Genomic DNA, 144,179 nt, shown 5'->3' with positions numbered 1-144,179 from the left:
CCATGTCTGCAGTACCTAATGCTTATATTCCATGTGTGGAGTTGGCACATGTACATTACATTTTAATTTATTTTTTCTGTCAATTTAGTATATCTGATTGAATTCTAGTACTCAGAGTCCAAACTCCAGTTACTTTTCATTAGTCATTTCAACATCAACACCCAAAGGCATCTCTTAAGGATAACATGGCAACTACTGCCAACAGCAAAGTATCTACCTCAGTACAGGACTGGCTGTGTAAGGATATTTTAGGGATCTAACATCATATTTTCAATGATCTATAGGTTTATTTTTCCATTCCATCAACTATTCTTACTCCATTTCTGATGAAGTGTACAATGCTTATAAGCCTCATGATTTAAAATGAGAGTAAATGTAAGAATTGTGACGCTTGTACTACTCAGGAATTTGAAACGCACATCCATTATATTATCTAAAGCCACAAAGTCAAAAAATAGTAAAGTTAGTAAAACAAGATTAAAAGAATATTAATATTATAAAAAACTCTTACTTTTCAATTTCAAAGGAATAGGAAGAAATAAGCAGAAATACCCAAAATTTGTTTTTGAAGATTTATTAAAAGTAAGCTGATTTTTCCTTCTATAAGAACTATGTGGAAAGTTTCTAAAATATTCATGTTATGATTTATTTTGGGGTACAAAGTTTAATATAAATGTCTTTATTCTGTATAGGACAATTGAATTCATCCAGTCAAATCTAGAGCACTTATGAATAATTAATATTGCTTGATTCTTTTCATGTTTTGGGTTTCCTCTGGTGTTTTTAAGAAGTATTTGTTAGATTATTTAAGGACATTTTTAATTTATTTCACATTATACTTAAAAATAATTTATAAAACATTAGATTTGTATTTTACTGACAGAATTTTGTTTTTACCATATGTTTTGATGGAAATGTATTGTGAAATTATATATTACAATCTGAATGGTTTGGATATCTATTAATTATACAGACAAGTATTCTAATATTCCAAATCTCTAACAAGAATTTAGAGGAACAGGAATTTGGTCTTTTTCAATAAAACTATTGGGTGGCTGCTACTGAAACCATTTTGAAAATTTAAAAAATGGCAAATAGCTTTTAAGAGTATGTACTCAAAATATCAGATTTGTGTAAAAAGTTTCAGGGATTTTTTTAATATCAAAAATGGCTTCCATAATTAGGAAAATGTATTGAATGGCATGAGGAAATGCTAAAATGTTTTAGGTAAGTATCAATAAAAATGTGTGAAAATAAATGGAAGAGAATTTCATATTCTTTTATCTACATTTCTACAAATTAGACAGAAGAGCTCTTTTCTCTTATCAATCATAAAAAGGTGTTCTAGTAGAACTTAAGTTTAAACAACTAAATATTTTGTTAAAGTTTGCATAGATGATGTAGTACTTTCATGATTCTCCATACATAGGACTGCAACTTCTAGATTTCTGTCTTTATCTAAAATATCCAGTCAATGAATTGCCATGGTTGTAGTCATAACATAATGCCTTGTTTCCATTGCTCCATCTTCTCTATTTCCTTATTTTTCTTACTCTCTATTTTGCTCCCAGTGGAATTTATTAATCTTGCTATAGATCCCACATATTTCCTTTTTTTTTTTGAAACTGTATTCCAATAAAATTTTATTTACAAAAAGAATCAGGCCAGATCTGGTAGTTCACGAACCCCTCTTTTACCATAACATAGCTTCTGTAGATCAAACTGTGTGACACTGAACGTATGAGTAACAGATAAACCCTTTTCCTATTTTTAAAGTAAAAACACACTTGTACATCTGAGAATCTACAGAAACCTTCCAATTTAAGGAATTTAAAGGGACTGACCAAACAAATTGAATGCTTTGAACAATGCCTGTGGAAACACTTGGAATTGTATCTTCCATTTATTGTAGAATCCTATTTCTTGTATTGTGTAAATCAAAATATAGAGTAAGTGTATAAACTAATATTCAAACAAAAAGGTTTATATTCACTGAATATCTGGTTAGAATGTGATGTTACATACATAACTTAAATTTATTCCTATTGATATGTGCTAATTTTTAAAAAATCAGCTTATAGAAAAATTGACTATTGTAACATTAACAATTATAAACTTAAATATCATTTTAGTATTCATTCTATTTATATCTACAATGAGTAATTAATTGGAGCACAATGCTATAAAGCATATTATCATACTGTTTTTTAAATTATGATCATTTGTCTTGTATGTTTTAATTATTGAAGTTTTTGCTGCAATCTTAGAAATTATGTCCTGAAATTATTCCCTAAAACAGTAAAGTAGTTTAAGCCACTCATCCAAGGTTACATAATAATCAGTGGACCTGAAAGGGTACTCAGACATGTATGATTTTAGATCTGGTTCTTGTCCATTGTGTTATATTTGCAAAAGGTAAATTGGGACAGCATTTTAAATAAGATGACTAATAGATCACAATTTGTCATATATACTAGAAATGCCAATGGACAATTTCAGTAATAATTATTTACAAATTTACATAAGCAAGTTTTAGCTTGCTTCTGTGAAAGCAATATAAAATACTGTAAACTTCACAGCAACCGTAATGGTGCATTGTAAAAGAATATGTATTACTATATATCATAAAAGATATGTATGTACTATCTCACATTATATACACTCTCATTTAGTCAGCATTTTATAGGTGTGTTTGCATATTCACATATTGACTTATTACCTGATATATGAGGTTTTCATTTTCCTGAATATAGGATTTTATTTTGCCTTTTCGACTTACATGTTTGAGAAGTACGATACCATGGCAGTGAGGAACCCTCAGAGGATAGAAGGTTAAAAACAGAAAGAAGGAGTGGACAAAGGTACCTAAGTATAAAGGTGAAGAAAATTAAGAAAGAAAAATAGTGAGAAAAGAAAAATAAATGGCACACAGAAGGTCACTTTGAAGAGCAGGAATAAGGTGAATAGTGAGAAGAGTTTTCCTGAGCTGCTATCTTATCCTTCATGCTGATTTGAGAATATACACACACCTGTGTGACTGTAGTCCCAACTCATGAGTACCAACATGGCAGACGGACAGGACAGGAAGGGCTCTCATTGCTATTTCCTCTCACCCACTGGAATATGAGGCCTGAAAAGAACTCAGTCATACACACAGAGACATCCACACACTCACACATTCACAAAAACACATAATTATACACTTAATATCATTTGATATAGTAGAAAATATATTAACTAAAAATCTAGAAAATAAGGGTTCTAGAAGTACACTTTCCCCTAGAGCATTTTTTAACCTCCTGGTTTTCACTTGCTGTGTCAATAAAAAATGTATATATTGAACACAAATGTTTTAAGCTTGTGGGGAGTTTGGAAATAGTAACACAAAATGTATTGTTTATCCACTATTCCTTAGAGTCCATGAGCCCATAAGTATGCATTCATTTTTATGAATACATTAAAAGTAATATTATGTACAATTTTAAATATTAAAGATAAGGCATTACTCTTCCCTAGTGTGTATAAATAGATCCATGTTAAAGAAGCATTAAGTACATCCACAACATCTTTTAACCAATTAATTTTCTGATTTTTACAAGGCAACATAGAGTAACTAAATTATTAGAAGAGTGTTCATGATTAACATTCAGTTATTTCTTCTCTATCTCACTTCCTAACTCTTCTATTAATATAATACAAGTAATTTCAAAAGCAAGTATTGAGAAAATGAAGGGCACTTATTCCATTCCTTAGATTTTTATTCATGAAATTCCTGGAAAATTTCAAAGAAAACTGAGTGTGTGTCTCTGTGTTTTGCAGAGGGCAATTAAGGTCGAGTAGGAAAAGATGTGTGAGGTTTGTTTGTCAAGCCAGAAAAAAGGAAGTAAACGACTAAGAATTAACAGTGGAAAAGAGTAATAATATTAGTGGGGAAAGTGGCTACTTTTCTTTAAATTATTTTAATTCTCCTTTTTGATTATCCCTGTTTTTAGAATAAATAAATATAGAATAAATAAATGAACATAATAAATCTTTTGTTCTTTTGTTCTGGTTTCTTCTTTTCCTCGTGTATTTCCAAGAGTGGTGACTCCCTTCCTAGCCTGTTTATCCTTCCCTCTTCTCTACTCTTCTTGTATCCACACTCACCTTTCTCGATCCTTTACCTTTTTTCTCGTTTTCTATCTTTGTGTTGTCCTTTTCCCCACACACTAGCCTGATAACAGTAAATATATACTAACTTAGGATATCCAATGACTTTGTGTAAGCCTAAAATTTCTTACTATAGAATTCAAATCTCATATGTCATTTGATGTGGTTGATTTTAATCTTATAGGTGAAATCAGGACTTCTGAAACAAAAGTAGTAAGTGATAAAAATCTTCATATCATGATGTCTACAAAGTTGCTTTCAGTGGTCTCCTGGGAATAATAATGCCACTAAAAATATAAAAAATATTAATCAGACAACTGCATTGGTTGAGTGCTTAACTTGTATCTAAATAATCCATATTACCCATTTACAAACTTTATGAGGTAGATATTTAAAATGTACATTACATTCATACAAAGAGTTTACACAATATGTTTGCATTTATATGGATTATCGCATGAGAAGGGATTCAAATCCATATCTAATTTATTCCAGAACTATCTACTGTTTGTTTGCAAAATAAAACTCTTAATTTAAAAATGCTATAAGGTACTATGTGTTTAAAATTATCATGTTTTCTACTTCAAAATTCAGAGAATATTCATATATTTACCAAAGATCTCCATTTATATTTTACAATCTAAAGTCATTTAACCATTTCTTTTATAGTGACAGGTTCTTTTTACAAAATAATGTGTCTCTGTTCTATAACATTAACCTATAACTCCAGGTAACGAACTTTTCATTTCAATTTTATTTTTTTCTTGAGTGAAAAATTGGGTCATATAATTAAAATTTAGTAGCCTATAATGGTTACTATTTTAAGAAATTTCCTTTTTTAAAAAAACAGATTTTTAGTTGCTATAATATTAAGTTTTAAGTATATTATTGTACAACAAAACACACTACTTCATATATGTCTGAAGAGCCGAATGTCATAATTTGTTTCCTAAGTTTAACGCATGGAGTCTTTTTGAGGAAGATAAAAGAGATGACACTAACTAGAAGCCTACCTCTAATGAGTATTTCTGAGACATTAAACCGCTAACAAGTCAGCTTTTGTTTCTTACACAGGAGCATGGAGGTGACACGGGTAGAGAGCAGGCTCTGCTGTAGTAACCAAGGGATAAAGAAGGAAAAGATTGGGCAGCACCACGGACAGAGTCTGCTGTGGGGAGGAGGAGTCAGATTGTGTAGTTGGTTTCAACTGATCTGATTCAACTTCTTGCTTTCTCTTTGCAAGTGGGCCAGAGTATGGGTTTCTATGTGTCTGACAAACACGGCCTATGAGGTACACCATTCCAACCAATACTGTCACATGTATACTGAGGACACATCCTTCCACAGCAAGAGCTTTTCATAAGTATTAGGTCTGAATCTAACTAAAAATCTCTGCCCTGGCCATCTTTTTGTGCTATTGGGATTAAGCTACATCCCCAGGCTGTCTGTCTGTCTATGTCTGTCTGTCTGTCTGTCTATCTACCTATTTAATTTATTATTTTGAGATGGGAATTCACTAAATCACTAAGTTTTCCAGGCTAGGCTTGAAATTTCAATCCTCCTATTTCAGTTTTCCCTTTTAATAGCTATTTTTTATGATTATTCAATGTAGATACCAACTACATAAGAATGAGTTAGGGTAGACTGTGATAAGAAAATATACCCAGTGATACAGACCTGCATTTATATCCATTAATACAGTTCCTAATTTAGTAAAGAGGAGCAAATTAGGAAAGGAATGGGTCACTAGGAAGACCAGTAACTATACTCACAACTTATTTTTTATGATAGAATTTACTCTACAGATGTATTTCATCTAATTCCTACTGCAACTTAAACGTGTATAATTTATAATCAAAGCCACTATGTCATTTGTAGGTTTCAGAGGAAAATGAATATATGGAGCTATAGCTGCAGTGCGAAAGTCAGTGTCCTCTCCCCAATGTCCTGACACTTCCCAAAGGGATTGTGACTATCTTTTGGGATGCACTTAGTGCCTGGATGAAGCTGGGACCAAAGGTTCTGGCCAGTCACTTGTTGAATGGGCTCCTGCTCTGGAGAAGAAGGGTATCGGTCTGCTCTATGAGACACTGGATTGGCACAGGCCAAAGGCCTCCTTGTGCTGAGTCCATGATTGATTCTCCAAGGACAGGAGGGCTCTCTCTGGCTGAATCCCTGGGTGAAAGGTAGTCTTGGTCACCGGGAAAGAGGGAGAAGGGGAGGCTGAACGGGTGGGAAGCGACTGAGAAGCCATCCTAGATCCCAGGTAACAGGAGGATATAGGAAGTGACACTGAATGAGTGAGGTCCCAACCACCCAGAAGATGGTCCATGTCACCTCAAAATTGCACTCACTGAAAACAAATTCATAGGTAAAATCATTATGAAAGTCAAGATGACAACCAGGAAGCCATAAGTAAAACTCATGTGCATGTGCAGTGAGTGTAGATCAGTCACTCAAATGCTAAATTAGAATTTTTTTCCCACCCAGCCCTAACCCTAAATTACCACTCATAAAATTAATGGAAACATTTTCAGGTATGTTCCCCAGTTTTCAACTATTTGGGATAAACACAGGAAAGGAGAGCAAGAAAGAAGGATGGATGGATGAATGAATGAATGAATAGACAGACATGGGGGTAGGTGGATAGAATGAATGAATATAGGGTTGCTATTATCGATTAACGAAATACAAACAGGCGTAGCCAATGTATCAACTCTCTCCGATAAGGAATTAGGCAATGATAAAATCTACACATTTTCATTTGTTATCAAGATCAACATTGACAACTACATTAGAAATCTGTCAGAAAATTTGTAAAATGGAAGTTAATATTTTACTTTTTCAAAGAGATTTCCAATCACATCTGCAGACATTTTTCTTTTGGAAATCACTTACACAGACTTGGTTACCGTTATCCTTGGTCTAATGTGATTTGAAAAGATGTAAAATTGCACATCAAGAACCACTCTATAAAAAATGGCCTGAAAAGTAGAGAATGATAGCTTTTGCAAAACCATTAAAATAGGAAAGGTCAAGAGTTATTTTGGATTAAGAATATGCTCTAAGGAATTACACAAATACGTAAATCAATGCTCAGATATTCCTCAGAAGAGCATGGCAGAAATAATTTAAGTAAACTATACTGTTAATTTCACCTTAAAAATGATTTTGTTCTCCAGTAAATGTTAAAATTTCTATATAATCCTTCTGGGCTTCAGCTATCCAAATTTGGTATCAAAAATCATCTTTGTTACCACCTGTCTACCTATTCCATTCCCAGGAGAGGTGAGTTGACCTTGGCAATGTTGCCTTGGGCTTGTAAACACCTTTTATCCACCTTAGCACTTCCTATTCTAATTGTTCACAATGCTTTTACTACTGACCCTCAACAGCTTCAGGGAAAAAAAAATGGATCTATGCTACTTACTTTTTCTTTTCTTTGCCATTCTTTTTTCTGTGTCTAGTAGAAAATATTCATTCAAAACTGAAGCAATGAATGGATGGATGGATGGATGGATGGATGAAGAAATTGGGCCCCTTTTACTCTGCCCAGCCCCACCTAGACAAGGGTTGAAAAGATATTTCCCTATATATCATCAAATTCGCATAATTCTTAAAGAATGAATGAAAACCCTTCCCAGATACTTAGAAAGATCCAGTAATTGTTTGTTCATGATGATATAACAATGCAGTGGCTAAAGTAAAAACTCCCACTGCTACACAGATGGTAATTTGCTATAATTTTAGGCTTATTATGATTAAATGAGATTTCAGTGTCTCAAAATTTAACTACTTAAAACAAAAAGTAAATCAAGAAAAAACAAAGAACTTGCTTTCCAATGATATCTAGGAAAGAAATCTGAGAAAGAAACCTAAGGAAGAAAAGGTTTCTGTGCATTAATGGAAATTATTGTTTAAGTAATGAGTTTGCGTCCAACATTTAACCTCAGGAAAGCTGTCTGTTAATATTTAAAACTTAGTTTCCATGGTTCTTTAAGTCAATTAAGGAGGTCACATTCAAGACTGAGAAGGTGTGTTCCCACATCCACAGGTTATTTGTGAATATTAAACACTTGATGTTAGCCATCTGGCAGGTTAATATTGATTTTTAATTTAGTAAATAATGGACATTAATCTATTGATTGTCATAGAACTTGAACAACTATAATTTAGCTAACCCTGAATCTTTTGTTAATTAGAAAGGGACTTTGCAAGTATAAGAAAATGCAATAGAGCTACCCTAAGATAATAGTAAATGTTTGCTATCAGCTACATATTATTCATGATTCTTACAAAGATAGATTTTTTTCATTTATCCTGCTATTAGTTCTATAATTCTTTATGACAATAAAACATAAATTTTAAAAAGCACATAAAGGTACACAGAGAACATTCGATATACAAATTATACATTCTACATACAAATTATATGTTTATATTATATGTATGAATACATGCTGTTAAATAAATATTATATATTCTCTTTAGATCAATTTCCATATTTAATTTTTTTCCTCATGTATTGACATTTAAAAATTTAAATGATAAAGTAACTTTATGTTTACAGCAGAATATTATTAAACTATGATTACAATAAAACATTAACTGTTTGATTGTAGAAGGAACACAGTAACAGAGGCATTGCTGCTTAAACATTCCTCAGTGATTAATTTTTAGGGACCACAAGCAAAGCTTGACATTTTGCAGTTGCATGTGATCAGCACCAAGTAGTCTTAAGCAATGAAAGTGATATAAAATTGTAAATCATTTTAATTATAGTTTTCAAGCTTCAATAATATCTAAATTGTTGGAGTGCATTTTGGATTTGTTCATGAATGGCAAACTGTTGTATAAGTCCATAGTGTTTTCAATTTTCAAGTTATGTGCTTCAAATTAATGCCTTTCATGTATAAATTGACAGTAAGAATAGGCAGTGTGTTTACCTACAGATGTACAGATTGACAGTAAGTGCAGTCTATTTCTTTATCTACAGATGCCCTTTCTTGCGTGCCTCCATTCTCTATGAAAAGATGGTCTCAGTGTTTCCCTTGTCTGCCAGGTGGGACATTTAATGCTGGCACTGAGAACTATATGCACTATGGTGTGACATGTGCCTTTCAAGATCCATGTGTTGAAGTGTTAACTCTCAGTGCCTAAAAACGTTATAGCAGACACACTGAGTCCAAATGACATCACCCTGGAGTAGACTGGGACCCTAATGAAACAGGACTGGACTTGGAAATGGAAATTTGACCACAGAAATATGTGTACCACAGAAAAATGGAGATGCAGATCAGAGTCATGCACCAAGGACTGATCACCAACCATCACAGGTTAGGAGAAAAGGGTGGAGCAAGTTTCTCCCTCATAATCCTTGGAAGGACTCAACCTTACCCAAACTAGATCTTGAACTTCAAGACTCCAGAACTGGGAGAGAATGTATGTTTATCTTGTTTAAGTCTTAGATATGGAAACCTTAGCAAAATAATATAATGTATAACCTTGATAACTCCCTTATATTTTGTACTTTCTATATTTTCTGAAAAAACGTGTGTGTGTGTGTGTGTGTGTGTGTACACATTGGGATCACAGACATAGCTCTATTTCCTCTGTCCTTTTCCTTCTTCCTAATGCTTCCTAAATACTGAGTGAAGCTAGGCTATTTCATTTGAAATCTAATTAATTAATTATTTTTGGTTCTTCTTTAAAGTTTCATCAAATTTTTTATTTTGTCTTACAGTTAAGGGATGGGGTATAAAAAAAGGTGCAATATGTACACCAAAATACACCGAACTTTCTGTTCTCCACATTGTTCATTATTTGAGTCACTTATGGAAGAAAGCGTGACTATGTCAGAGGGATTCTGGTATGTGAAGTTCATTTTACACATTTACACAGTCAAACACTATGGCAGAATATTGCAGATATTATCCGATTCATAGATTCATAATCTTTTGGTCATTAAGATGATTGTGAAGAGATGCTTACAGTCATCTCTTTTACAAAACACCGATGGTAGCAGACTCAAAAAAGACAGAACACACCTGAGGTAGAGACACTTAATGAATGAAAACCCTAAAGTCCAAGAGACCCTAAGCAAGACAAATCATACACCAGAAGTAATAGATGACTCTACCCCAACCTTTGGATTTTCTAAAATGGTTGGGAATAAATAAATTAAAAGTAAAACAGATGGAAGTTAGAAGTAAATGGTTTTATGTACCATAAAGAAGGAAAGACATAAGGTTGTGATATAAAGAGATAAAAAAGAGAAAGGAGAGAGAGAGAAGCAAGTGGAACAAAGAGAACCTGTGCGAGCCAAAACACTCAGAGAAAAAAGCAAAAGAAAGTTTTACAAGAAGAAATAATTAGAAGTTTAATAAGTTAGGGAAAGGAAAACAATGCAGTTATATTTTAAGAAGTCAAGCTAAGGAGAGACCCCATTATGACTTGGTAAGTTTCAGGGAGTTGTTTCCTATACTCTGCTGGTGTAAAGTGAGCTCCTGGAGACAGGCTGCCTGGACAGTCGGAGGACAGCCATGCACATGTCAGCAGTGGACACGTGTGTGCTGGTGTGTCGCTCCCTCTGGATCCTCGGCACATAGGCAAATTGTTAAACAGTAAGTGCTTAACAAGTTCTTCTTGAGTGAGTGATCTTTGGTAGCAATTCATAGTTAGTGAAGTTGTTCTAGTCATTGGAAGAGATGTTCTTAATGACATAATGTGAACAGCCAACCAAGCCAGAATGATATTCTGTCCTAGATTCTTAGCAAGATAATGATATGGCAATGGGGACTGGATGAAATGAAATTTCCTTTAACCTTTTCTATGTCTTTTTTTATTTTTGTAGTTTCTTACAAATAGAGCTCTTAGAACAGCTAAGGCAAGTCTGGCATTTAAGTGAATGAACTGTACAAAAACAAAAAAAGTGTTGCATTCAGTAAATCTTTTTTCATATTCAGGGCCTGTAGGTTTGCAAAATATGCTTCCAGTAGATAGTGTTTAGCACAGATAACACAGATGCTCACGTCACCAGTCTTGTAATTATCTTAAGAATTAGGAGAAGGAAAAGAGAAAAAAAAAAGAAGAGTAAATTCCTTGTGCTTCCCCTCCTCTTCAATTCTATTGTCACAATCCAAGTCCTATTTCAATTTTTTTTACTCTCAGAAAAGAACAATAAGTTGGCAGGCAATAAGAGTAGTTGTGTTGGAGAAACAATTTAATTATTCTGCTAAGAAAGAAATTCAACTCACATAACACAGGGCCAACCTTTCCAGTTTGCTCTTAGAGCTCAATCGTCAACTATGCCATAGAAGCAAGATAAATGGAAATGGAGATCTTAAACGTTTTCTTTTGCTTCACTACAACGCCTATTTCACTAAAATTTTATCCATCATTTTCTTTTAAATAAAAAAACACCCAAACATTAATTTCATTTAACCAAATAAATACAAATCAATCATCAGGGATGTGTTGAGATCTCTATAAACTACTGTAGTAAATGTGAAGCCGGCTGTTTTTAGTCAAATTAATTGATGGTGGTGTGAATTAAATTACTGGAAGCCTTTCAAAATTCTGGATTGTGCAGCACATGGAAAATGAATAGTGTGGCCGCTGTTGGTGTGTTCATTTGCATATCAATGCCAAAAAGTTGGTTGGTTTCAGAGAAATGATAGTGATTAAGGTCTGTCTATGAAGGAGGCTGATTCATTTGGATGTACATGAGGGTCACCAGAATTCTCTGTGCCTGCATGCCAACATTTAAAATGATTTTTTCAGTAAAATAAGCTAGGTCCTTCATTGTTTTGTGTCCTCTGAGCCAGCATAATGGAAGCCTAAATAGAACTAAAGAGGCGGAGGCTTTGAATTCTCATCCAACATTTTTTTCATATTTTATAATACTCTGCCAAAAAAAAATCAAACTCCAACAGCTTGAGATCTCTGTCGTTTACTCTTTTTGATTTCATTCCTTTTTAAAAAAAAATTAGATAAATTATGAACAGTTTTGCTCAAGGAAGCCAAGTTTAGGGCCACAGTTTATTGAGAAATGTTCACATTTTTTCTCACTATATTTTACATACCTGTTACAGTTATACCACCTGTAAATTCAAGAGACATTATCAGCTCTGTCATAAATATGAAGGGACATTGGGAAACTTTAAAATAATTTTTCAGATGATGTCATATTTAATCTGGGAACTAGTATGGCAGAAAATACACTTTGTCTATTTTTAAATATCTGAAAATGAAAGAAAAGAATTATTTTTTATCAGTGAGTTTGACAGAGAGTAAGAAATTCTCGAAAGAGGTTTCAGGGACAAATCAAACGTTTTAGCTCTAGCTGAAACACTGAAACAATACCTATGGGAACTCTTCAAATTTCCCTTTTAATAATGTAGAGTATAAGCGACATGAGGAAAGGATCTAATATTCTCTCTGCTGCTATATCATCAGGGCTTCCAACAGTACCTGGTGTATGGTAATGCTACAGTACAGTATTTATTCCTGAATAACGGAATGGATTAATTACTAAAACCCTATCTGGGAGCACACTCAAACTTTGTACCATGGTATTAAGGAAACAAAGGAGATGGATCTCAGAAGTCTTTTCAGTTTCAGCCATTCTCCCAAGCTCAAGTTTTACTTTGTCAACTGCTTCTTGCCTTGCTAGTTCCCCAAGTGGAACAACATTAGCATGTCCCCAGATAAACCCATATATCTTCTTCTGAACATTGTCTTCTGTGAATTAATGCAGTCTTTTATTTTTCAATACTCAGAATCATTACCTTAACTTTTAGGGGCTCTGCTGTTCTCCCTTCCCCTCACCTAAATTCCTTCCCTTCCTTGCACAAGGTCTCATTTTATTTTCCTCATACCAGGATTAAATACAATTTCTAATTATCCAACCTGTCTCAACTTATATAGTTATTCCTCTAGAACAAGTGATTTCTATGCAACAAGTCTAGTTATTCCTATATAAAAGAATGGGGGGGGGCTTTTCTTTATATATTTAAATGGGTCACTAGCTTTACTCTTCAAAGCTCTCAATAGCCCATACATTTCTTTGGTAATCTTTGCTATGTTATCTAGGTTTTCCAAACAAGCTTCTCTGGGTATCTCCATTAGTTCTAGTCACATAATTCTATTTCTAATGAACCCTGTTCTTTAATATTCTCCAAACACAGGATGGTAGGCTTTCCCCCTCCCTTCCTTTGCATTCTTTGGAAAATGTAATTCACTCCTTATGTTAAATGGCCTTAGTTCAAATGACACTGTTAACATAAAAGAAGATAAGTCCAGATTAATTTTCTCTTTCCTTCAAATTCACATAGCATTTATACTGTCCTTATAAGACTCCACACATGGTAGCACATTATAGAATAATGTGTTTATATTTTGTATCGTAAGTACTTGGGGACACCTATGGTGTCATTCTGCTCTGCTTTGCAGTCTCCTCCATAAAGACTTGGTTGTAGCAGGGCTTTGATTATTGAATTAAGAAATCCATCTAATCATGTGTCTTTGACAAGAACAAATCAATGCTTATACCAGGCATTCAATTGTTCAATTAAAGCAAGATTCAGTTTTACATTGTCATTTTGTACTTGGAAGTTAATTATTAATGCCAAAGAATATAGAAGGTAATGTTTAGATTATTATGTTCTGTCCACAGGGTTTTTGATCCAATAGGTTCTGAGCAGCCCTCATTATTTGCATTTTGATAAATATCTTTTGGTATTGTCACTACCTGGCCAGGTACTTCATTCTGCTACCACTGATCCATATTAAGCAAAATGCAAGGAGATGCTATCATAATTCTAGGTATGTATCTTAATGCTGTTGAAGTTGACTGAAGCTAGGAGCTAAGAGGAATGTTTAATGGGCAATTGTAACAGGAATGTATCATCAAGTGTGGTCAACTTCTGTTTGCACCAAATATTTGAAATCCAGACGTTAGTGCCCAACAAAAAAGCAAAAACAATGACAGCACAATGGCCTTTTCTATCTTGATAACCTCTGTATTTCAAGTATAGCTCTGCGACACAGTTTCTCAATAAATATTTATAAATATAAGAATGAATAAAATCTAAAATGGATATACTGATGGATTACTTCACAAAAAATAATCATGATAAAACATGTTCCATTGAGAAAAGGGATAAACATATGAATATCCCATCTCAATATTAAAATAATTACCTTATAAAACCACTTTTAAATATGGACCCATAAAGAATACAGTAAGTCCCTGACATACGAATGAGTTCTGTTTTAGGAGAACACTGGTAAGTCAGACTTGTTTGTAACAACAAAATGAGATTTATACATCTTTAACACAAATATACAATTTGTATTGGTAGGTGCTTCCTAGCAGTCTGCTGCACATCACCACTGCTTTTTCTCTTGCTTCCGGACATCCTGGTCTCTGACTGAGCACTGTACCACTGTACACTATCGCACTGTACAGTCAGCACACAGCAGCACAGCTGTGACAATGTCCGGCAGACACGAAAGGTACTTCCCAATTTGTTCCCATCTACTTACGTTTGTAATGCAAGGCCTGTTTGCATCTATGAAAGTTCGCAACTGGAATGATTGTAAGTTGGAGACTCACTTTACATATGGAGATCCCCAGAATGCATAGTTTGTATATATTCTGATGGCTTTTACTGGCCCTGAAACTCATAAGATGTGATTTTTCTTGACATATATATTTCCATCAACTTTCATGTCACAGCTGACATAATTTTATTTTAGTTTACTAATAACTAGATAATAAAACCACAGAAGATGAATTTTCACCACTGAACTTTAATATTGTTACTATTGATTTAAAATGTATGTAACTACGTTTTGCATAACAAATAATCAAATTGTTTCTTTCATGTGCTCTTTCTTTTTTCCCCTATTTTTTGTCTTTTATTTTATACTTTATGTATGTTGAGTTTTTCATATAAGAGAAACGATGCCATATTTGAGCTTGTGCGTCCAACTTACTTCACTAAGATTATGGCTTCTTTTACTTCTTATAGAAAGATGCAGTTAAGCAGAGAGTGGGGTGAATGTTAATTGTTTCTCTCATACCAATAACAAGTCCAACTGAAATATATTTTAATGATAACAATAGATTTATACATATATATACCTTGATAGCTCACTATTAAAAGTCTGATATTTTTATATAGGATTTCTGGTATAGCTCTCTAATTCATTAAGCAAGATTATAATGCAATTAGACAATTGAATATTTTAAGGCTGCTTATATGTATAGATTCATATTATATATATACATATATAAGATATATATACACATATATACAGCATTAATCATTACACAATATATTTCACATTTTGAATAATGAGATTATCAATGGTTTTAATTTTTTATGTAGTCCATACTTTTCCCCCTTTCTATACTCTATTATAACAACGAGTATGCATTATTTAACTGTTAAAGGTCTAAATATTGCAAAATGTAAGCAATTATAGATTATGATGAAGCATTATACCTTAATAGATTGCAATTTTCGTAAAAAGTCTCTGAATTTCCCTAAATTTAGTTTAACAGAACAACATAAAACATAATGTTAAATCCAGTGTGATTTCATGAAGGTGAGCCAAAATACACTATGACTACTTATAAACAATCATCACTGTGACTCATTTACTAACACAAATTCCCACGTTGTAGAACTTAGTATGTGAAAGATTACAGCTTGCTGCTCATGTAGAAATGGAAGGTTATGGTTCCCCATTTGACCATTAACCAGCACATGTTGTGAAGAATTCTAAAATTAGAAGACACTTGGTGGCATTACTTAAGCCTATTTCTGGACTCCTGTAGGAAAACAAATACTGGTACAGAAGAGAACTGCCAAACACCAGCTGGCCTTGTAGTCAACATTTATGAGCTCTTAGAGTTTAAAAACATGTCTTACATGTGAGAAAATCAATTGTCATTAAACTCTCTCATCTACTGGTGACGACTTACAGATTATATAACAAAAGTGTCCCAACAAGTATACACATGATTAAGCAATTAAAGAGTTATCGATCTTGATATGTAATGTGAAAATGGGCCACAATGAGGCCACTTAAAAAGATAAGGTGAATAATCCTGGGATTAGTAGACTGACACATTGTTTCTTCTTGGTATGCAACGTAGAATTTTGATGTATGAAATATACCAGAGCAGTTCAAACCCTTAGAGTCTGTATTTCTTCTCAAACACAGTGGCTCCAGTAAGTAGCCCATGTGAAACCAAATAAGGAGAGCTGTGATTCAAATGTGGGTTTCCTAGAAAACCACGATCATTCACTACCCCTGACACTGGCCTAAAAGCAACTTTTTAAACAGGGCCTTTCAAAACTCCAGGATTTTTTCTACAATCTATTTCATGTTTTAATTGCTCATTATATGGGAAATAAATGTACCAACATTTACAAATTAACTCATTGCCAAGGTCATAAGAGAGACTGAATTGGCTCAAGTTTGGTGCAGATGTAAGGAAACAAATGAATCTGACTGTATTGCAGTTCTTGGTCTGTCTTTTGGGCTTGTTAAGTCATTCACACCACAGAAACATTCTGGCTTACTAAGAATATTTAGAAAGGGTCCCTATCTTTACAGTTAGGCTTAAAATGGATGGCTTCTGACAAGAACCCTTGGAAAATCATCACTCACTTCTTTCCATCAATTCCATGTTACATCCCAAGGGTTTGTTCAACAGATGGCCATAATTTGCATACTTGACTACCACCGTTTCCTTAATTGCATTTTCCCAAAGTACTCTATTATACTTGCAGTCTATTAGGTTTCTGTTCAAATTTCACTTTGAAAAATACACACAGCAGAGATTAAGTTGTTACATTTTCTACCCAGTAGATTTCTTTGCAAAATCTAGCAATTGGAATCTTTAGGCAGTGAGGATACACTGAAAAATCTATTACTACACTAAATTCCATTATAGTATCAAACTTGATTAATAAGTATATGTTGTAATAAGTCTTTGTATATAAGTCAAAATATTTTGTACTATATTTTTATGTGAAGATAGTGCATAAATGAGTAACCATGAGTAATATAATATTTAAGAGCTTATTTGTTTTAAATTGATCATGAATTTTTAACCAACCCTAAACAAGTCAACATTAAAAGTTTAATTCTTGAGAGGCAGCAGGGATTAAAAGGTGGAGTAGAGTGTATTTTTAGGGTATTGAAAATAATCTGTATGATCCTATAACATTGGATACATGTTATTTTATATTTGTCCAAAGCCATTGAATATACATGCCACGAGTAAATCTTAATGTAAACTATAATCTTTGGATGATCCCATATATCAAGGTAGGTTAATCAGTTACCACAAATGTACCACTCTGGCTTACCAGATTAGTGTGATTAGTTTGATTAGCTGTGTTGGTGAGAGGTAGGGGGCAATGCATGAGAATTGCATGGGAAATCTTTGTACCATCCTCTCATTTTTACAGTCAACCCAAAACTGGTCTAAAAATAGTATTACATTTTTTTTAAAGCTGAGAAATAGAACTGCGGGCTGCTATTTACCATTTTTATTTTTAATGTGGTATTATTGTTATACTGAGTTAATGTCTTTATTCTTCATTTTGCTAGACCAGTAGTTCTTCAATTCATTTATCCTACAAAGAAAGTTTCCACTGGTATGACTGAAAAATCTTAAGGGATATAATATACACCAATGGAGAGAGAGATGATTTTAGATAGTTCATTTACCAAAGCCATGTATGTTGCTAGAAACTTACACAAACTTCCTAATTCAGATTCCTCATGACTGAAGGGAAACATGACATAAACCAAAATTCACCAGATTTTTAACGGCCTCTTGTGCTAATAAGGCACACTACAAATTTCTCTGCTTTCTCTGTCCCTCCTTCTAGGGCTGCAAAATTGGTACAGCATCTCATCTCTGCCAGTGACAAGAAACGTGTTAAAATAACAAGGACCCAGGAAAGAGCCAGGAGAAATCATAACACCACTAGGGGAAAGGGAGGCATGCTGGGTAGATTCTGACACAAAGATTACACCTATTACAGCAGCTTCTAGGAGAAGAAATCTGATCCTAAAAAGAATATTTCTGAAGAGCTTGAGAGAGCTCACCATATTTAAGAGAAGTTTTGATTTTTTAAAATAATACATTTACAACATTATTGCCTATTAATTGTAGCTTTGTTTGTATACTCTGGCCTCCCTCTTCATAAATTAAAACAAAAAACAAACAAATGCAACTGGTCAGTTTTGTAATACTTCATATGAATGACAAAGTTGATTTGACTTTACCTGTCAAAAGTATGTACGTTTCCATATATTTACATGAAATCATCAAGACCCCCCAAATAGACAAATTCACTTAAAATTATGGGATTGTGTTTACATAAAAATTATACCTAAATTAGTAAATATTGATGCATAGTAACACGTTATATTGAAAAATATTCTTCTTGAAACTCAATTTATTAATTGTGAGATATTTAACATCACACTGGAGGTTCTAGCTACTATTACACAGCATGAGAAAGAAATGAAAGGTACATAAAGGTAACAATAATCTGTTTAAAAAGCCTTTGAAAGTCTATGAGAATCCTACTAAATCAAAGTAAGTTTAGAAAGATTTTAATATAACAAATCAATATACAAAAATCAAGTTTACTTCTGTATAACATCAATAAGAAATTAAATTGTATAACAATATGGTTAAACAAAGAATCACAATATCCAAAAATGAAGTATGCAAGACATATATATTGAAAATTATAAAATGTTGCATAAAAATTAAAAGAAAATCTACATAAAGGAAAAAAACCCATGTGCAAAAGTTGGAAGTTTGAGTAATGACAAAATATCAATTCTCATCAAGTTTATATAGTTTTGTTTCAATATCTATTGTTGGAAATCAACAAATTCATTCCAGAATTTATGTACAAATCCAAAGGAAATAGAATATTAAAATCACTTTTGAAAAAAATAAAGAATTATAATGCTTGGTTTAAATATATATTATAAAGTCACCAAAACCAAAACAAGTATTGGTATAAAGATAGATACACTGACTAACAGAAGAGAATAATTTAGGAATATACTCAAACACATATTGTCAATTTGTTTCTAATAAAGGCATTTTGATAGAGAAAAACTAGTATCTTTAGGAAATGATGCCAGAATTATTGCATAATCATATGCAAAATACATAAATATACTTTAAGTCTTACCTCATACAAGGTACTAAACTTAGCTCCTGGAATCATATATATGGAAACAAACTCATGGACATAAATATAAGACTGTAAATTATATTATATCTGAAAATATACAATTCAGTAGTTTGTTTATAAAATATTTAAATATTTACATATTTAAAAATGTAACATTCATTATTAATCACTAAAAATAAGATCTAACACTTAAATCTGATAGCTACAAACACTGAAGAAATCTTTGTGATCTTGGGTTGGGTCATGGTTTCTTAAATAAGAGGCAAAAATCATAAATTATAAAATTAAATTTGATGTCATTAAAATTCAGGCAAACTTTTTCAAGATAAAAAGATTTTACTCTTTAAAACATAAATTAAGAGGGCATTTTAAAAAATAAAATATATCTTACACTTGATAAGAATATAAACACCTAGGTAGAAAATGGACAACAGATTTAAGTAAACATTTAACCAAAGGAGATGTATGGACTACTATTAATAAGCTCATAAAAAGATGCTTATTACCATTAACTGTTAAATATATACAAAATGGAAGCATGACTGAGTTGTCCCTTAACCTTAGTAGATTTGTTAACATTAAGACAACTGACCATTCCAAACACTAGGAAGGATTTGGAGGAAAAGAGTCTCCTAGATATTGTCAGTTGTAATGTAAAATGGATCAGCAATTTTGGAAAATATTGTGGCAGTTTCAAAAAAAATGATAAAAAGCCTCAGTACTATGATCTAGCCATTTAATTTGTTGACATTTGCTTAAGAAAAATGAAAGAATGTGTTCATGTACAGATTTAAAATGGAAGTCCATAGCAGTTTTGTTTGTAATAGCCAAAAACTAACAGCAAATATCACTCAACAAGTGATTAGGTAAACAAATTATACTATATCCAAAAAGTGGACAACTATCCAAAATAAAAAGTAATAAACTATTGAGCAAAACAACATGGACATTTTAAAATAATGAAGATGAGTGAAAAAAAGGCATATAAAATGTGGCACATACTGCTCAACTGCATTCATATGGCATTTCAGAAAAACTGACATTTATTGAGAGAAAAGAATTCAGTGTTTAGTTGGGAACCAGGTTTGGAGAGGAAGGGAGATTATAAACGTGTACAAGGAAAATTTTGTGTATGATGAATATGTTCATTATCTTAATGTGTTCATTATCTTATAGATTAATACATATTTCATAACCAAACTAAATGTACACTATATTTTAAAATATACACTTTAAATAGAAGCAGTTTATTTTGTATTAATTATATTTCAATAAAACTGTAAAACCCATTATCTATGAATGTAACTGGTAAAAAAACCAAGTATTTAAAATAACAAAGGGTGGATGGAATCAAGCATAGATTTCTAATTGGCAAATTAGCTCACCTTGCTGAAAGCTGATTCATAAACAAAACCTTTTCATGTGTGCTCTGAAGTAAGAAGCTAATGAAACTAATGCCAGAGGAAAAGAAGACCATGATTTTGAGACTATGACCTGAGGTCAAGAAAAGCTGAAAATATAAAACAGTTATAAGAAGACAGTAATCAATTTGGAGTAAAATATTTTCTCCATCATTAGATTTCAAGTTATTTTCTTTTTTTTTCAGAATCGTATGAGTAATTGTGGAATAAGAGCAGGAGGTGAACTCATTTTTAGTTCTTTAGGCTGTGCTTGCTTCAACTGCACCTGTACTAATATAGTTCTCTAGGCTTTTTACAATAACAGAAGTTCTACTTTTTTTCTTAATTGTTTAAACTTCCATATAAATTTTATTAGTGTATGTTTGATATATAATAATGATATTCACATTGGGAAACTGGTACATATACATACTCATCTAAGCAAATAGCTATAGGCTAAGATGTTGAAGGCATTTGTGGTAAGCTTGAGGAGAGATTAGAATAGAGAAGTGCCATATGTTTTTGGATATTTTATAAATAAACATTCAGTTTGGATTCAATACTGTAATTCATGTGAACTAGAACACTAGAATAGTAGATACTAGAATTCTAGAATAGTACTATGAATTCATACTAATTAGATCATTAGACCAACATAGATCGCCCATATCCTAATAATGTTCTGAAAATGAGTTTTCCACTCTTGAGATTGTTCAAAAGCAAAACACAGTCAGGAGATATCCTGCTTTTAAATGTTAAAGTGTGAACTTCACATGGCTTAATGCTGTGTTATCCTGGGCAGCAACAGGGAGCCACAGCTGCTACTCAGCCATATGATAAGGAAGGTAAACAATCAACACCCAACAGTGCACCCTGTTGGTAAGCTACATATGTGATCAGTCCATTAGTGTATCACACACATTTTCAACAATGTAGGTTTGTCAGAATGTAGCTCTATTGTAAGTTCAGGAATATCTGCCTTGACTTATTCATGGAATAGAAATATACGAGTCCTATCTGTGTGTCAGGCACTTTGTTATAACCAGGGATATAGAAATAAGCATTGTTTTATTTTGGAATTAAAGGCAGGCATCCAAGTTTATTTTTATACTTCTCAATATAACATGCCTCTATAGTGCCACAAAAAATTGAGGACTTCTCACTTTAAAGTATGTCTAACTCTAGCACATGGGTGGCACCAATGGATTACCTTTCTCCCACAGTGGAAGGAACAGTACAATTCACCTCTAATTAAGTGAGCCAATGCTTTTATATTTTACAAACTTGCTACTTTTCTCCTGACATGTTCACAAGATTTGATATACTGTGATGTTTCTTTAGCAAAAAAAAAAAAACCCAAAGGATGCAAAACGTCACCTTGTCCCCGTGTACGTGTGTGTGTGTGTGTGTGTGTGTGGAGAGAGAAAGAGAGAGAGAGAGAGAGAGAGAGAGAGAGAGAGAGAGAGAGAGGAATCAAATCATAGTTTCAAAATTGGAAAAGTTTAAAATGTTAATACAAATCTGGTTTTGTTGCTACCTCTACACTAGGACTTTTCATTTTTACAGCCTGAGTCAATTTAGTCTCCACTGCCCCTTTATATTTTATGAACAATTTTACTTGATTCCTGTAAAAAATCCATGGAAATTCACTTTTAGGGAGGTAGTTATTCCAAACAAAACTTCTTTGACATTTTGCATATTTCTTCATGGAAGTTTCTGCTTTGAGTACAATCATTTCCTTCCATTATGAAAATTGAATGGTTTCCACATTTACATTGTATTTTGACCACTGCTGAAATGGCGGATGCTTTTGAGATTGGATTAATTTTCTTTTTGTGTTAAATGTTAGTGTTTCTGTTTAGCACATGGTAAATTATATATTGCAAAATATCTCCTTGGCTTTGGAGGTTTGAGTCTAAGTTACATTTTATTAATCAGAACTTGTATACCACATACCACAGACTTACGTTTACTGCTTTAACTTGAATCTTCATCAATTACCTCCCATCTGAATAACCACAGTAGATGCATTTAACTGACATCCAACCATCACATCTCCTCTGTTCCCCATAAGATCCAACCCTCACATTCCTGGCAAAGTTTCCTCCAGAAATTCCAGAAGATGCTATATATACAAATAACTACAAATACTTGGTTTATAAACTATTTACAATGTCACTCTGACCCCAATTGTAGACTATTTTACCTGTCATATTTATCAGTCATTTACTCTTTGAAATCCTAACTTCCAAACCTAAAGACATTGTACATGTGGGCATATCCTATGTTCTTGATTAATCATTTTTCTTATTCTGTCTGGAATTAGAGCCTGGAACCAAGCTAACTGATTAACATTAATATTCAGGCACTCGCTGTGTAATATTGGTCACATTAACTTCCCCATGGTTTGTTCATATCTAACTGAGATACTGTGCTTTCTCCAAGCTTTGATAGGCTTGAGCAAGGCAACACATATAAAGTACAAAGAGTTGCACAGAAAAGCCTTCACCCATGGTTGATTGCTAGTAACTTCTTTTTGGTTGTAGTTATCCTTTGGTATCCCTATATATTGTAAACCTCAGATCAAGAGAAACTTATCTCTGAATCACTACTTGGCTGCATTTAGTTAGTCATTCTCTTCTGTATTCTTAAAGTACACCAAGTATTCATCTTAGTTATCTCCTCATTGTGCTATAATATTTGTTTCAAAGCACCCTCATTAAACTATAATCTCTGAGAAAGTAGATATACTGACTTCTTCAGTTTGCATCTCTTAGGACCACAGCAATGCCATTTGTATGGTACAGATGATAGATGTCCATTAGATACAGGATTCTGGAAACATGCTGACAGAATGGAGATGTGCATGTCATAAGAGCACATGAGGACATGGAAGAGACAGGGGCCAAGAGAGTTGAGTTTATAGACAATATAGAGTTTCCTTTTCACATCAAAGCTAGTTATTAGACTGAATGGGAATGAAAATAGTGCTTTGAATTCTAGATCTGAATAGGGAATCATTCCAGTAAAAGAGAAAATGAATGCTCCAAAATGGTTCAAATCATAAAGTCTCTTTTGAAAACCTAATGTCCCATGGGCATTAGGGCCTGATTAAGGGGCTGAACTACAATGTTTAAAGCAAGGAGAAAACAAACCAGGTTGGCTGCTTCTCTAATTGAACAATGATTGTACAATATTTGCTCCACTTATCAGCCTCTACTTTTGTAAGCAATCTGCTCTCTGATGCTATACTAAGTTTAATCTTTTTCACATTATTAACAAACATTTTGTCAGAAGCATAAGGAAAATAATATGTAATTCTATGATCATTCTTCTGAGAAAAATGTAGATTCCAACATACTTTGGACAAATTTTATTCCTAAAATACATTAGTTGCATGATGTAGAAGAGATAGTATAAACATAACGTATATTCCCTTGGAGTAAACACACCACATCAGTTATGACTTCCTGATTACATTTAAAATAGAATTTCAGTAAAATAATTGCTTACAGAGGGTATAGTTGCCTTTTTTTTTTTGAAAGCATTTGTTAAATGTGTGGGCAGGATGGTGAGATTATGGAGGGAATGTGAGTAAGAAATTGAGGAAACTTATAAAGGATACAACGGTAAGTAAGTGGAAATAAAAGAGAGATGACATTAAGTCAGGAAATCAAAAAAGCTTCTTAAGTGAGAAAGCAGATGAGATATTTCGAAGAACTAAAATTTGACATATAGTATAAGACAATTGAGTAACAGAGCGTTTTCAAAAGCAAGCCTTGAGTATTAAGATGTTTTCACTTAATTAGATGCTTGTATTTTCTATTTTCTTCGTTCCCCTGAGCATATTTCTCTTCTTCTGCCTTCTAAACCCTGTAATAATCATGTAGTCTACTATAGTGGCTAAAAGAATAAGCTAAGTTTTAAATGTTGCTATGTACATTACTAGATATATAAGCTTAGGACATTTACTTCATTTTTCTAAGTACAAATTTTTCATCTGTAATTGTCTTAAGAATCATTTGAAACGTACATGAATAAACAAGCATGAAGTAAAAGGGCAAGAATGTATACCTAGTTTTTCTTTTCTCTTCAAATTACCATCATCAACATCATCAATCATCATTAGCATTTAACAATCTTCCTGTTCTGAGTAGTTACTTATTTTTATCCTGCAGAAATTAGAGTCATTTTAAAAGATGTATCCTAAGGCAGTGAATATCTGTGAGCACAGAACAAATACTAACTGCTCACTTACTCTGTGGAGAGACAAAACAAATCTAAGAAGAAAAAACTATTCAAGTGAATAAAATGTAACTGCAACTTAACTCAAAAATTAAACATTATAAATGTTCAGTTAAATTGTATTACATAGATTAAAGGTAGTTTCATTACTCATTATTGTTAATTTTCATAACTGATAATAAAATCTACATACCTAAAGGGTCAATGACATATCAAGCTCACATACCTAAAAGGCATTCCCAAAATTAGCTTCATAAAGTTGAAACTGTACTTAATCAGAAATGATAAATTCCATGCCTCGGAAAATCAAAATGAAAGTTATGCACATTTTCTTTTTTGAGAAATAAAAATGTTAAGATTCCTGTTAAAGCTGTAGTAATCTCTGAAATGTTAATTCCAAACAATATAAGTTGGGAGTAAATTCTGTTTCTACTAGTAACTTTTTAACATATTTCAGTGAAGTTTTTATTTTCATAATTTATACCCATAATCCCGTATACTCTGAACATTTTATATTCCAACATTTTACGAATCCCGTGTTATTCCATCACAGTTGCTGTCACATTTGTGTAATTTCCACAGATGTTCCCCACTAGGTGTCCTAACATTATGTGTGCATTTAATTTGTTAATGGGATTGTAGAAAGAAAAAAAATCATAAATTTCACCATTTTGCATATTTATTTGTATTCTGCCTTGGTTGCCTTTTCCAGATGCCAGAGGAGAGAAAAGCATTGTGTTCTGGGTAGCAGAGCAAGGAACGATCAGGGACACAACATGAAGAGGGCTGGGGAGCAGTCCAGAGGAGGGAGACTGACGCTCTGAGCCAGCGTGTTCTGCTGTAATCTTCAGCAATATTTAAAATAATTACATCACTCTGAAGAACAAACACAAGGAATTATACCACACTGCTATGGGGAGAGTAATGTCTGGAAGCCTAGAAAATTGATCCCCTGAATCAGGTATTGCCCCCCTATTTTTTTTTGCTCCTTCTTTTTCAAATCATATAAATCCAGAGTCAGCACAGTTGACCTGCATTTCAAAATCTTCACCACCATCTAAGTGATTAAAAGTGATTTAAAGACCTCTCTGCTTCTCTCGCTCTCTGACTCTGGTTGCACTGAGTAGCAAGGGGAAATTTTACAGCTATTAGACAACTGAAGCAAATATCAAGTGATTGCTCCCCTTGTGAAAACTGAATGTAGTTCTCTTCCTGTTGTGGTCAGCACATTCCCTACACCAAAAAAACACAAGACACTATGGTACTTGACTTTTTCTGCATGACTCACAGTTATGGAAGCTTTTGGCTTCTCTTTTGTTTCAAGATTTGTGGAAATCGTGAAAGACAGTTCAAATTTTGACCTGGTAATAGCAAAAATTGAACCTCAAGATGTCCCTTCCTTGAGGCTGATTTAAGATCATCAGGGAGAGGCAAGCTGTGCATGTAATTACCCTGTCTGTCAAGAGAAAAGAATAGGCACTTGAAAGTTGGACATTAAAGAAAATATAAAGTTAGTAGAGGAAGTTATCACATGAAATCTAATTCGTGAACCAAATTTAGAAATGAATATTTCTATAAAAATTTTTGTATTGTTGAAATATATTTTTTTGCTTGTCTTCTGAGAAGTACTAATATTAAGTACTTGTTTGTTTATACAGTTCAATTACATGTAAATGCATCTGTAATATAGATGTATACAATTATAGTAAATATACATGCATATATATGTATATGTGTGTGTATCTAACAATAGATGCAATTTTAGAAGCTAATAAAAATTTTAAAAACTTAGCTACCCATAAATTCAAGTATATTTAAATGCCATCATCAAAGTCTATCGAAGACAGGGCCTGCACACAATAAGCTATTGGAAGTTATTGTGAAGTTCAAAAAATAAATGGTTCAATATTTTCCTCTAAACATAATTTGAGAGATACAGTGGACCCTTGAGTTACAACTAGCTTGACATACAGACAACTTGGGTTATGACCAGGATTTTAGTTTTAACTTATGACCAATGTTTTGAGTTATGACCTGAATGCTAGCCAGTTGTGCTTACATATGGTCTCAGATACAGATTTAACACTTAAAGAGTTCTGGAAAGAACATTACAACATCCTTTCCTGTGTGGGGTTGAGAAATCCTGGACCAATGTCCCTCTAAGGACACTGAGATCTGCCTGTATACGGGAGAAAAACTTTGAAGGCTGTGTAGAGGAACCCGAGCCTTCACTGACCAACCTGAGTTACAACCAGCCTTTGGGAATAAACTGAGTTCGTAACTCAAGGGTCCACTTTATGTATGTCAAGTCATAAAAATGGTAATGTTGATTATTATGTATTATAAAAATAATGTCCATATTAAATCTATCATAGATTTGTCTAAAAAAGAGTTTTCATTGTTGAGAAGTGAGAATTTCACCTTTTATTCTAGCTTATTGCTCTTGGGATGCTCTAAGTGAAAATAATTTGAATGTATTTGAGGATTATGAGAGTTTAAGTACAACATAAAGTGAATATTTATTGTTTTAAAGCCTTTATTTTATTAAAAGATGAGAAAAGAAGATTCTAATAAAAGAGAGTATAAAAATATTTCCTTTAAGGTTTAGGATTAGGGTAACAAAATATAACCATGTGTGTTTTCTGATCCCTCAGTCATTTACATAACCAAATTTTAAATTAACCTCAGTAATTTTATAAGACAGCTGAACACTTTCTATACTTTTGGATTCTCGCCAATACAAGATGTACTGGAACCAAAATTGGCAATGTCAAAAGATCTAGTATGTCTGTAAGTTTTAGATTAGATAGGATCAAATTTGGAGTTTAAATGAGGCTAGGTAAGTTTTACACTTTTCCACCAAATTATACAGAGCAAGAAGTCATTAAGAAAAAAATCTTCCTGTAAGCTCAATCTCATGTCTGAAATCCCTTGATCATCAACAAACACTTCTGGAACATGAAGGATTTTAGTTACATAATCTAAATCATAGAAAAAAATAAATTCTTCATCTTCCAGTTATTTAGACCACGCTGGGGAGATATAGATTATTTGCTATTCTTTTCCCCAAATATATGCTCCAAAGAGTAAAAGGGACTCAAGAAGCAAACAGTTAATATGTGTGTGTACATATATATATATAAAATCACAGAAAAGTATATATCTAAAATATGAATTCACAATTTTCATATATTGTGACTATGATTATAATTGCTAATTAAATAAATATATAATTATTGATTAAAATTAATAATCATAATTATAATTAAAGGGAAAATGTATACATACTTTAATTCAAACCTTTCCAGATAGTTTTGATTATAAAACAATATGCTATATCAAAATTTGGTGATACAACTTATAAGTTTTCATTTCTGAATATGTACACATTTTTTATTATCATTTGTGATATGTAACAATTAAATTACCATAGCTAAATGGGGACATTTGAACAAGGTAAAGTTTAATATTGACCATATATAAATATCAAATGACTTAAAACTAAGTGGAAAAAATGGACTAAATACCATTTATTCAAAACATTTGCTTTTGGGCCACAATTATTTGTCCAGCACTATGCTAGGCTCTTTCGCATCCACATTATAAATCAGTCTTCACAATCTTTCTAAAAGTTCAACATCTCTTTTCAAAGTTGTAGTCATGCAACTCTAAGACACACAAATGAAAAGTAAATAAATCAAGGTCATATTGCTAAATAGTAGGTCTCTAAATTAAGTAATTAAACTTTCTCCATCTGTTTCTGTTCCTTGGTGAGAAACAGGATAGGATTCAGGTTAAGAGCGTAGTGGATACAAAGTACATTCAGCTTAAGATACATGATCTTGAAAAGGCTGCTTAGCTACGTTTTCTAATGTTTGAAATGAAGAGAACAATGGCATCCACATTGTGTGATTGGATGTGTGGTAAGATCTAAATCACAATGCAAACAAATCATGTAAGACATGGGCGGAGCACATAAGTCTCCCTGTGCAATAAATGCTGGCATATATTACTAGGGTTGTCATGTCACCTTCAGTGAGCATTGTGGCCAACTGTATTGTCCTAAAATGGCCTAAGAAGTTGAATTCAACCAAATAGAAAGGTGATTAGCCGAGGCTGTGCAAGTGAGGCTGGAAGAAAGACAACCCATTCAAAGGCTACAAAGTTTCAGACAGGAGAAACAAACTCTAGTGATCTACTGAACAGCACATAACTATAAATAAGTAATAATGCACTGCATATTTCAAATTACTACAAAGAAAAGGGAGGCTTGTAAGGTAACAGATATTTCATTAGTCTGATTTGTTTCTAATAAATGTATAACTCCCAAAATAAATCATTAAAAATAAACACAGCTGGAATCTGAGACTATTTCTCCTTTCATTGACTCTGTGAAATTTTGTGAAGGTCTCATAATGAAAACTTACAAGGTTTCAAGTGAGACCCTAACATGTGATGTCTGCCTCCCTTCTCACTCTAGCTGTCCATACACACTGTTTCCGTTGGCATCGAGTCACCATGCTGTGTGTTACAGGTAGAGATGGTGTGTAGATGGTACAGCCATTAATCTCAGCCAAGCCTCTGGCCAACGCCATCATCACCCACCATGAGAGGAAACCTTTGAAATCACAGCAGCCTCTTCTTCCTCCAGTGTTTGCCTCCATTTTCAGGAGAAATACTGAGGGAGAACCAGCCTGTTACCCTCAGAATGATGCCAATGAATGTTTACTATTGTTTTAAGCCAATATTTTGGCATGATATGCTATACAGTAATAGATAATCAGAACAAGGATGAAGATTTCCTTTGCATTAGTTCTTATTAAAAATAGGCTAATTAAATATGTTCCTAAATTTGTTTGATTTAAATGTGTATATATAGTTATATAGCTGAAATATGTTCTTTCCTAAATGTTTGGACTTACTGCAAATAAAAAGATTCATATTAAATTTAATGACTTTTTATTTTTCTAATATCCAGAAAGAGAAGGGACAACTCACAGCAGGCTTAGGGTTTGCATGAAATTGTAAATGCATGGAGTGAATGCCTGTCTTAAGGATTCTGAGCTCCCGTAAACTGAATCCTTCTCCCTATGAACAGGAGAAGAATATTATCATCAGGAGCTTCCATGGTACAGGGATTTCACTTCCTCTCTTCTGGGTCCAGCTGTAAGCAGTTTGGACTTTTGAAAAGGAAAACAAGGTGCACAGGAGCTGAACTGGCCAGCAAGTTTGAGGATTACAGTTCATTCAGAGGCTCAGCTGCCCAGGACAATCAGCTGACTCTTCTCACATTAAATTGTAAGCTGGTCCTTCTCCTCCAATTAAACATAGTGCTGGAGTCTGAATTCAAGATGCTAATTATAATTCAGTTGCTACACAGCTTTATATATAAAGGCTGGACAGGCTTTCACTAATTCAAGAAAAATGTACCAGACAAAGAAAATTCTCTCAAAGAGTGCCATTTGCTTGGACAGTATCAGTTTCTATAAACTGGAATTATTTTAAGAGAAAAGCCTATTGGATTTATTAAATTGATGAGCACAAAAGGAAACATACCTGCTGAATTTAGGACTATCCATGTATTTAAAAGGCAAATATGGTAATTTTGGTGACAAATGGAATGAGTTCATCGGTTTATTAGTCTTCTCTGGTGATGAGAAAACAATTCCACCCTGCCAGGAAGTCAGATTTTGTTTTGTTTTTCAGGGCTGGGCGTCAAACACAGAGCCTCATGCACACTAAGCAAGCACTGCAGCAGTGAAAATTTTAAAACTCAGAATGAGCCAGGTGCAGGGCGCCCCCAATAATTCCAGCACTGAGATGGCTGAGCCCAGATAGCAAACTCAAATTCAGCCTGAGCAATTCAAGGACAGCCTGTTTCAACAAAGATAAAAGTAAAAATAAAAAGTGCAGGTCCACTGCAGGGTGGTGGTGGAAGCCCAAGGTTTAGATTAATTGGCCAACTAATTAAAAACCAATTGAAATAGTAAGACGTTAATGGTCATCAGTATCCATCTCATTAGAAATAAAACAATACCAATAAACCTTAAATTGTAAAAAATAATAAGACAAGCATTCCTAGGGTGGGAGGTGTGCATGCCTGCATGTGTGCATGTGCTTGTGTGTGTGTGTGTGTGTGTGTGTCTGTGTGTGTAGGAAACTGAAAGAAGAGGAGGTGAATAAAAATATTAGTAGAGAAAGGGGAAATCTAAAAGAAAGAGGAAGAGGAGAAGGAAAAAACAAAAGATGGAAAGTTGACCAATTTCGGTTGAAACCAGCCATGCTTAATCTAGTTCCAGTATTGTGCTTAACAGAGATTGAATAGATCAGCCTAGTGCATCTCCTTTCTTGCTTAAACTCTTTGTACTTGGGTACAAGGGAGAACAAAAGAGAATTAAGCTGTGTCAGCTATTACTCCAGTGCACAGATTGAGAATATAGACTCGTGGGTTCCTCTGTAGAATTTATACTTGGGCAACCTTTTCACTAGGTTCCCTGTGTGTGTCACAGGTTCTATGGGTTTGGGAGGGTGAGCGAGGTCTCACGCACATGGTTTCCCCTGGCTGAGCCATGAGAATGCCCGTGAGCAGACTGTTATAACTGAAGAGAAGGGAGGGACATGGGGTTATAAGATGCTGTCCTGCTGTACCTCTGCTAGTAAGATGTTTAGGCCATTAGGAAGGAAATGTGATGTAATTGTTCATGTGATCAGTCTAGGTGTCTTTACACACAATTTCACCTAGTGCTTCTTATAATACGAGGGATACAGTAAGCAATAATTTTATGGATAATATTGGCAAGTCAACAATCATCTGGACACTTACTCTTGTATATTTACCTGCAGCTACATCACTTTTGTAACAAATTTGTATAAAGTGTAAAAATAGAGAATAGAGTGTGGTTTAAGTTTTGTAACTATTCTCTCTCTCTCTCTCTCTCTCTCCCCCCCAATACCCCCCAAAAGGGGAAAAATGTGGTAAGGAATTCAAACAGCAAGGAAAACAAGTGAATATATCATGATTTTCATGTTTCACGCTTAACTTGTAGTTTATTACAATATTTACTGTAGGATGAAGGATGGATTGGGACACATAAAAAGATGATAAATTCAATTTTAAAATGGTATTGTTGACTCATTGTTTCTTGGATGTAAGAAACTGAATGTGGAAATAGGGACTGAGATGTATAATCGATGTTGGGAAATGGGAAGAAAGTGTTCAAATGGGAAGGGGAACACAGGGGGAGGGAGGAGGGAAGGAAGTGACAAGAAAAGCGAAAATAGAAGGAAAAAATGGAAACGAAGCTTTTGTACATAGGGAGGGAAGGGGGGGCTTGAGGAGGGAATGGGATAAAATAAAATGTATGAAGAAAAATAGGGTATTGGTAAACTTTTTATATTGTGAAGCTATCTGCTTCTTATGTGTAGGAACACACAGTGTGACTGGCAGTGACATCCTTAACACCATGTGGTCGTAATTTGATGACTGACCTCAAAGTATTCTTCACATGGAACCCAGTGATGATGCCTTCCTTATCCAAAAGCTTCGGAGGCTCCTACTCCAATTCTTAGTTTTCTCGGCTTAACAAACCCTCCAAATGTGAGTTTCTACTCTTCCTTACCTTTAGGACCACTCTAAATTCAGTTTATAAGAAAAATCTGAGCAAAGTGTCAGAAGTTCCCAATATCACCTGATGGCATTTTCAATCAATTAACTCACCCCCTTTCTCTAGCGACTCTTCTTAAAACAGATCATTTTTGCCTACTTAATAGAAGAAGATATACAGCCACCATGGCTTCCTCTTCAAACACTCCTGACTGTGCTATTATGAAATGGCTGAGAAATAGCTTTGTGTCCTGACTTCTGATCACCTGCTCATATTTTCTTAGCTTCTTTTTCCAGAAACTTGCTGTTGCTTCCCAAATTTCAAGGCCAGGAATCTGCTAAGATGGCACACTTCTAGGCAAAGCCTGTTGTCTAAACCCCTCTGAGTGCTGACCCACAGTACTGGACACTCATCCACCCCATCTCCGCCATACTGCCTGCCAAGAGAGTGAGCCAATCTCTTCAGGGTTCCAGTTAATGCCACTTATTTGTACTCCCTAGTGGCCTCTGTGTTGGGGGTAACTTAGAACCTTATTTTGAGGTCACCTGCCTGTCATAATATACTATTAGGACTTAGTTATACTAAAAAAATTATTTATCCAAGGGGGAACAGAAAAAAATAATGTACTATGTGTTTTTATGTGTTAAGTGAAATAATGGAAAAATGCGATAGATTGTTACTATCATATCATATATGATATATGATAGCTATGATTCATCTCCAGGTAAGCTGGGTTCACAATATGGACAAATATCAAATAAACAGAATCCCTTCAAGAGTTTCAGAACATTATCCAGTTAAAGGAGACTCTATTGTATAAAGACAGGTTCCACAGTCCTAACCTAACCCTGTTCTTGTGGTCAGAACTAACTTGGACATTTTGTATAGGACTTTACTACAATTCTCAGGGCTTTTTTAAAATCAACAATCCAGTGTTTCAAAGACATGGCTCCAAAAGTATCTTCCAAGTATAAATTCTATACTCTCCAACTAAAATTTATTTCTCCCTTAAATCTTTGCATTCTTAAATATAAGTCCAGGTTTTATGGTGTAGCCATAAACCTAAATCCTTAGCTCTCTTACCTCTGTGTCATGAAGAGCTGAGTTCTCAAATGCTCAACTGTCCCTCTGTCCATGGTCATGCATTCATGTCTGTGAATGTCACTGCAAGGTTTTACCTACCCTGGGGACATGCGCGTATTCTGCAAGCCCCCACATTTTTCATAACAAAGAAATACCATTTGTGGTCCTATTAAGATAATTAACAAAACCGAGATTGCATTTGCATTTGAAAAATTCCTTTAAGGGTGGCATTATTCTGCACATGATTACAAGTGTATACTGATAGCCCTGTTTTTCCCTTGCCAGCAGTTTAGAAAAGGAACTAAATTTTAAGTGTGATTTTCATGCTGGTCTTTTTAATCCTTAGGCATCTGTGGGAATGATACTACTTAGGGCATACATATGGTCATTTTTCAAAATAAGCCATAGCCTTTGAAATTATAGTGAAACTAACTTTGAAGGACTTGTTCAAATCCATCAAAAAACCCAGGAGCAGACCAAACCAAATCAAAAGAATCTTAGAAACTAGAGAACATGCTTGGAAATGAATCTGAGTTCATATGACATCCCCTTTCTCAAATAAAAAATATTAAATGTCAAGTGTCATTTGAAATACTGTATAAAACAATGAACTCAATTGCAGAGATTGATAATTTCTTGAATACCTAAAATTGAGTTACCGCAGTGAAATATTGAAATGAGGACATGGCAATCAAATGCTAACTCAGATATAAAGAAAGAAAATTATAACTCAACTTTACAAAAATAAAATAATATACACGCTGAGTAATATCGTGGTAAATAAAGTTAAACAACTTTGTATATTGATAGTGTCATTTGCCTCAATCCAAAGCTTATGAGGAAGATATTACTAGTATATTTATATATTACCCAATGAAAATAATGATAGGCATGGTTTCTAGTATCAAAACAAATCTGAGACTCTAAAGTAATTATGCTAATAGGATCATTCAATATTATAAGAATGAGATGAACTTTGAACTCTACTGTCTTATAAAAAGTGATAATGATAATAAACCAATAGTGAATCCATAGAAGCAATAAAACAGAATTTTCTCTATACTAAGTTTCAAGCTAATGGGAGTCCTTGAAAAATAAACAAATAAGCTATGGCTTCAATAAGATAGGCTCTAAAGGTTAAAATTAAAGTTACCTGATAATCAGTGGTCTAGAAAACCGAAGGTAGAGAGAAATAATTTTTGGAGTGTGAAATAAATGGTGGAAAAAGTTAAAGAATAAATCATATATTTAATACGAGGAGACACCCTGAGATCTGAAATGAGATTCCAACACTGACAGCACCTTGCCTCAGTTAGGCCCTGACATGGATCTGGTACTACATCAAATCACTCATCAGACACGCTCACCAGGTCAGTTCTGTTACTGCAATGTGACAGCGAAGATAAACATTTGGACAATTTCAATTACTTGTTCAAAATCACCTAAGGAGTGCAGAAGCCAAGAAAATTGAGTTCCAAAATCCACGTCCATGTCTTTAGCTGCTGTGCTAGTCCAAAACTGCACATGAATGATGAGCTGAGGTGAATCAGGAGCTTCTGAGTGAAGTGCAGGCCTGCAGGACCAGCCCAGCCACATTGGCAGGGGGGAGACTCCATCACTGGACCCCATTCTTCCCTCCCCTATATGAATAGAAAGTTGACCTTGGTAGCATATTTGTGGTGGCAGCCCTCTGTTGGTTAGTGGTTCCCAGTATCTGTATTTGCAAAGGCCTTCAGACCCTGACACAGTGCCTGGCACTGTGTCTTGCTTTGACCAATAGGAAAACTAACTAACTATGATACCAGCAGAGGTTTGAAACCTTCTTGCTCATTGGAGGTTGTCTTCTCCTGCTGCTTCTGAGAGTTCTGCAACAGCAACTATACCATTCGATGCAGCTTAGCATACAGAATACATTTGACCCATCCATTCTGACAGCTGTAGGCATTACTAAACATCTGAAATATGAACGAGGCCCTCTTTGACCAATCAACTCTCAGCTCACCAGCCAGGTACCTGTAGTCACACCAAGCTCTAAGAAAAGCCACTGGAAGAACTGTCAGCAAAACCTCAGCCCAAACTGCTGACCGAATTGAGCTAGCCAGTGATGCTGGTTTAAAGCCAAGGCTCAGACATTTTTTTTCCTCTAAGAGAAAGAAAATAAGTACTTTAGACTTTATGGCCATATGATTTCTGTGACAACTATTTCCCGGTAGCTCAGTCATCTCACCACAAAGGCAGCCACAGACAATAAGTAAAAAAGTAGGAAAGCTTGTGTTCCAAGAAAATTTTATTTACAAACACAAACAGCAAAAAAAAATACATCCATAGGTGGCATCTGCTTCTGGTCCATGGACAATAGTTTGCTGACACTTGTTTTAAGTCAATAAATTCTGGGAAAATTTGTTATATTTCAAAACCTACCTGATTCTTTGATCGAGAGGAGCTAATTAAAAGGAGGAAAATGAATTACCTCATTAGAAGTTACACAAGTGAAATCAGCATCACATTAATCCATTTAAAGTCTGCCGCAAAAATAGCACGTTGTGATCATCGACTAGAATAGGAAATACTTGGAATCTTTTTCAAATTTATTTTCAAATTCAAATGATTGTTTAAAACTTTGAGTATAGTCTAAAATATATTAACTCTTGCCCTCTTCTCTCCGTCATAGACTTATGAGACCAGTACTCATATAAGCATGAGCATATGCATCATATATCACATAATTATACACATTATATGTGTATCATTGCCTATGTACCACAAACCCAAAAAGTTGGAACAAAATTTTAAAATGTCCTAGTTAAGTCTGTTTGAAAAATCACAGTAGCTAATATTAAAACCCAACCAATCTAACCACTGTTGAGAATTAAAATAGTCCTTGATAATGAAGTCAAAATTTGCATTTCTCTTATTATGTACGGTCTACGTATCATTTAGTACAAAGTGTCAACTGTGGTTCTTTATTTGTTGTGGCATTTGTAAATGTAGTTCTAAAATATGAGTGAAGAGAACAAGGTGAGGAGGATGCGTTTTTTCCTAAAGGCTCTGTGTGCCATTAAACACTGAATGAAGAAAATGTTGACCCAACTACACGTGTTGTTTTTAATTTATCTTTCAAAAGAAAGCAAGCTAATGTTACTAACTAAGTGAATCATTTTACTATAAATGAACCAGGGTCCTCAAGAGTGTGCAGCATCAGAGGGCCAAGGGGGAGGGCTGGATGTGAAGAGAAGAGAAAGAACAGAAGGGATCCTTCACAAAGAGCAGCATGAGAACTGAGTACAAGTTGAGAGAAAGCTAGTTTTAGGTAGGATGGAAGGGCTCTGTTCCATGCTAACTGTAGGGGAAAAATCCAACCTACATAAATTACTGCTATAAATTACCTGGATTAAAAAATGCAGAGTACTAAGGCCATTAAGAACATTTTAGAAGCTGTCAAACTATTGTCAGCAGAATTCATGAAGAAAGTAGGGAAGCATTCCTCCCTCTGTAAATACTCAGGGATGGGGCAGATGTTCTTGCACTACTATTTTTGGAAGTAGGTTGACTATAAATTTAAAAATAGGCATACAAAAATAGGTACTTCATATCTCAAGAACACTAGCATCTTAAGACTAGGTGTTAAAGGCAGATTGTTATAAAAAGCAGATATGGTTAAGTGATGAAAACTTTATAGGTCAATGTTTTGTTAGAGTTTTGGCTTATGAACAAGTGGATAGATTAAGAATTAAGAATTATTTTAATGGTTAACAAGAACAAATTATTGGAACCTAGTAGCAATAATGGAAAAATTCTTGCCTAGAGTATTTCTTCTCTCTCTCTTCTCTCTCTCTCTCCCTCTCTCCCTCCCTCCCTCCCTCCCTCTCTCTCTCTCTCTCTTTCTCCCCCAATCACTTTCTCACTCCCTCTTTCTTTCTTTGTTCTATGCACTGAGCTACATCTTCAGCCAATTTTTACTTTGATGCAGGGTTTTGCTAAGTCACAAAGTTGCCAGGGTATAGAGTATTTGTAAAAAAAGTTTGCCACAAAATAATAAATAAAATGATAGTGAGTATACCCAACTGATACCATATTCTCCATTATAGTTTAAAAATTTTCCAAATTTTCAGTGATGAACTAATAGTCTTACATTGATTTAAGAGTAAGATGTCAAAATATACTATTCCTTCCAAGTCAAAAATTTCTTGCGTTCCGAAGTCTGACCATCAGGGGTATCATAACCTGTTCCCAAGCACTGTTTTGACCCTGCCTCCCCTCAGCCTTTCCTGCAGTGCAGACAGACCACCTCACACTCCTCACAGTGTCACAGTCAGCATTTCCCTGCCCAGCCTCTGCTCAGTTCTATTCCATTTCCCTGTCCGCTCCCTCTAAGCCACCTTTCCAACTGGGAATATTAGAAACCCAACTTAACAGTTTTACCAAGAAGGAGAAAAAGGTAGGGGAGTTAAGGCAGGCTAATCATAGGTGCTCAGGGTGACAGGGCTTCCCCAGCTCAGCTCTGCCTGCTTCTGTGGTGTGGGGACTTCATGTCCTGTGCACTTGAGCAGCGTCTCTGACCTCTGTCCACTGAGCACCACAGAGTCACCATCAGAAACGTGTCCAGAAATACTGCCCTGAGATGCAGTCTCCACCAGATGAGAAGCACCAGTTCAGGAGAAAATGGAACGGTCCTCAAGGTGAGAGTCACGCTCTCAAGCTTCTTGTTCTTCCTCATCCCAGACACTCTCACTTCAGCAGCTGCCCACTGTCAGTCCCAAATCTAAAAATGAAACACTTCAGGCAAAGGAATGGAAGGCTCCAGATCATCAGTCCGGTTCGAAGACGACTGCAGTCTCTTATTGCTTACCCATGAATTGATCTCCTCCACAAAAATAAGAGAGTACTGGGACAGGCAAGGGCCACAAACTCACCCAGCCCTAAAGGGTGGTGGTTTCTCCACTTACCCCCTGAGAGGGGAAGATGCTAGAGTCTAAAGAGGGAGAGGGTTTCCGCTGCTTCCTATTTCACTCTCTCAGACTCTATACACACCTGTGATCCCATTACTCTGGGAGGCTGAGGCAAGATGACCCAAGTTGGAGCCCAGCCTGGCCAACGTACTGACTTAGCAAGACCCTGTCTTAAAATAAAAAATAAACCAAGGGGGCTGGGATTTAGCTCAGTGGTTTTGCGCTGCTGGCCTTTCAAGCAAAAGGTCCTGAGTTCGATTCCCGGTACCAAAAAAATTAAATAAAAATAAAGGGCAGTAGATGTATCTTACTGCAAAGGCCTTGGGTTCAATCCTCAGTATTGCAAAACGAAAACAAAAAACAAAAACAAAAACAGAAAAAACAATGTGTTTTCACCATTGTTTATTCACCCACAGTTCCCAAAATGCTATCTTGAAGAATATTCGAGAAACACTCTGTTGTAAGCTGAAAACTTTTAAAGGATGACAAAACTAAAGCCAAACACTGAGAATAAACCTTCCTAGTAGCTGGTGATTTACAAAAGTATCTAAAACCACCTCCTGAAAAGAGGAAAACTGAATATGAATATAATTGCTAAGCATATTGGAAATGAAAAACTAGATTATAATTTTATTAATTTCATTTAATTGATTGAACATTAAATTTGCTATCTAGATCCATAGAAGCATACTATGACAGAAACAGAGACATAAACAGGGAAACACATGTATAATGTTAAAGTACAGCAGTCATGTGTTTGACAACATACATAAACATGGAGAATTATATAATTGCATTTTTATTCTTTATATTCCTTAAATTACCAAAGGCTTATTATATCTGTTTTTGAAAACATGGTGGCAACACTTTTTTTATAAGTGAAAATATATTGTACTGATATAGAATTCACTTTACATCATACTTTTAAAAGTAGAATGTGATAAGGTAATGCATTTCTGGCTACGGGGACTAGTCTTAAATCAAGAAAACACAATTTTGAAATTGGATTTTAAGAGTTTGAAAGCAAACTAAATGAGCCTCGTTGTGTATATTCTCTACTGCCTATAATTTTACAAGGCAATTTTTATCTGTCAGAGTGGGTTGTCCCAGCTACGGAGAAAATCTAATTTGAATAAGATGTAAAAATGCAGAATTGCCATACAAAAACCAAAATAAGTACCTCTTTGCAAAGCCAGATTTAATATTTGATCTAGAATTCCTTGGGAAACATTTTCGATCCAATAATGACAATTAAATTTAAATAATATTTTGAGCACAAAAATATGGTTTTTCATGCATAATGAATGTATCTTGGATACATTCTTCTTTCAAATATTCAGATAGGGTGCAGATTGCTTTATGACCTTATGAGAAACTTTATGAAATTTACATTGTGAAATTTCCCCTAAAGTTATTCAGATTCTTGGACTCCTTATTTGAATAGAGAAACCTAACTGTACAGGTTCTTGAGCCACATTTTTCCATATCTACATGTAAATTCCTATAATAGTTATTGCATCAAAATCACATAAAATACAATTTTATACATGTATGTTTGTATAAAGGAAAACAATGTCTATGTTTGGATTGACATTTTTAGTTTCCAAATACTACTGAACAACAAGAGCATACAAAGGATGCACTTAATCTGATATTGATTTTTGAGTAACTGAAATGTAAACAGTAATTCACTAAAAAAAAATCTCTCGATAACCTCTGAAAATGTAATGCTTCTATGAACATTGAACTTCACAAAAGCAGCAATAAAAATTATTCTGTATTGTCATTTCAACTGTTCTTGTACAAGTTAATAAGCCATCTGTAATCAATAATGATCAAATGTTTCTTTTCATATGGAATCATTCTTTGATTTTTTTCATCTCTTTTGCTTTTTTGTGCATGTGAAATTTTTTTCAGTCTGTTGTCAGGATGTTGTTCCATAACAACTTTATTCTGATGTAATTCATATGCCAAATCATTCATTTATTTAAAGTACAAGACTATGGGCTGGGGGTTAAGCTTAGTGGTATAGCACTTGCCTTGCATATGTGAGACCTTGGTTCCAGCTTCACTATCGTAACTTAATTTAAAAAAATGAAGTATAATTTCTTTTTCTCATTAGATTGACAGTTATGCAACTTTCAACACAATTTTACAGATTTTTTTCACCTTCCCAGAAAGAAAACCCTTTAGGCTGGGCATAGTGGTGCACGCCTGTAAATCCTAGCACTTGGGAGGGTGAGGCAGGAGGAGTGCCACAAGTTCGAGGCCAGCCTGGGCTAGATAATGAGGTGAAGGTCAGCCTGAACTATATAGTGAAACCCAGTCTCAAAAAAGAAAGAAAGAGAGAAAGAAATAAAGAGAGAGAGAGAGAGAGAGAGAGAGAGAGAGAGAGAGAGAAAGGCCTTTAGCATTCTCTCCTCAGTCCCTCCAAACCCTGCCTACAAGTAACAACCACTAATCTGTTGTTTGCCTATTCTGTATATTTTATACACATGGAGTCTTTCACTGAGTTGTTTTTTCCTGTGTGTGATTTGCTTCTTTTACCTAACAAAATGGAATGTTTTCAGTCATCCATGTGGTATCAGCACTTCATTTCTTTTTATTTTCAAATAATATTTCATTAGATAGATATACCACATTGATAAGTTGATGGGCATTCAAATTTTTCCACTTGTCCGATGTGAACAGTGTGTCTGAATATTTATGCACAAATTTTGATGTGCAAATGTATTTTCATTTCTCTTGAGTATGCATATTCAAGCATGGAAAACTGTATTTTTTGAAAACAGAAAAACTCAAAGTTAAATACATTGTCTTATATCCTATTTTCATGTAATTTTCATTTTCTATCTAAGAAAAATATAGTTTTTCAACAGAAAATACACTTTGTTGCTGTAAATTTTGTAAGACGCCATTTCAACTGACAACTTTTGCTTTCTGTTTCAAAAATTCCTCCAGGATTTGAATACACAGGTAATGGTTTACCTCCTATTTTTATTTAAGGATATTTATGCTTTTTTTTTTTTTTTTTGGTACTGGGGATTGAACGTGGGTCCTTGCGCTTGCACAGCAGGCGGCGAAACCACTGAGCTAAATCCCCAGCCCCTTAAGAATATTTAGAAAGCCAGCAAATTAAGGAAGCTGCTAGCCAGCCTGATACTTTTCTATTTAAAATTCCAATATATGGTTAAGAGACCTGAAAGAATATCACATATCACGTGTGAATTCTTTGAACTCTGTCTTAACTTCTAATATGTATCTTTCTTCTGTGGGCAAACAATTGCAATGTTATACATCACTATTCTGTTTCAATTGAGTAGAAGTAAAAATGCCTGCTGTCACCGTCAAACATACTCAGGAAGATTTGATGCGCGAGCCCACAGGAAAAATTGCCTTTTACCAGAAACGTTCTGATGATTGGAAAAATTTAGATATAGATGTTTTTCTTTAATTTTCAGTTCTGATACTCAGAGAAAAACTTACCTATTTCAGATGAGGGAACCACATGTAGTAATATAGAATCCCACAAGGGAATTATCACTAGGGAATTAGAAGATACAAAAGAGCTTGAAGATGTCCTTTGAGACAAAATATATTCCTAGATTTGTATCCTTCTTTATTTCTTTAATTGTCAATTTATATATCTCTGATTCATATTTTCACACTATGGGGTAAATATTAAATTTTAAATATCAATTGGATAAACAAATGAAAGAATACTGTTGAGAATACCTTTTTTACCTTAAATTCTTTTATTGGTACATTTTAGGTATACAATACATTTACATTTATCATTGGGTGCTTGTACCTGTACATGATGTATCTTGGTTCTTATTTTTTCCCCATTACCTGTACGCCCTTCACCCCCTCCACCCTTCCCTATTTACATAGATTTCATTTCCATTTTTTTCTTTTCTCATTTTTCCTTTCCCTTCTTTTGGCAATCTCATAGAAAAACTTAAAACTATAATAGAAATTACAACTTTTCAAGTGGCAAACTCTGGATATGTGGCATATTAGACATAGATAAAAAATTTTTTTAAAAAAGAAAAAAGTAGATGAGCCCTAACCAAACTGTAATTTCACTGAAGGCCAAGTCAAAAATTCTAAAACAATAGGCAAGTTTTTATCAAAATATCTTTTTGTGACTCCAAAGTGTCCATAAGGATGTCTTCAAGGTCAAATGAATCCACATAGCTGCTCCATCACAGTTTCCTTTAGCAAATGGACTGAAACACAAAAAGGCTTCCTTATCCAAAGGAGTATGGGGCAGGGAATGGCGAAACCATCTGTCATGGAAGTGCTCTGCTTTCCACTGTGTGATCCTGTGCAGGGGTCAGGGTTACACCTGACAGCCAGACAAGGACGCGCAGGAGAGAAATCCCAGCACTCACCAAGGCTTTGGCAGGAGGATCACAAGTTTTGGCCCACCCTAGGTAACTGAGTACATCACTTAGATCCTGTCTCTAATATAAAATTAAACAAAGCTGAGCTGGGGATGTAGCTCAGTGTGAAGGCTCTGAATTAAATGTCAGTACCCAACAAAAATAACATCAACAAGAAAAAAATTTGACATCCCAAGTAGTGGTTAAGAGTAGCTACTATAAAATATAAAATACAATCAAGTTGCTTACACTGACAGAGTTTAGAAATACATTGTGATTCTTTAAAAAAAAACCTTTCAGCTAATTCAATGTAACAATAATTATGTAATGCAATGAAAAATAAATCCTTCTACTTTAAGCTATGAGACTAAGAGAACGTATTCCTTGAGGAATTTATTTAATGTTTATGGTGTTCTGTTTCTTCAACTATATATGAAATTTGTGGACACAAGAAGCACTATAAGATTCTGTTCAACTCTGATATTCCATGTTCCTATTACAGGGAAAAGCAAGGTACAAAAAGGATCATATGTAAGTCATATGAAGTTTGGCTATTTCAGAGAGAAATGCAATTTGAATTGTTTATTAATTACCTTGTGTGAAATTTTAGAGGGATAAAAATGGACTGATTTGCTAGAATCCATCCTGAGTGCAAGGGTTGGAACCAGCATGAGTTGAGGGTTAGGTGGTTGGAGTCTAATCAGAGACACTAGGGCTCTTTCTAAAGATAGAGCCTCAAAAATGACCTTCTCTAAGCAGTTTCTAGCAACCATCAGTGCTGATAAATTCTTGCAGCTGGAAACAGGATTTGGTTTCAACTAATACAATCTCAACTGATATTTAAATTATTTCTTACATGTGGCGGTGGCAAAAACACAGACAATTCAAGACATGAAATCCACTGAACTTTGAGTTTGTATTCACCACCTGTCACAAAGGGTTCACTGTTCTGAATATCTAGTAACTTAAGGAACAACGGAACTTGGCTTTCTTCATCTTTTCTCCTATTTTGTACATTTTCAAAAGAGAAAAGTTGTTTTATTTAAACGTTTTAAAATAACTGATGAACTAGTCTGATATCTCTCCATAATTCCATTTGTTTTCCATCATCTATTCTAACTTCCTTTGCACTCCGGAGAGTATAGGGCTGGAAAACAGCAATGGAACCACATACACCCTCAGGAGTCATGACCTTGGAACAGAAGTGAAGAGAGTAGGAATGTGGGTAGAAAGCGCTGAGCAGTCTCACCTATTTAGATTATAGGACGACCAGGGTTTTCTTGGCTGTTTCTAAGCCCATGACGCAGTTAAGCAGAACGTCAGAGAACTCAAAGCATCTGTTTCCACATTTCGATAAAGGTTGCTAGATAGTACACCTAAGGAGACATTACGTCAGAGCCCCTACAGATTTCTAGGTTGTAGGTAACAGTGAAGCATCTTTTTCTTTTGACAATTTTTTTTTATATTCTTCTTGTTTTCAAGATGTGTCTTGAGTAAAAGGAACTTTTCGTTTTTAAAAAACTTGCACGAGGATAGCATGTGTGCTTGAACTAGCCTAGCATTGTGATACACTCCTCAAACTATAAATCTCTAGATAATTTATTTAGCCGCCTTAAATTTTATTTTCACCCTTGTTTAAAAAAGAGAACTAATGTACATTTAGACTTATTCGAAGATTAAATCATATTCTCTGCACATATTTATAATCTATAAATTATGTATATGATGTTGATCGTAGATAATGCTGTTTGATATTGTTTTTGTGGAATGAATGAAGGGGTAGGGTACTATTCCATTACTGGGATACACCTAAACCTCTGAATAATTGCTTAAAGAAATGTCATCTTGATGAATAGTAACCAGGAAAGATGACTACAAAACAGCCATTTTACAAAATAATTTTTATAGATTATCTCATGTTATACACACAAAAATGCCTCAATTTAGACAGTGCTTTCATTTGCATATTTAATTTTCCTGGGGAAATGTCATGGGCTCAGTTCATTAACCAGTACCTTACACAAAAGCAAAATTTTGCTCTTTCTTTGTTTTCTTTGATGTCCTTACCACTTACCCCAAGGACAGTGCAAGAAAAGAGTAGCTAATTTTCTCATTGAAAGAGAATGTAGGTGAAAATGATAACTAATTTCAGCCATTTGAGAAATGATTGGAACTTAGTATGCATAGCACCTTGGTACATCAAGACAAGGCCATTAAAATTATTGTAAAAAATTCATTTGAGCAACAAATCTTTAGACACTTTCATTGCATTAACCTCTAGGTAATTATAAAATCTAATATAGAAAGTTGCAGCACATAAAGCTATGAATTTTAAATCTAAAAATTCACTCATATATCATACATCTACCCAACTGATTAAGAGGAACATATATTGCATCTAGCATATGCCTAGAAATTAAAGGATTTTTATGGCTAGGAATAGTAGGTCTAGTCCTTTAGAAGCAGGAGGATAGACAAAAGAGAAAACATTACCATATTTCAAAATTGGAGGTCTAATCCTTATAGTGGGGACAAAAATAAACATATTATAATTGTTGACCAGATCACTATGGCTGTCTCTACTTTTCGTGAGTATGAACTATAGAGAGCTTGGAGTAATAAGAATCTAAAGGTAATCTAAGAATTTTCTCCTGGGCAGAGTAAAGGATAAAGAAGTTATATTGCCCCAATTTCTTTCAGCATGGCATGCCCATGAGAAAGACACGGAAAAAGGAGATGAAAGGAAAGAAGTAGCAGAATGTTACCCAGTTAACCTGGTGCCATTAAAGTCTCCATTTCATTGCGTTTCTGTTTTTGTTATAACTGGCCCAGAGTGCAGTGTCTCATGTAATGTCACCCTTAAGTCTCATAAGCTTGCTCTTTTAGTTTATTTAAATCTTAAAAAGAAAAAACAAGAAATTCTGAATTCTGAACAAATCAAATGATATAAAATGAAAAAGTTTCTCTGGATAGAAAAAGTAGATTCTGGATTAAGCCCAAGAGATTTAGAGTAATGTATTTTTTACAATTTAGTCTGTTAGTATTTTTTAAATTTATGGTAAATAACCTTACTTAAATCCTTAGGATTAAAATAGTTTTTTAAAAATTCCAAAATTTTACATATCTACTGGTCCTTACATCATAAATCCATTTTTCTTATTTTTCAAAAGTAGTTGTTATGGCTTATCTAGGTGTTTCCTCGAAGCCTCATGTGTTCCAAGGTGGGGCTTTGGGAGAGACTGGGTCCTGGTGTGGTCCTCTTCAGTACTGATGAGTTTAGAGCTAAACAGGGCACTGGTGCCAGGGGGTGGGTCCCTCCTTGCTCCTTCTCTCTCTGCTTCCCACCCTCCATGCCGCGACCTGTCCTGCTCTGCCGTGCCCCGCTGCCTGGGAGCCAGCTGGCCATAGACTAAAACTTCTCTACAAACTGTGCACCAAAATAAATCTCGAGCAGTGAGTCCTAGGGGAAAAAACAAAACAAAACACAAAAACCCAGTGCTCTGAAACACACTCACAAACACAAAACTCCCAGAAAACTGTAAGAAATCTACAAAGCCACAGTCAAGAACTGTGAGTAATCTGAGTATTGCCGCGTAGATCCTGTCATTATTACTCCTATGACTTTTGCTAGAATGTCCTTTCATTTTCACCTTGTCTTAATTACTTTTCTCACTGCTGAGACAAAATGCCTGACACCCAAAGTTAAAGGAGGAAAGGTTTATTATAGCTCACAGGTTTTATATACAGATTTTTTTCACATAAAATATGGTATAAGCCAAGTGATTCTGATAGATTTACCTTGGAGAGGCAATATTTTTCCTTCTTGTATATTCATTTTTCCCTATTTTACACTGACCATTTTATGAAGTGTTACTTCTTTGACTAATAAGCCCAGTGTGACCTCCCACAATCCCTGGATGTCCTTCCATCTGCTCAAGCAGAGGACTGGTTAAATGGAAAAGCAAATCATATTCATTCATATATACATATGAATTATATATATTTATGAATCTACAAACAAAATTGACATAAATTTATCTGTATAAATTCATTTATTTGTATCTAAGTATGTACATTTAGCATTAAATATGAACTACATCAATATTCAGATACATTAATAATGGATAAAAATAAACATAAAATATGAATAAAAACAGATAAGTGCAAAATGATTTAAGTTATTCCAATTTTGAAATAAGTATTTTTGTAGGAAGAAATGATTACTTTAAAAGCTAACAACTCTAAGTAGAATTTAGATGCCAGTATAATTTTTCAGTTGGATTCATTTACTAAATCATGAGGTATTAATATTTAAAAGTAAGGCCAAGATTCATGATTCATTCACTTAAGGGAGGAAGTGATAATAGGTAGGCAGAACTCTATGCATGTTTAGCTTTGTGGAAACTTTTCCACCTTACCTAATTACAAACAGTATGGGCTGCTCTTGTGAAGACATTCGTGAAGAAAAAGCAGATGAGGAGAGAATGGAATTTCAAACTATAATTCTTTTTAAACTATTTTTTCTAACTTGTGATGCTTAAAACATTGGATGTAATCCGAGTTGAATTTTAGTCTCCATACATACGCAAAATTTAGCCTGAGCTAGGCAAAGGCCATACATATGTAACAAGCTCTGCTATCTTCTACTAAAATTGTTGAATCTTTCGTAATTCTGTGAATTAAACTATCTATGGTATGAAAATGTATTCTTATTAAATTTTGAAGAAACTTTTTAACAAGTCTACAATTTGAAAAATGACTCAAGGGCCGGGAATTTAGCTCAGTGATTCCGTGGCCAGCCTCACAAGTGCAAGGTCCCGAGTTCAATCCCCATTACCAAAAAAAACCCCCAAAAACAAAAAAACCTCAAAAGATTTTTTAAGTGAGCATCCTGAAATTTTCTAGAACAAGGTGTACCATCCCATTGCCTTTATCATAAAACAGAGATTGTTCTAGAACTATTTTATCAATGGAAACTCCCATGTATGTCTGTAATGATTACACCAAGACAGAAACAGTGGGAATCTATGTAACTAAAATTTAAAAAGTTGCAAATAGGCCTTTAATCAAAGGCTGAACTAATCATTAATTTTAATGAACAGGTAATTTTAGGCAGATGAGGAGATATATACTAGATAAGGTCATGAAAGCAGTCATGTTATAAGCACGACTTTCAAATCTGGTGAATAATTGGATTAAAATCATGACTTTACCAGCTATTTGCTCCCTAATTTAGGGAATTTAATTTTTTTGTTTCCCTAAAATGGAAAGGATAATGATGACCTTATTGCTGACTTACACTGTTGGAATCATAATGGACACTAAAATATTTTTGAAAATGAATGCTAATTTCTCAATACATAATTTTATGTGTGGGAATGACTAAAATAGATTAAATAAAAAAGTCACAAGTCTACTTTTTTCCGACAGAAAAATTCATACATGATAAGCCTTCATTCTCCTTATTTATACTGTGGAGGGGTCAAATTAGAGGATTTCCCAAGACAGTTAATTTCTTATTCTATTATATTCTATACTTATGCTCTATGAAATTCTCAATTTAAATGATATTAAGATTCTGTAGCACATTAAATTATTCAAATGTTAGCTAAGAAAATCTGAAGTCCGTGGTCTTCAATTCTTCCTGTCCATTAGAACCAATCTGCAGCTTTAAAAAGTAGTAACACACCAAAAGATAAAATAAAAAATTTAGAGCATTAGTATTGATGTTTCTTCAGAAGGGCATGATGATTGTGATTGTATACAGGGATGCAAACCAAGAAATTAAATAAAAAACAATAAGTAGAGCAGCTATAAGGGACGTTAAAAGCAAAGTGAATGAGAATCTCATTCTGTTTCCCAACCAAGAAATCTCTAATATAGTTGTACCTCATGAAAATGTTCAGCCAAAGTCTGGTCTTTATTTTCCACCTGTCTGTACATCACATTAACACCTTCAAATTCAATTTATTCGTTAATACATATACTTTACTATGGTATTCATATTTCTATTAAGAAAACCTCCATTCTCCACTTTTGCAGAATTAAAATTATAGTGTGAACTTTAAAACTTTGTGTTCTGTCATAATTGCACAACAGCTACATATTTGCAGAGAGAGAGAGAGAGAGAGAGAGAGAGAGAGATGCTTAGCCCAAGAAATAATTAAAATTCAAAGTATGGTTTCTATGGAGTGTGTATTGCTCCCACAGCATTGTGAAGTCAAAAAATTCTAAAGTGAACCATGGACCATGTAGATGTAACTAATCTATCAATCAACTTATATTTCACATTTCAAGTCAGATGTATATTAAAGACACCTCTGATCTCTTCCAAACTAGGTCACATGTTCTGCTTCTCTAATTTATAAAAAAATGGTTCAGTTTTAAGTTTATCAGATCTGTTTTATCATATATTTCTCAATCATTGGATTATAAAATGCGCAAAGGCAAGGACAGTGTTACCCACAGAGATACCATAATGTTCACTAAAATCCTATAAGCACTTGATAATATTTGTTGAATAAAGTGTAGGTAAAATTATTTTTGCTATCATTATTTAGCTAATGGTAAGTGTGAACATCTTTTCTTGTGTCTCTAAGGGGTGTGCATTTCTTCTCTGAATTAGTTTCACTATGCTGAATGCATCCATTAATTTAAACTAAAATCTTCGTCTGAAGACAGGGACTAGATCTTGATCCACATAAGTAATATCTGAACTGTCCCTCTGATGTCAAAAGGTAAGGTTAATCAGTGAGAACTGTCATATAGAATAAAAACATCCATCTAATCAACCTAATATCTTTAGGTCTGTATATATTATGAACAAAGCCCTTTTGAGCTTTTGCATTCCAATATAGATCTTTTTTTCCTGAGGATTTTCAACATAAGTTATCTGCCATTCTGTAATTGGGTAGGTGAAGTCTGACTACATTCCATAACCTCTTTATTTTGTATCATGAGGAAATGCAGTCTGGCTCTGGGGCATAGGTTGGGCTCTCCTCCCAACCCCTTCTCTGGAGCTTCCTAAGGCCCTCAGCCATCCAAAATAGATGGACTGTGCTATGTTTAACTCCAACTTCCTAAGATTATTAGAACTACTTACATATAATTATAGAGATTAAATTGTTTCCACAAATTCTGAGGAGTTGGTTATGCTAGTTTTACATGTGTGTGTATGTGCACATATTTGTGTATCTATTTTCATCTGATATATGCTGTTATCAAGTTAGGAGAAAAGCTTTTTTTACTTTTTTGGAAAGTACATTATTTTCTAGAAGAGATCACTAAAAAATTTGCCAGAAATTTATTGGCTTAAAATAATACTCTTTACATATCACAGTTCCTGTAGATCAGAATCATAGGCATGGCTTAGATACTATGCTCAAGATCTCAAGAGTCTGCAACCAAGTCATCACTAACATTTCAGTTGCATCTGAGTCTCAGGGTTTTCTTTCTGTCTCATGTGGTTGTACTATTCAGTTTTGTGCATTTGCACAACTCGTGGAAAACTGCTTCTCCATGACCAGAGGAAAATGGGCTGGGGAAGGAGAGAGGGAAAGAGGGAGAGATGGAGAGAGGGAGAGGGAGAGGGAGAGAGAGAGGGAGGGAAGGAGGGAGAGAGAGAGGGAGGGAGGGAGGGAGAGAGAGAGAGATCCTCTTTGATGCTGCTTCCAGTTTCTTACCTCTTGAACCTTTTTAAATAGTCCCATCATCTGACTAGGTCAGGTCCACTCATGATAATTTGTCTTTTTAATAAAAGTCAACTTAATAGTCTTTAACTACATTTGTAAAACATCTTCAGTTTGCCATATTCTATAGATTAGAAAGAATCATGGATGCAACTTACACAAGGGTGTGAGGCATTGAGAGTCATACCAGATTTCTATATATCAAATTCACACACAGTCTACAAATAATATGCATGAAAGATTTCTGTGCAAGCACTTCATTTTGAGAACTGTCATATAGGACAATGACATGTCCCCCTAAAGCCTCAGATGTTTGGAAGGTTATTGAATCATGAGGGTGTCATATTTATCAATGGATTCTACTACTGATGAGTTCAGTAACTGAATGTGCCATTTGGAAGTGGAGCCTGGTTGAAGGTCGGTCACTAGGCATATTGTCTGGAAGGGTGTATACTTGTCCTTGGCCCTTTTTCTCTTTCTCTTCCCTAGCTGTCACAGGGTGGGCAGCTCTTCCTCCACTATGTCCTTCCATCATGTCACTTCTGCCTTGTAACCAGCCAAATTTGAATGGAATCCACTGGAAATTGTGAAGAAAATAAACCTCTCCTCTTAAATTATGGGTGTCAGGTATGCTGTACCAGAAATGAGAAAGTGACAAATACAGATTTTGATATCAAAGAAGTGGGGTTATCGCTATGTCTGTACCTGATCATGTGGATTGGAACCTTTGGAACTGGTTTGTGGGAGGAGTTTGGAAAGGTATGGAGATACCAGCTAGAGAATCTGTAGAATACTGAAAGCAGAAATTGATAAAAGATTCTTGTCAGAGATCTGAAGACCAGAATGCTGACAGCAATGCAGGCGGTAAAGGCCAGGCTCAGGAGGTTTCAGTTGGGAAAAAAAGAGTCCATTAGCAGTTGAACTATAGGCCATGTGAGGTACACTGTGGCAGTATATTTGGCTTCACTTTGTCCATACCCTGAGACTAGCAGAAGATTTTGATTAAAGGTAGTATAGCAATTAATCTAGCAGAGGAAATTTTAAGGAAGCCCAGTGTTCAAGATGTGGCTCAGAAAATTGTGTCTGCTTTCAGTCAGATCTACAATGAGACTCAGGAGTGACAAGCAGGTACGAAAAGTTTGCAGTTTCATCAGAAAGAAAGAATACGCAAAGTTGGGGCCATGGACAAAATTGTGGCTGAAAAGATTAGCACTGAAAAGAACCCAAGTACTTTGCATAAGGACCATAAGAAAGATGGCTTGAAGGCATCTAGGAACCAGCAAGACTCTCATAAATCTCTGCTTACAGCATTCTAAAGCTTCTCCAAATCTTTCCAAACTCCTCCCTCAAACCAATTCTAAAGGTTTCTAAGCCATATGGTCAGTTACTATCACAGCAATGACCCCACTACTTTGGTATCCAAATCTATCATAGTCACTTTTTCTTTGCTGGGGCAAGATACCCAATGTCTGCAACTTGAGAAGGGGTTTATTTGGCTCACAGTTTCAGTGAATTTAGTTCGAACTTGTCTGGTTCCAAGGTAGAAATGGAATGGAGGAAGGGCCTAGTAGGGAAAAAGCTGCTCCCCATGGATAAAGGGTGCAAAACTATAAAGCTTTCTTTTGCAAGGAGAGTCACTAGGATGCCTGTTAGAGAAGAGTCACCTAAGTAGTTGGTTCCCTGGGATTCATTTCACCATGTTCTACCATCCATGCACTCAGGGGCCACTGTATTCACGGCTCAAGGAGGTGGTTCTGGGCTGGGGTGTTTACAGAACTTTTCATTCAAGTATTACTAGTTTTATAGCAATGCAGAATTCATGATTTATGAAGTCATGGAATCTTCCACCCAGATTTCATAAACCCTGGGTTGTCAGGCAATGTGCCCTTGAGTGGACAGTGTACGAAGCTATGAGAATGTAATTGAAATTGCAGTGGATACATCAGGGAATCCCAGATGCCAGGAGAATGAAACATCTGCAGGGGAAAGCTATGGCAGAAAGCAGAACCAATCCAATGTAGAAGCCAAGTGAGCAGAAGCTAGCACAGACATAAGAGCAGGGCTTCGCATGCTTTTTGGAGTTCACATCTTATGCAACTTGCTCCAGGTGCTGGCATGGAACTACAGAATTTAGTATTTGCCTTGCTATGTTATGGTCTTGTTTTGGTCCATTTCTTTCCTATCCCCATATTTCTCTAATTTGGAATGGGAATGCTTATCCTGTGTTATTGTACATTGGAAGTATTTAACTTTTACTTTTATTTATTTATTTATTGGTACTGGGGACCTTGTGCTTGCAAAGCAAGCAGCGGAATCACTGAGCTAAATTCCCCGGCCCTATTTTTAATTTATTTTTTACTGGGGCTCATAGCTAATAGATTGCCTTATGTCTCAGAAGAGACTTTGGACCTCGACTTTTTATTAATTCTGGAACTGCTAGGAATTTGGTGGCTCTTAGAAATAGAATAAATGCAATTCATGAGCCATGGTGGGGCAGGGGTATGTGGCTGGCAGTGCTAAACATGCTGTTAACATGTGGGAGCTGTTTGGAAGTTAGTCACTGGGGATATGACCTAAAAAGGTAAATTCTTGTCCATGGCTCCTCTCTCTCTCTCTCTCTCTCTCTCTCTCTCTCTGTCTCTCTCTCTCTATCAAGTCCTTCCACCATGAATTTCCACCTCAAGCTTCCTTCTTTAGATCAGCCAACATTGGGCTAAACTCACTAAAAACTGTGAGACAAATGAACTTCTCCTCCATAAATTGAGTGTGTTAGGTATTTCATCCCAGTGAAGAGAAAGTGACTGAAACTTTGTCATTTTGAACATTTCTGGAGTTATTAATACTTACAATTAACTTTTCACTGAAACTAAGAATTGCCTTTTAATTTGACTAATAATTGTTGTTAATTTTAAGTATTTAACTACTTAATTTAAGTATTTTAAGTTAATTTTGAAATTTAGGGTCTCAAACTCGGAACCTTGCACTTTCGAGGCAGGCGACAGCACCACTGAGCTAAATCCCTGGCCCCTAAATATACCTGTTTTAATCACTCCTGCCTGATGATGCCAGAATGAACACAGATGTAGCAAAAACAACAATTTAATTGGTTTTGTCATGTAAGAAGAGAACAATTAAACATGAAGAAGGAATATGTGACACATGACCTGATTTTGATGTAGTTTTTCCTTTATACCAAACTTTATTTCATTTATTTATTTATATTTTTTTTCTTTTGGAGTTTTGGTACCGGGGATCAAACTTGGGACTTTGCACTTATGAGGCAGAGGGTGGAACAACTGAGCTAAATCCACGGCCCTATACCATGAACTTTAAAAAATATTTTGTTGGGAGTCGGTATGTCACGATGCTATATATTCTCACTTTGGATTCCATTCTTTATCATAAAACATAAGTAACATTTAACATGCAGCTAAAATTAACTCCTCTTACAGATAGTGTATGATAATTTAAAAAGTCACAGGCATTGGTGTTGAAAATACTACCCTTGTTGAATTCCAGTATCACCACTAACTAAATATGTAATTAATATTGGACACATTGTATAGCATTTTGGGTTCTCATTTTCATTATCAATAAAATAATCACATAGGTATCAGCCTTAACAATGAAAAAGATCAAATCTATTAGTTATATTTAGGGGTTGTTTTTGCACTTAGAAAGAAAAAGCACATAGCATCTTTGTGCATTTGTGTGCATATATATGTGTATATATTGTGTGCTAAATATGCATTTGTATATTTTAATCTGCACAAACATAAAATTATGCCTTTCACTTTTAGATTTATATATATCTCTGTGTGTAGACAAAGAAATAACTAAGCAAATATTAAACCACATAGATAAATATGACAATAATATTTTTTAAAATTTCTGAACTATCCTCTACCTCTCCCATTTCCCCTTCGCCTTTGCCTCTTTTCTTCCTATTTCACATAATCTATTATACATTTTGATCTTTATTTACACTTTCAGTTTGTCACACCAGAGAAACTATTCAGTATTTACACATGTGTGTCCTATTTATTTCACTTGAGAGTATGGCCTCAATATGCATCCGTTTAGCTATAAATGTCTCTAGTTTCTAATTCTTTATAGCTGAGTAGTACTCCATTCTATAAAAAAAACCCCACACATCTTCTTTATCCAGTCTCCAGTTGATGGGCAACTGGGCTGTTTCCAAGTTTTAGCTATTACAAACTGTGCTGCTATGAACATGGGTGCACATATATCAATGTGGTATGAATATTATAATTCTTTTGGGACAATTTATGAGATAAGGAAAAACCAGAAACAAAATCTTTATAAATACAGAGGTGTTGAGGGGTTAAAGGGAGGGCAGGGGAATGGGAAAAAAATAAGAACCAAGATATATCATGTAAAGGCATAAATTCCTGATGGAGGATGTCATCATATTCTGTACCTAAAATGTACTAATAAACTTAATGAAAAAAAAGAGAACAAAAAAAAATTCTGATCTACATTGTTCTATGTTTGAAAAGGGTACTCTAAACAACATGCTACTGTAAATGATGGTATTTATATACTCATAGGTTTATCAGTAATTTTTAATGGTTAGGATCAATGTATACACAAAGTAACAATAAATCAAACATGTTGGAAAACAGAATGTAATTTGAACAAACTTGAAAATGCATAGTTAGCACTTTCAGAAAGCAAGATAGCAAAAGAGAGAGGAATACATAAAATTTAGGGTCTCAAAATGTAAAGCAACTTACTCCCTAAATACAAAAACAGAAAAGACATGGATTATCTCATTTAGTTTAGGATTGTTTAGGATTGTTCTCTATATGTTAGACAAATTGACAGTACAAGAAATTCAAATTCTAATGTCATTTATTTTTATATTATAATTTATATATTACTTTCCCTTTATCAGCACCTGTTTCCAGTACATAATGATTACATTCACTGTGGGGAATTGGTACAGGTATTTAACACATCTCCATTATTTTTCTCCTCCTTCCACCCCACATTTATTTTTCAAGCATCAGATTCAGTTATTTATACCACTTTGTAAAGTTAATTATCATATATACAGATTAAAAACCATACTAATAGGCAAAAAATATATGACATTTTTAGATACATTTTCTACACTGGACTACAACAACTTTTTCTCTTTTCTCTCTTTTCCTAGTATATTTTTTTATTCTGCATTTTCTGAAATATTCAAAATTAGCCAAGAGAACAGTTAGAAAAAAGTTATACCATTAACAAATATTTAGGAAAGTGATAGAGGGAAATAGGACAATCTCAGTGAATTAAAAATGCTCTTTTATATGCAGGGGTCAAAGATACTGTCTAAACTTGATAAACCAAAAAAACAAACAAACAGTGGTACAGGCTTATTGTGGGGGCTAATATTGCTCCTCTGCTTTCAGCATATGTTGTGCTATGTACATGTACCATTTTATACATAATATGTAGGTGTATATAGAGTGTAGAGATGCACACATATTTAAAATCTGTACCAATAGCTAGCTAGTGAAAGTAAAAGTGAAAGAGAAGGTAAAGAACAATGTTCATATAAAGCATTACTTAATCACCAATCTGTTACTGTTGCTAAGGAGCTCATTATGTGCATAGCATTATGTTTCATAGGGTTAGGCTTTTACCATTTCACCTTGGTGCTGAAGGGCAGTGCCACATTAGCACAGGGAGTTGTGCAGAGACACAATTATATACCTAGGCAGACACAGGCCCAGGCCCTCTAGGTTTGTGGAGGAGGGCAAACTGGCCTAAGAACAGCTGCTCCATGACTAAAACCTACAGAACCACAGCAGAAATAAGATGTCTCATCATCACATGCTGTATTCCTGTGTCCAGAACTCTACAGAGTCTCTTTCTAGGTACATGACTCTTTGAACCCACAGAATCTAAGCAGCATCCAAAGTATCAACACACTGACATTACCACTGCTTTTGCCTGTGCTCTTCGCGCAGTCTCATCCTCACCTAGGGAGAGTATCCGGGTAATGGCCGGAGCTATGAGAAATGTAGTGACACGGGCTCAGCCAGGAAGCCTTGCAGGCCCTGTGGAGTCTTTCTGGCACGGGCCCGACAAGCTTGCACTGGTTATCCCGCCTGTCTTGGTTCCAGGATCTGCCATATTGCCTTGCACTGTCTCCCACGTTTGATTTTTTTCCTCTGTGTTACAATGAATTTTCTAGCAACTGTCCCAGGTTTAATAGCATCCTCTGGGCATGAAAGCTTTATCTCCTTGTTACTTTTGTATTACTGTCCAGTACTCTGCAAGGCATTCTTCAGCCATGATGACCAACAGGGTGTTGGACCAAAGAGAAGATTATTTGTCTGTCTTGAGAGGCATTCTGCTCTCAACTCTATGTTTTGTCTCCTGTACATACACTGCATAGTTTATGTCTTGAGAAGTTTGAATAACCAGTGAAGCATCAAATTCAACATTGACTGAAGCAATTCTATAGTCTTCAGGTTGAAAGACAAATAAGAATCAATTAAAAAATTTAAGAGTTACCCTATTTTTAAGATTTTGACAACAAGCCTCTGACAGAAAATTTGGAAAAACAAAATTGACCTGAAAAATACTTGTTCAGAAAAAAAGGAAAGAAGCAAGGATTAATTTTTCCTAACTCATCTTAAAAATAGAAAAATTATATAAAAAAGACAAAGTTAAAATTACCAAATCCACTTTGGAAAATAAAAAGAAATCCTGTTTGTATTTTCTAGTTAAAGCTATCTTTGAGAGAACTTTTCTTTTTGGTTGTTGTATCTAATTCGCCAATTATCTGCCAGGTCATACTTTATTTTTTTTAATGTTTTTCCATTAAGTTTATTGGTACATTTTAAGGATAAAATACAGTTACATTCATCATTGGGATCTTGTACCATTACATGAGTATCTTGGTTCTTATTTTTTCCCCATTCCACTGCCCTCCCTTCAACCCCTCCACTCTTCCCCATTTGCAAAGAGTTTGTTTCTATTTTTTTTCTTTTTCTCATATTTTTTCTTTTCCCTTTTTTCCTTTCCCCTATCCCTGCCACTTCCCCTACTCCTAGAGACCTTTGCTTCCTATTACACAATATCAATTATACATTTTTAAATTACAATATTAAGATCTAGAAGACATTACCACAGATTTTACAGAATTTAAAAGGATACAGAAAGCATATTACAAAATCTTTTTTGAAATAAATTTGACAACTTCTAAGAAGTACCTTGGAAGACAACTTAATGAAACTAACTCTGGAGGAAATATAAAATTTGAATAGCACCTATTAAAGAAACTATATTCCTAGCTTGAAAACCTACCTATATGACAACAGCAGGCTCATATACATTTTAACTGATAAATTATATCAAACAATTAAAGCAGAAAAAAGAAGGAACACTTCTCCCCTCATTTTAGGAAATCAATATTGTGCTAATCCTAAAAGTGGATAAAGAAAATAGAAGAAAAAACTATGAACATATAAATGTGTTTAACAAAATAAACTATTAGAAGTCAGATCTGGCAGGATGTAGAAAGTGGTTTTATTATAGGGATGGCAGTGTTGGTTCAGCATTGGAAGATCCACCCCCAAAAGTCATCATTTTAACAGAGGAAAGGAAAAAGCCATATGATCCTGTCACTAGTTGGAGAAAAAGTATTGGACTAAATTCTACCCCTGTTCATGGTAAAAGCTATCAAGAGACTAGAAGTAGAACAGAAACTTCTCAACAGATTAAAGACATGTACTCCATACTTCCAGCGAGAATGCCTTATATGAATGGAGAAGATACAATGCTTTCTCCTTAAGGTGGGGAACAAGGGCAGATATGCTTACACTTTATCTGTCCATTAAACTTTGAAACCTAGGCCCCACCAAAATAGTCTGGCAATAAAATGACACAATTAGGATAGGATTGGCAAGGTAGAAGTAAAATCTTTATATGTAAATGAAATGATCACCTACAGAGAAAATACTAAGAAATCTCTAGGAGCCCCTAGAACTTGTATTTGAATTTAGCAGGATTAGAAAACACAAGGTATATATAAAAATTCAGGCCTGTGTATACATGCTATAAATGAAGAATTGGATATTGAAATTTAAAAGTTATGTAGGAGTACAAAGGACCTAGAAAAGTTAAAAAAAGAAAAAAAAAGAACAAAACAGTGTTTGAAGATGTTTAGTACCTAATTTTAAGACTTCTAAAGCTACAGTAATCAAGGCAGAATTGGTGCAAGGAAAGACATATAGATCATGGGAATAAAACAGAGAATCTAGAAATAGAACCACACATATATGGTCCACTGAGTTTTGAAAGATTACTTAACATTAGCATTTTATAGAATATAAACTCAATTCAAGAGCCGAGGAAGAGATAGCGTTTGCAGCAAATGGCACTAGAACACCTGGTATCTGTATATAAAAAATTAACCTCAACCCTTTATTTCCATACATGAAAACAACTTGAAGGGATCTATGAACCTAAATATGAAAGCCTAAAAGTATAAAACTTTAAGAAGAAATTATAAGGGAAAATATTTATGAATTTAGGGTAGGCAAGAACTACCTAGGATATAAAAAACATAATGTATAAAAGAAAAAAATTGATAAATGAGATTCCATCAAAATTTAGAACTTTAAATGGCATCATTAAAATGAAAAGTAGTCCTTAAACAGACTATATTTACGATGCATATAACCTATGGCCAGAATATATAAAGAACTCTTACAGCTCATTAATAGACAACCCAATTAAAAAGTAGACATAAGAAGATGATAAATAGCCAGTATAGCACAAGGAAAGGTGCGCAACTCTAGAATTAGAAAAATACTCATCAGTACAATAACAAGATTGAATTATACACTCATTAGGGAGATGAAGTTAAAAGTTTTAAAAGCCTTGTCATGACTTTTTCTTTTTGTTGGATTCTTCCCCTTTGGGTTTATTTTTTCATGTCAAATGGATTCATTCTGCTGAGTTTCCTGGGGTTGTGATCCTCACTGTCTTTTCCTAGGGTATTGTCTAAAATTTTTTGGAGTGCTGGTTTGATATTCATGAAGTTCCTGAGGTGCTCTTTATCATGAAAGTATCTTATTTCTCCATCAATTTTGAAAGATAGTTTTGCAGGGTACATCAATCTGGGTTGGAGGCTGTTTTCCTTTAGGGCTTGAAATCCATCACTCCAAGCTCTTCTTGCCTTGAGAGTTTGCATTGAGATGTCTGCTGTGATTCTGATGGGCTTTCCTTTGTATGTGATTTGCTTCTTTTCTCTCACTGCTTGTAGAATTTTGTTCTTCTGTTGGGTTTCTGGAATCCTAACTATTATATGCCTATGTGTAGATTTTTTTTCATCAAGGCTAGCTGGAGTCCTATATGCCTCACTTATCTGCATGTCAAGTTCATTTCCCCTCCTTGGGAAGTTTTCTGCCATCACTTCTGTGTACAGTTTTTTTATGTCATCTGCACTCTCTCCTCTTTCTTCATTGACTCCAATCAGTCTTATGTTATTCTTCTTTGCATCGTCTAGCAGCTGCTGGATTAATTTCTCATGTTCCCTTACAATTTTAAAGCAATTTTCCTTTTCCTGGTCACTAATTGCAATCTTATCTTCTATATCTAAAATTCTATTCTCACATTGGTTCATTCTTCTGTGCAGATTTTCAATAGAGTTTTTAATCTCCTGGAAATTTGTTTGTATCTGTTTTATGGATTCCATATTTTTCGTATGTTTGGATTCCATCATGTTCCTCAGATCCTCTATTTTTTTATCTGTATCCTCTCTAGATTTATTAATCATGTCTTACACCATGAGCACAATCTTTGCTGTTATCTGGGTAATTATTTCTGATTTCATTTTTCCCAGATCCTCTTTTGTTGCCAGTTCAGAGAGTCCAGTTGGTTGAGTATCAGATTGTTTCATCTCATTTCCCTTTGGGGTTGCTGTAGGTGATCCAGAAGTCTGTTTTTGAGGTTTGTTTATGTGTCTTCTCATTTCCACGGGGTAGGGGGATGCTTCTGGCACCCGCGCAGCTCACCTTCTCTGTCCTAGGAGCATGGGATGGTGGTGGAGAGCTTCCTTCCGGGTGCTGGGACCAGCTCACCTTCTCTGCCCTAGGAGCCTGAGATGGCAGCTGGGGATGTTCCTTCTGGGTGCTGGGACTGGCTCACTTTCTCCACCCTAGGAGCCCAGGTCATACTTTAAGATCAACTATATTATTGTCCATTCTCAAATATGTCATAAGATTATTGTGTTATCTTCTCTGCAGAATTTAAACAGCAATTTAGTTTATTGCCTTAATGACCCAACTAAAGAGTAACACAACCTCTTTGTTTCCAAGAGCACAGAATTAAATTTCACTTCCACTTCAATGACAAGATGGAAGAGCAGTTTCTAATTTGTAAATGTAAATGTCCATTACAAATAAATTATGAGACATACAAATGCAGCATTCTCTATGATAGGAAAGGAGAGACACAGAAATTGTATGAGACATAGATCTCATCCTTTATAATTGTGGAATTAGGGGAAAACTGAAGTTTTGCAATGAGAACAAGTTTTTGTATTTAAAAGTATCTTTGACATGAAAGCTAAATTACTTTCTCATTTCCCAAACCAATTCCAAAGTAAAGGTCTAGTAGAATAGGAACAGTACACATAATTTAAAATTTTTGGATAATAAAAATATATACAATAAAAAAGAAATTTGCTCAATCTCATTGGCATTACTACTCAGAAGAACTTGGCCACAGGAGAAGGCAGCATTGGAAGTGCCATTTTAGCATGTAGCTAATAGAATACTTAAGATATTGCTCACTTCTGACCCTGAAAGAAAGTAGAATCATTAAACTTTCCTTTTGTTTCTCTCTTCATTCCTCTGGAAAAACAAAAGCCAGATTCAAATTTAAGCAGCATGTTTACAGAATGGGACTGATTTAAGAGTCTGTGCTAGGACTCGGACAGTTCCCAGACATGATGTAGGTTCATTTCAAGTTTCAGAAGATCTATTAACTACTCTCTCTTCAATTATTTATTAACTTCTTTATTGTGCATCGTTTATTTTTTATTAACAGATACTTTGTGACTTCTCTCTTAAGTGCAAACTAGTAATACATAAACATTGTATTTTCATTATTTATGTTTCTGTTCAGTACACATCTATTGAGTGTGAACCTAGCTCCAATTGAAGTGGTGCAGATAGAGAGGTCAACAAGGAGGAGAACCTGCTCATGCTAATAAGACAGTTCATATCAGAGACAGTAAGGAGCCCGATGACGTCCCCAACACGTCCAGGGTCACTGTGATGAAAACTTTACTTGACTTTGGAAATGTAAAGGAAGAATGCAAGATAGCTCTCTCCTTCCATTAGTGCTCATATCAATTAGGAAAAAAATGGAAGAGAAAAAGGAAATGGCTTCTAATATGAAAGATTCTTTATTTGTCACAATACTTAATTAGGATATTTTAAATATGCAACTGCACCAAAAAAAGTCTGTACTGAGATTTGGAACAAACCATTTATTCAATATGCATTTTTAAAGAACTTATAAGATGTAAAATACTCAATATGAATATATTCAAAAGAGGTTTAAAATATAGAAGTGTAAATAAAAATATGTGTAAAAGAAATTATAATGATAAAAGAATTCAATGGTTGGAAGAAGAGGTATAGATAAAATATTTATTTATTTATTTATTTATTTAATTTTAGGTATAGATAAAATATTAAAGGGTGTCCAGAGAAAGAGAAATTTATTTTAATATGTGTGTAAGCATTGAGGAGGGATTAGGACATGAATTATATTTAAATGTTCATGTATCCATTTGGCTCAGTGAATTGAGAAGCTGGTATTCTAATCAGTTTGGTCTCATAAAAGTTCATCATATAATAAAATCACAAAACAAGAAGTTTGTTGGTACAGCTTTTTTTTCTAATAGAATAAATGGTATATAACTTAACTTCCAATATTCGAGTCTTGATAACAGAGCTTCCCCATAGCCTGTGAGAAGGACAACAGTGAGCAGTGATTGCTGGTTGACTGTACTAGCAAATTACACATTAGAAAGCATCCAAACCCTGATAATATATTCAACGGAGGCAATGGAGGTCAAGATTGGTGTACCTTGACCTGCCTCTGACATTTGCATCTTGTATCCTTAGGGTGGTCATCATTTTTCCAGAACTGTTGACAAAAGTGAGCTTAAGCTGGCTAGTTTGCCCTTTTTCATACCACAGTGATCTAAAGGAGGCATTGATATGGGCACGAACCCATAAATTAGGTTGCAATTAAAGAACGAGAATGTCAGACATTTGCTATCAGAAATACAACACTACAAGAGAAAGCTGTAGTTGTACCACAGTGCAGCTTAATTTTGCAAAGATCTTTTGCTTTATTCACTATGTTTAAAAATGACAGTCTCCAATAATATGCATTATATTACAATATGTAAATGGAGTAAAAAAACCCAGGTAGATTATTGACTCCTATATGGGATTAATCTTTTTTAATATTTTAGCACACTCTTTATGTGTTCTTTTAAAAAAGTAACCCGTTCCCATTTGCAAAAGATAAACCTCCCTGTTTCCCATTGTTTATCTTTTATTTTTTCCTTTTTGATTTATTTATACTTTGGGTTTGTGATATAAGAAAAACCAAAATATATTTAAGCTGGTGTGTCTGATTTATTACACATAATATTATGGATTCAAAGTTCATCTATTTTCCTACAAATGGAGAGAGGAAGGAGGGAGGGAAAGGAAAATAAAAAAATTAGATGTGACATATACATGTACCAATTGTATAACAAACACATTCATTATGTACTGCAGTAATAAAAAAGGAAGAAAAAAGAAATAAATAAATGAGGCCATTAAGTACAGACAGCTCTAAAAATAAATAGCCCATAGGAAGATGTATTTTTCTAAAAATATACTCAAATTACATTTATAATATCTGATATGCATTCAGTTTACAGTAAGAAAACAAAAGGAATATTCTCCAGATGATAAATCATGAAAAATATTGGTCAGCATCATGACTATTAAGAAGGAATTAGTGTTAATTCCTGATAAATGATAAATTAATTATCTCAATGAAGGAAATCAAAGACATATGTAAAACCCTATAGACACTTGGAACAGTATATGTAGTAAATGTGCTTAGTTTAAAAATATTAAGCTGATGCTAAAGAAATGTGAGAGACAGATGGTTTAACTGAGGCAGATCACATCTAACAGTCTGATTTCCATTTTTTTTAACAAATACAATAATTCAGGGAATCTCTCTTACTCCTGGTCAGTGGATTTTAATAATGAGCACATAGTGAGACTCTTGAATGTTGAAGAAAATCCTGTCAGAGAGCCTCCTGGAAAGTTTTTCTTGCTGGTGAGGTACAGAAAGAAGGGACCTTCTTTTCTTTCTTTCTTTTTTTTTTTTTTTTTGTACCAGGGATTGAACTCAGGACCTAGTGCCTGCAAGGCAGGCAGTGGCACCATTAAGCTAAATCCCCAGCCCAGAAGGGACCTTATTGCTTGAGTGCTCACAGGGGCTTTGGGCTGAAGAATATCAAAACATAGTAGATAAAGCTTATTTGCACTTGTCTTATTATCCAGTTGTACATACTCCTTGAGAATTCATACAACTTAACAATGAAATGAAAGGAAATATTTTATCTTAAAGTGGACAGTAGCCTTATGAATCTCTCTTCTGCAAAGATAGGATCTCTTGAAAATCTAAATTTGTTCTCCAAATTTTAGAAAAACACACACTAAGTTATGCTATTTCAGGAAATTTAGATGAGAGAAAGTTTTGAGACACAATTTTAGCTTTTGGTAAGGGACTATAAAGATAACACACAAGTCTTCACAGTGGCTGCCACTGATTTCTACAAAGACCCTCAGGTAAGGCACCAAGGCTGTTCTGCTCAGAACAGCCTGAATTCTTAAGAATAGCATACAGTCCAGACAGGGGGGTGGGAGTGTCTTCTGCTGTCGCTGGTGTGGTTGCTTAGGGATCTGTATTCTGTAAAGCAGGTCTCAAGGTCCAAGGACATGAACCAGCACTAGTCTGTGGCCTGTTAGGAAATGGGCCAAACAGCAGAAATTGAGCAGCAGACGTAACTCACATCTGCTGGCACAGCTCCGAGAGGAGACAAATGTAGAGTGCACACATATTCTCCGATACACAGAAGTGAGATGGCTTTCTAAAAGTAGATCACTAAGCAGAGCTATTGAGTTTTAGAACTGTTCCTGAGATTTCTTTTTAAAGGACAGTGACCACAGGTCACGTTGACCACATTTCAGTAACACAGAATGGGAGGCTAAACTTGCTCACTCCTGGACATGTTCAACCTGTTCATTGAAGTCATTCTGTCATGTCAGGGGAGGACAACTGTGTTCAAGTTGGCAGATAAACTGGGTCCATTCAAGCCAACTGGAATGATAGGACTGGCAGGTGAACACTGGGTTTTCTTACATACTTTTAACTTTAGCACAGATTTTGAAAGAGATGGAGCAGGGGTCTTCTTTCTTCCAGCTGATGGTGATATCATCTATAAAAGAGTTTGAGTATTACTTCCTAACAACAAAAGACTCTTAAACAGGGAAGGAATTGACCCATGACCCATTTGTGAACAAACCATGCGAACTGATTTGATCCATGCCAGATGACGACCAGCTCCTTGAGATTGCAAATGAAGGTGGCCTTAAAAGTATGTTTGAGCCAAACCCAAATATCCATACTTTGTGGACTAAAATCAAGATGGAAGATCTTGACAACACCACAAAAGAACTAAAAAACCTGATTAAATTTCCAGTATTTTATCTTTGTGAAAAAGGGTTTTCTGGGTTGATAGCAGCCAAAACAAGTTTATGGAGTAAGCTATATATAAGCAACGCATTTCAAGCATCACTGTCTCTCATCACCCCCAGAGGAGACTGTCCAGTTTCAGGAAAACAACAAGTTGTATTCTTATTTCATTATATGTTACAATGGGATAATAATAGGGATAAAATGTACAATACATATAATGTGTTTGAAGTTTCCCAAAACTACCTCACCTGGATCCCATGTCTGTGGAAAAACTCTTCCAGGAAACTTCTCCCTGGTGCTCGAAGGAAGGATCTGCTGTTGCAAATCCACAGTTAAAAATGTGATGGATATTCACCAATTTTCCATAAATTATTCCACATTCTAAAATATTTATGAAATGTGACCAGTAGGGTTTTATGAAGCTCTATCAATGTTGTTGCAAAATATGTTGCTGTTCGATCAGAATTTGGTACCTCATAGTAAATTACCCTATCACATTTTTATGGAGTGCTTCAGTAAGCACCACTCACACAATATTTCCCCCAATTCCCCATGTTTATGGAGAAAGAATAAAAGAGATACCAGTCAAGCTAAACTTCAGATAAATAGATAATGTTCAGTGGCTAGAAGTACAAAGAGATATTCATCAGTTGAAAATACAGGAAAAGAAATCCCATTAAGATAAAGAATCTAATTTGAAAAAGGAAAAAAAGATAGGGGAGAAAAGTCACATTATCAGGTCATTAAAAGCTACAGCTTAAATCCATCAAGAACAATGACTGTATGTGTGTTTTTCCCACTATTGAAAGTGACAGGAAATCAAGTCATAACAGAGAATTTTATTTTCTGAAAAACATTTTCAGTTTTAACTGATAAATTGTTGAACTTTCAGAAAAGGTTTTGAATTTATTTTATGCATACTTTTAATAGATATTTCATTACTTTATTATAAAACTGAGTATTAGTAACAAGAAAATACCTTAAATATTTCTTAATATAAACCTCTCTTTTAGATAAATCAACAAATAGGCTCAGATTCTTTAAGAGGTAAATCTGAAGACAGAATGTATATGAAATGAGATAGATTATAATTCTTATCTTCAGATTTAAGCCTGATGCTATTTTCACCTCACTTGACCAATTATCTTTAATATGTGTACCTTAAGTAATAAATTACATTTATATGTACTAATATTATGTAAATACATTAAAATGGAAAAAGGCTTTGGAGCATTACAAAGGAAATAAACTACAATAACTATAGAAGAAGAAAATTCTGCTTAACTCTTTGTGTTAAACCAAACCAAAACCAGTATTAACCCCATCAATTTTCTGAGAAGATACTGTCTCTTATGTCCTCTGAATAGAGGAAATATTCATGTTTTTATCATACCATGTCGTTATTACAAATTGTAAAGTAGAATTTTTACCTTTCTCTTATCCTGATGAATCTATAGTCTGCATGGATGAAAACAAATGCTCCCTTTAATCCATTTTATTTGATTTTATTTTACGAGATTATATGAATGTTTAACCTGTATTAATGAACCATAATTCTTTTATCCTATGTGACTGCAAAGCATTCACATACTTTTGTTAAACAATTTGTTTACTTAATTGTCTTTTTCACTGCTATGGACCCTCATACTCTAGAATGCCACTTTACGTAGCCAAAGGACAGACAGAAATGAAGTGTGGAGTTTATGACAGTGACATCGACATCATCCTTGCATGATCCTTTTCCAGGTGGGCTCACTCTAGTCATACGAGCCTTTAGAGGTGAGAACTTTCTCTGGTTGGAGTAGGAAAATCTGAAGAAGCTGAAGAAATGCAAAGTGTGATTAGGGTGTCTGCTCCTGAATTTTTCAGAAGCAGGAACACAGCTATCCTTAAAAAGCTGGGCAAGGTTCCTCATACAGAGCCATTAGCAAGGGAGACTTCAGCCCTACACACCTGAGAAATTCCATTCTTCCAACAATGTGAATGAGCCAGAGATTCTGCCTACCTTTTCTGAGAACATCCCAGACAGGATAGTGCTTGGCATTATCTCAATAGAGTCTATGAAAAGAAGATTCAAGGAGACATAATAGTCAAAGTATCCCTGACTTCTGATCTACGGACATATGAGATAATAAATTTGAGTTGTATTTGGGCAATAAGTTTGTGATATTTTTGTGATTATTTGTATAGCAGCATAGTTTTTAAGATGCAATAAATGCAACAATATTCACTTCTTTATCATAATTTTTTTAGCCATGATTATACCCTTGGTCTCCTACAGAACCTTTCACAATATAGATGATCAATAAAGTTTATTGATTGTACGTAATGCTCTTTCATCTTACATCCTTGATCTTCTTTTAAGTTGATTTATTTATAATCTCTTTTCATCAATGATAGAAGGTGATTTACAATAAAAGCAATGTAAGACAAGATCCAAAGACATAATATAAAAATGAGATAAAAAACAGCCTATCCCTTACTTGGTGTAGTAGCAAATTAAAAATATTTGAACACAAGTTAAACACTGAGCTATTAAGCAAGTAAAAAGGAAAAAAGAAAGAAAGAAAACAGGAAGGGAGGGAAGGAAAGAAGGAAGGAAGAATGATTTCTTACATAGGTCTCTTCAGCCAGAAGCATGAAACTGTTCAAGTCATCAAAAAAAAAAAAATACAGGCTTTTTATTCAAGATTTATATTGAACATCATAATGAAAATTACCCTCTGTAATATACTGCAATTTCTTTTATTAGCTCCCAGTCTTGGGAAATATTGTTGAAGCTTATTTTTTATAAGAATATCTAAGCCTATGTGAAAGGAGGCAGATTGGTATAGTTTGAGTTTGTGATGTTTAGATTAGCAAAATTAATAGGTAATTTATACTTAGGGAATCCACATGTTAACATGCCTGAGCCACTGTACTACAAAGATGACTCTCAGCAGAGAGGGAGTCGCCTGCTAGTTCAGACCCCAGACTAACTTTCCACATTAGCAAAGAGAATGTTCTGCACCAGGATTAATGATGTTTACAGTTTGGAGATGGCCCCTTCTGTCAGCAGTAGTTGCTTTTTAAATGTTTTCCTAATTTATACAAACTGCTGATATACACTCCAAGTTAAATTCATATATAAATAAATCATCCATTGGTCCATCAATCAAGTATATTTACATGGATTAGCATAACTAATTTTTGGCTGGAATGGTTAAAACCAAGAATTTCAACTGTAGTGCTTTCATCAGAGCTATTGGAAAGTGAAATAGGAATATTGGTATCATAAATATCTGCTTGAATGTTTACTTGTGATTACGTAGGCTCCATTCCAAAAACGAGGAAGCATTTCAGACGTGAAAATATGGCATTTTCAAGACACATTTCATATTGAGAAGCTTTAATACTATAGTTACTTTTTCCTATGGCATAGTTCCAAGGCAAGCAAGGAGATGTTGGATTAAAATGGTCAAGATGCAATATGATATGTACCTATTCTCCCAAGGAAATTAAATTATTATGTATCATAAATCTAAAAAGAACATACACGCAGATTAAAGCAATGATTGATCCAGAATATTAGGTAGGAAAGTTGTTTCCAAAAATAACAAAACACAGAAAATGACAGTCCTATGCTGTTCTTTAATTGTGAAATTCCTTCAACTGAAGGGAAAATAACAAAGCAATAAAAACACTACTCATCAGTATTAAATCAAAGAGCAATCTTACCTTTTTCCTGCAGTAATTTTTTTTCCTGCAGTAATTTAATAGTTTTTTTATTCTAGCCCAGAAAATAACTACTTGTGTGCTCAAATGGAAATCAGCATACCTCTCCTGAAAACATCACCATAAGAAAGTCTTACAAGCTATAATAGTAATATATTGTCAAAGGCCCATTACTCAGAGTGAATACTTATGTGCTACATTAGAACGCCATTGGTTCCAAATATAATACTGACACAATCATCGCCAAGCCAAGGGTTCAATTTTTAATAAAGCTAAACGAATATGTTAGAGTTAAGTTCAAAGACAATCTTTACCTTTGCTTTCTAGTGGTGCACACTAACTCATTTTATACTTTTCACTTAATTGCCATCATTTTGAGACAAGTATTTAGGTTTTGCTATCACAATTTGATGATATAAACTGAATCCAAGGGACACCCCTTTCCCACAATTACGGTAACCCTTTTCAAGCAAGTTAAACAATGAAAAATTTTAAAAAATCAGTGTAGTCTAAAGAACATACAATCTCTAACAAATATAATAGTATGGTATATGTATATTTTCACAAAAAGGAATACTCCTTTGCTCCTGTGACATTTACTTTTAATCCAGCATTATATAACTTTGTATATTTGAGCATGAAAAATAGGGGCCAGGGATTTCATGAAGGCAACAAAATATTTTAATTATCTCTTTGCCCACTTCCTTGATTGGAAAGTATCAAGCAACTTTGTCAGGGCTGTTTCTGCACTGTAAACCAAATATTCAAAAGAATGTACTCCATTATATGTGAAGATAATCAGTAAACTAAAAAATGTCATTGCCTATTTCTTGACTAATAATAAATATTCAACAAGCACTAGTCATTATGATTTTGTGGTTTATTGCTCTGATGTTCATGTTGTTCTTATTGACTTTATGACATAATGAATATTGGATAGTAATCTTGTAGTAAGTATTGGGTAGAATTACTATCATCATGATTATCTACAAAAATACTCATTGGAAATCTATTAACTACTGCCGATTTTTTAAACTGTGTGTTAAACTTGTCAGAAATGTGAAAGTTGTGTGTTCTGGACACCAGGATGGATAAGACCCTGAGCTTTCCTGCTAAGCAGGTTACTGAGATGTTTATTTCAACTACCTTGCAAAACAGCTGTGTGATTATGAAAAAGAAAAGTTAGCATCTCTAAGAAATTGTAATTCTTAGATGTAAAAAGACCTTGAATGAGCAGGTATCTCTAGAAATGTATATTGCAGGGGTACTGAGGTCATGGTATTTGTAAGGGAATATTTACCTCATGGCTTGCTGAGGTAAATTTTCTATTTTACATGTTAAACAAACCTCAATGAGCCAGAGAAGCGCTTTCGCACAGCCCCTAGGCAATTCATCCAAGGCTATTGGGTGAGGCTGGAGTCATCACTGCTCCTAACAGGTGGCTTTGCTGGGGACAGACAAATTTGGAATACTGTGAAGTACACTGAATATTTGCATATGAATAGTAAAGCACATTCTCCAGTGGATATTTCTTGCATTTGTATAGTTGTAATTTATCTATATCAGTATCGGTGCATTTTCCCATTTTATTTATTAATGTATCAAATACTTGTCAATCAAATTTTGCCAACTAGCCTATTCTCCAATCTGACTCATGTTTACCTGCACCTGTTTACCTGTTCACCTAATGTAACCTGAAAGAACAACTTAGAGTTTACAACTCTAAATTGTCCCATTCCATCTCTGATAGTCTGTCAACATCTGCTTTATCATCTGGTAAACAAAAGTAGCTATAAAAACTGAAAAAAAAACACTTAAGAAAGTTATATTTTACTATGAAAATATGGATTGTAACCCTTATTTTTAGTCCTTACACATTTTCCTGTCATCATGGGGAGAAAAGTTTTACAAATATGTGATGCAATATGTGGAAAATAATGCAATAGGCTTTAGAGTTTAAACATTCTTCAAACATTTTCAATAACAATATTAATTGAAATAATGAATATTTAATTGCTCAGAAGTTTTCCATAAACATATCTCTTCCAATTACACCTATCCAAAGTCTTATAATGTTACCTCTTGCCTTGAATTTAGGTTCCTGGAGTATCAATACCGCTCAGAGAGCTATTTTGTGATACAGTGTATGTATTCTTAGGGCTCTCTCCTCTATAGTTAATGCCAGGGCTAGTATTACCTCTGCTTAGCATCCTAATTATAAATGTACTCTTCTTCATTTCTTATTTCACAAAATAAGTTGTTTTCATAACAATAATAAAACCTTTAGCCAGAAATACAAGCAATTCATCCCTATCTTTCTTTGTGACAGCTGTATTCCATTTCATGGTTCAGAAGTAGCAGAACTGACTTAACTAGTCTTCTCTATTATTGGGCAGTTAGGCTGTTTCCAATATTTAATGCAATTAAAAGGTTATAAGAAATATTACTTCTGAGGCTAAATAATCACATTCTTGTGTGATTACACTATGTGGAAAAATAATAAAAATATAACTTCTGGATCTAAGAAACGTATTGTAGGTATTTAGTATAAAGTCAAATTTTTCTTTACATATTGCATTGTCAAACTCGACCAATACCAGGTGCGGATAACAGTTCTATCAGACCCTAAGCAACTCAGCATCTTTATAAGTGTACCCAATGATGACACTTTTTACCTCTATTTTGATGCTTTGATATAAATAACTGAAGAAACTAGCGGTTAAAAATATCTTAATCATGTTTCTCTGCTCATTTCCTTTTTTTGCTTTTTCTTTCTTTCTTCACTCTCAACATTACTTTTATTGCTTTAAACTTTCCTAAGTTCATATAAAGGAAGAAGTTAATATTCCACTTTCAAAAAAGCCATTTGATTATACTGTTTTTGAAAACTCAAACATGTTTCTGAGAATAGTTTATTACAATTGACACTCTACTTTCTCTTTCATATATATGTAATCTATTAATGTTTTACATATGCTTACCATGAACATTCAACATTAATTTTTCCCACAAAACATTAGAAATAAAATGCTTTAAAGTGAAAGAAATAGCATAAGCTAAAGGTGACAGAATTGTGCAGTGTACTGAAATATTTGGCATTTTCTGGAGGTGTGTTAACATTTTATCAGTAGATATCACTGATTTTGCATCCTTCCTTTTGTTCCAAAAAGTACAACATGCCATAACATGTTTAATGAAATACTGTATAAAAAATCTACTACTTTTTGATACAACTGGAGATCCCCTGGAGCACCATACAATCAAGGTTGAGGAGTATTCTTTGCAAATGGTAAAATAGTGTTTATTAATGAATTACTCATTTTATGCACATGAACAAGAAAGCTGTATAGACACTAAAAAGCAAGCAAACATAGTATAAATTAGTAAAATCTGTGTTAGACAGTTCTATTTTAGGGATAAATTTAGGAACCCGAAATAATATGAGAAGTACACAGAATTTAAGATATAAACCAACAAAAGGAAAATAGTATGCACTAGTGTGTGGCAAAAGCTGTGTCCTGTATACAACCCTCCAGCCCACCCTGATAAATAAACATGGACAGTAAACATGTGATTTCAGACCTAGAAAGGCTTATATAAAGGGAAAAAGTAATATGCCACTGTCACTCTGAACCATACCTATCCTAGTGGACAAGTATGCAATCTGCTAATGTCCTTGAGAGACTGTGTGCGAATAAGTTAAAGGTTCAGGAAACAAAATGTTAAATAAAATAATGTTTCTAGGAAAAGTATATACCAACTGTGAATTAAAAAGAAAAAAAGTGTGTGTGTGTGTGTGTATGTTTTTAAGGGGCACGAATAACCAAAATTTGGATCTTTCCCAGATGGTTGGAGAAAGCATTTCTGTAAATCCCACTGGTCTTGAAAGCTTTTGTCAGAAACCCCATTGTCACTATTTGTCCATCAGCCTTTGGCTTACTTAAGCATCTCTAAACAGACATCCTTGTCATACTGCCATCAAATATGGGACAGCTAGGCTGGAATCCTGACAAGTTTGAATGATTCTTTAACACACAGGACAGCAGACAAGATTTCTCCACAAATAGTCCAGTACTCTGAGAATAGGATTGGCGAGTCCAAACCAAACTTAAGATCGGGCTTCTTGCTTCAGTCACCTGCTCTGCCTCCACTTTCCAAAGTCTCTTTGTCACAGAAGACACCTGTGGCGCGTGGGAACCAGTTTAGACTGCAAAATCCATTTGGCCCTACTTTTATGAAAGTAGGCATAAGACCCAGTTTGGGATATTAAAATTGCTATATTTATACTGAGTCAGGCGTGCATGTAGTTTTACTTTTTTTTTTTCCCTAAGTTCTTTTATTGGTACATTTTAGGTATACAATTCATTTACAGTTATCATTGGGTGCTTGTACCTGTACATGATGTATCTTGGTTCTTATTTTTTCCCCATTACCTGTGAGCCCTTCACCCCCTCCTCCTTTCCCTATTTACACACACATCATTTCCATTTTTTTTCTTTTTTCATAGTTTTTCCTTTCCCTCCTTTCCTTTCCTCTTCCCCTCCCTTTACCCCTTCATCTTTGGGCCTTTTTTCCTCTTTCAAATTATCAATTATTCATTTTAATCATTTTTACCCTTGTTTACACTCTCAGTTTCTCACACTAGTGAAACTAGGTATTTACACATGTGTGTCTTATTTATTTCACTTAAGAGCATGGCCTCTATATGCATCCATTTAGCTATAAATGACTCTAGTTTTTCATTCTTTATGGCTGAGTAGTACTCCATTTTATAAATAAACCACATCTTCTTTATCCAGTTTCCAATTTATGGGCACTTGGGCTGCTTTCAAACTTTAGCTATTACAAACTGTGCTGCTATGAACATGGGTGCACATATATCGCTGTGGTATGATTCTTTTAATTCTTTGGGGAAGATCCCCAGCAGGGGAATAGCTGGGTCGAATGGGACCTCTAGTCCTAGTTCTTTGAGGTATTTCCATACTGATTTCAATAGTGGTCGCACCAGTCTGCACTCCCACCAGCAATGGAGAAAGGTTCCTTCCTCCCCACACCCCCGCCAACATTTGTTATTCCTTGACTTCTTAATAGCAGCCATTCTTTCTGGGGTGAGGTGGAATCTCAGTGTTGTTTTCATCTGCATCTCTTGAATGACCAATGACATTGAACATTTTTTCATATATTTGTTTGCTGCTTTTACTTCTTTGAGAAATATCTGTTCATTTCAGATGCCCATTTTTGAATTGGGTCTTTGAATTTGGGGGGTCTGATTTTTTTCAATTCTTTATATATTCTAGATAGTAGTCCTTTGTCTGAGGTACAGCTGCTAAAATTTTTTTCCCACGTTGTAGGTTGTCTGTTAGCTCTGTTGGTGGTTTCTTTTGCAGTGCAGAAGCTTTTTAATAAGATGAGATCCCAGTTGTTGATTCTTTGTGCTAGTTCCCGTGCTACTGAGGTTTTGTGCCTGAAGTCTTTTCCCATGCCAATGTCTTCTGGAGTTCTACCTAACTAATCTTCCAGCAGGTTTAGTGTTTCTGTTTTAATATTTAGATCTTTAATCCACTTCGATCTTAGTTTAGTGCATGGTGATAGGTATGGGTCTAGTTTTAATCTTTGGCAGATTGAAATCCAGTTTTTCCAGCACCATTTATTAAATAGGCTATCTTTCCTCCAATGATGGTGGTTGGCTCCTTTGTCAAAGATGAGGTGGCTGAGTATGTCTGGGGTTGCTGTGTATCATCTAATCTATTCCACTGATCCTCAGGTCTGTTTTTTTGCCAGTACCATGCTATTTTTATCACAGTAACTTTGTAGTAAAGTTTCAAGTTGGGGATTGTGATACCCCCAGCCATGTCTCTGTTCCTTAGAATTGCTTTTGCTATTCTAGGTCTCTTCTGGTTCCAAATGAATTTTTGGATTGTTCTTTCTAGTTCTGTGAAGTATATTGGAATTTATATTGGCATTGCATTGAATCTATATAGTAGTTTTGGAAGTATGGCCATTTTCACTATATTGGTTCTTCCTACCCACTACAACATACAGGAATCTATGGGACACAATGAAAGCAGTTCTACACGGGAAATACATAGCAGTGAACGCCCATATTAGGAAAACAGAGAAAACTCAGATAAATAACCTAATGCAGACCTTCATGCTGTTAGAAAAGGAAGAGTATAACAAATCCAAAGTTCATACAAGAGAGGAAGTTATAAAGATCAGAGCAGAAATCAATGCAATGGAGACTAAGAGAACGATACAAAAAAATCAATGAATCAAAGAGTCGATTTTTTGAAAAAATAAATAAAATCAATAAACCCTTAGCCAACCTTATCAAAAAAAGGAAAGAAAAGGGGCAAATACATGCAATTAAGAATGAAAAAGTTGAAGTTAAAACAGATTCAATGCAAATCCAGAGGAGAGAACTTGTACTCCACTAAAACGGAAATTTTAGAAGAAGAAATGGGCAGATTCCTAGATACATATGAAATGCCAAAGTTAAATGAAGAAAATATAGAAATTCTAAACACCCCAATTACAATGAGGGAAATTGAAAATGTAATAAAAATTTACAAACGAAGAAAACCCCAGGTCCTGATGGCTTCACTTAGGAATTCTACAAGACATTTAAAGAAGAACTATTCTCACTACTCTTTAAACTCATCAAGGAAATTGAAAGGGAACCAATACTTCTGAATTCATTCCTGGAAGCATGTGTTACTTTGATTCCAAATCCAGGGAAAGACACAACCCAAAAAGAGAACTACAGGTCAATCTCCCTAATGAACATAGATGCAAAAATCCTCAACAAGATACTGGCAAACAGAATACAGAGGGTCATCAAGAAGATCATACACCCGGACCAAGTTGGATTTATCCCAGAGATGCAAGGTTGGTTCAACATTCATAAATCAATAAATGTAATACACCATATTAACAGAGTCAAGGACAAAAATCATATGAGCATTTCAATAGATGCAGAAAAGGCATTCGACAAAATCCAACACCCATTCATGATAAAAACCCTACAGAAAATTGGAATAGAAGGTCTTTATCTCAACCTGATTAAGGCTATCTATGAAAAACCAATAGTCAACATCATACTAAATGGTCAAAACCTGAAAACTTTCATGTTAAAATCAGGAACAAGACAAGGATGCCCATTAACACCACTCCTGTTCAATACAGTTCTGGAAACATTAACCACAGAAATTAGAAAAGAGAAAGAAATACAAGGACTAAAGATAAGAAAGGAAGGAGTTAAACTGTCATTATTTGCTTATGATATGATACTTTATATACAAGACCCAAAAAACTCAGCCAAAAGACTTCTAGACTTAATTGACAGATTCAGTAGAGTAGCTGGATACAAGGTCAACACTCAAAAAACAATTGCCTTCTTGTATGCAAATAACAGACTCACTGAGAGAGAAATTAGGGAAAGAATTCCTTTTACAATAGCATCCGAAAACATGAAATATCTAGGACTCAATCTAACAAAGGAAGAAAAAGACCTCTACACTGAAAACTACAGCACCCTGAAAAGGGAGATTGAGGAGGATGTAAGAAAATGGAAAGAGACCCCTTGCAGTTTTACTTTTTACCTTGCTTTCTTTTATGTATGTAATGTTGTGCCTTATATTTGTTGCTAAAACTTTAGTCTTCAATTTTCTCTCCAAGTGCAAGGCGGTGGATTTACTTATAAAGTTTGTGTTTGTCCTTCTTAATATTCCAAGCTCATAGGAAAAATATTTAGCCTTCATAGTACCATCCTACAAGCTCAAGGGCATTCTTCATGCTGATTATGAAGCTTATAATTACATGCACCTGATTGGGAAATGGCAATTGCGAAATGAACACAAATGCACATCCTCAAGGCATCAAAGACTTGCGTACTAGTTTTGCCTTTGCTAGGTAATCTTCAGAGAATCTTTGTCTTGCTCTGAAATTCAATTTTCTCTTCTACAGCATCAAGGCAAATGTGGTTGCTCTGCTTACTCCAATGGGCTCCTTCATTCCCTCATTTATTTTTAAACTATTTATTCAGTGCTTACTGTGTGCTAGGTGCCAAGCCATTGTAAGAAACAAATGAAAATTAAACCATATAAAAGTACTTTAAAAACTGAAAAGTTACATATATCAGACTGTTGATAGAAGCAGTATTGTGTTGTTGCTACATTTAGTTAGATTCCACTCTAGGCAGTATAATATAATGTGACTAAGTTATCATGATATGTTGCCCCATCCTTTAAAAAATTAACCACTCACAGTAATTCTAACAACATAAAATGCTATTTCAAATGAGCATGATTGGAAATAAATTAACAAAATTGTCAAGGCTAGCCAGTGGGAGAGATACCACAGTTTTATTTGTCTTCTTTTTTTCCTGGCTTTTCATGCTTTGAACATATACTACACATCCAGTTCTGGCGGTTAGCCAGATTCCTCACAGACTAACCACTAAGGGCTTATCCAGGCTCAACTTCACCATGCACCTCTAACCTTTGTTCTTACTTACAGGGAATAGAAACAACCAAAGTCTAGTGGGATGGAATATACTTGGTAGTCAAATTATTTTTCCTGTTGTCATTTGATGAGAGAACTCTTGAATGCCTATTATGAGATTTTGCTATAATTGATTTTTCATTCCATACTCCTGTGCCAACATTGATGTAGAAAGACAAAGTCAGTTCTTTTTGTACATATGGGCTATTCACTCTCACACATCCATTGCAGACTATTTTGCAGAGAACATTGATTTCTTAGGATTGATTTTATTTTTTATAAAGTAAGCACATATACAATTAAAACAGTATTTTAGTATTATAGGAATATGGAGGTATTGATTACTGCTGATATGAAGTTTTATATATATATACATATAGCTCTTTTCCACTCTTGTTTTAATAGAAATTGATTTTTAAAAGGAAATTCCAACCATGTATTTTATAAAATTTGTGTTAGAAGTTATAAAATGTAAGGATTAAAGCTTTTAAAACAAATCTGAGTACATACTGTTATGGAAATGAATAGCTAATAACCATCATATTCTATATATTTGTATAACTAGAAAGTATTACATATTTCTAAAACATATGAACTTTATATATAAGAGCATGACAAAAATACAAGAGAAAAGAGTCAGGAAAAGATAATAAAAATAAAATTAAAGTAGAAAGTCACTAAAAAAACTCATCTAAGGAAATTCAAAGGTAAAATTCCATTAACCTTGGAAAAAGAAATTTTGTTGCATTTGTGTTAAAAGTTCAGGAGCATATGTGAAAGGCTTACAATGTAATTTTATGAAATTTAAAATTCACCGTGGTCTCATTGCTTTTTGTAAAAAAAAAAAGAACATATTCTTGGTAACAATAAATACATATGCAGTAAATCAGAGTCATATCTGTCTTATAAAAGAGACTCATACCTGTCTTTTGTTCCAACTGACATAAGGTAGTTCAAGCAATCCTGATTACCAGTAATGATAATTTGCATGGTTCTCCTTCCCTCTGTCTCTACAGGCTGATACCATGAGACATCTCCCTAAGTTCAACTTTCTTGGACCCTGGCTTTGACTAAGAAAGACCTTGAAAAGGTGCTGCTCAGAATAGGTTTTAAAGGTAGAGAAGGAAGCTTTAAAAAGCTTTAAAATCTCTTTGAAAAACAGCTTTGGTTTTAGTTTTTAAAAATTGCGTTTTGATGTTCAAGTAGAGGAGAGATTAAAAATGTTATGTAGTAGGAGAATGTCAATGATAATTATCCTCTAGAAATGTTAATATGTTAGATGTATTCAAAATGCCTTTGTAAAGGAAAAGTTATATTAGAAATGTAAAGAATAATACAGAATCATCACAGTAATACAGGAAAAATAGTTAAATCAGGATAATGCTGGTGTGGAAGGGCAAAGATTCCAAATATTTTAGAAACTCAACAATAATGTTTGTTCTAAAATGTGGAAGGTGAGAGTTAAAGGGTAGAGAAGTTGGCTTTGGATTTTAATCCTGGATTAATAGAAATAGAAAAGAGATAAGTAAGAAAATGAGAAACAGGAACAGTTTAGTGAGGGGAGATTAATGAGTTTAGATTTGTCATAGAAAACTGATTTTATGATGTTACAAGCTATTAGAGCCTACTACAGAGCAATTTTTGGAAATATACTCTTGAAGTCTGGGAGAGAGCTGAATTTGATAGCTTTCATACTGGCAGTGACAAATCATAAGTAGACACATGACAGACGATGATGATGACAGATCAGTAGATACATACACAGAGAATCACTAGTATGTGGTATGACAAAAGCCAAGGCTGGAGACTTGCAAGAGAGCTACCGTGATCAACGCTAACAACATCCAATGGTTTTAAATAAAGAGTTGAAGCAGGGTTAGAATTTATGTTTCTGAATTCTATGTTATCTCTTTTGATTGCATCACATGCTCTAATAAAACTCATCTTTTCAGATTTGTAGGGTGCTGTAACATTTCAGGACTTGGACATACATTTTTTTCTGGGCTCTGAGTTAGGATACGACAATATTATATAACCTAACTCCATTTCCTTGCCATTTAAATGCACCTAAACATTTAAGGCTTGGTGTGAGAGATAGAGAGTGGAAAAGAGTTGCAAACAAAAGATAGATCAATACCAACTTAACATTCGAGTGTATGCACATGCAGTTCATTTTTGTGATTAGAAGATATGTAATTATGATTTTATTTTTATATGGGAGGTCAGAATAAATGCGTTAATTACATGTCTTGATTTTATCACTTGAGCTTTTCACATTTATCCCAGGAATGTTTGTTTATAAAATAAGGTCAATGATACATAACATGATTTTGGAAATCCCTTTGAAATCTATGCATACATGTTAAGTATGAGACATATTTAAATCACAAACAGGAGAAACTTTTTTTTTTTATAAAAAACTGTATTTTTTTATAAACTCTAGTACCTAATATCATAGATGTCCTGAGTCTATTATATCCACTAACATCCTTACTTCTTCTGAGACTATAATGGGTATATGGAGCTATAGATATGGATGTAAAAAACATTAAGTAAATTATTAAAAGAGTAGTTTTTAATTTTTCTATCCATTACATTTAACATGGCAATAATTCAAACCCAATTTTCTACAAATTCCAAACAATGTATATTTACATCCTCTTTCTGCATATGGCTTCTGATTTTTCAAATTAACAATTGTAATATTCATTTACTATTAAATTTCTCCTTAAACTTTCCCCAAAGGTGGGCCAAATAATTTCTGTGGGTAAAAATGAAACATCCCTTGGAACCTGAGCCCCTTACAGTTCTGCAGGGCACAGTGATCAGCCCCAGGGAGCACAGAGAAGAATCCATCTTTCCTCCTGCACCTCCCTCACTCTGACTCAAGCTGTTTGATCCCCAGAAAGTGGCTCAGCTGTTCGCCAATGGCTTATGCCGGTTACAGCAGAGTATTTACAGAGCCACTTCCTTCTCAGGGCAATTTCACGCTGCATCCATTTCATAATGTTTTCCTCTGGGTTTCCTTAAGTTTTATGATACTGTCATCAGAAGCTCTTTTGGACTCAGGTAAGCCACTAAAAATTGTAGAAAAATTAGAAATGGTTTATGACATAAAGTGCGCTGAACATAAGGTTGGAGGATTTAATATTTTATATATATATATATATATATATATGAATTCACTTTAAATACTATAATCAAACTCCTTAATAATTTTCATATAACGCTCAAATATTCAAAGCAAGCACTATCTCAAGACAATACATAAATAACTAAATAATATCTTTCTCCATAAATTGGAGACAAAGTTAAATTCTCTGAAGCTGACCAAATCAAGTCAATTCTGGAGAGAGAGAGAGAGAGAGAGAGAGAGAGAGAGAGAGAGTTAAATCAGCATTATCTCAACTCTACATACTACATGGCACATTTGTCTGATAAAAACATCTGTACACTATTTTACAATGAAAAAAATTTATATCATGTTCTCCACAATTTAACAAACAAGCATGTCTTGCATTATAAATATAACGGCCCTTTGGCATTTTGAAGCATACAAGTGTATTGATAATAACAGAAGGCGCTACTACTTATAGTTGAAATGACTGAAGAAATCCCAACAGAAAGGTTCTTGCATGATTGGGTTACATACTATGGCTCAAATTATGAAGCATTAAGTAATATTGGATGAACAAAAAATAGGCACAGAAGCAAAAATATTTTTCATCCATATTTAAATGATTTTTCATTGTGAAAGATTTTATTTGACTTGTTTTTTACCAGAAAATTAGTGCTTTATGTAAAAAGCTAATTTTCTATTGGATCAATGCAATTTTCAAAATATTAAATTAGATGCATTTCTCACAAACTTATATTTTCTCACACCTACTACTACCAGCAATTAGTATCAAAGATATGAGTAACACATTGCTCAAAATGTATAAAAAAATCTTAGCATTGCAGTTAGAATGTTTTCAATCTTAGCAAGACAAGATTCAACAGAAAGCAAAATAATTTCCCAGATGAACAGGAGCCTAACAATCTACATTGTATACTAAGGGTTTTAATTATAGGCCTTAAACCTAATCCCAAGGGCTTCCTTAAACAGTCTCTAAATATTAAAATAAACAAACAAAAAACCACATGCAAGCATTTTAAAAACAAGTATATTCTCTTTTTGTTCAGGGATTTCTATTAGTTTACTAGCACACAGTTTAGCAAATAAGTCCACACACAAGGGGTCGGTTTACTTCTCTGATGAGATCTGTTATAGAGCTTCACATTTTGAGCTGTATATGAACATTAATCTAAAGAAAAGAAAGTAGGATGTACAAGACAATTTTTAAAGTAGGGCCACCCCCCTAAATAACCAAATAATTGGAGGGGGTGGGGGGCTGTTCTTGCCAATATTATCTAATTTAATCAGTCAATTCTATTTTATACTATAATTTAAAATTATATTTGAATTAGATTTTACTTTTTAAGGAAATGTGAAAGCCTATATATTATATTAATAAAATAATTCAGTTTTATATTCTCTCAGAGCCCAACCCCACAATAGTACTTTAAGTAAAAATTCGTTTTGGTGAACAAACTTTGTAGATCTGAATGTCTATATGGGGAAAGAAAATAAAATATACTAGTTTAGCCACCAGAGTTGGAACATGAAGAGAGTTTAGGCTAATAAATCATGTAAGATATCCTAACAAAATTAAAAAAAAATGTTCAGGTGTATTTAGCTCTGACTGAACATTGCTAGAAGCTAGACCTAGAGATGCTACATCTTTTGATTTTTAAAAGCAGATAAAACATTATTTAAAAAAATCAAATAGCAATGCAACTTATTTTATAACTTTGAAGTTAAGAAGACGTCTGAAGAAAAATAACAAAGAATGAGAAGCAAAGGAAAATTAAAGTTCAAATGTTTTAAAGATGGTCCCATTTAGTCTCTTTATGACTGGCAAGATGGTTGTGTACATCCTCTTACCAGAGCCTTTATGTTGGAAATTCCACCTTTTGCTTATGTTATGGGATATCTGACGTATAGTACTGATTTTTAAAATTTATTTTTATTTAATTTTTGTACTGGAATTGAATGCAGAACCTTACACTTGCCAGGTACATGAGGCACTTCTGAGCTAAAACCCCAGCTCACAGGTTTTTAATATTTTATGGTTAATTTATTCTAAACTCCTGCTTAATTTCTCTAATTTTCAAGATCGATGTGGTATTTGAATTAAAGTATAAAAAAATCTCTTTGATGCTCTATTTTCATCAGAATTCAACTCTTTAGTCATTTCAAATATTTGTAGTACTTGTCCTATTGCTTGGGTTTTTCTCAAGTGGATGAAACTAAATTACAAAGTTTGTCCTAAGGTTGCTGTCAGATTTACCAGTACCTTTGAGTCAGAAAACCAACCTGCTGCTCAATGTAGAACCCCTTATATCTTTCCTGCTTGAAGATCATTATAGAACTTCTGCTTACTGTATGGAAGCTTAATGTATGGGGATAATTTTGAACTGAACATCTCATTGCCCCAATTCCTAGGAAAGCCTATGTCTGTATCGGGCCTGCAGCAATGTCTGCCTTCCATCATTATGCCAGTCGCACTTGCAAGAGGACTAATACTTCTGAGAACTATAGGTCAGGTCCTAAATGACACGCTACTGCTGCTTCTCTCCTTTTCCTCCTCCTCTTCCTTCTTCTGTTTTAGATCATAGGACCAACACTTAGGGAATTATTTATTTCAGAAAAACAGAAATAAATGTGGCAAAGTACACTGTGTCTGTTGGCAAGCCACCAGCACGAGCTACTGTACAATGACTCAAAAGGATGGGCAGGGGATGGTGCCTACCTAAGCTGTCATGCATCATTAGTCCATCTCTGAAACTGTAATTACTTTCTCACTTTGTCTCTTCAAGCTTGCAAACAACTGCATTTAACAGCCTTCTCTGTGCTGATGTGCTAGTGATCATTTCATGCCGTCCTTTACAGCTTGTTTTAGATTTCATATCAGAAATTCACTTAACTCATACATTCATCTGAAGCTCAGTATACATGTGAGGCATTCTCTATTCCTATGAATGGCAGTTTCTGTGGGTGTTCTTTAGAACACCAGTCATCGTTCTTATTTAGCCAGTCTCTAGATTATATATTTTTCAAGGGGAAACACGTTGAAGAATTGAAATAAGTATAATCTTCTCCTTCTTGTAATATTTTTTGTCATACAGAGTCAAATGATATAAAATCACTTTTCACCATTAAGGTGTTTGATTTAGATAAATATATATGTTAGGTCATAAAAGCAATGAGAAGTATAACTACTAAATCTACTATTTATAAATCTGTGCTTTTTAATTCTTACTCATAATTATAAAGACTACGCTATAACAATAAAGAAGAGTTAACCAGATCACAAGAGATAGCTAAAGATGTGCAAAATTTCCAACTATAACAGCATGTGAGGGTGAGGATTCTGAATGAAAAGCTTGCCAATGACTTTTTTTTTCTCTTCCCCTCATAATTTAATTCAGAGTATCATCAACCTACTCAGTTCAATCAGTGCCAAACTAAAAAATATATGTTCCAGGGAATTATTTCTAGCCACAAAATGTCATTTTTCATGAAGATTCTAATAAAAATGCCAAAATGCATTATCTGACATTTTAGTGCATCAGTAAGTAGCTTGTTGATTGAGATTCTAAAATCTTTACATGGTATACATTTCTGCTTTTCATTCCAAACTCCTGACTTTTTGAAGAATAATTTACATCTCAAAAAGCTTTTAGCAAAGGATGTCTAAAAAATGAACTTGAATCATGAATCATTCCAGTAACACATATAAATTGCATTATGAAGAACTAGCAATTGAAGAGTTCTGCACTTAATATTGATAAGTAATGTCTCAGATTTGCTTAAGTCAGTAATTCCTACAGCTGAGGAAAAAAAGCAGCTGACTACATAAGCTCAAAAATCCTCTTTTAATCACACGAAGCCTTATTACTATACTGTAAGAATAAAAAAGTAGCACAGCTTGGCTGCGTTTTTTCCTAAAAGTTAGCAAAACATTAAAAAAAATGTAGGCAACTGCTTTGTGATGTGCATGGCAAGAAATCTTTTTTAACATCTGATGTATATTATGATGTTGTAACCTCTCTTTTGTTAGCACAAATATTTGGATTGTTATCATGTAAAGCATTGGACACTAAAACCAACAGAGGCTCCATATCTTAATATCACTCAAATGTGAATTGTATTGTTTCTTCTTCATGGGTTCTTAGAAACTACTGCTAAGGAAAAGAAGTAATCAAAGCTTTTTCCCTGTAGTTTTTCATTTGCCAAATATTTATACAGTATTCAATAAAATTTAGACACTTAGTCAAATGAGATAGCCTCAAAACTCATAAAGCCTTAGTAAAGTAATAGATTAGTGATGGCAAATGTTTTAGAGCTTTCAGTAAAAACTAATCACCTGCTGCAACATGCATGTCATAGGTTTGCCACCCCTATGATAGGCTATATGTTAATAATAATTTTAGCAACATTAATAACCATTTAAGCAATCGATTACAATAACTGTCCAAAGAAAAAACAAGAACTGCTATAAGAATCTATACAAGATAATCTTCTTTTTGGAAATACATTGAATCTGGAACATGAAGTGTTAGAAGGGTATCAATTGGCCAAACCAAGGCTTGACAAAGAATTGTAATGTAGAAAGAGTAGCAGTGGCAGCAAACAGTCAGAATTGCAAAGACAATGAGAGAAAATTAAGGCATCAAAGAAAGTGGAAAAACAAAATGAAATATGGTTTTGAAAACAAGATAAAAATGGGTATCCTGGATACAAAACAAGACCAAATGCAATATTGTAGAATGTTGGTTTATGGGTTTCATTTCAAATCAGAGTGATGGGAAGACACTGAGTGGGTTTTAAAAGTGGAGGCAGGAATGGAAGGAACATAATCCTTAGCCATTAAAATAGAAGCAACTCTATTTTCATTAAAAATTAAAATTGAATAAGGTAAAATGATAACTGCATATATAAATTTTCATTCTAACCAATTTTGGTTGAAATTTATATTTAAGATGAGTATTAATCTACTGTCATCCAAATACACTAATATATAGATTCAAAAACTAGCTTATTGAAATGACTAACTCTAAGGCAAAAATATTACACAATATGTGTTAAATCTTTCCATTTTTTCCTAATACAGTCATATTACTCTTTTATGTATTTTATCTTTGAAATGAATGGGTCAAAAAACCCAAGAAGATGATTTATCAGATAAGATGTATATTAACGTAACTATGATCTTAAATATAATGGCAGTAGTGATAGTATGGTTAAAATTAGATTCAAGGAATTCAAACTACATTCATATCAAAAGACAGAATGAGGAAAATTTATGCTCAGAGCAATCCATGTGAGGGTTATTAAATTAGTGTTTCCAACAAGCTCAAACCAAAACCATTAAATATTTGATCAGTTTTTGAAAGACCAGCAAGCAAACTCTGCAATCATGAATATGAACATCTTGCAGATAGTTTAATGCATGACAGACCCATAAAAAGATTATGCAAGATAAAATAGTGCAATGTTGGCACATTTTAACTGCATCAAAAAATAAAAGTGATGAAAACCACAGAGAAACAAATGTGAGCTAAAAGTACTTATGAAATAGGCTGCATCGGGGAAACGTCATTGATGCCTCAGTCAGGAGATTACCGGATAACACTAAATCTGATTATTTCACATCACATTTAAACTAAGGATAACCTATTTTCCTGAGATTATATATCAAACCTAGAATTAACAGTGATTTGAGAACACATACCCAGACCAAGCTGATACATTTGCATCTACAATTAAGCTTTAATTAAAGAAATGCCATATCAATTTTCCCTCTCAAAGTTTAATCTATAACTTTGCTACTATATTTATAGTCCTCACATATGAGAATATGAGTTAAAATATTCAGAAATTAATTGAAAAGTAAATACATGTTTGAAAAGTGGTGAGAAAGCAATTAACACATACAGCAGTTTGCACATTGGTACCACTTGGTTTTGTATCTGAGATTTCACTAAGCAAAATGTCAGGGGAAAATGATACAATTTAATGGATTAAGAAGTAGACATATTTAGACTTGAAGAAAATGAGCAAATCCAAGTAACAATCTGCCATCAGGAGGAGATCCCTTATCTCGGAACTTGGAGGAAAATGCTGATCTGGGTTACTTAGGCTGGTGGTCTGGGCAAAACAATTACAATGTAAAGCAGTGTTCTGTAATAGAATTATGGTAAGGATTAAGATTCTTTCAAAAAGGAAGCATTGCTACAAAAGTCTTTATTCATACTTTTACTTAGACTATTGAAGAAAATATCACTTTTTCTTGCTAAGCAATGTATTGATAAAACTAAGGAAAACATTACTATTATAGCTATTTACTTGAAATATATACCAAATATTTAAAGAATTAATAACCTTTTCGCAACAACCTCAAAGATGTGAAAGGAGAGAGAGGACTTGCAAACTCATCCACGGAGGCCAGTATTACTCAGATACCAAAGCCAGGCGAAGGCACACAAGAAAACAAAACCACTGACCAACTTCCCTCATGAACACAAAGGCAAGAATCCTTCTGTAAATTCTAGCAAGCCACATGCAACAGTACATTCAAAGAATTACTCATTATGATAAAGTAAGTTTTATTCCTAGGGTACCAGTTTGGTTCAACATATACCAGTCAATAAATGTAATTTACCATAGTAACAGAATGAGGAACAAAAATCATATGATCATTTCAACAGATGCAGGAAAAAATTGTCAAAATTCAAGATCCTACAGAGCATTGAAGCACACCTATAATGTTAGCACCCAGGAGGCTGAAGCAGGAGGTCTGCCAGGAGTTCCAGGCCAGCTTGGGCTACAAAGAGAGTTCAAAACCAGCCTAAGGTACATAATGAGACCTTGTCCCAGAAAAACAAGACAAAAATATTCAACATCCTTCCATGATGAAAATTCCCCATAATTTAGGTATCAAATAAATATTGCTGAACATAATAAAGGCCATGTGTGACAGACTCACAACTAACAGCATACTTAATGGTAATAAGGAAAAAGGTTTTATTAAGGTCTGAAGACAACTATTCTTACTCTAATTATTTCTAGTCACGGTAATACTGGAAGTCCCACCCAGAGAAATTCCATAAGGAAAATGGATAAAAACATAAATAAGGAATTATGTGAAATTATATCTGCTTGATGATGTTATACATAGAAAATCATAAAATTATTAAGCTTAATAATTGAATAAAGTTTCAGGATACAATATTACCTCATACGATTCAATAGTGTTTCTATATACTAACAAAAACTGTCTGAAAATTAAATTAAGAAAACAATACCATTTATGATAGTACCAAAAAATAATTAAAGGAAAAAAGAACTTGGTAGTAAATCTCACCAACAAATGAAATATTTGTCCTTACAAAAAACTATGAAACAAACTGAAAGATGACATAAATAAATGAAATGACAGCATATGGTTATGGATTAGAATAATTAATATTCTTTAAATGTCGTATTACCAACAGAATTCTACAGATTCAATGCAATCAATCGCTACCAAAATTCCATTTATTTATTTATTTTTAATACTGGGGACTAAACCCAAGGCCTTGTATATGCTAGGCAAGCACTCTGCCCATGACCTATTTCCTCAGCCCTTTTTAATTTTACTCTGAGATGAGGCTTTGCTAAATTTCTCAGCTTGGTCTTGAACCTGAGAACCTCTTGCCTCACCCTCTGTGTAGCTGGGATTTAATGCATGTGCCACCAAATCCAACTCCAGTGTCTTTCTTTATATAAATTATTTTTAAAATGTAGAATTCACACAGAACCACAAAACTCTGACTGCCAAGCAATCTTGACTAAATTGAAAAGAATGCATGATGTTACAGCTCAAAATATATATCAAAGTTATAGTGATCAAATCAGCATGGTATAAAAACAGATACACAGACTAATGGAATTGGGTAGAAAGTCTAGAACAAAATCCACACATCAATGGTAAATTTATTTTCAACCAAGATGCCAGGAACACACAATGGGAAAAGAATAGTATTTTCAATAAATGGTGTCAAGAAAACTGGGTTTCCACTCAAAGAGGAATGAACATGGATTGTTACCACACCCCTCACACAAGGACCAATTCAAAATGTATTAAAGACTTAATCATAAAACATGAAACTAAAACTCCATAACATTGTAGGGGGCAGGGATATATATCTTCTATATAACCCTAAAACACAGGAAATGAAAGCAAAAAATAGACAAATGGGATTATATAAAAAATCTTCTGCATAACAAAGGAAACAACACACAAAATGAAGACACAATCCACATAAAGGAGGGAAATATTTACAAATCATATACTGGATAAGGGGCTAGTATTAAAATACACAAGGAATTCAAAGTACTCAGTGGCAAGAAAAAATAACCCTATTTAAAGTGTGCAAAAGACTTGAAAAAACATTTCTCAAAAGTTAACATACAAATTGCAAAGAAACACAGTATATGAGAAAATTCTCAATATCTAAATGTCAGAGAAATGCAAATTAAATCCAGGATGACATATCACCTCACATCTGCTGGATTGGCTTTTATTAAACAGATGAAAGACAAGAAATGTTGGCCAGGATGAGGAGAAAAGGGAATACGTGGTTGGTGATATTGTAAATTATTTTTGGTAACTCTATTAAAGGTAGCTAATTTAGATAAAAATTAATATACAGTCAGAGGTACTGGACCTTAAAAAAGTCAGGACAAAAATAAAGACATGAGAAGTGTGAATGGAGGCAAATCTAAAAAAGGCAACACTTCACGATGGAAATGCACAAAGGCCTGAATGCCTGCCTAAGAGATAAACAGTAACTGGAGATTATACTGTACTTACACCACCTGATGTACTAAGTCCTGAGAGCATCAGATGCCCAGGTGGATGACCAGAAAATCTGGACCTATTCATTCCCTAAAATACCTTTGTTGTTTCCATATAGCCTCCCCACATGGCTAGTTTCCCTACAGGATCAATATTAGCTAAGCAGCTATCCTGGAAAGCTTACAGGTCAACTGTTGTTTGACCCCGTTATATCCACAGCATGACTTTGCTATATAAGTCACCCCTAAGGAAAGGTCTGGGTGGCTGACCATTCTAGGCCCCTCCTGGAAATCTAGGAGCTCTTCTTATTATTCCCAATTAAACTCTCCTAACTTCCTCCTTCAGTTCAAGACTTCATTCTTTGATAGTGGGAGACCAGGAACTTGGCACATTTGACATCTAACAGGTCAGGAGTTATATTTATCCTATGTCGACACTATAGAAGCTCTTCAAAAAAGTAAAAATAGAATTACCATGTGATAATGCAGTCCTACAAAGGAATTTAAATCAGTATGCTAAACAAATGTCTTATTCTCCCAGGAATACTGCAACATTATTCACAATAGCAAAAATATAGAAACATCTCAAGTGTTCATCCACAGATTAATAGGTTAAAAATTGTGGTACATACACACAGTGGAATGACATTCAGCCTTAAAAGGAAAAAAATTCAGGAAATGGCTTATCAAGACAGACATCATGTGATCTGATTTATACACAGAATCTAAAAACATCACACTCACACAAATAGAGAATGAAATGGACATTACCACAGGCTAGTGGAAAGGGGTAGAAGGGGAAAGGGAAGTTATTGCTTAATGAGTATAAAATTATGATTAGGTAGAGGAATAAACTGTAGTGTTCTATTGCACAGTATATCAACTATAGCTAAAATAATGCATTGTACATCTTAATATAGCTGAAAGAGGTGATTTTTAAATGTTCCCATCAGAAAGAAATGATAAATATTTGAACTTAAATGTTAATTAGCTTGACATGATGACTACCCAATGTTTCATGTATCAGAAGATCACATTTTACTCCATAAATACACACAAATATCATTTTCCAAGTAAAAATAAAATAAAGTTCAAATAATATTTTCTACATCTCTTTCTCCGTTTGGGCCAAGACAGAAGTGCAGCAATAAACAGTGGACCGAATTCACTGAATAACTTAGACTAGCAGTGTAACATTGAAAATAATAAATGTGAGCAGCTTAATATATAGCAACTATTTAGTTCTTAAATTCTGCATTGCAAAGGATTTATATGTTCACATTTAGATTTTTTTAAAATACAGGAATATTTTCTGTAAATTAATTCTGATCATTTTGTACTCGACATTTTATAAAAAATGTCACTCAAGTTTAAATGTGACTGTTGCAGCAAAGAGAAATAAAACAAATAGAAATAAAATTATTTCTCTTTGTAAGACAAATACCCAAGATAAGCAACTTAGGAAAAACAAAGGTTTATTTTGGCTCAAAGTTTAGAGGTTTCAGTGTGTAATCAATAGGTCCCCTTGTTGTGGGCCTGGGAGGCCCTTCACGGAGCAAGTATGTCATCGAATGTGTTATGTTCCCCTCCTGGCTGGGAAGGGGTGGGTCTCACTATCACTTTCGAGCTTGTGCCCCCACTGACTGAAGATTTCCCATGGTGCTACTTCTTAAAGGTTTCACGAAGTCCTCCTGGGGCCATGCATTGTGGACCCAGCCTTGAACACATGGAGTTTGGGTGACTGCAGAGCTAAACTGTAACAGCAACTAACTGAAAATGATTTTAAGACTGTCTCTTCAGGGGAAGATCAGAACTGCTATTTTTTAAGGAAAAAAATAGTTCCGAGGATGCATTTTTTGTGAATTTTTAAGAGAAGTTAAAAATAAATTGGAAGACTATCTTTCATTGAATTGGGTTAGCAGAACCTGAATAACATCTAAAGAGGGTCAAAATTTTGATCCCTGATTTTCTTTAAACAAAGTAAATGCTTCATAAATTCTAACATTTTTTCTCTCACTCTTCTGGAATTATAAAATAAAATAGACCCTCAAGTTACGACCAGCCTGACATACCAACAACTTGGGTTAATTAGGTTAATGGAAGATTCATCTGCCTCTTCTTATCTATAGTGTGTGCCCAGGTAAACGTCCAGGTCTCAGCTGTATTGACTTACAACCAACTTTAGTTACAACCAGCCGTTGGAAACAGATAGAGTTTGTAAGTCAAGGGTACACTGTAAAAAAAGCCTTTATAAAACTAGCGGTTGAATTGATTATCTGTTCTCTACAGAGAAGGGAATACAGCATACAGCACTCACAAATGGAATTCATCAATACACAACTCCATGTCAGGATGAATCTCCAATTATTGAATACCCCGAAATCCCCTTTCTTGTTTCATGAGAAAAAAATTTAAACCAATATTAGTGTAGATTTTAATAATACATTACAATATCTTATTGATGGTAGTCTGAACAAAGATTTTGAAAATGTTATTTTTAAGAAAGTTGATTCATTTTATTATGAAAATGTCAATTAGGTGTCTATGACTTCATAATAATAAAAATGAAAAAGTAAAATTTTAGTTTGGTTAATAATTAGACTGCTAATATCGCTAATATTAGCGTTGTTAAAATAGTATAGAGTGTATCTATCTGAGATAGCTCTCAGTACTCTGAGTCCAGGATTGACGGTGCTGACCATACTGTGTGACTGGAGACCCTTGTTCGCTCCAACTGCTTGATGTGCATCCCTCTAAGTAACTCTCCGTGAACCAACTGGAGCACATTTTCTTACGGAATCTGCTGTGATGAAGAGCATCCCTTTTGGGCATTCCTATCTTGGAAAAGCACTTACTGCTTCTTTGACCATTTTTAGATTTTGAAAACAAGCTCTACTTCAAGCTTTTGAAATACTGTACCAACAATGTGCCTCACCAGCTAGATCTTATGCTATCAGAAGTCTGTATGGTGTTCTAAACATTGGCAGCTAACTCAACAGTACAATATTCAATTTAACAAGGCCAATCTGATTTCATGTACTATTTACAGGTATGTAATCTTCACATACAGAATACCCATCTGTAATTTACTTAAATGAGATTCTCACAACTATTTGTAGTTGATATTGCCATTAATGCCATTTAGGAAGGAGATTCAGATTGCTTACATAACATGCTATTTCACTAGTATGTGTTAAGCTGGTATTCAGCATCAGGGGGTCTCTAGATTTCAATATGTTCTCTGCCACTACCCAAAGCAACTCTGCAAAATGAAGTGTTCCAGATAGGTGCTTCTCAAACTTTGCATCAAACTTGGTAAAATGCAGGTTATGATGTATACCAAATGGTGCCTGAAGCTCTGTTTCTAACAAGCTTCCAGGATACACTGATACTGTTGGCTTACTGGCCACACTTTTAGAAGCAAGGCTGTAGATATACAATAGACAACAAAAAGATTATGTTATACAATGGAACATTTAAATCTCCATTCATTTTCATTCAATTCATGAAATGATGAATTGTAAGCAAAGACATATTATCTCCGATATACCTACAATCTTTAACCCTAATGAATAAGTAAGAAACTGTGAGCTACTGAACAACATCCTTGGTTTATTTTTAATTTGCTGAAATTTTTGTTACTATGAAAGCTTTATAAGAAACTCAAAAGCACCATACAATTTATGTTTTTGAAAACACAATAACTAAACTCCAAAGTTAAGTAAAATTTTCAACCTGAGATATATATATATATCATATTAAATAATAATTAACTGCTTTCTGATTTTCCAGAAACACAACTAAAGGAGAAATTTGGTTTGTGTAAAAAATTAATCACTGAATAGCTTACTGACATGCATAGTAACACTCATAAAACAATGAACATACTTTTTCATTAGTTCACCTTGTAAAGGTGAATATAAAAATTCACAACTTAATATGTAATAAAATTTTATACAAAAAATAGAAATTGCTTTCACATAATCTTGTTTTCACATTGAGGGATATACGATATACGAGAGAAAATATTCAAAAAGATAGGGTTATGCCAACCCATATTATTAAGGTAGGTATATATTTTCTCCTATATAATATAAATGTGCTTGTTTTTGCTATGCTAAAAAAATTAGAAAAAAACCAAAGTAAAATAGAAAAATAACTTACATTATTTGGAAATTTTTCAAAAATCTTAGACCAAAAATAATAAAAAGCTGTTGGATAATTCAGTTAAAATCCTAATGGGCTAAAAGGGGGATCTTTATGCTGACATGGACAATGTAAAAATCTGATTATAATAGGAGCTTAAATGTATTAAATTTGCAAATAATTAATTTAATATTATTCATGTGAATAAATTGGTTAACTAAAAAGACATTTAAAATACTCTAATGATAAAGAAGTTTATATTTTGTTATGTTTTAATATCTATCTTTCAATGTCAATTTTTCAAGCATGGTATCAAGGTGGTGATATGAGAGCACCAAATATTCGTTGTAGATCTTCTTAAGTTTTTAACTACTAAATAAAACATTAGTCATATAGAAAGTTAACTTTTATCATTAAAACAATTTAGCTCAGCTTGCCATTGCTTCTGTTCACTTCTTAATAAGATTTACAGTTGACTTTCCACCTACTGTCTCAAATTGCCTTATATTTTGCTTTTATCAATAATATTAATTATGGAAGTAATACAAAACTTTTTTAAGCTTTAAGAAATATAGAGAAGTTTGAAGACAAGATTTACCTGTAAATTCTAATGTCAGGAAAACACCTGTCTCACTGTTTTTATATGAATATTTACATGTTGCATGTGTTATAATAATTTTAAACAGAAAAATGTACTCTATACTGGTTCATCAAGATATTTTTGTTTTTAGTTTAAAAATGAACTCTGAACAACCTCTCAGTTACAATCATACTGGAATATCAGAGACATGAGTTCACTAAAGCAATGTCTATTCTTTGAATATGAAAAGTCTTAGAATACAATAGAACTATGGGAATCAAAAAATCAATAAGCACTTTAGTAAGAAACATCTACACATGTGACAATATGTGTCCAATAGCTCCAGAGTTTTTTTGTGGCTGAAAATAACACTTAGTTCATTTGACTGACAAATCCCTTGATTCTCTACTAAGAAATTTGCTAGGCACTGAGATAACAACCATGCATATATGTATATATCATGTACATCATATATACATGTGCCACCTATATCTGTGTGTGCATATATTTATATTATAACATGTCATTATTCTCTAAATCTCAGTAGGCAATGAAGATCAAAGGCAACTATTTTTATTTACAGCTAAGGCAATCTGTTTTCTTGAGGTTCACTGCTGCACTATTTTCATGGCAGTGGGTTTACAGAAGGTTCCAGATCATATATATCATTTAGTGGGCTAAGGAATGTCTGTGAGATGAATTCATCACAATATACATTTCCACATTTTATGCCCTACCATTTCCTAGTAATTAGTAACTACAGTACAAGCATCGTTTTTTAGGACTTCCATTTACATTTACTATCAGATTGAAGGAAATTGGCTACCTATATCAAATTAATCTCTAGAATGCTCTATACAACAATTTGTTTGGATGCTTTATTCTGCATAAACATAACAAAATCTGGAATTTATATAAAGTTAATATGTATTAAAACATTTCCTAGACAATTTTTAAGGAAAAGAAAAAACATTCCATTGGCTAGGGCTCAAGAGAGTAGCAAGAGGCGCTGTTTGAAACTACTTTTCCCCTTTCCAAGCCTCCTGAGACAAGTACAAGAAGATGGTCACACAAAAAAAGAAGGTAGTCACTTTCCTTTCCTCTACACCAGTACACAGATTTCTGTACCGCAAGCTCCTGCCAATCTTGCCAAGTGGGCTCACTGTGAGGCCTGCATGTAGTCCCAGGGATCCTGACAGAAGCAAGCCCAATCACTGATATCTTTTGGAAGAAAAGCCTTTGAGTCCTTGCAGCATGGAACTTACTACACTGCAAACACAATTTCTGCAGTCTTGATTATAAAATTTTTCTTTCCTCTAGGTTGAAATAAACAATACAGACCAAAGATATCTACATTTCCCCATAGAAACTTTCTGTTCCTGTAAATATGCTTCCATCTTAAAAGCAAACCAACATTAGACAAAAGAAAAACTTGATTCAATTAGTCCCACACAGATTAAGAAAACAGTAAAACTTTCAAGGACTGTTGAGAGCCATACTATGCCTATGTAGCCAGGGGGTACTCCAGAATTCCCTATCAGTGGTTCCTAAGATACACATTCAACATTGTTTTTTATTTTCTTGTTGATATCTGTTGAATTACACCTATTATTTTAAAATATATTCTCACTAGAATATGCAGAATTGAAAAATATAACGAGAAAAAAGAGCAATATTTATTCACATTTTTAAGATTTGAGAGTACCAGAAACTAATTTTTAGAAATGCACATCACACACATACATACATAGACAGCTACAGGCTTCAATCTGCCCATAGGAACTTGTTAGCAACTTAGACAAGTACAGAGAGGAGCAGAAAAAGATCTCTTAAACAAAGCCACTTTATCTCCTGGTATTAAGTGAACAGCGCTATTGTCAAGTTTTTCTATGAGACTTGGAATGACTTGCTGGAAGTTAAGGCTTTAGAATTTCACGCACTAGGAAAAACATTTGATTATATATGCTGTGAGTACATGCCTTCAGATGGGGATAAATTCACTGTTATACAGTAAAAGGACCATTTCTTAATTACAGTAGAGAAAGAGCTGACATGAAGACAGAAGTTCTACTTCAGAGAATTTTAAAACCAGAAGGTGATTTCTTTTGGATTTTTTGGCTTTGCACTCTATTCCAACTCTGGCCAGTCAAAATGTCATATGGATAGAAGATGTCTGATCACCCTAGTGGTTTTGTTCTTTCATTAACATGGACTGAATTCTAATGTTTTAAAATGTTTTAAAAGTTATTGTTTCACTTTAGCTAAGGTGGAATTTTATTTCCTGTAACTTATTTTACTGTGTGGTTTTAAGATATATTTGGCCACAAGAAAAATTTGCATGTTTGGGCAAGTAGAGAAATGGTAGTCATTTTTACTTTACAAAGGTTTATATAGGGTATCCGGGTCCAGGGCAGTTTGCACATATCTATAATCTGCTAATACACTGCATTAGCAGAGGACTGTACTGGGGTTTGTAGTTTCTTAAGCTTTTGCCGAGTGTCTTCCTTAACCTTCTCGAGTTCTGAATTATGTCCATACATTTACCTTTGGTGGTTTGCCAACTTCTCCTAGAAATCATCTGCATCACTCACATTAGTGGTAGTGCCAGACAAACATAAGTTCTAATTCATCATCATGAGTCCCAGTTGGTCCTCATAGGTTTTAATTTTGTCCTTGCTCTTCTCCACTTAACAATCGTCTTTCACTTTTGACTAATACCCCAGCCAACTTACAGAAACTTTAGGTTCAACACCCCAGGAAGTGGCACCAGGCTGATAGGTATCCACTGACCCACTGACCAGCATCTTCCCCATTCCATCAAGTCTGATCTCTACAGTGAATACCTTCTTCCATGTTATCATAGTAGTTCTATTACTCGGGCAATGTGGGCAAACTTCCTCAGGCAGGTCCTGGAAGCTGAAGGAGCTTTAAGAAGACTTACAGAATCTTGTGGAGCTGGAAGGAGGCTGTCAGTGAGAGTGTCAAGCAAAGAGCCTTGCTCCTAGTCTTTTTATGAGAGGCTGAACACTCTGGAGTGGAGTCCAGACATTCCCTTTGTACCCTGAATAAATTATTCATCCAAATACTGTCCTACGCTGCTTGGTCTGGAGTGGTTTGTTAAGCAGGAAGAGATGATTCATACAAATGTGATGGCAGAAGTTGACCAGTCAGAATCCTATCTCTACTCCTACTCTGGAATACTCACTGTGCCTCTGGAGTCTGTGATATTTATAGAAAATCACCCCTTGTTTCTCATTAACCCAATTTGTTTCTGTAACTTGCAACTAAAAAGAGTTCTGACTAATCACACAATAATCAGATATATACCATTTAAATCTTTTTCTTGCAAAAAAAATTTACTTTTATGCAATTTTCATCAGTTGATGAAAATCAACTATGACCTCTCTTTCATCTTATATTTGTGCATAAATTTAAATAAATTTCTTTATTTGAAGAACTATGCAGTTATTCATTCAGTCATTTAGGAAATACTAAGCTCTTTCAATATGCAAGCCAATGGGTTAAACAAGGTAAAGTAGACAAAGAATTGCACAATTTCTGAGTAATCACACAGAAGCAGTAATGAGAGATATAAACAGAAACTATCACATTTCCTTGATTCTAAAATGTACTTGTTTTTCACATTTAAATCATTTTTAAGTCAAGGCACGTCATATAACTGATGAGAGCATTTAATGTAGGGGTGTTTTTTTCCCCTTGAAATGTTGCTACTAAATCAACAGTGTGCTCTTAATACTCCTTGATGTCTTAGAAGGGAGGAAATGCAGTAGAATATTGCACAAGTTAGTGCATAGTAAATACTATGACATGTGGAAAGACCTCAGATTTTTGCTGAGATTATGTGAGAAGACATCAAAGCCATGTCATTGGCTTAGAGGAGAATAGCAAAGAAGCATAGCATTTAACAATGTTGTTCTATGGACATTAATATGAGCTTTCTTATAATTCTCACTATACCTTTATGCAGTAGAGAATAACTCCATTCTCCTGATCATAAAATTGAAGCTCAGGTTAGACAAAGAGAGGAAACATCTTTGAGTTTCCAAACTCCCATTTCTCTAAATTAATGTGTACAAACTTCAGAAACAGTATTTTAAAAATTAACATAGTACTTATGTGCTATATGCACTGTGTGCAATACACTACAAACTTTGTTCTAACTCCTTCACATCAAATAAATCTCAATAGACCCTAACGTATTCCCCACTTTAAAGACGAGAACACTACAACTAGGAGAAATAAAGTAAGTTTCCTGAGGTCACATAGCTAAAAAGTGCCAAATCTGGAATAAGAACCAACTTTCCCAGAGAAGAGTCTGTGCTCTAACTAATATGCAAGGAGCCTCTAAAGACAGCATAAAACTTCTTCCAAATTTCTGACTACCAATTTAAAACTGGAGCTCCCTGAACTCTGCATTTCACTGCCTCTATTCTTGTGATCCTTTTTCACATGCTACATAATTGAAAGATTTATTATGCATCCAATTTACTGTCTGTTTCTACCACCTCCAAGTAAACCAAACACTAAGGATTTTTATCTGTGATGTTCACTGCTATATTCTAGCAGCGTGGAATTGTGCCTGGCACAAGAGTTGAATTCAGTGGGTATTTGCTGAAAGACTAGATGACCAAATTTGTAAAAAGGGAGAGAAAAGGGTTTTCAGTGAATGAACGGTAATTGGAGAGAAAGGGGGCAGCACAGGGAGGCAGTGCTCTGAAGCACTGAAGGGGGGAGTTCGCCTCAGCATCACATGGGAGCAAAAGAAGAGTAAGCAGGTTCCCAGGAGGGGGATTGAGCCCAAACCAGCCTTCACTCCCTCACCTTTTGTTTGCAGCTTGTTCAGCAACAGACAGTGGAATGGAAGCCAGGAAGACATCAGAGTGGCTGCACTGTTCATATTTTCCCTTGCTTTGGCAACTATTTGCTATATTTCCTGCTGACACTACAATTTCAGTGATTTAATGATACAACTGTTTCTGAAAATGACACAGAAACAGGCACCTTCAGCCAATTAATTGGCTGCACTGATAAAGTGGATCTGCTCCCTTCTAAATTCATTTTTGTGTGCAGAGAAATACAATATTTACTTCCATTTTAAGAAGGTAAAATCTTTGGGAGGAATTTAAAACAGCCTACCTAATTAAGCTCTGCTGTGTCCATGACACACTCTAGGATACCTCTGAAGACTGCATAGAATCCCTGAAAAGACATTACTAAAATTATTAGTCTTTCAATTCCACTTGGCCTCAGGTCAATGGAATTTCACTTTGCCTAGGAATTCAACATTATATTATGACAAGTTTACTCTGAAGTGGTTTATTATTCTAAATAAAGCATAACAAGAAGCACAAGTCTACTGTAAAATCTCTATCCTTTCTCCTGCACATTTTAGGTTTGTTCTATCCAGGTTTCTGAGACCACCGTATAACCTCCTATATCTTTTCACTCAGCGGAGATGCACCACCGTCTCAACATTTAAACTAATCCATTAAATACAGTGATGTCTGTAGTTGTTGTTACTTAAGGTAATTTCTCTCCATCATATGTTACAGAAATCCTATCAGAGGATCCTCATCTTTATTCCTAACATACAAAATGAAATAATGACCTTCTCCACAAGCTAGTTTACATGAGGAACAACATGTAAGTAGCACTTAGAATATTGTGATATTAATATTCAGGTGCTAAAACTAAGTATTGTATACAATCTAAGTGTAAACTAAACATTGAAGAGGCACTGAAAATGATTTTTCAATTTAGTTAATAAATAAAACTGTGAAAATATTTCATGAGGATAAGCCAATATTTCTATATGTTAAAAGTTTAAAAAACAACCCTTTTCTAACATATTTGCATTCTAAGAAAATAATTGCATGATCTTATCAATATATAGAGTAAAAACACTTTACAAAATCCAACATCATTTTATAATAAGAACTCTCCATAAACTGGGAATAGATTCTGACAGTCATGTAAAATATGAAAATATACCAGGTAAAAGTAGCAATCCTCCACATAATGATGTTTGGGACATCATTCATTGTTTTGTTTCTGTTATTAGTACAAGTATTTGGAATGTTACCTAGATGCTGTACAATTGTAAGCAATATTAAGCCTACAATAGGTGAAGGCCAAGACTGAACCCCTGAATCTGGACAGAAGATTGGTAAATAGCAAGAGAAAGGGATTAGAAACTACGAGGTTTGGAAGAGCACAGGTTTTATGTCTCTCAAATTCATCACATGGAGTAGCATGTGTAGGAGGTTTTCACAATCCATAAAATGGGAAATAATTTGCTTTTGTTCCATTGGCCAGAATTCAGTTATAAGTAAGAACTTAACAGCAAGAAAAGCAGGTGTCAGCAGGTGTGGGTGCTCCAACATCCAGGAAAATTAAGTATAGGAGATTTTTATTGTACCCCATATGTTTGACAACTGACAAGAGAAAGCAAAGCAAAAAAAAAAAAAAGAGTGAAGAAAGATGTCAGCAAATTATAATAGGGCAGGTTAAGAGCAATACCTGAGGGCTGGGGATTTAGCTCAGTGGTTTCGCTGCCTGCTGCACAAGCGCAAGGACCCGAGTTTGATCCCCGGTACCAAAAAAATAAAAAGGAGCAATACCTGAAACATGATACTAAGGTAATGATGGAATCTGAGAAATAATATTAGAACTAAACTGTAAAGGACAATAGGAATTTTAACATTGGGAGACAGGGATCAAGCCCATTGTCACAGAGAAAGAATGTATCCTGATGTGCAGTAAAGAAATAAACAGCCAAGGGCCGTCCAGGGGAGGTCAGCTTGGGAGTTTTAACAAACTATACCAGGTAAGTTAGTTGACTCAGCAAGATCAGCAAATATTATCATATATAGATTTTTGTTAGGTTATTTGCTTTTTAAAAAGAGCTTTTCATTTAATTGTACAATCTTAAAACCAAGTAGTTCTTTTTATTTATTAAATATGAAGAAAAATAAAATAAATTATGCTCTTTAATAAATGTCGTTTGTAAAACAGAATCTCTTCCCTCAATGTCACATTATGTATGCATATTTTTTTAAGTTCCAAATTAAATTTTAATCTAAAATTTCTGAAACATTTAGGACTAGAATAGGTGGATGGAGAGATACATATACAGGTACACTAATATTTAGTCTTCAAAATATATTCTAATTGGATTTAGACACTGATTCAAAGAATCACATCTTTCAACCAATTGAGCATTTAAATAGAATATTTATCAAGAAAATATTGGGTAGAGCATAGTTGAATATGCAACACTTTAATGGATAGAAATTATGTGCTTTTAAGCTTAAATATGAAATAAATTTTGGACATTTACTCACATTTCATATATTTTTCATTGGAACTTTTAAAAAGTTTGAGAAAACAAAAGTTTAAGATATAACTAAAATAATGATTAAGTCAGAATACTTATAAGAATACTCAAAACAAAAACATATGTCTCCTTATATGTCAGAAACTATATGCATTAAGATATTTAATACTTAGAAGAACTCTGCAAGGAAGACATTTTACAAGAAGATATTTTTACAGGTGCAAAAACATAGGCACAGAAAAACTGAGAAGCTTCTCCTAGGTAAAAGAAATAGCAAATAATGGAATCCCTATTTTTACTCATAATTTCTATTACGCTTTTCCATAATCCATGTTATTAATCTCCCACATGCCAAGCTGTCTCCCACATTATAATAGTATCTTCTATGTTAAAATGTATTTTCAACAATCTTATTACCTTAAAACTTTCACAGTACGAGAAAGTGTAGTGATTGACTTTATTGAAGAATAGCAAACATTTTCATGCATTGCTCCCTATCATATATTAAAAAGTCATGATTAATTTCATCTCTCTCATGCACCTCATTCTATTTTGAGTCCAAAGGCCAACTGGGAGTGCATAAAATATACTATAAATGGAACACCACTGGGCCTTTCTAACAGCATCAAAGTAATGCCAAGAAACAATGTTGAGAACTGCATGTCCATCTCCAGTTCTCAGCAAAATCAGCCAGCAGGAGCCACCAGAGGAAGTTCTATGGCTTAGTAATGCACACACTCACCCTTTTGGTCAACAACCAACATGCAAGTAAGTAGAAAACTGATTCTTGAGCCAGTTGTCTGAAATTTAGTACCAGTTTTCTATCCACAGAAACATAAACTTTAATGATTGCTCTTTTACAAACAGACTAATGAAATAGACAAAAGAGCTAACACTTACAAGCCAATAATACCTTTCAAGAAATAAACTTTTAGGGCCAGGGATTTAGCTCAGTGGTTCCACTGCCTGCCTCTAAATTGCAAGGTCCTGAGTTCAATCCCCGGTACAAAACATAAAATAAAAATAAAAATAAACTTTCTTTGTACCAGGCACATACTATATGTATTCAGTATTCACATCAAACCTTTACAACTTGGCCTGTTTGACTTTCAGCATTTCTTTTCTTCCTCAAACTCTAACTCATCTTTTCATTACAAAATCCTGAACATCGAAATGTCAAATTTTATACACAGAATTGACATTGGAAATTCCTTCATCAAAGAGATACTTTCTTACAAGGTCAGAATCGTTCTTATGTATTTGTTTAGTAAAAAGATATCCAATGGCAGGAGTATTGCTTTTGACAGTGCTAGCCTCCTTTTGAAACAAAATAAAAAACTACACATTTGTCTCTACAAGAGCAGAGCAGACATTTAATATAGAATGTATAAATTTAGCAGATATATAGGCTATAAAACTAATACAAATTTAATAAAGTACATTTCTAAGGGTGGCCTGAGGTCACATATATAATATAACCCCCCAAAAAACAAAAACAACAAACAAAGCTCCCAACACCGAGGTCGGACTCATGGGTATAAACTCAACTAAACAAAAACAAACTGCATTGTTCAGAGTTTAGCTGTCATTACTTTATAAGATCTCAGTCAGGAACAGCTGGGTGATATGGTTCAGCTCCATTAATGGATGAATATAATTTTATCCTTTTATCCTTACACCTGTAAGAATGGTGTAAAATGAGGAAAATACTGAGGGTTACTTTTTAAAAAGTTTTTCTTCTTTTGTGGACAGAAGTTTTCCAGTATTTCCCAGTTAGCATTGAGCCAGAAAACTTTGAGGCTTCGTCTAGGTGTTATAAAAAAGCAGTTGATATTTTAGATGGTGCATGATTCTTAATTTACATAAAGGCTTTTTCCTATGTCTCGTTTCTTTGTTACACTAGCAAAATGGTTTAAGATGACACACTTCTTCATACTTGTTTTGTTCCTCAAGTGAAAAGTATGCACTTCCTACTCTTCCCTCCCTCTGCATGAAGTGCAAAGACTGAGAAATAGGTAACTTCAAACTCTACTGAAAAAATTTCTCCCTAAAGCATCTCTCATCTACAAAGAGGCAATACTCCAGGGTAATAAAAACTATCATGTCTGTTCTCGCCCTTATGTGACAGGGACTTTTCTCAAGGTGATAGTCAAGATAAGCAATTTACTCATACCACAAATATTTAGGAAGAAAAAGGCAGTTGGGAGGAAAGCACATGTGGATCCCCTTTTAAGTTACCATACAAGTCTGAGCAGATAGAATCACTGGGGAGGGAAGATATCCTATTACATTTAAAAGATAAAAAATTAATAGAAATGCTTGATGTCAGTAATTACTCTCCCATTTGTTTTGTTACCTTTAATCCCCCATCTTGTAGTGAATCTATCATTTTTCCCAAGTACACACATCCAATTATAGCACTGACTTGATCAGAACAACAAGCAATAACAAAACCCTGGCATCTTTAATAACTTCTTGTCAATGAAGCAAAATATAATTTTGAAAAACAGGGTTCAAAGACTTTCACCAAGAATTCCAATCCAACATTTTGAAATAACATCTCTCTTCCTTATCTTGTTCCAGGATTTAGCCTGTTCTTTATTACCAAGTTTCCCCTACATCTTTCCCCTACCTCTATACTTCTGTTATTCTCCCACATTTCTATATCACCTCTAGCTCAAAATGCCCATTATTTTTTCACCAATTATTTCACATAAAAATGACTAAGTTAAAGCCTTCCTCTTCTAAATTTTCATATCATTCAATTCCATAAATTATCAAGCTCTTAAACTGTGATAAGATTATATACATGAGTTATCAATGTTTACCCTGTTTACAGATATCTTTATAGTTACTAACTTTATATTAACATGGCTTTCAGAGCTGCTAGTTGTAGGTCCACAGCAAGATTATATCAATCTTTGCAGCATATACCATGTCAACTCTTAGCACTATATGAAACAATTACATTATTCTAGTCCAAGATTATGTACTATTTTATCGATCTTGCTTTTTTGTTGTTATTTAAGTATAGAATTGTACAGTCTTAGAAGTTGGTATCTTTGAAGTCTGAAAGTTTGAGAATTCAAATCTAACTCTGATATCTCTGTGTACTCAATCGTGTTAGAGTCTTAAATTTAATTGAAAATCAGAAATAAAACTATCCCTCTTACAATATTTGTATGAGGATTCAATGAAATGATTCACATGAAGGACCTAGGACCTCGAAAATCTTTAAATAGATGCCAACTTCTTGTTTTTGATACATGATCTCATAAATGACATGTCTTTTCTGAAAAAAGAACTGCCCATAATCCATTGTATAAGAGTTCCCCAAGGGTATAGCAAGACCGAATGCAAATGCTACAAAAATGTGGCCCAAACAGTGACAGAAACTGTTTCTGTAAGTTTTGAACACTTTTGTCTGAAGTAAGAGGCCATTGTTATACAATGTGATGAACTCAACAGTTGCATAACCTACACAGACACACAGGCATTACTTACTAGTCCTGTGACTATGAGCCCGGTCCTTTACCTCTTTGATTCTTCATTTCTTCACCTGCAAAAAAGGAGGAGATTGGATTAGAGCCATTATTTTTAAATTAATTTTCAACCAAATTAGTGGTTAATTTACTTATCTGTTAATAAAACTTATTAGGAGGATGAAAATTAAAGCATTAGAGCAGAACTTCTCTGAAGGATATAAAGCAGAAGTCCTCTACTTTTTGATGTTATCACTGGCCGGGTTTGGTCTGGCTTACCCTAGTGAAGGGTTAACAGAAGATTCATGAACAGTTGTGATTGCTAATCGGTTACCCAAACCTGCTCAGAAATAATATATGAAGCACACATAATCTGAGCCACTTCAAATCCCCTCAATGAAATAATCTCTGCAACTGCATGAGCTATCACACCAGACTCACTGACTACTGTATGTGCTTAACTGAAAATTCCCAAATAAAATGCCACAGCCATAATGCTCAAATGCACAAAAAGAAAATCTTGCCTTATAAAAAAAATACACTGAAGAGATGAAAATGATCAGATGTTGATGCTATGTATTTGCATACTGAATGCAAAGTTCATGAGGATGAAACTATTCCTTCATAATTTCAGCATCACTAAGCATGTGTTGAGATGTTCATGATATTACAGAATGGACAATGTGTCAAAGTCTTGCAAGAAATCATGCAAAAATTTAAACATGTGCTTGGAATCAGATGAATGGTTTTAGCATTTCAACATTATAATTGTAGGAAAGTTACTTAATTCCTGTCAGCTACTAGTAATATGTGTGTGTATATATATATATATATGCACACTACCTATATATACATAATATAGATATCATATATAATGTAATATATATCTCTTTTGCTTTTGTTTGCATTTTGTAATTATTACATAACATTTGATATAAAATCACCAGGTCACATTGCATACCTTTCTTTTTATCAAACCTTGTATATAATTCCAGATATAGCTGACACTGCTCAACCCAGAGTGTGAAGCAATATTAGCAACTAAACTTTTTAATGGTCTCTTTCACAGTGGTTTCTAACTTTCTAACCTTTTGAAGCTGTTAAAATAAAATCAAATAATGATACTGCTGTGGCATAAGTGTATGCTAGGATCAATAAGTTGCAGTTGTTGGAATAAATTGCAATTAAAGGAGTGGTGCTTGATTGCCTGACAGTAGGTAGTCTTTCTGAAGCAAATAAACATGAGTATCAGTCTGATTTATAAGCTAATTAGTATGGACTTCACATGCATTTCATTGGGAGACCATCAGGTCTTATTGACTCCTGTTCACATCATGAGTGTGCCTTTGAATTTGTCCTGTGTCACTTAGAGTTAACAATTCACTTGTCTGCTTACTCAAGATTATGCTCATCATTTTTAATCAAGTAGAACACAAAACATATTTATAAACAATTGCTCTAACAACTTTAAACATTTTAGAATTGCCATGAGGATTTTTTATATTTCTGTAAATTTAATATAAAATTATACATTATTTCAGGCATAAAAAAGACATCAAAAAGGTAAAAAGGATAATTGTTACTGAAACTTTACAGCAATAGAAAAATACATACAGGTAATTAATTTCTGGGGTGGAAAGCATGACACATTAGGTATGTCATAAAAATTTGAATATTATGAAAAAAGAGTCAAATTATTGCCTCCAAGTAAACAAATGTCCTTATCTAAAGTATAATCTTGCTTATCCTAACTTTAGTAGCTTCTCTCCAGAGTGGTATTTTATATGTAATAAATTTAACATATGCTTGCATAATTATCTAATGAATATGGTTTATTCATAGATTAAAGAAAAATAATTTAAATAATCCTTTGATTGTAAATTCAAAGAAATAATATGTGTATTTTCTTCTGGAAATAATTTTATTTAGTATCATGTTTTCTCCTAGAGATTAAAAAAGTTTGCTGAATGAACACGTGACAAAATAGAATCCTTCAGTGAGGTGAGTGTAGTTTATACATAATCATGTATTTTACAAATACCTACAAGAGAAGGGCTTGAAGGCACAAAACAAAAAATAATGATAATGGATATGAACATGTTAATTTCCATGATTTGATCAATACATATCACCATATACATATATTGAAATATCACATTTTATCTCATACATATTTAACGTCATTCTGTTTTGGAGATTTTTAAATGTTTAAAGGGATGGAAATCTTAGCTACTGTCTATAGATCATTAAATACTATATGCATGCACTAAATTTCACACGATATCCAATACATTTACACAGTTAAATTAATAATCATAATAGTGCATTTACTCAAAAGAGACAATGATTCTTTAAAAATAAAGTTTTTGTCCCAGTTAAATACCCATATCTCCACATTTCCTACATACGACAAATACATATTTTACAAAACCAAATTCCAAATTACATAAAAGTTCTTTCATGCCAGTTTTGACTGTTATCTCATATATGTATTAGATCTTTATTTTCAGTTTCATTGTAGTGCCATACAGTCTCCCATTAAGCTTATCATGTTACGATAACATAATTTTACCTTTATTAGTTTGATGTCCTTTCCAACTTCTCCTGGAAAGGAAGCTTTATGAAGTCTAAAGCTAAAAGGTAATAATCCTGTTGTACACCATGATTTCCCACTGTATAAGACTCAGGAACTATTCAATGAATATTTACTAAATAAATTCAAAATTATCAAAATTGAAAATCATTGTAAATTATATATGATCATTCTATAGTTTACTTCAAATCATATATGGAAATATATTTTGATAATTCTATAGTATTTTTTAAAACTTTTTTTACATGTGATAATACAAAAATACATCAAATTTAACCAATTATACATAAACATAATTTGAAATAAAACAAAGATAGTACCCAAAAGATTAAACAGGATCTAAGATCAAAATGCTGATTTAAATGTTTCAATGTAAAAAAGGGTACAGGAAAAAATGAATTAGAACAAAAATTAATTGCCTGCCTATTAATGGTACTACCATCCATAACAAGAACATGTGCTCTCTGAAAGCAAAGCATATGCCTTATTTACCTTCATAGGCCCCAGATTTAACCCAATGTCTGGTTCATTATAAGAAGTCAGTTTGGGCCAGGGATTTAGCTCAGTGGTTCTGCTGCCTGCCTCGCAAGTGCAAGGTCCTGAGTTTGATCCCCAGTACCAAAAAAAGAAAAAAAGAAGAAATCAGTTCATGTTTAAAATTCATGAATGAATCAATCAATTACCTTGTCTAGAATGTTTAAGAATTGAAAATAATCCATAAAGTGTAAGTAGTACAGAATGGATATTAAAAAGTATGGCACAGTAACTATTGAATTAATTAATATAAGAGGCTATACTTAGTCTGCAGTTTTGTAAAGTTGTTTATTCTAAACTGTGAGTGGTATCAGAAAAATATTTGGGTTTATAAAACTAGAATGTGTCATCATACGTAGGTTGAGAAATAGTCTACAAAGAGATATTTTTAAGCTGTGTATCATAAGGTTGCAGTTGAACTGGAAAGCAGGAAGAAGCATGCTTATGCTACACTCACTGAATAAACATACGGAAGGGGGCACAGGACTGAATTAGAGAGCAAGAAGTCATGGGAACCTATGTGATTCCACAGAGTGGTGCCCTGGTACGGGCCTTCCAGCACTGTCACAGCTCTGCCTGACCCTGGGCCCGTCCATCTGCCTTACTTTCAGTCTGAAATCATGCATTTAAGTGCTATAGTTTCTCCTCCTGGCCATTCTTCCTTTTACCACTCACAACCCAGACACCTAACAACACACACACACACACACACACACACACACACACGGCTCTCCTTCATTCTTTTTCTTCATTCTTGCTGTCTGTTCTACCTTGTCAGCCACTGCCTTCCAGTCTAGAATCAACTCTGCCCCTATACACATATTTTGTTTTTCATGAAGATATTTTTCCCAGAAACTGCTTTTCATAATGTAATATTAAAAGCTTCTAAGAGTAAAGTATCTAAAATCTCCATTCACACAAGCCAATCATCCACTTTTCTTTACATAATTTTATTTTTAGGTAAAATAAGTGTCAGATAAGAGTGTCTGAAAGTAAAAATTAAAATTGCACTGATTTAAGACAAGGATGACAGGCACATATGTAAATGCTAAGGCACTGCCACCTCCATGGTACATATCATCACTCAGTCAAAACCCTCTCCGCATGGACAAGGAAATGTCCTTTGAGTCCTTAACAATATGGTCATGGTCAGATATATCATTCAAGACAACATCTATCATCCCTGTATTAAAAATGTATCTTTTAGCACGTGATCGAAAAATAAAAAGATTATTCCCCTGTTTTCATTCAGCATGTGGTATACTGCTTCTTTATTTTCACAATATTTTAAATTTTTCTAGCAATAAATATGAAATGTGACCACTGGAACTTAGACACACACATACAAGCATGTATGTGTATACACACACACATTCACACATAATTCTAACTTTAATTTCTGTCCTCAAAGATAAATCATTATGTTCAGTATTTTAGAGTATGTCACTATCATCATTTCTAAATAAATAAAGGGAACTATCACAAACACTTTTGAATGTATATATACACACACATATATATATATATACTTCTTTGATATACTGTGAATTTCTTTTCATGTCTGTCAGTATTTTTGAGTATCATTTGAATGTGTCATTATACAAGAAAATATATAAATTATCACTTTCATTTTATAGTATGTGTGGGTTAGGCTTAAATTTAAAATAATAATTTGGAAATGAATAAAATAGTTGTCTACGGTAGGCAGGATAATTGCCCTCCAAAATTGTCCACATTTCCAATTTCCAAATCCTGTGAGTAAGTCATGCTATGTGGAAAAAAAATGCAGGTTTGATAAGAAACTAAGATTGTTCTTCATGTAACCTTGAGGCCATGGCAATTATGCTGGGCCACCCAAGGGGCCCAAGGTAATCACAAGGATCCTCAGAAGTGGGAGACAGGAGAACAACGCTCAGAGTAACAAGGCTGTGAAAGGCCCATGGTTCACTGCCATTGCTGAATGTAGGATGGGAAGGAACCTTGAGCCAAGGAAAGCAGAAAGCTTCTAGAAACTGGAGGAGACCTAGAATGGATTTTCCACTTGACTCCCTAGAAATAAACACCATCCTATTATGAAGATATGTGTATAAGTTTCATGACCATACGTCTCCATATGGTCGGATCATGTGTTAAATTCAATGTTTAACATTTAGAGCAACTGCAAATCTGTTTCCAAAAGTGAATGTATCAGTTATGCTCCATTAGCAATATATGAAATTACCAACTTCTCCACATTCTCAGAATTAGTGCCTTTTTGGAACATTATAACCATGTTAGTGAGACTGAAATGGTATCTCTTCGCAGTTTTGCATTTCTCTGAGGACTTAAAATGTGAGCTTCTTTGTGTGTTTAATGGCTATTTGTGTATTTCCATTGAAAAATTATTCATTCAAAACCTTTCTTAACTTTTAGTATAATTTGATATAGTTAATAACTATTTATTCCTTAAGGAAATACTATTTAATAGGTTTATTTACTTGTACAAATGAAATTATAGATCTTTAATATGAAGAGAACTTGGACATAAAAGAAAAAAATAGAGGATGTGATTTGGACAGCACAAAATAAAAAATAAACATTTACCCTGGTAAGATCAGACAATTTTTAGATTAATTTTATTACATAGAAATGCAACATTCAAGTCCTTTTACTTTAAAATAATGAAAGGAGAAAAAGTAGGCCTTGCTTGTTAAGGAAAGTGGATGAGTCAAATCAGCTTGTGAAAAATTCCAGTTTACGGAGTACAAAAGGCTACGTGACAGCATAAATCAGATAATACTTTATAAATTAGTACATAGTGGCAACATATTGGTGTAAATAACATACACACTTGTTCCCCCGGTCCCTCAGATTATGCCCTGGGAAAGATGCACCATAAAAGCTTTATCAGTTTTGAGATGTACTACTCTAAATACGGGCAAGTGGACTAAGGAAACATCTGAATCCAAGTCAATTTATACTGGAAGTAGGGATACTCAACAAATCTGTTATCTACAATGCTGCCCTCATTTTACATATTTATCTTACATTGTATAATTTTTGGTGGTTCATTTCATTTTCTAGGTCTCCATTTACTTATTAAAAGCAAAATAACTTATTTTATAAAATCTAAAAATCTAGAGCATTTATTTCAATCCCTGTACTAAGCTCTTTCTATTGTGTAATTTAATCTTCACTACAATGTGAAAAAAATACTGTTTATTGTCAGCATTTCTACTTTACAGATGATGAAACAAGAGTGTTAAAAGGTAAGTAGTCTGTGAAATCTGGATGCTGAGCAGTGGTTGGATGGGCCATCTGCCAACAGAATCTAATGTAGCACAGTCTATACGAGGAAAATAAAAACCTCTGATCAATCTCTCAAAACTGTAATTAGGCTTAAACGCTTCTATGAATTCACCCCATTTCACTCATTAAACTAATAGTTACTGTGCACTTAGGATGTTCTAACTAGGTCCTAAGTGTGGAGAGATACAGTCAAGAGCAAGGTGGCCAGATGTTTCTCCTCATGGAGTTTACAGACTAGCTGGAGAGAAGTTAAAATTCCTTGGATTTTAAAGATGCTGGCAGTTGGCATGAAAAGAAAGTACAGTGGAGAATAGAAAAGCAGAAGTGGAAGTAATCTCAAAGAAAGGAGTCAAGGGTTAGTTCTAAAGGGTGACCTTTGAGTTGAGATGCATAAAATAAGGTTTATGAGGCTGGCACAAAAAGGAGAAGTTGCTATACATAAAATCACTGCATAATTACAGTGTTGAAGAAATATAAAGCACAAGGCATTAAACCTTAAAAGACAGCTATGAAAAATGTGCTGAAGAAAAAAATGCAGTGCAAACCCAGTTGTAAATTATTTTGAATCATCTGCTATCGTGGATTATCTAAATTCTTGTTGCCCTTTATTTATTGGAATACTGAGTTGACGAAGAACTAAACGTGATTAAAATCAATGAATCATGTCTTTTCCTGGCTATATCACAGGGCTGACAATATCCAATCTGTTTCTTTCAGTCCCCAATTACACTCTGATAAAGATTAAGAGTCACACACATACTCTCTCTGTAAGATGTGGGATGGATTTGTTCAAATAGAACCTCTTATTCACTAGGAAAAATATTTTTCTGAGCCATGAAGTGATTACAGTTGGCTAAATAGCCAGGTTAGATTCAATCACAGCCGGGACCCTTTAGAAAATGTGGGCTGTAGGAGAGAGAATGAGATTTGAGTCAGTGTTAGGTAAAGATATTAATTCATTTTGGAGCAATAACAGGTGATATTCACCCCACAAAGCTTAATTTTGGGAACAGAACAACGTGGAAAGGTGCCTGCATAAGGTGAATTTTGATTTCAGCAATCTACAGATCTAGTTTAAGGTTCTGATACAAACTATTTTATCTAATTAACCTTTGGCAAGTGGTCCATTTTCACCTTATCTCTGAAACTAAGTGAGGTATGCTAACTGAATTTGTAAGAAAAGAAATTGCTTTATCCTGTTTTACTATGAAAAACTTATTGTAATTATACAAACACTCCTGCTATCGGAGTTCTTGTTTCAAGGCTGGAAGTACCTGAACTATTACTTCAGTTGAGTAGATGATTACACTTGATAGTTTGTTTTGACCATTCCTATTCCTATTCTTCCATAATCTGTACACAGTTCATTTGACTAGAGTTGAATTAACATGATTTATTGCTATTAAAGTAGTAATTTTACATGACTTCTGTAGACAGAACACTTGAGGTGCTGCATATAAAACAGACAATTGTCTTATCTGTAAGTTTAAAGTAATGAAATATACATCACAAGAAGTAATATCTGTATATGTGTGTTATGTGTAATTTCAACAGCACATGCAATTTTATGCATTGCTTGTTCAAGCGTTGAGATGCTAGACATAAATATTTCTCATAATCTATTTGTATTTGATTACTGAATAATGAAACTCATCTTTCCATTATTCTATCTAGACACTATAATACTGTATTTAAAAGTAATATAAGAGTGACTTAAGGTAGGTACCAAGTTTACAATATAGGTATTTTGAACAGGATTTTATCCAGAGAAATCTATATTAACACTGTTTCTTCTTATCTTGTATAATATCCATACTGATCCTTAAAGCTGCAGTATATGTAGGGGGCTTTTGTTATCATAAAACATAAGACTCATTTATTTTCAACAGGCTATAATTGAGTGAAATCCTCATGAAATTGATAAGCCCCAAAGGGTAAGTAGGTGAAACATGATAGACATGGTTATTTTCCTTCAATAAGACCGTTAAAATTACCAGGAAATCTAATTGTCAAATAATCTATCAGATAGTTCACCTGAATCCAAAATACAGTATTTAACTTTAAAATATTACCAACATGCTCAGTTGTATTACAGTTTTATATTTGAAATGATTTCTTCCATAAAATCAGAGTTGGGAGGTGGACCTGTGGTTACCCTGATGCTGCTGAAGTGGCCCTAATGTTTGCATAAAGCTCGCATCTCTGGGAAGGGGTGCAGTGGTTCCACGGTAATGAGAGAACCGCTACAGACAAACCGAATGCTTGCCCTTTTACACGCACCTGACTCTCCCAGAGTTTGTTTACTTCTCAACAGCGCATTCCAGTCATCCATATTAACTGAGTACTTTGTTGGCATCATTATAATAAGTCCTATTTAAATTCCAATATCTTTTATTCTCCACAACACAACCACCTCTCTCATTGATCCTGCCAATCTCTACTTGAGAGAAGAGCAGGTGTGGAGGGCAAAAGGCAGACGAGTAAAGTCTTCAGGGGAAGCATTCTCAAATCCTTAATATAGGACCTCTTCGATAAAACCCTAGAGACTCCAAAGAACTTCATGGTCTTTAGAAATCAAGACCTACCCTCTCTCAGCATGAGAGCAAATTCTTCACAATGGATTCAAAGTTTATGAAACCTCTATCTCAATGCAGCACTCAAACCCAAGTCATGCTTTTAAATTCATCCCCAAAAAAGGAAATTAGACTCTTTTATCAGAAAATGTGATTTGTTAAATTTGTTTCTATATTACATTGTAAAGTTACCACCGACACACAACCAATAACTATTAAAATAAATACACTATTAGGAATCTCCCAATGGTTTCACCCTGCAGTGCTGAACGGAGTAATTTATTTACTTGTTATTAAATTGCTGACATGAGACAGGCATAAAGAAAGATAAAGTTTACTTCCATGTACTCACAACCCAGCTTGAAGATAGAACTTTATCAATGCAATTGAACAACATGCTCCACTTCCAAACTACGTTATCTCATCCCCTCAAGTAATGGTCAAATAATTTGTAACTATAAACTGTATGAGTATACATGAAAGTCCATTCACTTAGATTAAAACTCTCAAATTCTACAGATATAATTTCTTGTCATTTTTGATAAGCCTTGTAACTAAAGGCTCTTGATTTCTGGTGTTGACTAATGTGTAACCCACAGCCACATTTGATTCCTGCTTCTTCTAAGGATTTGTTCCCAGAGATTTTCTTTTAGTTCTCTGATACTCAGCTTTGCATTTAGAAGAACAGTGATTGCACTTGGTTGTTTTTCTGGGAAGCATAATACAAGGACATTGATAAAATATGAACTACCAGTGGGTTGATACAATGTCCCCTTTTGTCACCTCCATCTTCATGCCATTGCTTTTACTGCGAAATGACAAATGCATGAGATAGCTCTTGAAAAGGGAAGAGAGACAGGGGAACAATGTGTGCTATGCATGTGTTGTGTGCGTTACATGTCATAGTCCTGCGTGTGCTCATGGTCCTGACCTCCATATGTATTCTAAGACTACTTGATGCATATACACTAAGATTAGAATTATATATAATTGCATATTTATGTTATGACAAATTTTATTTTGGCAAAAATTAAGTAATTTCAGAAAAATAAGACTGTACAGGATTTTTATTTCTACTTTGGAATTTAAAATCATCAAATTTGAATTATTGTACAATCTCATAAATGAGAGATATGTGTCTTGATATTTTCCAGAATATTTAGTGAAATGTATTTCCTCGGAATATTATCAAAGAAGGTAAATCCAAAGTGCTTTCTTTGATCAAATAATGTAAACTGTTGTACTTTTTAAAACAGATTTTACTGTAGAATATTTTGCTGGCAATGAAAAGCTTATACAACTGCTGTTCTATAAACCATGCTTTGAAAAATTTGGCTGTATTTCAATACTTTAAATATGGAAAATATATAAATGGAAAAAACATTCTATGATATGCTCACTGTAATAAATATTGCAGATTTCAGGTAAAAAAATCTAGGTTAATAGCATTAGTGGAAATGTAATGGTTGTGTTTACTAAGTTAAAATGTAAAATGGTAATAAAGATGATATGGGGATGCACTGAGAAGGATGTGGAAAATTTTAGAAAAATTACTACATCTATATCTGTATATAGTCACATTTTTAAAAATGTTTTATTTTTATGAGTCCATGTTTGCAGTACACAATGATTACATGCATCTCAATTCTATAGAACACATCTCAATTGCTTGTTTCTGTCCTTTCCCTACCAGCCCTCCTTTATTTTGCCAGCATCAGATTCAAGAAGACAATTATAGTAAATCAAGGGACAGTCAGATTTTTAATTCACTGTATTTCTTTTTTTATGGATTTTTCAGGATTTGAGGGGAGTTCTTTAAAGAAAAGAACACTTCATACCTTTTCACGTGTTGTCACTCTATTTGTTTATTTGAACTAAGTTCAGATATGCCTGACCAGAGGCGAGAGTGGCTTCCTAAAAGCCTATTAATACACTTCAGAAATATGAACAGCAAAAAGCACAGAGGTGTAGACAGTATCTTTAGGCAAAGATTTGTCTCCAAGGAATTTTCTGTTTCATTCTACCCATGCCTGATGGCTTCCCCATAAAGGGGCCACAAAGATTCCCTACATGAATGTTCCCATGGAGCTTTGTTCCAGATTCTTAACATGCCATTTGAAAAGACTGGTGAGTGTATTTGAGAAATTGGTAGTTCTGTAGAGATATGTACTTCAAAAACTGAAGCACATTTTACTCATTTAATCACTGCAGTACTATAATTTAATAGGGATTTACTAGTCCCATTATACAGATGAGGAAAGTAGACTCAGAAAATGACTGACATATGCCTTTTTACTTAACTCTCATATGTCTCTGAATTGTGAGCATTTTCTTTGAAGCTGTAATTTCCAAATTTTGTGGCTCGTGTATTAAAAAATATTTTTAAAAGTCTACAGGTACTGCCAATAGTTGTGTGTTTATTTTAAAATCATATAGATACATTACTATAGTATATTACCATGTATATATTAAAAGCAACAGAAAAAATATCAAAAAGCCTTAACAAAGTAGGAGGCTCTTAACCCACTCCTGAACTGTTCACCAGTCACTTTTAAGAACACTCATTATGGATGTATGCATATTCATTTTTTCTGCATTTAATTTGATTTAACCAACATAAAGTAAACTCTTTACCAGAACAAATCACTTTGTTTCATCCATTTCATCCATTCCTTAATATAAGTGGCAGTATTACACAGAATTAATTCTTGTGTCCAATGACCCAATTTTGTTTTTTGCCCTTACATGCTGTAAGGACCACAGTAAATCATTTAACCTCTTCTCAGTTTTTATCACATCAGGATAAGATTAACACACACATCATGGGGCTGTGAAGGTTAAATGACTTTGCTTAAAGTTTGGCACATAGTAAGAACTGCAAGAGTATGTTAGCAACTCTTTTTGTTTTGTTTTGATTTTGATTTTTTTTGTTAGCAACTCTTAGTAGATAATATTCTGACAGCAGGAAAGATATTTTTAAATGCTTTGAAAAATACCCACTATGCACAAAGTACTAAGGTAGACACTGAATGGATGCAAAGAGGAAAAGAATGTTTCTTGACATTAAAATACCTTGCAATCTGGCAAAGCCTATGAAGCGACAGGGACCTTTTGGGTTATCAGGGCCAGTTTTTACTGCTTAGCTGTAATAACGACAGAGAAAATTCATGAAGGGAATTCACAAAGACACTTCCCAGCAAAAACCACTGATATGGCAAAGTTGATCAAATGAGACAGTAACAATAATGATACATTCCCAGATGCTGTACAATCTAAAGCCCCAACTACAGAACTCAAGGCTTCAGTGAGAAAAGTTCCACTCAAAAGCTATACTTGGGATGGATACAGAGTTCAGTAGTAGAACACTTCCCTCACATGCATAATTTCTAACACTACAAAAGAAAAAGCAATTAAATGGAAGAAAGTAATGAATGGGAAAGAGGATAGAAAAGAATATTGCGATAATAAGATTCCACAAAATGAATTAACATAGGCTTGTCTACGTCAAAAGATCGTATTTTTGTTCAGAAATTCTTCAAATAGAAAAGTTACCATAAATCATGCAAAGTAAAAGTAGAATGAATATGAGGAATAGTAAACATATTCGGAGATCCAAATAGAAAAAATAATATGCTAGTTTTATTATTTTTATAATTTTCATCTCATGAGATATAAATAATTTATTAATCAATAAAGCAATTTAAAAGTATTTTAGCAATTTACATTAGACTTATACTTTCTTTAGTTTGGCACACTTTTTAAAATAAAGCTGCCTTAGTAAATAGATGCAATGTATGTGGATGAATTTGAAAGATGTGTGCTCTTTACTATCATGGTCAAAATAACACTCTAGGTGAAAAAAATTTAGTGATTAAAAAGAGCCTGGTATTTAATTTCATTACTATATTCCATCATTCATTTATGGTCTAACGAAACCTACACATAAATATATAAACACTCTCATTCTGAAATTTTGCAGACAAATAAATTGTATTCCATACTTAACAGAAGTGTTCATTTATTGATTTGTAGAATAGTTTCATTAAATAAAGTGGATCACTAAAAGTATGTATATTTTGTCCTTCACTACGTGCCATATTTTGTACCATGTAGTATGTGGATTTCTGCCTAACTATTATATTAAAAATTGGTTTCTCCGAAGGTTGGGGGTTTCATATAGTAAGCAGATGCCAACGTCACCTGTAAACTCGTACTTCAGCATGAAAATCCCATAATTGTCTTAACAGTATTATCAAAATACATTTGGTTAAGACAGATACCATTGCCTTTGTGTGTATATATGTTATAAATCTAGTATAAAATGTCATGATATCAAAAAATAGTAGCTGTACAAAAGAGTACTTTTGGCCTAAAATTTGAAAATTGTAAGATCTATTCATATCACATCATAACAACTGACATTAAAACTCGCACATTCTTTGGTCAACCATTCTATCAATAGAAATCAAAATAATAAATAGAATTATAGAAGCAACAATTATGAGTGAACATTGTGTGTATAAGTGTGGGGGTGTGTGCTTTTTTACATTTAATTTTAATCAAAGTCAGACATAACAGCATATGATTAAAATTTAAGCTGAGTGTGGTGGTACCTGCCTATAATTCCATCACCCTGGGAGGCTGAGACAAAAGGACCTCCAGTTTAACTTCAGCACATGTAATTACGTTGATATAGCATGACCCCTTCTCAATATTTAAAAAAATATTAAAATAATTGGCTGAGGATATAGCTCAGTGGAAAGGCCTTGGGTTTAATCCTCAGTACATTTTTTAAAAATCAAGAAGTGAAAAAAAGCTCATAACAAAAGTAAAGCTTGCTGCCCTTGTTTTCCTTATTTTCACATTTTTTCCCCATAGAGATAAACATTATTATATCTTTAAACTCTTTCATCTGTTGTTTTTCTCATAATCTCCTGGTAAAGAAGTATATGTTTTAAACAAGACTCAGAAAGCATTTGGTTGTTTTTAAATATCATAGAGTGATAACATTAAAACATACATAAGCTTTTCAGTAAAGAGAAGATTTTGACACAAATTATTAATCTGTTTTATTTTTGTAAGCAAGGAAAAAAGCAAGGAAGCAGTATTCACCAGCAGTATAATGGGTTGAACATAAATCTCCAAACTATCTGTTTTTATAATTAAAAATAATTGTGTGTGCTGAAGCAAACTAAGTTCTGCAGTGTAATTAAACATACTTAACATATATTAACTCTATAACTAATTTTCATAAATTATTCTGCTTAACAATTTTATCGTACACTAGGGGATATGATGATTTTTATCAATGCAGGGTATTAACTGAATGGATAAAGATATGGTTTTAAAAGTGGAGTTATAATTATAACTGCCATAGAATCTCCAAATCAGGGTATTATAGTCTATTTGAGTAGCTGAATTGTAGGGAGAATTGCATTTGTTGTTTTAAAAGTTGCAGTTGACCATCTGTACCTAATCTTTAGCCAAATACTAGCCAGGGGTGTACAATTTCTCATTCCTTTCCCCTATTTATTAATTCACATGCTAGACTTTTATGCACAGAAATACCTATACTATTATACACAGAGTTCTGTTTAATTATAGTCATGATCCATCCAAATGAAAACGCAGGTAAAGACTCACTTTTCTGTGGTGCATGGTAAAATGAATAGGGGTGAAGAAACTAAATTCCATGTCTAGACTGAGTCCTTAAGACATGACTGACTCAGAGAAAGTCCTGTCACCAGCCTTGTCTTGTGCCTTTTTCTATAAAACACCTCAGTCCTGGATTGTCAGTGACATTTAGAGAAGCTCTTTAAACCACTTCACAAAAACCACCACAATTACATTCAATTAGTCTTATTTGTTACTCTATTTTACTGAGTTAAAAAAAATCACATCTTTGCTTGTCATCTTAGACATGTGATTGTCTAAAGGCATCTTTAACCCACAGAGCACTTCATATTTTCTTTCTTGTTTGTCATTCTCATTCCTTTCATGCTGCCAAGACAAAGCATTGGCAAAATGAAGAACTATCAGTGAGTCCTTGAGAGATTTGACTACAAGGCCAGCATCGCCTTCTTCCCTGTTATGATCAGCCAAGAAAATGGTGGAGAGCAGGAATGTAAACATCCTGGTGTCTGGACTCCCTTACATTCTTAAAATAACACTGAAGACTCCCAACACTTGTCTTCATATGACATGTTATCTTATATTATCTATTTTATTAGAAATTAAAATGAAAAAGCTTAGGAAACATGTATTTTGATTTAACTCACTAAATATAATTAAATGCTCATAAAATTTATTTTTTTATTAAAATTCTGTCTTTCAAAATGAAAGAAATTGACGAGAGTGGCATGGCCTTACCTTCTTAAATCTCCCCCTGCTCTCTAGTTTGATAGAGTGCGGGTGGATTCTCCTATGTGGTTTCAGTCTGCCCTGGAATCACTCATTATGCAGTATCCTGTAGTCACCACCATATGCTCAGAAGGAGAGTGAAGAACTAAAGTAATTCTAAAGTCTCACAGCATAGTTTGACTGCACAGACTCTACTTTGTGAATCTCGGATGTAGAAAAGGTCCAGGTCAAATACAAATCACCCTACTTTGAGTGCCAGTGTGGGCAAGGAGGAGCTGACAGTACACGACCAACTTGTGACCACAGTGAACTTAAGTGCAGCTGTGTACAAATAAATTTGATTTATATTACTTTTTGATATCTTGAATTCAACCATATGTACCTTTTGGATAAATACTTGAAATGTGTGCAAAGTTACTATAGAAATTTCACTTGAACAAGAGAAAAAATCCTATGCATAGACTTACTGGAAACAAAACATTATGGGATTGCTTACGTGGTTTCACCACTGATTTTAGGTTTTAATTCTCTTGTAGCACTTCAAGGGAAAAAAGTGACAACTTTCACCAAAACACAAGGAAAGGTTAGAAAGGAGCCAACATTAGCAAGAATCAATTGTCTACTCATGTACAAGGAAACCGTACCACAGGAGGAGCTGAGTTTAAAGGAAAAGATCTTGGGTACATCAGCGAGACTTAATATAAATTCAACAAGCACACGTTTTCTCTGTGAAGGGGACAGCCCTCTCCACTGCTCTCCGATTATGCAAAATCAGGACATAAACAATAATTCAGTATTTTCTGCCCTCCACCCTCCGTTGCTAAGTATACAATACAATCTGGAGAAGCTGGTCTCCTCCACCAGCACCCGGAGTGTAAATAATAGAAGTGCTGCCAAACCTTTGAGGGATGCTTTCATCACAAACTTTTCCACATAACCCAAAGCTAAATTTTCTGTTTTTATTTTTTAAATTTTGCTTTATTAATACATAGGAAGTTTACATTCATTATAGGGAATAGGTATATGTAATTAACACATCTTGAATTTTGTTCCCCTTCTCTTCCCCATCTACCTCCCTCCCTCTGTCTCTGGATCCCTTTTCTCCATTCACATTATAATTGTTATTATTATTTTTAGTTCATGTTTATGACATATAATGTTTACGACATATAATGTTTACATTTATTGTGGGTATTTAGCACCTGTACATGACACAGCTGAAATCTTTTTACTTCTCCTTCCCCACTCCCACTCCCTTTGTCCTTAAGAGAAATATACCAATAATGATTTTTCATTAACAAAAAGAAACAACACAAATAATACTTTCTTACAATTATTTGGTGCTTATGCTTTGCCACGCATTTCCCTGAGCACTTTGTATGCACCAGTCCCAGTGATCCTCCTAATAAGACTCAGATGCAGATACTATTATTTCTTCCAGTTATCAGATGAAGAATCTGAGAAAAAGAAGGTAGAATGTTTTGCCTCAAGTTCAGGTAGCCAGGATTTGAACCAATGCAATCTGCTCCCAGAATTAAGCAAGAAGTAAAAAATGCAATCATTCAGCAATTCAATAATCTAAGCAAAGCTGTACAACAAGTGAATACATGAATTTTTTCATGAAAACATTCTACATGTCTAGAGATTCTACTTCTTTAAATTTATGCTCTTAAATAACTTCCCACAGCTCTCTCAGAATCTGAGTGATAACTCTTGAGCAAAGACTTTGCCTATTTTGTTCAGCACTGTACCTTTAGAACCCAGAACAATGATGAACGAATAGTAAGTTCTTAATCAAAACCTGTGGAAGCCTAATGTTTATATCAGAAAGTAGGTGGATTTCAGAAATTCAATGCTATGTAGACCTGGAGAGTGATGTTGTTTATTTTGTATTTATTTTCAATGACACTATTATTATCAAACTGCTTATTTCCGGTTTTTCTTATTTATTCTCAAACTTTTGTATTTATAAAACTACTTGTGAATCTTATTAAAATGCAGGTTATGAATCAGAGGACCCTGAATTCAGCCGGAGCTTCTACAATCCTAACAAACTCCCAAGTAAGCTATTCAGCCAAGGACCACTCTTTGAGCAGGAAAGTTTTATAAGCAACTGATAGATTTGGCTTCCAGATTTAAATAATTAAATTAACTTATGTGTCAAAACAAGAGCACAATATAAACACTGTATGCATGTTGATTCATTTCCTTTTACATACTTCCCTTCTCATTCACACTGTTGACATTATTTTAGGGCAAACTGAGAAGTGACATTTTTCACTGCTACTAGAATGATTGTCACTTGAGATGTGAAATTCTTTGAACTTACTAGGGACATAATGTGCTGTTTTGTTTGAGTATATCCAACTGTCAATGTTTTTCCTATGACCTTTCCTATGGTTTAAACACAAATAAACATATATTTAACAAATAAAAATGGCAACTATCCTTACAGTCAAGACTAGAACAGAAAATGCAGACATTCACATGAACATTTTGTTGATTCATTTGGCATTCTGGAACATAGATAAACATTGGCAAAACAAATTAGTAAAAAAAAGATTATATTTTTTTCAATGAAAAAGTCACGCTTAATTCCATTCATATTATACATGTAGACAGAGGTTAGGAAAATCTTTTTTTTAATTAACTTTATTGGTGACTGGATAAAGAAAATCTTTTAGATATAGCAATCACTGTTTATTTAGCAAACACGCCTATTGTTTTTGACTCGTCCCAGGTGCTGTTCTAAGATTTTATGAACATCAAGCTACTTAATATACATTATACCCCAATGAAGAGGTATTACTGTTATTACCTTTACATTTTTTATAGACAAAACCAAAGCAAAGCAAAGTTAAATACATTGCCAATTGATACATTTATTCAATGGTGTAACCAGGATTGGAACCCAGTTGTCACGGGCTTCAGAATTTTTCTCTTGGCACTGTAAGCTCTGTGCCCTTTCTAAGGAAAATATTTATAATTTCCAAAGCTTGAAATATTATATTCAACTATATTTTCCATTAACCTCAAGAATCAGATTTCCACTACCAACTACAATGTCAAAAAAAAGAATAGCAACAAATAACCTAATTACAAAGTATCCAAGGCTACAAATGTACTTCTGGGAGCCCAGCACAGTCTTTGTTTTCAGCGTGGTGTCTTGATTCGTGGTATTTCACCAACCATACTTTGCAACAACAAGCTAATCTTCTTCCTTTACACCCAGGCGATACCTGTACTTTCTGTAGCTTCCTAGAACCTCAGAACTATGTTTACATTTTTTTTCCTTAAGCATCCTCATCCACCTTTGTACAATGGGAAGAGGAGACAAACAGACACCACACGGAAACATTCCTTCCCCTACAGTTCTGTGTTGGACATGATATGAACACCTGCTCCTTAACCTAACTAGGAACTTCCAAGATGTCTCAACATGTCTCCTTCTTTTCCACATTACACCAAACTGCATCATCCAGGCATGATTCACCAGCTGAACCACACCTAATCTCTCTGGTCATTGCAGCACTCTCCTAGCTTCTACAAAGTTCACTTTTCCCATCGTTCTTTAATGTTCTCATCATACCTGCTTTTCTAAAACACATGCAGATAGTCTTGTCACTTCCTAATTAAAAAGGCCTATATTATCTATTTTCCACTCAGAGATTTAAACCCAAAATATTTTGTGAGGTATACAAGGTCATTTCTAATTTAACCCCAGACTATATTTCTAGCCATGATCCCAATTATTTTTTCCAAGCTGCTACATTAGCTTGTCACTTCAACAAATTATATCCCTTAAAATCTTCTTAGCATACACTTTTTCATTCTGTCCAGAATATCCTTGTCCATATTTTTAGCTTGACAGTTTTTATTCATCCTTTAAGATGATTCCTTATACATGAAAGATTTTCCCATTTCCCCAAGCAGAATAAACTTTGTCACTTGATTCTGTGTTGTTCTGCAAATGTGCTTTGCATGATTCAATATTCCGGGTTCTAGCAGGTAAGGAATTTCTCATAAATTTTGACACGTGGGAGGACTATTATAAACATTTGTTTAATAAAAATATTAAAATAAACAATTAGATTTAACCAATGGTTTTGCATTATAATCTACTGAATAACTTTTAAGACATGAATTATATTTAATTATATAAATTATATCAATTAGAATAAAAGAGACATTTCATTTTACATGCTTGGTTGTCAATTTCTTCCCTTTGGTTGGAAAGAATGCAATTTGTAGCAAGCATGGTGATAAGAGTAAAAATTTACAAATAATTTCATCAGATCCCAAATATCCTCTACTTTATTCTGATAATTAGGGGAGAATAAACTAACTAGTCAAATGCACAATGCTGTAGGCTGCTGATTGCCAAGAAGGAAAAGCCATTCATGTTACGCTCACGGAGATATTATCAGGGATGAGCAGAAAGAGGTGGTTTGTCTGACATGTGCGACACTCTACACTGGTTGATCATGCTAGAGAACTGCGGCTGGACAGCCCTATGATTTATGCTTCCCCTTGCCATCTATAAATATAAATGGCCCCTGCTTTGTGCTTTGACTTCTTCCTGGAAATCCAACTGGAGAGGAAACAATTGCAAACACAATATTTTCTCCACAATCACAAAAACTTCCATGCATATTCAGATTTGAAAGCTTGTACATATATGGAGGAATCATAAAGGTAAGAAAATTTGCAGTTATTATGCCGACCTCTAGATGGTGATGCTGCATTAGCTTGACATTTGCACTATTTTAACTCACATTGCTGGAATTCCATTTTAGGGTTCCCAGGAGAGCCAGGATTTGTGGAATGAAAACCCAGTTTCAGTAAAGGGGGAAAAAAATCTTTATTTAGGTGTCTTTAGATCAGCAAACTAGAGTGATACCCAGTAGAAGACTGAATGGCTGCACTTAAAAACCAAATCGTGTTTGTTTACTGATATTTGTAGAAACAATATACAAAATTATCATATTTTATATTTTTGCTACTTTATAAGCATGGGAATTTTCAAATTCAAAAGTACAGTGATTGAAACAATGAATTTAACATATGCTCATGACTCAGCCTGAACATTTATCAACACATCTCCTATCTTGTTCATCTTTACTCCCACCTATTTGAAGCATATATATATTTATATATATATTTACATATATATTTATATATTTACATATATATTTATATATGTATATATAGTTATATATATTTATATATGTATATATAGTTATATATATTTATATATATATATATATATATATTTTTTTTGGTACCGGGGATCGAACTTGGGTCCTTGTGCTTGCACAGCAGGTGGCGAAACCACTGAGCTAAATCCCCGGCCCTTTGAAGCATATTTTGATGATATGAATGTGAACGCAGTATGAACCTCAAAAGTTTCATAAACAAAATTGAATTTAATGAAAAAATTTTACTTAATATCAATCTTTAAATAGAAACTGAAGAGTATACTAGACTATTAATCTTTGAAAGAAACGACTGATGTTATAATGATTAGTAAGGAAAATGAATGGAGATTATTGGCTCTATTTCTTGACCTGGATGCTAGAAACATGGATGGCTTCAATTAATTGTGATTCATATGTTAGAAACATACAAACTGTATATTTTTATGTGTTTATACTTTCACAAAGGGGAAAAAAAAAGCACAAAAACAATAAGCAGCAATGAGAACCAATCCTCCTATATTCACTTGTTTTGACTGAAGTAGACAGATTATAGAGTAGCTCTACTTTATTCTCAGTGGGATTCATGTATATTAATGATGAAAAATAAATTTAGCTTTTAAAATTTAGAGAAAAATTAAAGAGAAAATTCAATTCTCCCAAAGCCCTACACTTTGGGGTAGATATTTACCTTTTGGGCAGGACCCTTGAGAGCTGTACACTATAATATCTTCTGATAAGTTGATCTGTCTTTATATGGGAGATTTTGAACTGACAAGAGGAGTGGGCATGTCTTAGCATCTGGCCCACAACTTGATCTATTATGGTGTACTTTGATCCAGCCACGGTCACCAGGGTGGTATGCAGGTTTATGAGGATACAAGGGCCACAAATACTTAAATGAAATAATATTGGAAGTTCCATTTGCTGGAAGCCCACTGGGAGAATATGCAATAAGGCAGTGGAAAAATAAAGGTACATTAATTTAAAAAGAGATAAAAAGGAGATAAATCAACTGCAACCAAAAAAGAAAATGAAAAGTTATGGGGAACAAAGTATATAAGAAACTGTTCTCACTTGCACCAGGAACCTTCTTTACTACCTACCCTCTTCACTCTTCTTTCCTCTAATTCCCTAGAGTGTTCAAAACATTATTTTATGTTAAAAAAAAAAAAAAAGGCTTAGTAGGACACAGAAACTGCTTTGAGTTCAGACAGAGCTTGGTTGGAACTTTGAGAAAAATACTTAACCTCTTTTTGGTTTACCTATTTTAATTGTTAGATGGTACTAAGAGTATATGCTTTTTAGGGGTATGTTATTCATGAACAATAAGTTACATTAGTTCATTTTTGGTTACCAATTAGTGAGAGGTATCAAATAAGTATTTTTAATATTTTTAGTATTATGTCTGTACCTAGACATAAGCCAACTCAAATACAAAATACAGAGTTTTGTACTTAAGTAGTAGTAGGTAATTTTTGCCTTTGTAATTAAGCTTCTGATCACTAAGACATTCATTTAACTGATAGCAAGGAACTAAAAAAGACTTACAATAAAGGCTATCTGAATTTCTTCTGAAGAGTATGATCATATCAATATTAGAAAATTGAGACGGCATAATTCAGACCTATTTTGAAACTATAATAACAGGACAAATGGTACATCGTGATATAGACATTCACTGATTCATAGAGGAATCTTTCATCAACATTAAATTACCTAATTAAATTGGTGATTTTCTTGAACACACACAAAAATAAGTAGCCAGTGGATATGATTACACAAACACAAGACAGGGTTGTCTTACTAATTTTAGCAACTTCAGTAATATTTGTTGTAGGATATATGGTTTTTTTGTAGTTATAATTGAAAAAATTAAACAAGACAATTAAGAACATAATACTAGCTGTCACATTTTAGGTATAAATCATTGTAAAATTGTATGCTAAACTAGGCATAGTGCATGCCTGTAATCCCAGGCTAGAGTGGGAAGATTTCAAGTTTGAAATTAGCCTGGGTAATTTTGAGACTCTGTGTCAAAGCAGTTTTGTTAAAGGATGAGGAAGGTAGCTTAGTGGTAGAGAGCTTGCCAGCATATGTGAGGCCCTGGGTTCAATCTCCAGTACCAGAAAAACAAAGAAAACCCACTATGCTACATTTGAGTTCTGAAATTCTTAAAATATTTCAAATAAACCATTTGTTTTAGCATAAAATAAGGACTTGGGTATTAGCCAATTCTTTCTAAATTCCTAGAAGATTTAATATTTTAACCTCTCATTATCCTATGTATTCTATTCAATTTGCACATTGTGTCTTCTCTTCTGAAAGATCAAATATGAAATAATATGTGTGCTTGAAATCGAATACCTAGCGACCTAATGTCAGTGTCCCAGTGATGTGACAATGACAGATCAGGTGAGAGAGAGAGACAGAGAGAGAGGGAGAGAGAGAGAGAGAGAGAGAGAGAGAGAGAGAGAGAGAGAGATACTGAGATTTGAACATACTTCTCTAAAGAGCCACAATTGTAGCAACAAGCACCTAAAAATGCCTGTGAAAGCTGTATTCCCTAGTGTTGTTAGAATGCAACGAGTTTAAACGAAGCTAGATAATTTTAAAAGAAGGACACCTAGTAGGAAAACCTGTCTCCTAAATACCAGCCCTTTAATTTACTTCTTTCAAACACCAATTTCTGACTGCTGTCCATTCCCCTCTCCCAGCCATACTCTTTTTGCATGAACATTTCATTGGAATGAAGGATTCTTGATTAGATAGTACAGGTGGAAAACCTATTTCCAAAACCCTCCAAAGACTAGCATAAGTGGCTACACATTAGTTTACAATTTTTTCAAATGAAGAAAAAAAAATACACATTTCTCAGCTAAGTGTTAGGAAGTATACATAGCACGCCAGGTCAAAAAATTATGGGGTTAAAACAAAAGCAACAGTGATGGATAATAGTGAGCTAGTGCTCAATTATGAGCTAGTTATTGCCCTAATACTATCTATCATCTATCAATCTATCATTTATTATGTATCTATGTATCATCTATCACCTATCATCTATCTATCATCTATTTATCCATCCATCCATCCAATTTCATCAGCTATCCATAGCTATGCTATGATGCAGGCACTAATATCACACCTGTTTTACAGATGCTGAAAACGAGTCAGGAAAAGATCGAGTCCATTGTAGTCTCAGAGCCTGGATCTGCACGGCACAGCCCGGACATGCAGGAGAGACAGAAACCGCCACACCATGCTGCTCCTCAGCAGAGTGCCGTCAAGGCCCATATTTCAGAACATCCTTTATTTTCATTGTTCTTCATATGTTCTGTAGCCTCTGACTTCCTATTTCTCATTAAAATTTTTAATTAATGTAATCAATGAATGGAAGTATCACAGCACATGTTCTTCCATAAGCCAGTTTACTGTTGTGAGTGAAAATGTGAACTGAGAGTGAAATTAATTTAATTTCCAATGGAAGACTAACACTAAAACATGTTATTTTCTTAGGGCTATTCTGTTTTTAGTGTAAGGCCTCTCTGATACAGTACAATGGTTAGTTTTTCATGTTTCTCTATTGAACTCTGTATATTCAGCCTTGGGAAATATTTATGCAGAATTTTTAAATGTGTTGAAAGTGGACTATCCAAATCAATAATTAAATGAGACTGAACTGAGGTCTGTTGATTAAATCTCTGTAGATAGCAGAATATATTCACCTAACTATATATTAAAAACTTCAAAAATATTCTATGTTAAAGAAATATTTGATATATTAGGAAGACATTATATTCTCTTCAATAATGAATACGTTCTACCTACATACCTCATTCTTTATTCAAATTGCCCTGACAGAGCATTGCAATAATCTTGTTTCCTAAGTTACTGCTGTCTTTGATAAAAGATTTCTCCCCTAAGATCACAAATGCAGACACAATGGGTTTGTATCTGATCAATCAACCATACACCTGGTCTGAGGAACCGGACATGGGATCTGTGCATGAAGTATTTCAGTTTGATACAGCTACCAGAAAAGTGTTCTATTATTTAAGAGGGGCATTAATTTGAATATTTTTATCAAAATAGAATAGGTAAATTTAAAAGCTAAAGTTACAATGAAAAAGAGCAGCTCCCTATGCAGTCTAAATCATTCTTTCTAGTGAATGTATTTTCTAGTGCTTTAAAATCTTATATCTACACACAGAGATCCATATTTGTTATATCTTAATTTTAGCTAAATAATTTTAATAATTTGTTTGACATATATCAAAATTTCTATATGTAATAAGCATGAAATTAATTAGATATTTTACATGCTTTTTAGTTTGTTTTTTGAGACCCAACTTACATATGTATATCCTACTTTGTGATATTAAATATATTTATATTATGTACTATGATCAAATCAGGACCATCAACCCTTTCATCACCCTAAGTATTTACCATCTCTTTATATACCCTGAAATACACAACAACTATTGGTAACTACAGTCACCCCACAATGCTATAGGACTGTAATTACTAACTGCAATTTTGTACCTGTTAATCAAAACTTCTTTATTTCCTTCTGCCGCCCTATAATCCAGCCTCTGGTAATCATTTTAAAATTTTGAATGTCAGTTGTGATGTATTGGACAGCTAACATGAAAGATAAACATTAAATATCTTACACTCTCTGCCATAAATGCTTCCTCTCCTCTTTTCAATCAATATAGCATGGTGTTATAACAAGGTCAGGGTGCTGCTAAATGTTTATACTGCTACAGTTGGCTAAACAGTTCATATATATCTGACTGGACTTCATATTAGGATTATGTTCCTTTCATTATGCATCATCCTCACCCCTATTTTTCTTTGTAAATTGAATCTGGCTTTTAAAAATAATTAGTTCCCAATGTTTCTGATACAACTTTAAACTTTTCGGTTTTCAACTCCCCCCCCCCCCAGATATATACCTTTGAAGCATTTTCTCCTCCTCCATTCTGGAATAGTTATTTCTCTACGACACCCACTGAATCTTTAGACCTAGCATTATCATCTCGGAATTTCCTTCTCCTATATAGAGCAAAGGACACCCTATCCTCTAAACCTACCTTTCCTCCTTTATTGGCTTATGACTTTTTTTGATGGAGGACACCTCAGAAAAATATCCTGAGAAAGATGCACATGAGATAAACTTTGGAAATACAGGGTATAGTGGATGAATCCTTTTGCGTGATTAGAAAATTGGCTGAGAATATATTAGTTTAACAACATCTGGCAGGAATGTTTCGGGAATATATGGTGTACATCCTAAAATTATATACTCACTGCCTTCCACCTTTGTGTTGCTAATGAAATATCTGACTCTGTTTTGATTCCTGACCCTGTTAAATAACATGCTTTATTTACCTCTTGGATTCTGACTATGACAATACTCTTAGTTGGTGGATATGATGCTAATGTCTAGCAGATGTTTTCTTGACTACAATCACAGGTGGACAGTATGAGAAGCTGATAAGGCAATGATGGTAGAAGAGAATGAAGTTTATACAAAATCAGAAGAACATACTAAAATATGAAGAGAAAGAGAAGTTGGAAAATTAGAAAAAACTGATCTCAGTATAAAATGTTGTGTTTTGTATTTTGAAATAAATTAATATCTACTCTATTAAAATCACTTGGTCTTTCTTATTTACTTATTTGTAATTAGTTATATGTAGTAACTAATCACACCATTGTCCTCAGTCCTGGTGATGCTTGCATTATGTTACAGGTACTGAGGAGAATAGAAATGTGTCACACATCTCCAGGTTTCTGTCAGTTTTTCCTTTTACCCCCAGAAATTTTACATTAATATTTTGATTATGTAATTCAGCACTTCACATGGTCAAAGACATGATCTGGATTGTAGATCATATGATGTGTCACAGAAAGGCTATCTCCTTATTCCTCTCGGTAGTTTGTATCCACTTTGCCTCCCATACACTTCTCAGCACACAGTGGCTGCATCTGCTTGTGTCAGCTTGGCTGGCTTGGGAGCTACCGAGGAGCCCAGGAAAGCACAATTGGGGGTGTGCTTGATGGGTTTGGGGAGGCCTGGCTTTGTGCCCTGTATCTGGTCCCTTCCCTCTTCCTCTGCTCTGCTTCCAAGGATCACATGCTGAATATCTCTGGTTCACCAAAGCTGTCTCCCAGGATAAATCTGACTGGAGCCAGTGGACCAGAGCTAAGCACCTGAAACTGAGAGTCACAACAGTAAGTTGTGGATGGCCAGAACTGTGACCCTGGGACAGGATGTTGACGAATATACATCATTATACTATTTTCTTCGACCTTTTACAACTGCCTGTCCATTTTCTCTAAATTTCTGCATGTTCCATTACATCTTCAGAACCTACAACTGGCATATGAAAAAGTAAGGATGTAAGTTTCAGTTCTTTCATGAGTTTTCCATAAGCCAGTGTTCCTGTTAGTGTTTGTACACATAAAAATCTCACTGTAAAACAACATGACTAGTATACAGTCCTAAAAGTAAATGTTCTACCTTTAAAATTGATGATTTTTTTCTAAAAACGTAATATAAAGCAATATATGTCTACTGAGTAAAAAATGAAGTTAATCTACTTAGAATGTGAAAAAACCACGCACTCAACTATGCAGAGTTACATGTAAGATTTCATTTAGTGAACTGATTTGAGTCTTATCTCCAACTCACTCATATTTTCAAATACCTTGCCTCATCTTCTGTACTTGCATGGCTTCTGGCATCCATTTCCCTAGTTGCAATGGATTTGAATACTTCTAGATATTTGCATGGAAGTTTTACCATCCTTACCAAAGTATTTATTTGTCATTATTTCAGTTACCACTTTACCCTGTGAAAAGAGAAACAAAGTGTATGATAACTAGCATACTGTGTTGTTAGCTAAACTTGTGTCCCTTGCTGCAGGAAACCTGGGGATTTTCCCACATCTACTGTTTCAGTTATTCTCTCTTGTTTCTTTGCTTATCAATATTTCTTCTTTTTATCCTGTATACACATCATATTTTTATCGCTTTTCCATATTTCTCTGTAAACTAATGAAATTTGGCTAGCCCGAAGCCACATTTCCACATACCAACAACTGGCTCTAGCTAAGCAGCATCTGCGCCACAGAGCAAAGAGCACGGTCTTTATTTTGCATTCCTGGTCCATTTCATTTATTGCATTAACACCTTGCTCCTTCAGGTTGTGGACTTTATGTCAGTCACAATATATCTGCACGACTGACTTTCGTCTGCCCATCCTCACAAACTTCTTTGCCTATATCAACACTTGCAGGCCTCTTGTGTTGTACAGATTTTCTTCTTTTTTATTTTAAATTTGATTTTATTGGTGCATTTTAGGTATACAATATAATGACATTCATCATTGGAAATTCGCACCTTTACATAATCTCTCTCGGTTCTTATTTTTCCTCCTTCCCCTGCCCTCCCTTCAAGCCCTCCATCCTTCCTTATTTACAAAGATTTTGTTTCCATTTTTTCATTTTCTCATATTAATTCCATTCCCTTCTTTAATCTCCCCTACCCCTCTCACTTTGCCCCTCAGATTTCCTACGCCTCTTCACCTGTCAGAGGTTTCAAAATGGATATGTGTGAGTAGGAATCATCAGGAAAATCTTTCTCAAGAGGCCTGTGTCTTGTAAGCAAATGTATCATTATAAGTTTCTATTTCTCCTCATTTTAAGGACTCTTAAATTAGTTGAGGCTATAAGCTTTAAGTCATAAACAAGAGGATGAAATTGTATTGTAATACAGCAGTTTGGATTTGTAGGCAGGTGTGAAACAAGAGATACAACTGTGTCTCACCTCGGTGAGACTACTTCATCCAGCATTTTTTTGCATGTGAATTTGAGTACTTGGATGCTCTTTATAAAAAGCACAACCAAACTAACTGGCTACCTAACCTTTTTTCACTGATAGTCGCCAGGGAAATGCAAGAGGACAAGCACTCTGATGCACCTGTGTCACTGCCACTGCTAGAATCTGCTGCTGGAGTCATGGCCTCTTTCTTCATGGCTGTCAGAGCTGAATTCAGGAAGTTGTGGACTGTCTGCCCAGTATTCGAATCCGAAGAACTAAAAACAAAGCCTATCCAGGCTTAGAAACCTCTTCCTTCCTTTTTAAGAGCACTTAGTGGTAATGATAAAAGATGTGATTTTGTTTTATATATCTGCTGGTCTGTGTTCTTTGTGATTAGAGTGAATGCACCTAATTAGAAAAAATGATTGAACCTCTTGTAATTCGTAACTAGGAAACCCCTCTTTTACAATCAGCTGGGACTTATTTTTTGGTAAATGCAACTATTTGAAAACACTACTGATGCCATTTGTGAATTTTTAAAGTTTTTTATTTTTTTTGCTTAAATTCTTTTATTGGTATATTTTAGGTATATAATACATTTACATTTATCATTGGGTGCTTATACCTGTACATGATGTATCTTGGTTCTTATTTTTTCCCCATTCCCTGTGTGCCCTTCACCCACTCCACCATTCCCTATTTACAAAGACTTTGTTTCCAGTGTTTTCTTTTCTCATGATTTTTCATTTCCCTTCTTTCCTTTCCCCTTCCCCTCCCATTTCCGCTACCCCTTTAGACATTTTCTTCCTATTTCAAATTATCAATTATTCATTTTTATCATTTTAATCCTTATTTACACTTTCAGTTTCTCACACTAGAGAAACTATTCAGTATTTACACATGTGTGTCCTATTTATTTCATTTAAGAGGATGGCCTCAATATCCATCCATTTAGCTATAAATGTCTCTAGTTTCTCATTCTTTGTGGCTGAGTAGTACTCCATTTTATTAAAAAAACACATCTTCTTTATCATTTCCAGTTGATGGGCACTTGGGCTGTTTCTAAGCTTTCACTATTAGAACTGTGCCACTATAAACATGGGTGCACATATATCGCTGGGGTATGAATTCTTTTGGGAAGGTACCCAGCAGGGGAATAGCTGGGTAAAAATGGGACCTCTAGTCCTAGTTCTTTGAGGTATCTCCATACTGATCTCCACAGTGGTTACACCAGTCTCTACCCCCACCAACAATGGAGAAGGGTTCCTTTCTCCCCACACCCCAGCCAGCATTTGTTATTAGTTGATTTCTTAATAGCAGCCATTCTTTCTGGGGTGAGTGAAATCTCAGTGTTGTTTTCATCTGCATCTCTCGAATGATCAGTGATAGTGAACATTTTTTCATCTGCTTATTTGCTGCTTTTACTTCTTTGAGAAATGTCTGTTCATTTCAGATGCCCATTTTTGAATTGAGCTCTTAATAAACAGTCATTAAAAACTACAAATCTGAAAATTCAACCTGTACCTAACCACTTGAAAATACCTTGAAATATTGTTTAAAATATCATGGGTAGTTTAATTCATATAATTATATTAAATTAACACAACATTGAAAAAGGAGTAAATACTTCAAATTCTTATTACATATAGATTTATAGAATTGTTTGCTTAAACAGAATGGCTTCTTCCTATAAATTGGTGAATCCATAAACAATGTTCAAGAATTTGAAAGAAACCATTTTCCACTCATCAGATATTTTCAGATCTTGGATAATGGGCATAAACTGGACAAGTGACTAAATTTCCACATAGAGCCTAAGACACGCATTATCATGTTGCTTCACCAAGGTGATGCTTCATGCTAAAAAATTACATTCCATATGCTTTGGGGGATAATTCTATGTGTACAAATTTGGATCCATTTTAAAACCATGACTCTGATTCTTTTTCTTTTTACTGTCTACATTTTTATGCACGTTGCTGTACAATTTCACAAGTTACAATATTCCTTCAGGTCTCCTGAATTTAATAATCCTGAGACTATTTAATTGTCATTTCAACTTGTTTATAGCATGTGAGGAGAAGATATCTGAAATGTATTTTTTAAAAACTCTGTAATCAGACATATAATGAATCCCAGTGCAGAATCATGTTAGTGTGTTCTATCTTTGCTAATAAGATTCCCTTGGAAATAACAAACGGAACAATTCAGTAATTTAAAAATGGGCACATTATTGCTTTAATAGGAATTGTGAATATTTTATCACCATAATCCCCAATGAATAATTCTGGTTTGTTACTTTCCCTTCAAGGAGAAGAGTTCTTTAAATTATGATATGTGATGATAGAATCTCTGGAAAACCTTTGAGATTCCTCACCAAGTGACTCTGAAAATCTTGGGTATTGTCTTCAGAATATTAAAAGACGGTGTTCACAATTATTTGTCAGATTTTTCTAAATATTTAGATTAGCTTATCATGCCCTCTTTTGAATTTGCATTATATCCTTTCATTTGTTTCAAGTCTGTTGCATACTAACTAGCCTTCTTTTGTATCTCTTGCATTTCTTTATTAACATTATCTTTCTGCCTTTTGTTATACTGTCATACACTCTAATTCACACTTCTTATTTTCATAAAAGATGCTACCCTGAATACCTGCTATGTCTGGCAGACTGAGACAAGGAAGTGGTGCCTACCTAGATTTTCTCAGAATACTTTGCAATTAGATGGAGGATATGAGAATAGTTATGGCTAATTGTGATAGAACGAATTATGGCATTCACTATCCAAGATTATTAATTGCCAATTTATATCAGCATGTTCTTTTTCCTGTTTCATACACCTTGGAAACCATGGCTCTGAACAGTACAGCTACTAGGGGCTATTCTGATTAATACAGGAAGTGATACATAATATAACAAAATCAGAGCAAAGATAAGGTTATAGAATAAATAAGATTATTCAAGAAATCTTGTTAATAGATTAAATATATGCCTTGATATTCTGCTCGCTTGCTAGAGGAAAGTCTCAACATTTTTTCTAAATTCATAAGTAGTAAAAGTATATAGAAAAGAAATAAAATTAGTTACCTGTTGTATCCATAAGTAAAATTCAAGATGTGACATCTACAGGTGCAAAATATCCACAATGACTGTAAGGATTACATGTAATAAATGTGAATTAAGAATAATATGCAATAACAATAAGAATGAAAAAGGGAAAGGGGATTTTAAGTTAGAGGGAGGGAGATGGGATAGGGAAAGAGTTTTAAAAAGAATTAAGCTCTATTACATACATGTGCCTTCCAAGATGAATGTAAACTTTATGTACTGCAAATATGTACAGATTAAATAAAAAGAAAGTATTATATCAGTGTAAGTATTTCTACAGCTTCAAAAAAAGGAACATTTTATTGGAATATTATGACATATAGAAAAATCTCCCTGCATCTTCCTAGACAGAATACCTAATTAACCTATTTATTGTTTAATGCCATTTATATGCAGGGCCACGTACTTTTAGAGTCAAAGGGATAATTCTCAAATTTACTTGGATCATTGACTATGAAAATCCTCAAAACAGGTGATTCTTGGAGTTCAGTTAGGTCAAGTTTCAACTTTTCTTATTCACTGTGAGATTATCAACATCAAGAATTATATTACAAGCATTGAATTTACTCGAAGTCCTTCTAGAACTAAAAATTATATTATTTTTAATCAGTTTGTTTTGTACTAAAAATGTAACTGAGTTCAAATAAGAGTATTTCCTCTACAAGTACAAATTAAATCTTCTGTATTATTTTGAGGTTGTAGATTCAAATGTTTCAATATTTCTACTTTGTTCAATATTCAGAATATCAGAAGAATATATAATATATTTTGAACTTTACCATAAATTTCTCATAAATTTATCTAGAGAATTCCATATATCTGAAGCTTTTTCAATCAGAGTGTTTGTTTCTCTTCATATTTGGCAGAAATATTTTCCTCCCTCTCTTTTTCCCTCCCCTCATTCTCAATTTCTCTCTCAAAAAGCTACTTTGACAATTTGATTTCTAATTAATAACTAAATAGAATCCCAAATAAACATGTAATGTTACATTTTTGTAAGCATAATATCAACAAACACAATAGAACTCTTCCTAGAAAGCTTTTCTATTCAAACTTGAGATGTCATGGACGCTGTAGAAATCAATAGTCTAGGACAGCAAAACACAACACACTGCGTTCTGGGTCAATATAAATACTAAAGAATAAAGGATGAGAGCAGTATGGTTTTCAACTCTTCTTATGTCCTATTGAATTTTAAGCACTGTGTTCTTAGCTTATTTGCATAGAAGGGTGTAGTAGGTCCCTGAAAACTGAGAACTTCAAAAAGTGTCTTTCACTCATCAAAATTTTTCTACCACCAATTGAAAGAGAAGTTATTAGCATGTGTCCCACAGCCTTTGTTAAAAAGGAAAGCAGTTTTTAATCCAGTTTAAGTTAGGTTCTTTACAAAATTGAGAAATCAATGGAATTTTCTGAATTCCAGTGAAATACAATGTATTAGAAAATGCTGAAAATTATGAAGATTGAAATAGGAACACAAAAATAGAATTACTTCCACAACTCTTAGCCTAGTTCGAATAAATATTTCAATAAACTATCATCTTTTTCTAGTTTGATTTCCAGATAATCTGGGCCAAGTATCTGTGAGATCAATTGTGGTAGTGCATTATGACATGATCAGAGTAGTTTTATCATCTTTACCAGTTTTAAAAATGCACTTCACACATTGGAAAGTTTTTCACAGGTATATTTCACACTTAGTTACTCCAAAAGGAATTGGCATATGGTATAGATTTTTAAAAATTCACACACTGCTTAAAATAGAAAGAGATTAGTAGGAAGCTCAAATTGGTAACGGAAAAATGCAAAATATTAAACAACTAAGTATATAAGAATTAAAATACAAAAAATGAAATGTAATTGTATTATAATATAAATGCCCTAAATTTGACATCATGGACAATCACCAACTTGGTAATTTTTAAAAATATGGACTTGGGCAGGGGATTTAGCTCAGTGGTTTCACCGCCTGCCCCACAAGCACAAAGACTCCCGGTACCAAAAAACAAAACAAAACAAAAAATATGGTCTGAAGACACACCACCTCTTTAAAAAATCTTATTTTTTCCTTTAGTTGTAAAGCACTTTCTACTTAAACTGCCACCATTTCTGAAGTATTTTTGTTGCCTAGGAAACATACAAAGATTTTGTTGTAGTAGCAAAAATTTATTTAACCACCAAATTCCCTCTGTGAGTCAGAATCATCATTTCTGTACTGTGAAAGTCTTCAGCAGAGCACCTGACTGCAGCTAACTGGCTTCTCACCCTATCACACTTTCATTACAGTAAAATGGGCCAGACAGATTTTTCAGAGTTTAAGCACAGTGAGGGTGCTGACAGCATGATTCAGGCTATCACTTCCTTGAGATTCCACAGTCTGTGAGACCTTCAGTTATCTATTTTCATTTCTCTTTATTGGGCTATAGATGACCACAACACATTAGCTCTGGAGAGGGGCCATTTTCTTCTCCTTTCACTTTGGTTTTGCAGGAAGCTAGGGTGCTGTTCATCACACACAAAGTAGTGTTCTATAGGTTCTTCGGCTCTGGGTGATCTTTATATTGCATTTGCTTAGTGTTGTCATGGTGGAAAAAGCCATGGTCTTTAGGTCATCCATAATGCTTTATTGTGGTGGCTAGATATTTTACCAATGTAGTTATGGGGGGGATAACTTGATTCCTCTAGCTCTCATATTTCCCCATATAGAAAATGATCATAAAATATTTAGATCTAAAGATTATTATGATATATTTAATTGATATAAAATTAGTCTTTCTAGTATCAGGGAATGTTACCACCTTTCCAGCTCACAAGAAACCCAAACATTTGTGTATGTTTCTTTTCTTTATCTTTCAAATATACCAAATAATCTAATCTCTCCAATCCACTGTCATTACTTTTTTTCTAAAAGTGGTATTACTGACATTCAGTTGGTCTCTAAATTTTGGTTTAAGCTATTTCTTTTTTTTTAATTTTTGGTACTGGGGGTCAAACTCAGGTCTTTGCACTTACAAGACAGGTAGCGGAACCACTGAGCTGAATCCCCAGCCCTGTTTCAGCTGTTTCAATTCTTGATAATGATGTTAGATTTGCTCTTTCTAATACCTAAACGTTGGCCAGGTCATTGAATTTCAATAACTCCTTATAAACTTTACAGTTTCACATTTCTTCTCTTTCAAAAGAGCTTCATTCAAAGCCCTTCTTTCCAAAATTCCTGGCTATGATCTTTCTGTTATAGACCAATAATCACACACACATCAATCCAGCTACATTGAATTATTTCCAGTTACTTCAATAATTGATGCTTTACTCTCTGGATCATAATTGTCTATTGAAACTTATGCATGCCAGAAGAATTGACTAGCCATTATTCATTGTTATTTTCACAAAAAACCACATCTCTTTGATTATTAAGAAGCACAATCTGAATTGGCTATTCCTGATTTCATGTAGTAAAATAATAAAAATAGGAGCAATGGCCACTTCTTCATCATATAGTCATGTCTAGTTTTCCATGTGACACACATTGAATATTTTTTTTTGCATAGAATAAATTCCCTCACCACCATACCAATATATACCACAGGAGGAAATTTTATACTGAAACGAAAATGAGAAAATTTTGTCTTGGAAAGTTAATGAGAAATGTAACTGAATGATACCTACTTTTTAATTCTTATAAGTAAAATCAACAGAATGCCATTTGTCAAGGATGAAGGCTGGCACAAAATAGCAAAAAGAAACAAAGGGACTTTCTTTTTTTCTTTTAATAAAAGACCCTTAGAGAATCTTCCACAGATTCATGTACAGAGGCACACTACAGTGTATGGAAATGTACATTCTCTGCCTCTTCAAGGAATATTGTGTTTCTCAGTTAGTTGGAGACAAAAAGTGTCACAGCTATTTGGGCTACTACTATTAATACAATCTTGTACTTATCAGCTAGTCATGCCTCAAGTCTTTGTTTATATTTTGTAATAACATTCATACAAAGAGGGTAATGAAATATATTGTGAACATATTCACTTAGCTTTCCTTTATAATCATTTGTTTTGTTTTTTAAAATACATCAGATAAAATGTCAGTGTCATTTTCAAAACATTAAACATCAAGGAACTCATACATTTCTAAATAGCAAAGCAATTTTAAGTAAAAGGGAACATTTTTATTGAACTTTCTTTAACTAATATTCATATGTTCATGTTCTAATTGTTTTGTCTCAGTTCTAAATCATTTCAAGGGATGTGACAACATCTTACATTTCCTTTCTTCCTATGTACTATAGATTCTTGCCACAATAAGAGCCAGATAAATTATATTTCAGACAAAGCTTATGTTTCACTTCAAATGGGGTGCACTAAATTTTTGAAATAATTCAGTTCACAATCAGCTATTCTCATTTTAATTTACTTTTCCTCTTAGTCACACGTTGAAAATGGATGATCACATATCAAATTATTAAAGCAAAATATTAAAAGTGTTACAATGTTGAAGGTGTTTCATCTACAGCACTTATGAGTCATAATTTGACACAAGTAACAGGATAAAACATTTAGTAAGAAGATTTTGGGTCATAGTCATTCTATAGATTTTAAAAGATAGGCAAGTCATTCAAATGACTCTGTAATAGGAAGTTAGCATAATAGAAATGATGGCACTAGCAGAATGTACCTTATTAATTATCATTTTGGAATTGGGAATCAACAAACAATTACATATAGCATGAGCAAAAATGTTACCTGTTTTAAGAATATTAACCATAGGTATAGTGCATCTAGTACTGTAAAAACTATCCTTTCAAATCCTTAACAAGCAGGAAAGAGGGTAGACAACATTCATTGCCTTCAGTTTGAACCAGATCTAAGATTTAATAGAGCTTTCTCATTCTATGTGATAAAGTATGAGTATAAACTAAATGATAATAAGATCAAGAATTTGATTTTGAATAAAATCAAATATTTAAAAAATACATGGAAGTACATTTTTTTTTAAATACAAAGAATGTTACATCCATATGGAATGAGGAAGATGATAAAAATGGCCCCAAAGTTAGTTAACACAAAAATACCACATAATATCCTGGAGGGGGGGATATTTTTTCAAAAAAAGAGAAAAATTAGCTAGAAGTAGTGTGTATAAATGAGAAAGTTTGCCAAAGATAGAGGTTTTGATTTTTAAAATACTTTTGTTCAATTCTCAGGAAGTAATTGTATATATTTATGGAGTACACTATGCCATTTTAATACATTTACATAACAATAATCTGATCAGAATAACTGGTGTATCTCTCACTTCAGATGTCATTATGTTTGTGTTGGCTTGAAGTCAGATTTCAAAGACAAAACTGAATATAACCATACACGTTGTCAATGTATAATGTAAAAAGTGTAGTCTCTAATTTTCTCAGATCAGAAGACTTTTTCAAAATTAATGAGGCAAATTTCAATTTAAAAATTTCCAAAAAATAATCTAATTTTAATGAAGTGAAAAAAGTGAAGCTTTTTTTCCCCCTTAAACCATAATTTTAAATCCTTAAGGTAGGCTTTCACAGAGTCTAGCATCAGTCTTAGCCTCCAAGTTCCACTTTCTCCTGGTGTATAATTTTAATGACTGCCCACATTATTTTCCCTTTCTTCATCTGCGTCACTCACCATTCCCTATCCTGTGGGCTAGTTTTCAGCCAAGCACAGTCCTTGTTCCCATTCCTACACAGTGGAATATTAAGTGTCCCTACAAATTAACAACAAATACCACTTTCTTCCAAAAGCTTATCACTCCAGCCTTAAGTGGGTTCATTCTCTTTTCATTTCAATATTCCTTGTGTTCTCATTGGGTACATATCTGACATATTCTACTGTGTTGGTTGTACATGCAATCTGTTTTAGTATATATCTTGTCTCCTCCACTAAACAAGTTTCCTAAGAACTCAAGTCTAATTAATGATTTTTTTTTTCCCCAGTGGCTCCTAGCATAGTTTTTTCATACCCGGGTGCTGAAATTTGTGAATGAAGGAAACATATTTCCTTTATTTATTCAGCAAGAATGTATCTGTATCCTGTAGGACAAAGAAAGATGAGGGTTAATTTCAGTCACCATTAAAGTAGCTAAATTAGAACAATACAAGCCTAGGTTTGCATTCAATCTATTTTCATATAATAGAGATATATCATTATTGCAGAAAATGAAGAGCTTTTTGTCAGAGAGAACAGACTTCCACTTAACTGCTATGTGGTCTTGAACAAATTAATCTCCCTCAGCTTCAATTCATTCAGATATAAAATATAGATTATACTTCACTTACAGTTTACTGTAAAGGGCAAGTTGCAAATATAGAAGACTTCAGCTTAGTGCCTTACTCAGAAATGGTTATCACACAAAAAAATTCCCGTAAGAAAATTCTCTTGTGGGATTTTATGAGTGTTCAATTATATGAAAACCAGGCTGTTATTTTAAAGTAAAGATAGGACAAAATATCATATGATTACAATAGAAAATTACATTTTTACACATTAAAAAATACTGGCAAAGCGATCATATACTGTTTTATCAAAGTAGCATCATCTATATGACTATGTTAGCATACCACTCGTTTAATGATTTTTCGTTTTTTGAAACAATAAATTAACTTATTTTTAACTGTTTTAATTTAAAAATCTAAACTGTAAAATTCAATCCTTAATATTTATCAAACGTTTATCTAGAATTTAAAAAGATTCTGATTTTAAGGTAAGTTTACACTTCGGAGTCACCCTGGGGGGGAGAACCACCAGCACAGATGTGTAGGGGGCGTTGTTAAGCCCAAATTGACATTTATCTGCAGAAACAGGAAATCCGCATCGCCACTGCATTGCTCCATAATGGATGTTTTGTTCTCTCTGTCTCCTTACTTTTAGCCTAATTAGTATCCCAGAGAAAACTCCTTTTCTATGTTCACTTCTATCCTCAATGTATCTCTCATGGGTGGAGGGTATGATTTGGACTTCAGGATAAATAGCCATTTTAATGGATAAACATTCCATTTTAATGTCCACAGAGAATCTGAACATGTAAGAAATTAGAAAATTATAGGTTCAGGTACTAAGTTCACAATATTGGAAGGAAGAGAAATTTTCTCTTTTTTGTTGAACCTGAACCTGAATCAGGAAGGATGTACCTCTAGCTGCCCATAGCCTTTTATGCAGCCTGGTATAACTTAAGAATAAAGACATATGATATACAAAAAGAGAGAAGAGAGAAGACAGAAGGAGAGAGAGAAGGGGGGGGAGAGAGAGAGAGAGAGAGAGAGAGAGAGAGAGAGAGAGAGAGAGAGAGAGAGATTCTGTGACAGAAAAACAAGGATATCTGAAGAGGTCTATATTCCAATCCCAGGAATTTATGAATATATTATTTTG

Source organism: Heterocephalus glaber, unplaced genomic scaffold (genome assembly GCF_053883595.1).
Source record: "Heterocephalus glaber isolate CG9 unplaced genomic scaffold, H.glaber_assembly_v1.0 deba00001481, whole genome shotgun sequence".
Classification (NCBI taxonomy): domain Eukaryota; kingdom Metazoa; phylum Chordata; class Mammalia; order Rodentia; family Bathyergidae; genus Heterocephalus; species Heterocephalus glaber.
This window is presented reverse-complemented; position numbering follows the sequence as displayed.